Raw genomic sequence first — 144179 nt, 5'->3', positions numbered from 1 at the left:
CTCACCAGCTATGCCATTTTAGGGTGCTGCTTGTCCCTCCAACTTCAGAGAACGATGCTACCAGACCTGATCTTCACTTGAAATGAGGAAGTGAGTTCTCTCTGCACAAATAAACATTTGGCTCTTGGGAAATGTTCTTTTTCCTTAAGGTCAGACCCCTGGAGAAACCCAGTGAAGAGTGACAGCTCTTAGCTTTTGATCCTCTCACCCGCCTCACAGTCCAAATTGCCTAATACAGCAAGTTCAGTTGGGTGGAGTGGGAGTGGGAGGTTGGATTTATATTAGCATAAGAAAGAAAACCAGGAAACTCTGACGTTATTAATAGAATGGAATTCTATAAATGGCAATATCTCAATTCATTCACCATTCAGAGTATATAGTAGTTATTTTTATCTAAATTATTTCCTGAATAAGAATAAGATTCAGTTGTTAAATCGAACAACTGTTACTCTATTTAGTTTCATTTTATGGCTAATGAAACCATGAAGACAATAAGAACTTATAATAGATCTGGAAAATATTATTACTGAACTGATAAAAAGAATATAAATACTGGCCTATAAATTAGTAACAGTTAAGTAAGAAATATTTCTATTTTAACATGAACTAAGGAAGATAATTGAGAAAATTATAAGGGACAACTTGTTGCCAAGCAGTTAAAAAATCAAGAAATATGAAACTAAAGTGAAGAAAGATGTATAAGTCATATACCAGGTGATGAAATTACATGATAAAATATATAATGTCTTTGTCTGTTTTCTGTTGCTACAACAGGATACCTGAGTCTAAGTAATTTACAAAGAAAAGAGGTTAACTTTGGATCATAGTTCTGGAAGTCCAAGAGTATGGTGCCAGCATCTTCTAGGCTTCTAGTGAGGGCCATGTGCCACTCCATGCATGGTGGAAAGTGGAAGTGGGCATGTGCAGAAAACAGGGAGGAACAGAGAAGCTGACCCCCTTTAGCTCTCAGAGAATTAATCCATTCCCGAGAGACCTAATTCAGTCTCAAGAGAAAGATTTTAATCCTTCTTAAAAGTCCCACCTCCCATCACAGCTACATTGGCAACCGAATTTCAACATGAGTTTTGGCAGGGACAAACCACCTCCAAACCATAGCACAAAGAAATAGCTTGGATGCGCATTTGCAGAGACAGCCTCCCAAAGCTTTCTGGGTAGGGAGGGTCATTTGAGGTAGAAGCAATTATAACAGGAACACATGGCCCTTAGAGGGCTCAGCAGTTGATTGCTACCTGAAAAACCCAGTGCCACTCGTGAGGACCTGTGAGTAATGACAATCAACCTGTGTGAAGGCAGCAACATAGCTCTGAGAACAAGACACGGGCCCAGATCAGCAGTAGTGATGAGGCCCAGCCTGTTCCTGTGCACAGCTTTGCCCACTTGGCCTAGGTCACAAGGTCTGGCTGCCTTTCCTCTTGGTCCAGTCAGAAGGCCAGTGACCTGTGCTCACAATGACTTTCTTTGACTTACCTCTCAGTCACATTTCTGGTCACTCCGTAGCCTCCCTCTGCCTGATCCCCTCTTCTGACCCCATAGCATAACCAGGAAGCAGTGGACAGACAGCACCCAGATTAGACCATAAAGCCTGTGCTCCTGCTCTACCTCTGTCCACTGGTTGTAAAGAACCAACTGTCTAGGATGCATTTCCCTGGAGGCAAGGATCAATCACCCTCCTTCTGCCAACCTGAGTCTTAGAATCCTGAATCCAGAGGTAGCCTCCATCTTGCTCCCTTCCTTCCTTCCTTCCTTCCTTCCTTCCTCCACCCCTCCCTTCTTTCCTTCCTTCCTGCCATTCTCCCTTCCTTGTTTAATTCCTCTCTTCCTTCATTCCATCAACACTAAGGTATACTGCAACTAACAAGACAGACAAGACTTCCGTCCTCAGGGATTTACAGTCCAGTGGGACAGACAGACATTAAACAAAAAGACAAGAAATCACAGCAATAAATACATATTTGCAAAAGGAGATTAAGTGCTCTGTGAGGGACTAACGGTGAGGATTTAATTTGGGTGCTCCAGGAAGGTCTCTTAGCAGGAGTGGTAATTAGGCTCCCTGCTGCAGGCAGTGCAAGTTACCCAGGCAGAGTGGGAGGGATGGTGTTCCTGGCAGAGGGGACAGCAAGGGCAAAGGCTCCAAGGCAAGCTCAGAGTGTCCAAGGAGCTGGAAGAACGCCAGTGAGGTTGGAGCATCAGAAGAGAAAAGATTGACATAGGAGAAGCCTGGGGGAAAGGCAGGTGATCAACACGACTTCACTTTTAAGAATGGCAAGAAACCACTTCAGGATCTCTTAAGCGGTGGAGGAGCAGAAGCAGATTTGCATTTTTAAAAAGTAGCATTGATTGCAGGGACGAGGGTGGGGGTGGAGTGGCCAGTAGGAGGCCACCATGGGCCACAAGGCACAGAGGTCTAACACAAGGCAAAGGAGGGAACTGGCAGGAAACAAGTGGGTAGATTCCAAGGTTATTTAGGAGTTTGACCTTGACACATATTAGAAGTCAAAGATGAGGAAGTGGAGGTGCCGCTGTGGTCTCCAGGGGGGTACAGTGCTGACCATTGAGAGGCACACAGTGAACTGCCCAAGGTCACCCAGGCAGTGGACAGAGCTGGACTGAAAGCCAGGGGCTCGACCTGTGCGGAGTGTGCACCACTTGGCAGTGCTGGGATCCAGGATTTGAGGCTCTTACTCAGGACAGGGAGGCAAATTCCTGCGACCTCAGAAGACCACGTCCTTTCCAGGCCCCCAGCATGGCTCCGAGGTCCTCTCTCCAAGGCAGAGCTATCTGTACCACCCCAGCTTTGTGGGATGGGACGGTGCCAGGGAGCCCCCTGGAGCACAGGGGAGATGTCCACACAGAGTGACCCCTCAAACCCACATGTCTGCCTTCCTCCCAGCTTCAGTTTTTGCCTCCCCCTGTCTCTTTTGCCCTTCGCTTATCATTGTCAAGTTCTACACCTTGAGAGCTGACAGCGAACCCCGTACATCGTGGGTCTTCCACATGATTAAACTGGACAGCATGTGCTATATAATCCAACCACTTACTTTCTTCGCATGATTGCCCTTCTGTCCTTAGCACTGGGACCCTTTTCCACGCCTCTCAGATGACCTGTGCCTTATCCATTCCTGTCTCATAAATTCCCTGCACTGGTCTTCTCCTTCCCTCCTTCTGGGTCAGCCCCGTGCCCCATTACTGTGCAGCAGAATTGTTGTAGTTTCTATTTTCTCCTCTAACAGCAGCCTCTCCCTCTTCCAGTCAATTTCACAGATTTTTTTACTGATCAAAAATCTTCAGAGACCATCCCTTGCCTGCTGGAGAAAACGCCTGGCTGCCTGAACACCAAGCTATGGACCCAGGTTCTTCCCCACCATCTCCCTTCTCCCCTTCTCTGCTACAAACCAGGCCCTCCTCCCCCCAGGGTGTTTCTGCCTCTGGCCTTCACTTCCATCCTCTCCCCTCCTCCCTGTCTCCAAACCCTGCCCATCTTCCCTGGAGGACTCAAACATGACCTCCCTTGAGCCTCCCGCCCCCTTTTCCCCTTCCCCACTGGAGATTCTCTGCCATTGGGGATCTGGGGAAGGCACAGGGCCACCCTTTTGAGCATGTCTGGGATGTCTCCTTGACTGTTTCAGGAAAGGTAAGAGATCAACCAACCCATCCTGAGCTCAGTGGTGGACCAGAGGCAGAAACTATCCATTCTGCAAACCAGCAGTGTTGATCCTTCTAGAAAGAACCTCCCTGTGTCCAGTAGCTGTGGCCTCTAGGGGCCCTTCAGATAAAGCAGGTAAGACCTTGGTTGACTGGCTTGGAGGCTCGAAGGTGACCTCATGCCTTCTGAGAACTGCAGGCCACTATGGGACTTAGCTGTCACTTTTGTGGAGAGCTCCTTTGAAACAGCAGGAGAGGTTGGACCATTCAGAGAGGGCCTGGCCTGGTAACAGTGGTGTCCACTGAAGCAGACCATGCCTGCAAATTTAAAGGTATCTGTCCTCAGGGGTCTCATCCAATGACAGAGTCTTCTTGGGACTCTTGGTGTTTTGAGGCTCTGGAGAGTCCCTTGTGAAACTGGACAAGCTGCCACTGTGGAACCAAGGGCATCGAAAACTCTTGGGCCACTGACTGAACCACAGTCACAACAGGAGGCCATAAGACCCTCTAGGGATAAGGACTCAGGAAGCCCAAGCAGCCCCCACACTAGGGGGCGCCACAACTCTGCTCTCTACTAACTGGCCAGGTAAGGATGAGGTTGACATTGAGTGGTGGAGAAAGGATTGCAGCTGGGATTCCTGCCCACCTGCATGCTGGGACCCCTCATCTCTCTCCCTTCTCTCCCCAGGCCCTGGTTCTGCCTTCCTCACCTGGCCTGAGAGCAGGCTGAGCCCTGGGGGACCATGCCCTCCTCTCCTGCCACGGCAAGGCTACTGTCTCCTTTGGATCTTTTTGCGGTCTGGGCTTGCTGTTCCTCTCAACAGTAGTCAGGAAGCCCTTACCCCAAAAAGTATCTACGGGAGGCCCCGTCCACAAGAGACATTCCCCGAGGGCTCAGGTAAGTCACACAACAAACCCAAGAACAAGTGGGACTGGCCGTCCCTGAGTTACTGGGTAACCTTAAATCAAGGACTGAGACTCTCTGTGTCTCAAAGTTATGCCACACCCTTAATCTTTTCCTAGTGGGCAATGTGTAGTGGGTGACTACAAGGTAAGGCAAAAAGGAGTGGCTCCATTAAAGGGCAGGGACGACGGCTTGATGGATGTTGGTGGCCTGGCTCTCCCAGATTCTGCTACCTAGCTGCGTACAACCTGCCTCTGAACACCTTCCAGGGAATGACCCCTCCCACACAGTGGGCACTCCTGGCAGAACTGTCACTCAGAATGTCCTGTCCTCCCTGCCCGCTGAATGAACTCAAGACCCAACATAGGCCTGGAGAATTGGAATCCTGTGAAGAGGGACACGAGATGGGAATTGGAATCCTGTGAAGAGGGACACGAGATGGGAAACAGAATGATTGGCGCCAATTGATCCTAGCGGCTGTGAGACAAGATTATGAGCTTCTGCTCTCCTGCTCACTGCAAAGACTGCCTCTGCCTTTCCCTGGCCTGGACCTGTGTCTGCCCCCTCATCCTGTGAACCACCCTCAAGTCCTTCAGATAAAATCCTTGATGCCGAAGTTAAGTAGAATTAATACTGAGGCTCACCTCAGATGCAATGGCCTCTGGTGTGTATTGTGTGCTTTGGAGAAGAAGAGAGAAGGGACAGGCCTAGGGAAGGTCTGAGTCACCATCCTTATGGGAAGCCCTCAAGGGACAGAGTAGAGGGCAGGGGTCATATGTAAGAGTTGGGTTAAGGTCCCAGGAAACTTCCCCTTAGGTGAGAACTTGTGTTGGAATCCATCAGGAGGGAAGGGGACTTATATACTACAGGGAGAGTTGAAGAGTCATGACAATCGCAGGTGTATGTGGGTCTCTTTTGTTTTGCTAATGCTGGTGGCTGGGGGATGGCCTCTGCAGCTGCAATGAGGCCACACAGGCAGCCATCTCATTTTCCACCGCTGAGAGAGGCACTGAGCACCTTGCTGCTCTGTGGCCAGAGCAGGCTGGACTCCAGTGCCCCTGCTTGTTTGGATCCTCCCCCTCAGCCCTGGGGGATGCTTGTGTCCAGGCAGCCCAAGGTGAGAGGCACAGTGTCAGGCCTCCCCAAGTCCTTTGCCTGTCACAGATCCTCAGATCTCAAGAAATAAGGCACCTGGAAGGTTCCTCTCCCATGCAGGAACCACTGGAGGCCATTCTAAGGCAACATGTGAACTGGTGGGTAGCACACTGAGTTCCAGGGTGCTGAGGGATCCTGAATGGGACTGGGGGTTCCCTGTGGAGGTTCAGGAAGGGCTTGGTTTATAGGCCAGAAGCAATAACTGTAAGCATGTGTGGCAAACAGCCCTGACCTGGAGACCAGCAGACATCAGTGGGAGAAAGAGGATGACAGCAGGCGATGCTGTGGAGATGACCCATGCCCATGACCACTGGAGCTCCTGCCCTCGGTGCTCTCCTAATCTTCCAACCACCCCCCAAACCCCCACAAAGCCCGTCTTGCTAGGTCACCTGCCCCCTGCAAGCAGGTGGGAAAGTACATAGCTCAAGGGTGGCATCATGCGGCCACAATTGGGTAGTGCACTCCAAATCCTCCATTATATGTAAGGTCACTGGCAAGTGTAGTCTGCCTGTGCTTTCTGGATGCCCAGGATCTTTCCTAGCAGAGTGGGAGTTTCTGTGCAGAGCAGTTTCTGTCCTGAAGGGCTCAGGGCCCGATTGCTGGTGGAGAAGAGAAGGGAGCGGGAGGGGCGATGGGTTTGATAGGGTGCTGCAGGGGAGTTGGGCCCTTGGCGAGGATGTCTGCAGCTCTCTGCTCTCCTGGATCTGTCACCTTTCAAAGTGGGTTTCCGGGGCCACATTCTGGGCATCTGACTACTCTCAGCCTCTCACGTGAGCATCTTGAGTTGCAACTCTGCCATTCTTGGGCAGCTGTTCCCACCAGTGGGCATTCTTCCCTAAAGATTCCTGTTTCCAGTGTTCATGGAAAGACCCTGGAGCCAAATCTCAGATCCTCCCTATATTATCTGTGTGACCTCTGTGTGCTTCAGTGTCCTCGTCTATAATAATGCCTGCTATACAGGGTTTGAGTCCTAGTCAAGACAATGAATGGTCCCTACCATAGAAAAGAGAGCCCCCAACTCTGTGTCTAGCAGGTGTCATCTCTGGGGAAGGAATCTGCTTGGCCCCCCGTACATGGCTGTGTGTGTGTGTGTGTGTGTGTGTGTGTGTGTGTGTGTGTGTGTGAGAGAGAGAGACAGAGACAGAGACAGAGAGAGAGAGAGACAGAGAGACAGAGAGACAGAGACAGAGACTTTTGGCAATAAGTTGTTTGACTGAAACCAGCCACTGCTGCTTTCCCCTTACCTCACCTACCTAAACAAATAGGAGGTGTGCTAAGAGCCACACGGATGTGCCTAGGACTGAGGAGAAGGTGGCCACTAGTCCTCAGGGAACAGCGGAGAGCCCACCTAAGCAGGAGAGACTTGAAGAAGACAGAGGGAACTATTCACCACACCTCTCCCCTGACCCTGGGAATATGAGGTAAGGGCAGGGAGTGTACAGCTGCCAGAGCCCTAGAGGCACAGACCTAGACTGGGAGGGACTGTCCTAGCTGGTGGGTCATCAGGGCCTCAGGGAGGGAGGAAGAAAGTGGCTAAGAATCGGGGAAGGAAATTCAAGAAGGAAAGGAAGCATCGAGGCAAACAGGTGCCTGATATTCCCTCTTTCACCAATTCAAGGTGACGGCAGCGGCACCTGGGCAAGACATCTGCTCTCCCAGGAGACTAAGAGCTGGGATCTGATCCAGGCTGGGCCATGCTGGTGGGAGTGGCCTTGCATCAGTCCTTCTTTGGGCCTCAGTTTCTGCATCTGTAAAATGAGGAAAGTGCTGGATTCCTTCCAGCCCTGATGTTCTAGCAGCTACCACTTCCCTTCCAGGCCCCCCTCCCACTCCAAGCAGGCAGGTGAGGATGGGGGCTCCAGCCACTGCCCTTGAGTATAGGAGTCATGGAGGGATGTGGGGGTGGCTTCCTGGTATCTGGGGGAGGCAGGCTGAGATGGAATGCTGGGCTCTGGAAGGAAGGAGTCCCCTGCCAGCTGTGAAGAGCTATGACTTCCCCAAGTGCAACTGGAACAGAGATGCCAAATGCTCCTGGAGTTACTGAGTGGTAATCCTAATGACAAGTGATCCTGCATACTAACAGCCTGGGCCACCAGGTGGGGTTCCTCCCACCCGCCTGTCTCTGAGATGCTCCTCCTTATCCCTGTAGAGCCTGCAGGGCTTCTTTGTTCTTGCCAGAGGTGGCCTGGCCCAGTCTGGGCCTGGGGAAAGTGACAGTGGGAAATGAAAATCAAAGAACCCCTGGCATGAAGCTGGCAGGGCAACTGTAGGGGAATGGATAACTGCATTTGCTGCTTTCATTTTTGCCTAATCTGGCATTTTTGCCTAATCTCTGGCAGTAGCTGACCCCATATCAGCATGTCTGTTCTGGACTCCTCTCTCCACCTCTATGGCTATCCTTTCCTTCTCTCTCATTCTTATTTCTCGTTTCCTTCCTTTTCCTTCTTTCTGAGGGTCTAGACTTGTTTGGCCAGAGAATTCTCAGACATGGTTCCCCGCTTCCAGAGCCTCTGGAGGTTAGTGTGCACCCACCTGTTGCTGTGCCACTAAGATCGCTACAGACACAAGGTACTTGGGATAGGGGCAGAACCTCCAGGCCAGTGCACCAGCTTGGGATACAGACTGGGCTTGTTTCATCTACAGGGTAGCCTGGACCAAGCCCGGTGACATCTCTCTTGCTGTGAGAGCAGGAAATCTGCTTCTGGGCTCCTTTTTCTTTCCATTCATTCATTCATTCATTCATTCATTCTTTGATTGAACCCAGGGCTGCTCTACCACTGAACTACATCCTCCATCCTTTTTTCACTAATTCCCCAAGCTGGCCTTGAACTTTAAATCTCCTACTTCAGCCTCTGAGTTGTGGGAATTACAGACATGTACCACTGTACCTGGCCCTGGATTTCTTTTAAGAAAATGGGATTTTTAAGGTCAAGTTTGCAGAGTTATGTACACGATTCGGGAATCTCTTCCCAAATTCCACACTATTGTGCTCTGCCTTCTAGAGCAGTGGTTTTTGAAGTATGAAGCACTGTGAGAGATCTACAGCTCAGCATTACCTGAAATCTTACTAGAAACACAAATCCTCAAGTCTCAGTGCCCAGGGAGGGCTGGAAATGGCATGCATTCCCTTGGGAGAACCGATTGTGCACCCTCCCTCCCCAACTCTGCATTTAACGACAGTCACGTTGTGGGCTTGAAGTCAGCCATGGTGGTAGTATTTACACTGTGGAAATTGGCAAATGCTTCAGATCAGTGCTTGTTTTTCTTTTCAGAGGGCCCATTAAACTGCTTTCTGCACACTGCTGGGCCCCATTCAGAACTACTGAATTAGAAACTCTGAAGGCGGAGCCCAGCAGCCTGTGTTTTAATAAGATTTCCAGGCGATTCTGATGCATAATCAAGGGTGAGAACTACTGTTCCAGTAGGTCAGCTCTGGTGGGATCATGAGAAAAAAGGAACCTAGGGGTTGTCAATGGAAAGGTGAACCTCCAGCTGCTACAGAGTAGACTGGATCAGGATACTTCACCTTGTTCTCATTTTTCCATGTATCCAGGTGAAGGAAACGGTGTCACAAGATCCAAAGGACATAGGATAATTGGCCGAAAAAATACCCCTTTGGATGCACATTTGATGCACAAAGAACAACACATTAAAAGCATTGCATTGGAGATACAGGGAATGGATATTCTGTTTCTTTCCTGAAGAAGTGAAATGGGAAGTCACAGTACCTTACCCATTATTACTCATGCAAATGTGTGCAAAATGCCACTGGGATTTTCTTTCCCCTTTCCAATTTTGAAATACTTAAACAAACAGCAAAATACAAGAAGAAATATGACAATAATCTTGTATTCACCAAAAAGAGATGGCAAAACGCTAACATTTTGCCACATTTGTCAGTTTTTTTAAAGAAATAAGACTTGAAGATACAGTTTAAAATTCCCCTTGTGTCCCCTTTCTTCTCTCCAAATATGCAACAACTATCCTCAAATTGGTATTTTTCTCATACATGTGTTCAAACCCAGTTTCTCATAATTATACCTAGCAATACTTTGAGTGCTTTTTAATTTACATAAGTGGTGTCGCACTGACCCTATCATTCTGGAACTTGCTTATTTTCATCTAACCTTGTGTTTCCAAGCTCTAACCATGTTGATGGGTGGAGTTCCAGCATATGCATTGTGACAGCTGAATAACAAACTGTTCAAAGGGACCACAATTCATCCACTCACCCACTGAGGGACATTTAAGTTTGCTATGGTTTGCCCCCCTGAAACTCAGGGTGAAATTTGATGGCCATTGTGGTGATTGTGGGACGTGGGGGCCTTTAACAGGTGATTAGGTCATAAGGACTCTGCCCTCATGAATGGATTAATCCTTTCATGGACTTATGGGTTATCACAGGAATGGCTTTGTTATAAATGTGAACTCTCTCAACTCTCTCTGAATAGCTTTCTCTGTCTCACCATGGGCTGCCCTCTGTCGTGTTATGATGCAGCAAGAAGACCCTCACCGGGTGCCAAATGGAACTGTGAGCTAAACAAACCTCTCTTCTTTGTAAATTACATAGTCCTGCGTATATTATTATTATTAATTTATTTATTTTTATTGGGGATTAAACCCAGGTGTGCTCTACCACTGAGCTACATCCCCTGTTCTTTTTATTTTTTATTTTGAGACAGGCACTTGCTAAGTAGCTTAGGCTGACCTTGAACTTTCAATACTCCTGCCTCAACTTCCCAAGTAACTGGGATTATTACAGGCATGAGCCACAGTGCCCAGCCAAGGTATTTTTTAAATAGCAACAAAAAATGGATGAGGATAAAGTCATTTATGATTTGTAGATCTTAAATGATTCTGCAGTGAACAGCCCTGTACATGTTTCTCCAGAGAAGACTCCCCCCCCAACATACAAGTGGGTTATTGGGCCATAGGAATAGTGCTTTCCTTGTTATTGACATGTGTCCAATTTGCTCACTAGCATGTCTAAACCAGAACCCACTTCTACCAGGGCCGTGTGATACCTCCTAAAATGCTATTTATTCAGTATACTCTTGGACACTGTTATTTCCTGAATACAAAATCAGTTACAAGGATTATATCATTCCTGGCCTTGTTCTTCTATTTTCCCTTAAAGTCTTAAATTTTTCAGTCATGAATTCTACCACTAGAATTTTCCCAAATCTGAACCTAGCAGCAAGAAGAAACCACTACCCTGAATATTATGGGGTGGAGTATACCTGTGTGTACAGGTCTGTATTTGTAGCTTTCTATCAAAGGCAAGAAGGAAAAGGGACTGGGAGGGGCCAGACTTTTGCAACTTCTTGTCAACAATCAACCTCAGAAGAGAGGTGGATACTCAGGGTGACCCCAATCTACTCTCCAGCTGTTGATCCTTTTCTTTCTTCTTAATTTGTTGTGGGTCAGGGGGAGGGTTGCCCCAGGAAGTCACCCTATAGTTCCATCTTACCTGCTTCCTTACCACCACCAAACCCCCAAACACTTCTCAAAGCCATATAAGCCCAGGGGAGAGGGTGAGAGGTGTGCTGTGTGAGGGAGGGGCCCTCCATGTGTTCATCTGGGGTAAAGGGCTGACTTTTGGCCCCCAGCCTAAGTGTTCTCTGTCCATGCCAAAGGCTGCTACTGCATCTGGGCCTGTGGGGATGGGAGAGCTGCCAAAATCCTAGACTGGGCACTGACAGTGGAGAGCCTAGATCTTGGCCACTGACCCTGTGCCTCAGCCCCAGGGCCAGACAAAACTAGTCTGGAGTTCCTTTCCCATAGACCCTGAACCAGGGAGCCTTCGAGACCTCTGAAATTGAATTGAGAAGGGGTGGGAGTGAGGGATGATTAAAAAGACCACCACCAAACTGCTTGTCTCAAACAAGAGGCATTTCAAGAGGCAGGGACCTGAAGTGAATGCAATTCACTTTATACAATTCATATATAGTTTAGGAAGGATCCCTGCCTCCCCAACACCTTAAGTGTGGCCTGCAGAAATTGTTTGCTTTGTTCTTCATCAAAAAAGATGAAACCTGAAAACCTCAGTGTCCTTGTTCTACAGACTTCCGTTGACTTTGAACAGTCTGTCCTGAGGACAACAGGTGGCTTACTCAGCCTGGTGGACAGGAGGCTTACCCATAGGCTTAGGGCAACCCATCAAGGACCTCGCGGCCGAGCCCCGCCCACCAGCCAATGAGGACGCGCAGAGGTGACTTCACTATATCCTGTTTCCCAGCCCAGTCCGGGTGGATGGGACAAGCTGGAGAAAAGAGCCAGCAAGTACGGATGCCACCACTGATGTTGGTAAAGAAGTGGTGAAGGGCAAATGAGTCAGCAGCAAGTTTAAGCAATGAACAATTGCACCACGGGGTGTTTCTCAAATTCTTGTCTACTTTTAGAAAGTACGCAATGGCATTCAGTGGGCATCTCGGTTCTGAAATAGCTACAGAAAATGTTAAAAAATGCTGTGGGTGAAGATGTGCCCGCATTGACCTCTTTCTAAACAATAGTTAACGATTGTGCTGCGTGTCCTAAGGCCAATCTTTTAACCTGGCTGTTCTTAGTTTCCTCATCTGTGACATGAAGGGAATGTATGAAAACATCTCTGGAGGTTCCTTCCAGTCTAACATTCTGTGATCTGACCATTTGATACTAGGCTTGCATTCTTAATATTCAGGCTGTGTCTACACAATGCCAGTGGAGTTAGTGGGGACGAGATGTTCTCTCCAATCAATTCTTTGGCATGGGGTACATAAAACAATCAATTAATTGGCACCAGTTTTTCATTTCACAACCGAGTGCACTGGGATCGTCTTGACCAGGGGCTCCCCCTGCGGTGTCCTGATGAGCAGCCTGCCTGGAGCAGTGTGAGGTGTCATAGGCAATTGGCTACTCATAATAAATTGTTGAGCTTTTCACATGATTAATGTCTTTTTTTTATCAATTAGAAGAGAGCCAGTCTATCCCTATAGGAACGCCCCTGCCAGTCATTTGCATTCTGATATGCCTCCCTGTATTGAAGAAGAAGGGAAATTACAGCTGGCAGACCAGGGACATAGGTTGGGGAGTGCCCATAATCCCCAGCCTATTGATACTGACAGGAGGGTGTCATGTGCTGCGTGTGAATGTCTGTCACCTGCTACACCTGCAGGACAGCTGACGTAGACCCTGATGAATGGTTGTGACATGAAGTCACTGGAGACCCAGGCTCTGGAACAATCTGATCCAGGTGTGGACTGTTGCCAGCATCTTGTGATCCAGTAGTTAGCCAGAAAAACAAGGAAGTATTCAACAGAGTACATCACAAAGGGCCTGTCTTTGGTCCAGAAAGAGATTCCGCTAAAGCTGTTCACAGTGGAGGAAGGAAAGGGAGCATGACATGGTGGTTATTGAACATTCAAAATGGTGCCAAGCCCTGTCCCAGACATTCATGGCAGGTTTTAATGCTGCTCACTAGCATTTAATGTATCCTCAGCTGTGCTGTGGGATAGTGTTTGCTCCCTTTTGTGTTGTGGAAGAGTCCTGAAAAATTCTGGCCATTGAGTTATGGGTAGAAGGGACATACGTCAGCCCAACGCCAGAGCATTTTGTTAACTTTAGACCCACTAGTGGCTGCCCTGTCTCTCCAGCGTGCGACAGTCTGGCATTTCTTCCATCATCATCACCAAATCCTGGGATAGTGTGGAGCAGGGGTGCCCAGGCTAGCTGTGCTGCACGTGAATCATGTAGCATACAGAGAATGAAGCTAAATGCCATTGTTCTAGGCCCACTGAGATTCTAGGGCCACTTGTAACTGCAGCACAAGCCGGATTTTGTGCTGACTGACACAATGTTTTCTATAACATAGTGACAGAAAAAAAAAAGTGAGCTTCAGTGTTAAAAAAGATCAAGACTGGAATCTTAATACTTACTGACCATGGACAAATCTGTTAACATCTCTGACCCTTAGTTTCTTTATCTATAAAATGGTAGTCATGACTTCTATCTCATATATTTTATTAGGTTTGTAAATAGTCTTAGCCCTTTTTTTGGTGGTGCTAGGGATTGAACCCAGGGCCTTACACATGGAAGGCAAGCACTCTACCAACTGAGCTACATCCCCAGCCATGTAAATAGTCCTTTATAAGATACCTAGCACAAGGAATTTAGCATATAGTAGATGCTCAATTATAATTATTTTAATCTCATGTATTCCTAGAAATATCCCTAAGACTAAAGAGCACATGGGAGTGTAAGAGAAAGGCTAATTTGTTGTTGTTGTTTCAAATCATCGGATATCATGGAGAACATTGGTCCGGGACCCCAAGGGGAAGGGACTCTGTGGAGTCCTCTGTGCCCACCCTCCTCTGATCTCAGAGGAGCACTAAAGGGAGAGGAGATGCCAATGCCATTTACAATTGAACCTTTTTATTGCCAGAGGAAAGGCAGAGTCGACTTAAGGGAGAGATTATTGACACCTTCAGCACATGAAATAAGACTGCCGCGGTGGGGTGGGCTAGGATCCATGAGCCCCGCGGAGGCTTGTTATCCTACCAAGCAAAGCGCCATCCGAGGCCTTTCCCAAAGGTCCAGCAAGCCCAACTCTCCTCTCAAATCAGTTTATTAATGTTCTCATGACCACTTTGTCTGACTCAGCCAGGACTCAGGAATAATCTGGAGAGTAGAACTATGGAGAAGGGAGAACAGAACAGATGAGGGGGGCCCTTCCCTCCTCCTGAATCCCCACCAACATCTTCCTTCCTTCCAAGCCTGATGGAGGAGCAAATCAGTCAGGGAAGGAGGTGGGGGGAACATTCCAATTCTGTGTGGCCCTTCCTCACTATGCTAGTTGCTCAGAAATGTTCAAGTTCCAGTCCCACTTTAATTTGATTTACTGGATTAATATTACTTCCAAGCCAGTTTTCTCCAAGGTGAGCTCCCAGATCACGTTTTCCCTTGAAATGCCACATCCCGGCCCATTAACTTCCCCATGGGTCTTCTCAGTTCTGCCTCTGGGATGAACATATCAAACACATGGAGTGCAGGACCCAAGGAGACCTTAATCACCACCTTAACCACCTGGAAATCATTGGGAGGGATCTGGTGGGGCCGCCACAGACTTTGTTGAAATAAAAAATAAAGGGACAGAGAGCACCACTAATTGGGCAGTGTTTACAACCTGTCATCGGTCAGACCCCACCTTGCTTTTCCCACACAAGACCAAGGCCTATGAGAATTCTCATAATAGAGGGGTGACTCTGACCTTCAGCAGTTGGGTGACTCTTCTAAGTTAGGAAGGTTGACCTGGGAGCATGTATTCGATGTGCATGGCTCTGTGGCCAGTGCCCCGAGTTAGACTATGAATGAGAATGGAAATCAAATTATGAGGTTGAATCCTGGGAGGGCATGAGCCTCCTTTGATCAAGATCCTAGATTGTACCCCCACCCCAGATTAAAATCTGCAAATTGGCTTTCTGAGAACAATGAGAGGGACAAGTAATGGTATAGTGGAACACTCCAATACCAAGTGACAATGTTCAGAAGCCTAGTGAGCCATTTTTAACCACGCAGCTTAAAATCTATTGTGGTGGAAGTATTTACACAAAGGGAATTGGGAAGCTCTATAATCCAGGTGGTCATGGCTTCTGCTCATCCTCCTACTTCATTGACTGTGCCTCCTTCCTGCCCTCCTCCTCCTTCCCTCTTCCTAGTTTACCAAGGCCTGTACAGTTTTCTATTCCAGGGATGGCAATGGAATCAGAGGCATTGGTTTTGTATATGGAAAGAAAGAACTCTCTGGAACCGTAGACAGCTTTGAGAACTCTTTTAAAAAATCACTTTTAACATTGAAAGAAACTATCAGGTAGGGGGGCTGTGACTTCAGTCACTGAGGTTTAAATTAAAAGCTCTAGCTGAAGTGAAAATTACATGCAAATGTTGGGGTCGTATGGAGCTGCAGGAGTCTGCAGTGGTTTCTGAAGAAAGCCTTTCTTGAACTCTCCACGGAGCTGCATGGATATGGCTTCCAAGCCTTGCAGAGAGGGGCCAGCAACTGGATTGGAGCTAACTGTGCCCATGCTGTTGGGGATCCTCCTGCAAATGGGACAGAGAACTTTGGAGAATCTATGCTATGAACTGGATTGTGTCTTTCATATCACCCCTAATGTGACTTTGGAGATGGAACCTTTAGGCAGATAACTAAGGTTACCTAAAGTCATAAGGACTGGACCCTAATCTAGTCTGACTGGTGTCCTTATAGGAAGAGGAAATTTGGACACAAAAGACATCAGGGATGGGTATGCAAGGAGAAAAGTTCACATGAGGACACAGGAGAGACTGTGTCTGTAAGCCAAGTAGAGAAGCCTCACCAGAAACCAACTCTGTGGGCACGATGATCTTGGACTTACAGCCCCGGAATCATGAGAAGACGAATCGTAGTCGTTTAAGCCATCTGGTCCCTGGTATTCTGTCTCAGAGCTGGCTGGTCTACACAATTAGATTGCATTTTCTGTTCTTGTCTAGCTTTTAAAATCACCTTTACAGGATAATCGAACGCCTTCCACCATCCTTCAGACCCTCTCCGCCCTGCCTAAGATTCTCAGTGTGCCCCGTCACTCATCTGTGGAGCCCAGGGGTGGGTCCACATAGAAGGAGCTGGGATTCATCAGGTTTCCACAGTATCAGACAGTCAGGTTGAACAGGGGAGAACTCAGCTCTGCCAGTTTCTAGCTGCCCATTGTCCAAATTGTCCTCATGTCCTCTTGCCTTTGTGTCCTCATCTGTAAAATATTATCCTCCCTCATAGGATTCTCATATGGTGAGAATAAAGCAAAATGGTGGAAAGATAAGCACACAGCACTGTGCTCAGGGAGCAGTCCCTCCTGAGCAAAGCCAGGCGAGGCACAGCCAGCCCTAGAGACAGGTCAGCTTGCCCTGGGCGCTGGGTAGGTGAGGAGCCCAAGGGGACAGGGGGCTGGTGCCTGAAAGGGCAAGGCGTTTCTTCCTGAACGGCCAGGAAGCATCTGGCACCAAGACCTTCCCCCGTTGAATCCTCCCCACCCCAGGTTGTTCCCAAATGTGATGAACCCTTCAAAAAGAAAACTGTGCATCTTAATAAATAAGATAATGAAGTAAACGTTTCCCAGAGAGCCTGGCTCTCAGCAAGCACTCAATAAATGGTAATGATTTCTATATATCCAACGCCCACAAGCAGCTTGCACACCATCCCTCTCCCTCCCCCACCCCAAGGCAGCTGTGGTCACAGAGGCATAATTGGAAGCTGTTGTTAGGAACAGCCTTGGAAGCTTCATTAACCCAATTTGGTTCAACTTTACTAAGAAAAGCCCTGTTCATGATGAAGCCTTTTCCAAGTCCTTCCCCAACACCCGGATGAAACAGGCTGACCGCCCCCAAGAAGAGACACCCTGCCAGAACCCAGCCCACCCGAACCCAGCACACTCCGATCTTCCTGGTCACCTCTGCTGATGGAGGACACAGATCCTGTGGCTTTACTGACTCCACTGCCCTTGTCTTCCAACTCTCTTTTCCTGCACCATGAGTTAAACCATAGGTGACCTGGTGAGGGGTGGGAACCAACAGGGACTCCTAACAGGAGAATTCAGACCTGCAGCACCGGTTAAATGCAGGAAACAGGGTTTTGCTCACAGGTGGTCCTAACCCAGGACTGAGGAAGCACGTGATGCTGGAAGTTTGCCATTTGGGCTTTGTACCTGACTCTACAGTCACTGCCACCTAAGTCAGCTGAAAACTCCTTCAGCACTTTTTTATTTTCACAATGTCCCCTGGGATCTTGCTGAGCACACAGGGAGGCTCAGGTAGAAGTTCCTTTGTGTCTCTGTGTGGCCTTCTGCTCAAAGGTACTTTAGAATCATGTTCTGGAATGAACCTGCTTTGTACCTACACAAAAACAGACTGCAAAGTCAGTGACAGAAAGAGTCAGTTTATAATCTACTTCATCAGGGGCCCTGGTTGCTAAGGGACCTGTCCTGTCAAGATTAAGTGATCACAAACTCAACAAAGAGCAGAGGCTGAGAGAAGAATTTAAGTAAGAAAAAATCCCACTGCTGATTCAGAAAAATCATGAGTCTGAAACTTTTTGGAAACATTATAACCTTACAATAATTTTTTCTCCCTTCTCTCTGCAGACTACAAGAAAATGGGACTGAAACAAAGAAACCAAAGACTTCTTCAGAAAAGTTGTGAAGGGTCAAAAGAGGGTCCTTAATTAGATACCAGAGATCAAGGCTAGAAAGAGGCTATAGACCAGGACTCTTGGAAAATCCGACCATATTTGGTACACACCTAAGAAAGTTCAGAGTCAGAATTAACTCTACTTAAATCTAAAGAAGAGCCAGGATTAAACTAAATAAAGGACAATAGCTCTAGTAATTAAAGACACCAATTTATGCCTGTGTGTTTGTATTTCTTTGACTCTAACTCCAACTATATTTCCTATTTTGAATTGATATTTGTTGGTATTAGAATGTGATAGTCTTTGTTCTTAGTTATTTTAATGAAAAGTTCTATTTAAATTTACTTAAAGGATACCAATGCCACTAGAAATGAATGCTCTAATTGCTATTGCCTTTGGTGAGACAAGCAATTCAAATGTGTCTGGCTCCCCCGTGGAAGTTCATTCCAGCTATGGGCAAAGGAAATGAGTTTGTGGCATGCGAGCAAGGGAACATATAAAGTTCTTGTAACCATCATAATGCTCGATCGATACTTGTGAACAAACCACGTTGTGGAAGGAATAAGTTTTAAAAGTCCCAAAACACAGACAAGCCAAGTCCTGAAAATGAATAAATAACAATGAGAGAAGGACCAGATTTAGCAGTTCTCTGGGGTGATGCTCCTGTGCTTTAGGTAAAAATTGGCAGTAAGTGGCTCAGCTTCCACTTGTTTAGGTGGGAAAAATGAAAAGAATGTTTCCCCTAAACCCAAAAAAATGCACACTGAGTTCGGTTTGGCAATTTGATGGGTGGAAGCCTTCGGGGCAAGCGTAAACTCAGATTTCTTGGAGGTTCCAAAAGCACAAGGGTGATCCTTGGGTTCTGAGATATCCTGGGGCAACTTGTTTGGTTCAAAGATGTAGGAAAGGAAATACTGAAATCACAACAAAGAGTTGACAAGCTACTCTATGTCAGAAACCCTTGTTTCTCCCCAAATATCCGTGTGCTCACCTGCATTCCAGCGCTCTTCTATTAGTTGGCAACTGGTAGGAAAGGTGACAGATGTTGCTTCTGGGCATGTAATAGCTGCCACCCCACATGCCAACTCTTCCTCTTCTGCCTCAGGGGCCACAGAGGCCACATATTGAGATGTCAAGGCAGAGTATAGAGCAGAGTTCCTCCACCAGCCTGACCGGGACGTGTGTGAGCAAACAGCAAGTCCAGAGGGTATGGAGCCTCTGCCCCTGCAGTTCAGCCTGATCTAGCACATAAACCCCTCGATCCCATGCCAGGGCCAACAACCAGACTGGAAGGCAGCAGGCTCTACTCGCGTGTGGATTGAAGGAAGTCACCCCTCTGGGTACCATTTTCCTCACGTGGAAATTTAGAGTTGGATGAATTGACCATTCTGGTCTGCATTGTCCATTTTTGTGTTTTTGAAATTTTCAGTCTAACATTAACTAAAAGCCAGGCACGGTGGTGTACCTCTGGAATCCCAGCAGCTCAGGAGGCTAAGATGGGAGGATTCTGAGTCAAAGAAAGCCTCTGCAACTTAGCGAGGCCCTAAGCAACTCAGCAAGATCCTATCTCTAAATAAAATACAAAAAGGGCTGGGGATGTGGCTCAGTGGCTGTGCCCCTGAGTTCAATCCCTGATATAAAAAAAGGCAAATAATACTAATTGAAAAGTTACTAGTTGCTATTACTAATGTCTGACTATCCCTATTTATCTATTTATCTTTCTATCCACCCATCTATCTACTCACCGATGCATACATGCATGCATCCCTTCACCCTCCCATCCTCCCCTCCGTCTTCCCCTCCCTCCCTTCCTTCTTTCCTTCCTTCTTTCTATCCATTCTCCTGTCCTCTTATCCATCCATCCATCCATCCATCCATCCGTCCATCTGTCTGTCCATCCTCCCTTCCATCTATCCGCTTTACTCCTGTTTCATTATACAGGGAATGGGGACAGCTGAAAAAATGTTTGGGAATTAGCAATATACCTCCCCTACCCTGAGTCTTGGACAGGATCCCAGGATCCCGTACAGTGACGGTTAATTTAATGTGTTAAATTGACTGGGTCACAGTGCCAAGAGAGTTGGTCAAACATTATTCTGATGTTTCTGTGAGGGGGTTTTGAATGAGAGTAACAGTAAGTTGGTGGGCTTTGAGTAAGCAGATTACCCTTCATAATGTAGATGGGCCTCATCCAATTAACTGAAGGCCTGAATAGAACAAAAAAATCTGACCCTTTCCAAGTAAGAAAGAACTCTCCAGCAGACTGCCTTTGGTCTCCACCTGAAACCTATGCCCTCTGGGTCCCCAGGCTATGCCAGCCCATTCTGCAGATTTTGAACTTGTCAGGTTGAGTAATTACCTGAGCCCAATTCTTCATAATAAATGTCTTTACACACACACACACACACATACACACACACACACACACGATTGTTTCTGTTTCTCTGAAGAATCCTAACCACTACACTTATCTAGGGAAACATAGAGTGAATCCCTGGGCCTAAGAGTAGAGAGGAGATAGGAGCCAAGCCGGGGGCCCAGGCAGCGGGGCCCAGGTTCACGTGCTGCCCCCCTCCATTCACTTTCTGCCACACTGTCCCCACTGGCACACACACATACTCAGCGATCAGTGTGTTTGGGATTTGGGGCTTTAGGACAAAGCTCCCTCCAGCCAGTTTGCCCTGGGTGAGCAAACTCAGTCCTCTAAGGTGGAGACTGCTCCTAACTGGAGTGCTGCCCGGAGAGGGTGTGGCACTGGGGACAGGAACCTGGAGACTCTTCCCCAGTCCATCCTCCAGATCCTCACCAAGAAAATGGGGAAAACCACACCTGCCTCTCCTGCTGTGCTGTGTTGCTGGGAAGATGAACAGAGAACAATGTGTGCGAAAGTGCTTGGTGAATGGAAAAGCGCTATGCAGATACGGGGTGCTGTTACCCAACCTTCATTCATTTCACAAGCACACTTTCTGCCAAGAACTGTGGAGCGGGTGGAAAGCCACGGAGATGGGATGCAATCTGTTCTCGGGGAGTTCTTGGTCTAGTGGGCGAGATAGACAAATACGTGAAGGATTTGAATAGGGTACGACAAAGGCGACCGCAGAGGCTCAGCCAGAAGGGGTGGGAGCCCCCGAGGACTGGGGGGGCTCCCTGCAAGAGGTGACATCTCTGAGGGATGAGTCGCATTTAACCAGATAAAGGAAGGGCAGAGAGACCTACGGGAGGGGTGATCCAGTGTTGCACACTTGGAGGGAGCTGTGGTTACCAAGTTCTGGGGCAGGAGAAGGAGTAGTGGGTAAGGGCACCGTCGAGGCCAGAGGGAATGGTTGTGGAGAAGGAAGCAGGTGGAGCCTGCCCTGCCAACCATCACCCTAGCTTCAGTGGCCCTCCCTCCCTGCTGACACTGCCTGAGACCAAGAACCTGCCCGCCTTGCCTCTGGCCCCCTGTGCCAGGCAGAATCCTCTCTGCCCAGTGTGCAGGAACAGGCTCCATGAGACACAACAGAGGAGGGCACAGGACAGAATGCTCTCTGAGACACACGGTGTGCAGAATTGTAGGATCCCAGGCTGAAATTCCTAAGGAAACAGGAAAGAGCACTCCGCCACATGCTCACAAACAGACACTAAAACTCAAGGTGTGGCTCAGAATTTGCCAACACAAAATTAGAGTCACCCGATAGCCCCTGGGCCAGTCACCCCTCCCCACACCGACCCCAGCACTCCTGCCGCCCGTCTCCCGGTGGCTCTGTCCTGACTCTTTTTCACAGGAACACTCAGCTTGGGAAGAGCAAGCAGCTACTGAGCTGTGCTTTGCAACCCCCTGCCCCTGCCCCCACTCTCCAGTTCTTTTCTTTTCTGGAGTATACTTAGCAGTAAAGGCTAAATTATGAAGTCCCTAAAGATCTGAACTTTCTGCAGAATTGGCTATAGCTGCCAGTGGGTTAGAGTCTAATTGGAGTAGAGCAGAAGCCGAGAGCTGTGCTGGGGAGGGGAGGGCGGAGAAAAGCCACAGCCCCGAGGCCAAGGCCATACCAGGCCAGCATCTTGAATAGCCTTCCTCCCCAACAGAACTGAGGGAGGACACCAGGGTGTGGCAGGGAGGGAGGTGAGACGTGGCACTAGATGAGAGCCAGAGCCAAGGAAGGGGTCAGGAGCTCTGTGGTTGGAGGGACCACCGGTCATTTCTCACATCCTATCCAAATCCAGAAACTGTCCAAGCACTGGAGGCTCCTAAAGGTGCTCCATCCACCCTTTCTGCCTCCCAAAATGGCAAGATCAAATCCAGTTTAACTCTACCCATTGGATTTTCTTGTGTCACTGGCCAAGGACTGCCCTTAGGGGCCAAACGTCCCCATTCCTTTCCTGACAGGCACCACATGAGGGCCTAGCTGAATTCTATAAGGACAAAATGAAACATGAAACCTAAGAGGCACCAGGCACATCGACACATGTCTGTCATCCCAATGACTTGGGAGACGGAAGTAGGAGGATTGCAAGTTCAAGGCCAGCCTCATCGACGTTGGGAGGCTGTCTCAAAATAAGAAATAAAAAGGGCTGGGGATGCAGCTCAGTGCTAAAACACCCCTGGGTTCAATCTCCAGTACCAACTAATAAAAATAAGAAGCTTAAATAATGGAGGAGACCCGCCAACCCTCTCCCTACTCCCTTTTCTTAAAGAACTTAATCTGATAACTGGAAGTGCTTTCTCTCTCTTTGAAATGTATGTACAGCTGTTGAAAACTCATAAGTCCTTGCCAGCTTCCGTCCAGGCCTCTTTCTCAGGGACCTGGGGACCCTCCCCTTGAATGCAATCATTGAAGGCGGATATTGCCTCCATCTCCCAGTTTCCGTGGGTAGGGGAGGAGCCCAATTATAGCTCCGAGTTGCAGGGCTACTTCTTGTCATAAAGAGCCGGGAAGTTTCTTTTTCCTTTGGATGAAGCACACTCGTAGGGGCGGGGTGGCTCCATAACAGAGCTCCTAGCAAGCGCAAGGCCCTGGGTGCCATCCCCAGCGCTGCAAAAACCACCACCACCACCAGTGAAAAGTCAATTAGCAAACAGATGGCCAGTTGAATCTGGGATAAGCTCTGTGTGACAAACGGTGCGGGCAGGTTCCCCTACCTGAAGACCGTGGCTGTGTTCAAGGATGAGATTTCTTTCACGTTGCATTCTGTTGCTTGCTTATTTGATTTCAAAATAAAACTGCTTCTTTTTCTTCGACCTTTGTGGGGAGGTCTTTGGGGACAGAGATTTTGCTTCAGCAGTTTCTACGCTCTCCCACAGAGAGGGCAAGGAAGGACCCTGCCCAAGCCCTGCAGAAGGCCAGAGGCAGGGGAGGGAGGGTGAGCGAGGCGAGGTCCCACCAAGGTCAGCCCCTGCTGGATGGGGATCCCGGGTGTCACTGGGAAGAAATTGCTCAATCCATCCTGGACCTGCTGTGCAGCAGCTGATGGCACCCCTGCGGCCCCAGCCGCCTTCCTCCCAGGCCATCGCCCTGGCTTCACCTGCTCCTCCTTCGGCATCGATTGTTAAACTTCTTTTGTTTTCCCCTTGGGCTCCTTGTCCGCTCTGCATACAGAACCAATTCATCGACCCACTGTGGAGGTTTATGATTCCATTTTCTCTCCTAAGTTCCCTTTGTCCCTACAGTGAACCTCATTCATACGGACCCCATTTGTGACATTTTAAAGAATCACTTTTCTAGGCAAAGACTAGCATGTACTTTGCTTTTTCCATGAAAAAAAGATTATGTCAAGTAAATTTGTCCACGAATTTGCTGGAAGCATTGAATTGACGGATTCTTTCTGAGTAGTTAGCATCTCCGCATACTGGGTTGGTGAATGAGGATTGTTTCTCTCCTCCATCCTCATCCTGCAGCTCAAGGGGAATCCCACAGAGGCCCGCCCACCGTGCCCTGGGCTCTGCTCTGCTGGGCTGGGGCTGGCTGACTGCCTGAGGGGCAGCCTCGCAGATGCGACTTGGTTTAAGCTTCTGGACTTTAATTCTCAACGCTGATACTCTTAGAATCACCTGGGGAGTTTTCAGAAGGACAACATGCTAAGGTACAGTTTCCCTGTCCAGAGCCCCCACCTTCTTGGATGCACAGTGGTGCCAGGACAGAATCTGTCTTCAAAACCCCTAGCAGTTCTAAGGACAGTCGAGGCGAAAGCCTCTGTCATCTCTGTCGGGGACTCCCTGTGAATTCAGAGTCCTCGAGGCGAGCGCTGTGATGTCAAGGCTTCTCTACTGGGGCTGCTCATTGTAGTACTTGGGGAAGTTTAAAAAAAAACCTTGTGCCCGACACATTGCTCGTCCGTTCTGATTTTATTGGGCCCGGCTGAGACCTGGGCACCAGGAGCCTGTAAAACGTAGCCAGGATGAGGCTCACCGGGATATGCGAAGAGCCCTGAGTACCCAGGATTCAAACTGGGCCTGTGCTGGGTAACTTTGAGCAGGTTAATTGACTTCTCTGAGCCTCTGCTTTCTCATTTACAACTCTGGAATGGTGTGACCCACCTTGAGGGGTTGACCACCTACCAAAGCAGCCTGGTAAAAAGTGCAAATTTGCCATCACTAATTAACTATGTTACCAACAAAAATTCAGTTCTTAACAATGAAAGGTACCAAAGCTGGCCTGTCCTCCATGCTTCTCTGACAAGTATCGCTGTAGATCTTTTCCTCATCTCAGAAATTTCTGTTTCAGAAGACTGACTCCTTTGAATCAAATTGTAGTTAATTAAACTCTCCCTGAAACTCACTAGGGGAACTCTTGGCATAGATTTCTAGTCCTGCATGCTAGACCTTATTGTAAAGAAATGAGTTATTTTTCGTTAGAAATAATCACACTTACATTGTGGTATGAAACAACTTAGTTTAAAGCAGTATGAAGCAACTGAACCTCAATGTCAGATCACACAGATTCAAGGTCATTTGCGAGCCTTTGACCAATGCCTCTCACCTCTTTCAGGCTCCATGTGCTCAACTAAACTTAAGATTGCATTTCCAAAAGGTGGGTGGCAACTGCTGAGGCCACCCTGAGGAGTGGAGTTCCACGGCTCATGCCCAGCGCCAATCTCAGTAGGCAGAGGATGCGGTTTCCCAGCACTGGGGGAGGGGTGTGTGTCTGAGTCATGAAAAGAATGCCCTTTTCCCAAGTGTGCCCTTCCAACACACTTTTTGTACCTGCTATTGGTGCAGCACACTGCCAGCTACAGAGCAAGGTAAGAGAAGACAGATAGGAATTCTGCCTACCTGCCTGCCGTAAGGAGATTGGGGCTGGGAAGTTCAGACAAGTGCATGACTCTAACATGCACTGGAGAAGCAGAGGTCCAGTTGAGGGTCAGGAAGGCTTGCTGGAGAAGACAGCATGTTGACTGTACATGCCGGAGGAGTTTGGGTAATGGGACGAGAGGTACCCTCCCAATGTCAAGGATGCCAAAGAACTCAGGATATGAGGCAGGCAGGAGTCAGTTCCTGGAGAACTTGGATTACTTTTAGGATATTCCTAGAGGTGAAGTTACTAGCTGAGAGTTGTGCCTATGATAAGGCCTTTGGTAGACATTACTCACATGTCTACCAAGGAATGCTCCAAGGCACACTTCACCGGGTAGTTAGATGCCAGCCTTGATCTGAAAAGCTGGAAGCGGGAGGTGCAGGGACTGTGAGTTGGAGCATTTACCAGTCAGTCCCTGGGCTGAAGCAGGCTGTGGGGATCAGTGTGCACATTCCAGCTACTGAGGAGCTCAATCTGCAGGGACAGACCATCCACAGCCCAGAGGTGTGGGCAGTCAATCCCAGGGCTCCCCTGAAAGTCACAAGCAAGTTTTTAGCAAGAGTCTGTTCTTTTTTTCTCTCTCTCGCTCTGTGAGACAACTCATTCACCTCCATGGAATTATTCACAAGTTTCCACCTGGTCTTTTTGAAGTCCCTAACTCTCCTGGCTGTCCTGGTTGCCCTTTGGCTGACTGTGCCATCTGCCATGTTCTTATCCCAACCACTTTCCTTGAGCAGTGGAGGAATTTCCAGGGTACGTGGTGACCTGCGCAGTCCCTTTGTCCCCACAAGCAGCTTAGGCCCTCAGGTAGGAAAGCCATCCCCGGGAGTCCCATGGGGGAGCCCTTGCAGTGGACATGCAAGGCTTCCAAACAGGCAATAAGCTGTGGATGAACTTTTAGGGATGATCCTGAGGAAATAAGTAAGAATATTTGCAGAGCTTCATCTACAAGACTGTGCTTCAGTGCTTTGTTTATGAGAGGAAAGGAGACTATTGAAAATGATCTGAATTCTCAACAATTCACATGATGCAGGCGTTACAAGTTCCATCATGGAAGGATATTTAATGACATGAAAAGAAATTTAAGACAATTGTAACACAATATGTACTCTATAATCCTAACTCTGATAGAAAAAAATATATACACATAGAGAGACACAAGGATGAAAGAAAAGATATGAATCACAAATATAAACATTCATGATTTCAGGGTAGAGGAATTTCAAGAAATTTGAATTCTCTGGATGTTTTCTTACAAGAAAAGTTTCTTACTCGCATATCAGAATACAAGAGACTTTATTTTTCACAGCGACACCTCCCAGGCACAGGACAATGATTCCCACTTAAGATAGGAGCAGGTAAGTGCTGGGGGGTAGAGACCACACCCCAGGAGCAAGCCTCCTCCAGGAGACAGCAGCTCTGGCTGCTGGGACAGGCTGCTCAGCGGTGCCCTCCCCCGCAGGGTGCCACGCAGCACCCACTGCTTATGTAACTGCACTGCAGGAGAGATGCACTTGGCAGCCCCAGCCCTGGGCAGACAGATCTTCTGACTCCTCAGCTCCATTACAGACCATAATGGGACAAACCAGAACTCAGGCCCGATGGTTGCATAAAAGCAGGAAGGATGGATTGTTGGTTTTTTCCCCTGGCTGCTGCGTTCCACTCAGCTGAGCAGGCACATTGGAATTCCTTCCCTGCTGACTGCTCAGCCCATGCAAAGCAGGCCCTGTCGCCCGCCCGCGCCTGCTCTGATGAATAATTAACACTTGCAGAGCGCTTTACTTGTAATAATCCAAACGAGGTGCTACTGTAATGCTTCAGTTACCAGTGAGAGGATAGAGGCAGAGAGCGCAAGCAGCACACCCAACGTCACTTGTCACCCACTAATAAACAGCAGAGCCAGGATTTGACCCAGGCAGTGCAACCCCACAGCCAGCCCTTAGAGACATCATACCATGCAGCCTCTCTGGCTGACAATTTCTGTCACAGTCAGGTTTCCATGGTGATTCCAGATTTTATGTGGAAGGCTATGAATTTTTCTAGGGTATGAACTATGTCCTCCCTGTTTATGGGACCACATAGGACCTTCCCAGGGACTTGAACCTTGGTTACCCACAGCCCATCTTTACTGCTCCAATGGCAGAGGAAGTAGATAAATCCTGTTCAAGAGGAGCTGCTAGAGAGAAGCTCATCTATAGGTGATTGTGAGCCTGGGGAAGTCTCTGGATGTGCTAGGTCAGCTTTCTGGAGGGCTCAAGAAAGCTGCTTGCTGCTTCTCCAGAACATCTTCCCAAATGTCTGTTCAGCCCTGGGTTCCTGGATTCAGCTCTACAAAGGATCCAACAGGCAAGGGAGACCAGGTGGGAGAAAGAGCATACGGCCCAGAGGGAGAGCCTGCTACAGTCGACTTCTTGGCTGTTACTCTTTCCTCGGAGCTCCCAGGCTGGATTCCAACCCAGGATGTAAGAGCCTGTTACCACGTCTGGGTGGATCAGTGGAGACATATAAACAGGGGTTGTCTCAGCAGGGTGGGACTAGAGATGACTTTGTTCATGGCTTTGCTTCTCTACCTTTTCTAATTTTCTGCAATGAAAATGATTATTTGGGCAAATTAATTAAAGGAAGGAAAAAGTCACAATTCTTGTGTTGTCTTTTTGGGACTTTTTCTCCAACCTGTGTAGGCTCCAAAATGCCCTCTATTCCATGCACCCTCCTCAGAGCCGCACTTGACCTCTACACCAGCAAATTCCCATCCCCACTCTCTTCTTTACCTCCCTCTACTGCAGACTAATTGCTCAAAATCTTGTAGATCACAGAGTGTTCCACAAGCCCAAGCCTGCTGGCCCTGATCACCCTGTTTCCAGAGAAATCTTTCTTGTCTTTACAGAAGATGCCTGGAAGCATAACTTCATCCTGGTCCCTCACCTGTACCTCAGCCCCATTAACTGAAGGACATCTGCAATCAGATGTCCTAAATAACCATGTTCTCAACAAACATCTTTGTCCTTCCTTTTCCTGTCCCCTCCAAATTCAGCCACCTTCTTAATTCTCTCTCTCTCTATTGGCACCAGTAGCATTGCGTTTTAGGGGGGAAAGTTAATGGTAGGATGACTGTGCTTTCCTCTGAGGCTGATCATTTAGCTAACAGGACTGTTTTCATCTGTTTTCTTTTGCTGTAACTGAACACCAGAGACTGGGTAATTTATACAGAATAAAGGCTTATTCAGCCAATTGAGCTGAGGAGCTGCATCCAGTGAGGGCCGTCTGTTGGGTGGGAACTCTGCAGAGTTCCACGGCAGCACAAGGGACATCAAATAGCAAGAGAGGCACATACAAGTGACAGAGTCAAACTGGCTTTTTAACAGATGTACTCAAGACAATCAATTAACCCAGTACTCTGCTGATCAATTTATGAATGGATGGTTCCATTCATATGGAATGGTTCATGGATGGTTCATGAAGCAGAGGCTTCATGATCTGATCATCTTTTTTTATTTTTTGATTTTATTTGTTCTAATTAGTTGTACATGACAGAATCATCTCTTGACTGTCCACCTGATCTCATCTTCACAATGGGGATTAAGTTTCAACACTGGTTTTGGTGGGGGCATTCAGCCATGGCAGGATTTCTTTTTCCTCTGTCTCCCCTCTGCCCCTCACTAATGCCCTTGGCCCACAGCTGAGACCAGGACTGAATTCCCTTTATTCTTTGCACCTCCAAGATCTGACATAGTGCCCAGTGCACTATGTATATGCTCTTGATGTATGCTTCTTGGTTCAGAGAATGGACACGTGAACAAGTAGGTGAAGAAATTATTCTTTATAATTTATCATCTTGATTTTAGTTTTTCCTCTTGCAAAATACTTGATATTTCTCTCCAGTTGACTCTTCCAAAATGGCGGTTTGACCTGTCCTCTTTTCTGCTTGACAACTCAGCCTGCAGTGCTGACCTTTCTGTTGGCTTATGTTTTTTCTGAGCTGGGTGGGCATCCTCTCCTGTGGCTGATTATGATCAGGGTCCCCCTCTGTTCATGCTTTCCTGCTATTGGGTGGTGTCCTCTCATGGTGACCCTGAACTTGATCATGACTCATCTTGGTCAATGGGAAACAGCAAACATGATGGTAGCAGAGACTTGAAAACTACTTACACATTGGGATCTACTTTCTTTTGCTGCTCTGGGGAGCCTAACAACTGTCACCATGGAAACAAAACCAGGTTAGCTCAGTTACCCTCATCATCTCAGCTGACAGCCACCAGACATATGAATAAGGCCATATTACTGACCCAAAAAATTATGAGCTAAATGAATGGTCACTGCCTCAAGATGTGAGGCTAGTTTGTGATGTAGCTCTTGATTCTCTAAGACTGCGTGTTTGCTGACTAGAGAAAGATGCTATGCAGACCAACTTTTGAAACTTCCCAGGTCCAGTTACATCCTGATACAGGTATAGAGACAACTATTAAAATTTTCAGTTTATTTTGCAGTACTTTGTTTAAGAAGATTCACAGTAGAGGAGAGAAAGAGGGTAGGGAAGGATACAAGGAAAAGATCAGAGGAAAGAAAAGAAGGCAAACACAATGTTACATAACTAGCACAGATCACTCTTGGGGAACTCCCCCAGAGCCCAGCCAGGAGAGCAGCCAGCCTGAAGCACCAGCAGGACCATTTGTCCAAGGGACTACCTGGTTCCCTCACCCTCTTGCTCCCTTACAAATGCACATATACCCCACAGCAAGATGGCCAGGACCAGGGCATGGAATGGAACTCTTGTTTCCTAAAGATGAGGCACTGGCTTCCTCGTTTTCCCAACATCCACCAACCCTAGCAATTAATCACATCTGGAACTAATGCACAGTCAACTTGACTGACATGTCCAGAGGTCAACCCCAAGCCCTTGCCTCTTCAGCTAGCCCTGAGCCCTGGGCACCAAGTGAACTGACCCAGCCCAAGGGAGGAGTGAGCAAAGTCTTGTGCTTGGGTAGCTTTTTTTCACCGCTGAGCCCTTAGAAAGGGGGACTTCTGGAGTCCTCATCCATCCTCCTCTGCCAAGAAGGCCTGTTGGAATCTTACTGCCTGAGCCAGAATCACTCAAGTAAAGCAAAATGAAGGGAAAGTCAGTTTTTTAGGGAGTTGATTAAATACAATGAACAAAGCCATCAGGAAGAACTAGAGAAAGTTGACAAGCAGGAGACCCAAGGGTGGTGAGTGAATGCCAAGAGTGGCATGGCCCTGTGGAGGCCAGCAGACTCCTGGTGGGCTGTCTGTCCACCTATGGCACAGCTGGCTGGCCTGCCTCCCAGACTCTGCTCTGCCTGTCAAGCCACAGCCTTTATTTTTTTTTTTATTTTTATTTTTTTTTTATTGTAAACAAATGGGATACATGTTGTTTCTCTGTTTGTACATGGCGTAAAGGCATACCATTTGTGTAATCATAAATTTACATAGAGCAATGTTGTTTGATTCATTCTGTTATTTTTTCCCTTCCCCCCACCCCTCCCACCCCTCTTTACCCTCTATACAGTAGTTCCTTCCTCTATACTTGCCCCCCTCCCTAACCCTAACTCTAACCCTTCCCTCCCCCCCATTATGTGTCAACCTCCACTTATTAGCGATATCATTCGTCCTTTGGCTTTTTGAGATTGGCTTATCTCACTTAGCATGATATTCTCCAATTTCATCCATTTGCCTGCAAATGTCATAATTTTATCATTCTTTATGGCTGAGTAATATTCCATAGTATATATATACCACAGTTTCTTTATCCACTCATCAATTGAAGGGCATCTAGGTTGGTTCCACAGTCTGGCTATTGTGAATTGAGCAGCTATGAACATTGATGTGGCTGTATTTCTGTAGTATGCAGATTTTAAGTCCTTTGGGTATAGGCCAAGGAGTGGGATAGCTGGGTCAAATGGTGGTTCCATTCCAAGTTTTCTAAGGAATTGCACACTGCTTTCCATAGTGGCTGCACTAATTTGCAGCCCCACCAGCAGTGTATGAGTGTACCTTTCTCCCCACATCCTCGCCAACACCTGTTGTTGCTCGTATTCTTGATAATCGCCATTCTAATTGGGGTGAGATGGAATCTTAGAGTGGTTTTGATTTGCATTTCTCTTATTACTAGAGATGTTGAACATTTTTTCATATGTTTGTTGATTGCTTGTAGATCTTCTTCTGTGAAGTGTCTATTCATTTCCTTAGCCCATTTGTTGACTGGACTATTTGAATTCTTGGAGTAGAGTTTTTTGAGTTCTTTATAGATTCTGGAGATTAGTGCTCTATCTGAAGTATGATTGGCAAAGATATTCTCCCACTCTGTAGGCTCTTTCTTCGCATTGCTGATAGTTTCCTTTGCTGAGAGAAAGCTTTTTAGTTTGAATCTATCCCAGTGGTTGATTCTAGCTTTTATTTCTTGTGCTATGGGAGTCCTGTTAAGGAAGTCTGGTCCTAGACCAACAAGGTGAAGATTTGGACCTACTTTTTCTTCTATAATCTGCAGGGTCTCTGGTCTGATTCCGAGGTCCTTAATCCATTTTGAGTTTAGTTTCGTGCATGGTGAGAGATATGGGTTTAGTTTCATTCTGTTGCATATGGATTTCCAATTCTCCCAGCACCATTTGTTGAAGAGGCTATCTTTTCTCCATTGCATATTTTTGGCCCCTTTGTCTAGTATGAGAAAATTGTATTTATTTGGGTTTGTGTCCGTGTCCTCTATTCTGTACCATTGATCTACCTTTCTATTTTGGTACCAATACCATGCCGTTTTTGTTACTATTGCTTTTTTTTTTTTTTTTTTTTTTTTTATTGTAAACAAATGGGATACATGTTGTTTCTCTGTTTGTACATGGCGTAAAGGCATACCATTTGTGTAATCATAAATTTACATAGAGCAATGTTGTTTGATTCATTCTGTTATTTTTTTCCCTTCCCCCCACCCCTCCCACCCCTCTTTACCCTCTATACAGTAGTTCCTTCCTCTATACTTGCCCCCCTCCCTAACCCTAACTCTAACCCTTCCCTCCCCCCCATTATGTGTCAACCTCCACTTATTAGCGATATCATTCGTCCTTTGGCTTTTTGAGATTGGCTTATCTCACTTAGCATGATATTCTCCAATTTCATCCATTTGCCTGCAAATGTCATAATTTTATCATTCTTTATGGCTGAGTAATATTCCATAGTATATATATACCACAGTTTCTTTATCCACTCATCAATTGAAGGGCATCTAGGTTGGTTCCACAGTCTGGCTATTGTGAATTGAGCAGCTATGAACATTGATGTGGCTGTATCTCTGTAGTATGCCGATTTTAAGTCCTTTGGGTATAGGCCAAGGAGTGGGATAGCTGGGTCAAATGGTGGTTCCATTCCAAGTTTTCTAAGGAATCTCCACACTGCTTTCCAGAGTGGCTGCACTAATTTGCAGCCCCACCAGCAGTGTATGAGTGTACCTTTCTCCCCACATCCTCGCCAACACCTGTTGTTGCTCGTATTCTTGATAATCGCCATTCTAATTGGGGTGAGATGGAACCTTAGGGTAGTTTTGATTTGCATTTCTCTTATTACTAGAGATGTTGAACATTTTTCCATATGTTTGTTGATTGCTTGTAGATCTTCTTCTGTGAAGTGTCTATTCATTTCCTTAGCCCATTTGTTGACTGGACTGTTTGAATTCTTGGAGTAGAGTTTTTTGAGTTCTTTATAGATTCTGGAGATTAGTGCTCTATCTGAAGTATGATTGGCAAAGATATTCTCCCACTCTGTAGGCTCTTTCTTCGCATTGCTGATAGTTTCCTTTGCTGACAGAAAGCTTTTTAGTTTGAATCTATCCCAGTGGTTGATTCTAGCTTTTATTTCTTGTGCTATGGGAGTCCTGTTAAGGAAGTCTGGTCCTAGACCAACAAGGTGAAGATTTGGACCTACTTTTTCTTCTATAATCTGCAGGGTCTCTGGTCTGATTCCGAGGTCCTTAATCCATTTTGAGTTTAGTTTCGTGCATGGTGAGAGATATGGGTTTAGTTTCATTCTGTTGCATATGGATTTCCAATTCTCCCAGCACCATTTGTTGAAGAGGCTATCTTTTCTCCATTGCATATTTTTGGCCCCTTTGTCTAGTATGAGAAAATTGTATTTATTTGGGTTTGTGTCCGTGTCCTCTATTCTGTACCATTGATCTACCTTTCTATTTTGGTACCAATACCATGCCGTTTTTGTTACTATTGCTTTGTAGTAGAGTTGAAGATCTGGTATTGCAATACCCCCTGTTTCACTCTTCCTGCTAAGGATTGCTTTAGCTATTCTGGGTTTCTTATTCTTCCAGATGAATTTCATAATTGCTTGCTCTATTTCTGTAGGGTATGTCATTGGGATTTTAATTGGAATTGCATTGAATTTGTATAGCACTTTAGGTAGTATGGCCATTTTGACAATATTAATTCTTCCTATCCAAGAACATGGCAGATCTTTCCATCTTCTAAGGTGTTCTTTAATTTCTTTCTTTAGTGTTGTATAGTTCTCATTGTAGAGGTCTTTCACCTCTTTTGTGAGATTGATTCCCAAGTATTTTATTTTTTTCGAGGCTATTGTGAATGGGGTAGTTTTCCTAATTTCTCTTTCTGAAGATTCATCACTTATGTATAAAAATGCGTTGGATTTATGGGCATTGATCTTGTAACCTGCTACTTTACTGAAATCACTTATGAGTTCTAAGAGTTTTCTGGTGGAATTTCCAGGTTCCTCTAAATATATAATCATGTCATCAGCGAACAGGGATAGTTTGAGTTCTTCTTTTCCAATTCGTATCCCTTTAATTTCTTTGGTTTGTCTAATTGCTCTGGCCAGAGTCTCAAGAACGATGTTGAATAGAAGTGGTGAAAGAGGGCATCCCTGCCTTGTTCCAGTTTTTAGGGGGAAGCCACAGCCTTTACCATGCCTGTCAGAAGAGCGTTAACACAAAGTTCCTGTCGTATTTAGTTGGGCATTTACTTCACAGATTTTTATTGAGGAATTGCTATGTGCCAGGAACTGCTAAACACTAAAAATACTAACATTTGCTCAAAGTTTCATTCAATAGTTTACAGAGCCCATTCAGGTCCTGAACTGGGACTGGGCAGGCATGGCCTTCACCCTCAGCGAACTCACGTTCTTATGAAATAGATAAAGAAGTAGATGAATTAGGTCCTAGAACAGAAAAATGGATATTAGGAAAAAACTGAAGAATTCCAAATAAAGTATGGACTCTAGTTAATAATAAGGTACCAATATTGGCTCATTAATTGTGACAAATGTATCATACTGGAAGATGCTAATCAGAGAAACTGGGACAGAGCATATGGGAACTCTCTATACTATCTTTATAAATTTTCTCTAAGTTTAAAATATCTTAAACATTTTTTAAAAAAGATAACGGGGTATTGTGGTGGGCACCTGTAGTCCCAGTTACTTGGGAGGTAATAGGATCACTTGAGCCCAGGAGTTTGAGGTCAGCCTGGGCAACTTAGCAAGACCCCATCTAAAATAAAGTAAAGAAGGATAAATGAGTAATTATAATTGATCAGTCAATTTATAGGTTTTGCTTGGTGTTATGTAGAAATAAATGAGGTACTCTAATAGCTAATAACAGGAAGAACAACATCTGTTATTAGCAGAAAGAGCTCAGACCATTCCTGCATCGTGCACCAGATAGGTGTCTATGGAGCACCTGCTTTGCATCAGGTGCGGTGTCAAGCTGGTTATAGCTTTGCTCTTGAGCAGCTATCCCCTAATAGGCTACGTATACACTAAAAGAGTCAATCCTGTACACACAAAACACACACACACACACACACACACAATTTAATTTTAGAAACTCCAAACCCACTATTTGACTGAATTACCTAGTTGTTTTTTAGTCCTGTTGGTAGACCAGTGTAGACCTCACCTTGGTGTGGGTCAAAAGGTATATTTCTTACACAAGTTGCTGCTTGGCGTTACCTAAATTAAGATCTCCACCTGCCTTTCTTCAACTTCTATAGGTTATCACCAGTCACTCCATGAAGCCTGGGGATCCTATGAGGTAACATTCAGACCCTGGTGCACCTCATGGTTGATGCCCATAGCTCTTCATTGTCATTGGCTCAGAATGACAGAAACCACCCCCGCTGAGAATGGGGCATCTAGTAATCTTTTTTGGTATCTGGATAAACAAAATATTATGTAAAATGAGGACAGGCGGGGTGAGCAAAATGTAGACTCTGGCCAAGCTCTACCCTAGCTGGCAGTGCCATCCCTTACCCCTCTGGATGTCAGGGCACCATGGGTAACATCAAAATAAGACCTGTTCTACCTCTTCTGTGGGTAGATCAAATGAGATCATGGTAAGTGCTTTGAAAAATAAAAAGCATTATTTAAATTCAAAATGCTGAATTACCTTTTGTAAAACTTGTGAAGATTGTCAGCAAAAAGAATTTTAAAGTTTTTCTACTTAAGTCAAGTGGATCAGAAGTACCATAATACATTAGAGTTGAGTAGAATGAGCACTATTTATTTTGTACTCAATGATAGATAACAGACAGATAACAGAGAGGTAGGAACATGAATTTAAGGGGCTCATTCTATAAACTGGGCCTACTGTGTTGACCCCAACATAGGCTTTTTTCTTTTAAAAAGCAATTTACCTGCAACCCTGCCTGGCTTAAGTCAATAGGATATGCTACATTCCTCATCAAATAACCTGTTATCTGCAGGAGAAATGCAGGCCTGAAAGGCTCCTGCTTGCTAATAAGAAAACAAGTTACCTGCAAAGAAGGGACTTTTGTGACCTTTATATGGACCAGATTACAGAATTTACCATAAAATCTATAAGAACAATTTCTAATTAAAGCTGGTTGGCATGGGACAAAGTCACCCAGAGTTGCTTTGGATATTTAGCATGTCATTAGTAAAATCTCCCCTCCATGGGGTAAGACCATGCACAGCAGGGACATGAAAATCTGATACAGGGCTGGGGTTGTAGCTCAGTGGTACAGCAATTGCCTAGCATGTGTGAGGCACTGGGTTTGATTCTCAGCACCACATAAATATAAATAAATAAATTAAAGGTCCATTGACAATTTAAAAAATTTTAAAAAAAGAAAGAAAGAAAATCTGATACAGTCCTATCAGTCAGAAGTCAAGAGGTAGGGGCTGGGGCTGTAGCTCAGTGGCAGAGTGCTTGTCCAGCACATGTGAGGCACTGGGTTTGATCCTTAGCACCACATAAAATTAACAAATAAAATAAAAGCATTCTGCCCATCTACAATGACAAAAAATTAATAATTAATTAAAAAAAAGAAGTCAAGAGGTAGACCTGGGGGGCACTCTTTGAAAATTTCCCTAGGATTTCCAATAAAATAAGAGGGCAGGAGGGCCACACCATCCCTCTATTCTCTGAGAGGACCCACTCTCTCCCTTGAAAGTGTCCCCTTTTTCCCTTTTCCTATCCCTTTTAATGAAATAATACTGGGTGCTCTGAGCAACATGTCTGAAGCCAAGTCTTTCCGGCATGATCACAAGAACCCATAACTGAGGATGGCTGCCTCAGCTCTGAGCTGGCCCTTGCTCTGTAACACCCCAGAGCCATGTCTCTCGCTCTTACAAGTTCATGGAAGCCCTCTCCACTCTCACTGGTTCATAACTGCATTGCTCATCTGACAGGTGCTAATGGATCACCCAGGACACATCAGGCATTGTAAGACTAGCACCCACCTTCCTCTACCTCGGTCTACCTCAGTTCCAGAAGAATTCTGGTCTAAATCAGCCATGGCAATCACATTTCATCTTACCAGCAATAGATTGCTCTACATAGGGGGAAATGTCCCAGTTCTGGCCAATGAGAAATAAGGAAAAGTCTGAGTTCCCTGCCCTGACTTAAAGAATTTCAAGAAGAGAAAACTTACTGCCTCTGCCTTGCCTTTCCTACTGGTGTGAGGTCATGATGAGAAAGGGGTAGCATCCTTCTTGCAACTTCGAGGCCACAAACGCAAGGACACAAGGGAAGCAAGATCAGAAGGAGGAGGATTCTGGATGATGCCACTGTGCTACGTACCCACCCACTTCCTGACTCCTGGGGAGAAGAGATAACCAAATGCTGTTAATGTTTAAACCACTGTCACTTGCAGATGATTGCATGTGCAAATTGGGGCAATCACTAAGGAATGTAACTTGGCAATATATTTATTTTTGAATGTGCGTACCTTTTGACTAGATAATTCTACTTATTAGAATTTCTCCCACAGGTATACTCACACAGTGCTCAAATAAGTTTATTTAAATATATTAATTACAACGTTATGTATGTAACAATATGGTTAAATAGATTATGGTGCATCCATAAAATGGAATAATACTGACTTCAAAAGGTAGGCACAGGTGTATGAATACAGGTAAGAAATTATATTCTAGATATAGTATAGAAAAGAAGTAAGATTAATAATGGTTGAAGCTGGATGACAGGCACATAGAGATTTGTTATGCCATTTTTCTTAAAAATGTATTATGGAGATTTGAAAATTTCCAATATTAAAAAAAAAAGATGAGCAGAAACAGTAGTAAGAAGAGAATAGTATGACATCATCTGTGTAGATTTTTTAAAAAGCAAATACATATATACAAGTGGATAAGAGATTTTGTAGTTCATTATACTACAGCTTACTTTTCTGTATGTTTGAAATTTTCATTTAAAACTATGTTTGAAAAATGAAATATCTGTGCTAAGCACTGGGCTATAAACAGGGCAGCAGTGAACCAGGGAGATCCCATCACTTCATGGAACAGTCTTTGGGGAACACATTTCCATTAGGGAGTCTCAAATGCAATAGGACTGTTGCCTCCAGGACCTGTGGGATCTGTCTTTCCTGTATCTCCCACATCATTGCATATGCAAATTGCACATAATCACCACCCTCCCAGTGGCCTTGAATTTAGAGGAATTCCCAAACAGTGGTACACTAAAAACATATGTCAAAAAATTAGCTCTGTGGTGTGTGAAGCCCTGGGGTTCAGTTCAGCAAACTTTTTCTGGGCACTCAATGTGTGGATGGCATTGTGAAGGTGCCAGGACTTTAGAAGTGAGGCCCAATCCCTGTCCTCCACTTAGAACCAAGCAGAGGGGAGGGGAAAGGGCACCCAGCAGGCCAGGGAGAAGGGAATGGGCAGGAAGAGAACCCCGGACAGGCCTCTTCAAAGATGGAAAGAGAGCCCAGCTGCAAGAGGAGATTCTGCAGGGAGAAGGGATGGAGAAGCAATCAGGTGGCACAGAGGGACTGGTGGGACTAAAAGCCTGAAGGAGCCACCCCATGGTGGATGTATGTTTCCTAGCTAGGGGTTGACAAACTTCTTTTCTGAAGGGTCAGATGGCAAACATTTTAAGTTTTGTAAAACCAAAAGGCAAAATCCAGGGTATTATGTAGGTTCTTATAGAAGAGGGAAAATTCCACAATTGTTTTGTTGACAAAATTTGAAGCCTTTTTTAGACACTGAAATATTAATTTCCTATAATTTTCCCATGTCAGAACTACTATCCCCCCCACCCACACACATACAGACCACCATCAGCCATTCCGAGCTCAAGTGCTGTACGGTGTCGCTGACATCTTCCCACCTAACATGAAGGGCTGGTTCTTCACTGGCTGGTCTGTTCTCAGAACTGCTCTCTGCTGTGGGGAACGGAGTGGGCCTGCTTCCGAGTCCCTGGTCCCTCTCTACTTCTTCCCAGATGAAGGTTGTAAAGGACGTCGCTAACCTCTCTGGACCTGTTTCCTCACGCTGAAGCCCTAGGCCAACATCAGTCGACTCGCAGGCAGCTTGAGGAAAACATGGCTACGTTGGAGCACCCCTCTTTGTACACGGGAAGTGCCCGTCTGAGGATGGAGACGCGTGGTACGCCCAGAGTGAACCCAAGACCTCAGCGCCTGGAGCTACCTGGAACGAAGCCCTGTGTGCGGTCTTGGAGGCAGACTTCTCATGCTTAGGGGACACGTGTCTCCAGGGGTGCCAGCTGAAGACAATCCGACCTGCCTCTAGGAACCCGGTTCTCGCACTCCAGAGCAGGAGAGGGCGAGATCAGCACCCACTCCCCAGATTCCTAGTAGGGACGCTGGGTACACGGCGGGCCGCTCCCTTTAACCCCGGGAGTGAAGTGTCGTCGGGGCTGAAAGCCGCGGGAGCAGCGGCCTGCGGAGGTCCAGCTCACCCCGCCGCCTCGCCGCGCTGCCCAGGACCAGCCAGGACGCAGCCATGGCCTCAGCCTGCTCCAGAGAGCCACCCCGCCCGGGGAGCGTCCCGGCTGCTAGAAGAACGGTCCCAAGAGACTGATCCTTGCGCCACGGTCGCACCGGCGCGTCTGGCGGGACCTCGAGGATTTCTCGTTCCTGCCAACTGCCCCCAAGCTTTCAGGACGCATCCGAGGGTGCGAGTGGCGTCTGGCGCAGCCGAGAGCCTCCCTCGAGGTCAGGTGAAGCGCGCACCGAGAGCCGGAGCTCGCAGCCGCAGGGCCCTAGCTGCCCCGTGGGGCGGGGCGGGAGCTGGCACTCGGGGTGCGCCAGGGCCTGCCGGGCAGTTGCGCAAGTTGTGCTGGGGCAGCTATAAGAGGGGCGGGCAGGCATGGAGCCCCGCAGGAATCCCCAGCGCCAGCAGCTGCGAGGTAAGGCCCCCCGCGCGCTCCTTTCTCCTCCGCTGCTCTTCCTTGGCAGACGGACCCCTCCAGCACTCTGGACACCCGGGAAACTGAGGCAGGCGGCAGGCAGGGCGGATGGCTTGGTTCTGGACTACAAAGCTTTATACCGAGTTTTAGTCAGAATGAAGGCGGCTAGGAGCTGGGGAGCGCTGGATTCCGTGGTGAGTTGTGCCGGTGCCCACAAGGCAGGAATCTGTCCTTGCACAGTCAGCCAGGTCCCCACGAGACTGTCATGTTAGCAGGGCCAAGAAACCTTGAGCAGATCTCCCGAAGATCAGGGCGCCCTATCCCTATCTGGAAGGAACAAAGTTGCGGGTGTGAGGACGATGAGCTTTCAATTTCTGAACTCCGTGGGTAAGAATTTGGGCCTCAGGGCTGGCGGTGTGGTTCAATGGTGGAGCGTTGCCTAGCATGCATGAGAACCTGTTCTTGATCCCCAGCTGGGGTGGAGGAGAGAGAGAGAGAGAAAGAGAGAGAGAGAGAGAGAGAGAGAGAGAGAGAGAGAGAGAGAGAGAGAGAGAGAGAGAGAGAGAGAGAGAGAGAGAGAGAGAAATATCAAGTCTTATTTTCCAGGGAGGGTTCTGACTTCTGGTGGGAGGGATGGCAGGAGGCCTGGTCTAGAACTAGAACTAGGCAGAATAGAGGTGGACAGAAAAATTGTCAGAAAGAATACAAATCTCCCAGAGAAATTGTGCCAGGTTTCAGCATATCTGTTTTCAAAGCCATGCAAATTCCCTTCTTCACGGTGGATATATAATGAGGGTTACCTGTGGGACAAAACAGCAGGTCATGGGAAAGGCCTGTTATCTACGGACTTCTCACTGTTTAACATTGCTAGCCAGACTGCGTAAATACAGATGATTTGCAGGGAAGCTCCAGGGAAGGCCCACTAGGTCTGCTCAGAGCCTTCCTTCCCTCTGAGCTTGATTTAGGTTTTGTCATGGGTGCAGTTGCCTTTACACTCCTGTTTCTGTGGCTCAGAGATGGTGGCATGTTGGAAAAATGACTCTTTAAATAGTTAGATACAATGAGACAAGGGGCCTGTTTGTCATGTGTGAATAGCTGCTTTGGAGAGGACAGGATGATTCGTTTTTGTTGGGAAGATGGTCCTCAGAGCAGGGCAGAGGCAGGAACTTTGCTGTACCATTCTTGGAGTGTGAGCTCTCTAAGTACCCTTTGCAGGGTAGGATTGCCACCTGGCAGCTCCAGTTGTGTTTGTTTTGTTGAGTTCTGAGGTGGCAGCAGTCAGCTGGGACAAGGGAAGTATTCCCAATCTCTTTCCCACCAGAAAGGCCTGTGGAACCAAACTTCAAACAAGGGAGGTTACTAATAACTTAGTGGCTCCCATTGGAACACCGTTAGGAACAAAAAAGCCGTATTGATCATTTACCTCATGCAGGCAAGGAGAGAAGGCAGCGGGGGAAAAGATGCTTTTCAGCTTTCTTTTTCAAGCAATTGAGGATGTTGGGCTAAGGGGAACATTTCCATGTTGGCCAAAGGAGCATCTTTCTCATATTTTGTACATCTTATACCCAAAATAACTCTTCTTGGTATCTGGGGGAAATATTTTCCTCCCCCACTGTTCTAGGAAATAGCTCCAAGCGCCAAGGACAGAGCCAGGGAGGTTACAATGAATTCCTGCCATCAGCCCCAGGCAGATGCCTTGCGTGTCTGAGTGGCACATGTGAGGCACGGAGGTGGCTGCCTGGGAGAGTACTCCACACAGAGCGCAGGTCATTGCCCAGCCCTGGCTTAGATATCCCAGGGGAGCACGGGAGCCAGGAAAAGAGGAGAGACTCCAGGAAGATGAAGTCCTTGTGGGGTGTGTGTCCCTGAGCAACATCTGTGTGATTTAAAGGAAAATCTCTGGCAGTCAATTAATCAGTCAGCAGACTCCCCTCCCCACCAGAGGAAGATACTAGCATCCCCAACTCCAGTCTGGCCTGTCATCAGAGAACCTTAAAATTCTTCTCTGCCATACAGTTGTCTCAGAGAAACAGAAAGAGAGGTTGTTTCTGCTTAAAAATGGCTCACCCAATGCCCAGGTCCACAGATTCCTTTGCTCATGTGACAACAGATGTGCCTTGCTCCTCAGCAAATTGATGTTTCCATCTCTCCTGCTCAGTTTGTTAGCTCTCTGGAAATGAATCTATAATCAGTGCCCATGCTGACATTTCACCCACATCACAGAAGATTTAGTCCCCATCTGTGCACACATTGTGTTTGTGCTCTGGTGTACCAGAGAATCTGCAGGGAAGCGACAGAGAAGACAGGAGGGCAGAACAGAGGTCTTCAGCAAGGGTAGGGCTCCCAGAGTGCAGGGGCAGGAGCCAGGTTCATGCAGAAGTTCATGGCTGGGAGCACTGAGGTACTACGGTCCAGGTGGAATAGAGCTCAGGAGGCTGAAAGAAATCAGGGCCACGTGGATGCTGGGGAACATGTAGGAGGTACAGGAAGCAGATGAGGTGTCCAAGAAAGGGAGACCTGGACACTGAAACTTCTGTCTTTATTTAGAAGGTGTTTCTGTTGGGTAAAAGTGAGAGCAGGTGAGCTTTCGTGGAGGTAGGTTAACCTGGTTAGCCAACCAAGATCAGGGAGGGAAACATTTCATTTATTCATTCAACAAATATTTAACAAACACCTGCTCCATGCCAGGCCCTTGGTGGATGCTGGAACAAGTGCAGGCGTCACTAATTGATCATGGCACCCTCTTTCTATGACTCTGGCAAGAGCTTCAGATTCCCCTCCTACAGTGCTTCAGGGAACCACTAAAAATTGATCAGAGTTGACACAGAAGTTGAATCCCATTTTCTATCTCTGATGGGATCAGATCTAAGGGTAGCTCCTGATGTATAGGAAGAATATAACCCCCACATCCACACCCTGGCTACTGGTTAAGTATGTTAGCATGATTCCTCAAAAGAAGCCTTTGGTTGCAAAGAAGAGAAAATTGCTCTTGCTAGCTAAGTAATTTTCACATTGCATATTGTGATCAGTATTTGAAAAATAAACTGAAATGCTCAAGAGTATGTCACCTAGAGTAAGGGTAAATTTTATTTGTTTTGCCACTTATTTCTGTGACATATATATTTATATATGTCCTAAGTGAAAAATATATTCAGAAAAGTTGAAATCTACTCAAATGTGTTAGTCCATTTTTATTACTACAACAAAATACCTGAGGTTAGGTAACTCTGTGAAGAAAAGAGATTTTTTTAGCTCAGTTTTGGAGGCTTTAGGGCATGGCACTGGCATAGGCTTAGTACTGGTGAGGGCCCTCTTAGCTGTGTCACATCATGGTGGATGGCAATACAGGAGCATGTGCAAAAAGGAGAGATCACATCTCAAAACAGAAAGTCAGAGAAAGGCTGGGGTCCCACTCTTCCTTCCAAGGGCATGCACTTAATTGACCTAAGGACCTCCCAATAGACCTCACCTCCTGAAGGTTCCACACCATCTTCCAGTACTGTTGCTTTGAAGACCAAGCTCTGGCCACATGAACCTTAAAGGACAAACTACATTCAAACAATAGTATTACCTGAGTATAAGTGGAAAAGAGTATCTTACACTGTAGGCTAAGGATAGAGAGGGCCACCAAGCTTCATAAGGATCCAGAACCAAAAAGAAAAAAAATACAAATCGGAAGGAATCCATACAGTGACTCTAATTCGCCTCTCAGTGGCGGTGTGGACTCTGCTCTCTCTCAGCTACTCCATGTACCTGAGTCCATATGTGACTCCCCTAGGACTTCGAAGCCCGCAACGAAGACAAACTGGGCTCTCTGAAGCCCTCCAAGTTTCTGGGAGAGGAAATGATTAGCCTGATCATGGGTTGGAGGAGGAAGAAATGAGGAAAGGGAGGAGAGATGAGCCTCTTAGCCTCTTGCCTCCCACTAGTAAGGTAGTTGTAGCCAAAGGGACTGGTGTGTAAATCCTAACAGGGCACCGGGGATCGTGTATATGCGCAGGCATACGTGTATGTGTTTTCTCTGGGTAGTTCAGATCCCCAGAAAGACCCCACTACATGTGAAATCAAGCCCCCAAAGTCTAACTCTTAGACCTTTTACATCCCACCCCCTAGCCATATTGAATTCTTCCAAACCCACCATGATCTTCCTCAAGAATTTGACTTGGTCTGCTATGCCCCTCTTTTAGTCAGCTTTTTTTGCTGCTGTGACCAAAAGACCTGATACAAACAATTAGAGGAAGAAAAGTCTATTTTGGGGGCTCCCAGTTTCAAGGGTCTCAGTCCATAGACAGCTGGTTTCATTGGGTCTGGTAGAAGAGCATCGCAGAGGAATATAGCTCAGGACATGGCACCAGGAAGCAGATAAAGAGAGGGTCCTTCACCTTGGATAAATACGTACCCCAAAGGCACTCCCTCAGTGACACACCGTCTCCAGCCACACCCTACCTGCCTGTAGTTACCACCCTTCATCCCTATCAGAGGATGAATGCACTGATTAGGTTAAGGCTCTCATGACCCAATCCTTTCACATATAAGCTTTCTTGCATTGTCTCACGCATGAGCTTTTGGGGGACACCTCCTATCTAAACCATAACAGCCCCCTTCCCTCTTTCCCCTGGGAACTCCTTGACCTTCAGGTCTCTGTTCATGTGTTGCCTTCTTTGCAGAGTTCTCCTCGGTCCTCACCCCGGAGTCACCTCTTCCCCCTCTGCCTTTTACTCTATGCTCCTTCCCTCATAACCACCACCATGCTGTTACGAGTCATCCAAGCTTCTGTCTTTCTGTTCCACTGGACTCTGGGCAACTTGAAGGACCCAAATCCAACCTCTCTGTATTTATGTCCTTCTCTGTCCTTTCCCATCCCCTCGTCCTTTCCAAATTGGAGTTATGGAGAAAGGATGGAAGGAAGGATGGGAGGGAAGAATGAAAGATGAGCCCATAGGGAAAATTTGTATAGGGAGAGGGCTTAGAGCGACCAAAGCTTTTCCTTCATAATTCACAGCAAATATCACATTACATGAATTAATATTTCCTAAATATTTGTAATACATATTTTGATTGGCATAAAGTAATTGTATTTATGAGTACAGTGACATTTCAATTCATATATAATGTATTATGAACAGGTCAAGGTAACTGGCATATCTGTCACCTCAGATTTCAGTTCTTTGTGTGGGCAACATTTGATATGTTCAATGTTGATTATTAGCTATTCTGAAGCATTTAATTAATTGTGGTCAATCATAGTTATCCTACTGAGCATAGAACTTTAGAAGTCACTCCTCCTATCCAGTTGTATCTCTGTACCCACAAATCATGCTTTATTCTCCTCCCCACACCCTTCCCAGGGTCTGGGGTCTACTTCTTTGAGATTGACTTAAAATAATGTCATCCAGTACCTTCCATGTTGCCACAGATCACAGAATTCCATTCATTTTTTTAAACTAAGTAGTATTCCACCACATACCACATCTTATTTATTTCACATTTTTATTGGTGCATTATAGTCATATATGATGGGATTTTCTGTTACATATTTGTTCATGCACACAATATAACAATATAATTTGACCAATATCACTCCTAGCACTTCCCCCCTACCACATTTTCTTTATTTATTCATCCATCAACAGCCACATAGATTGAATCCATATATTAATTACTGTGAATAGTACTGCAATAAACATGTGAGTGCGGATGTCTTCTTGACACACTGATTTCATTCCCTTTGGATCTATACTGAGTAGCAGGATGACTAGAGCATAAGGTAATTCTATTTCTAGGTTTTTGAGGAGCCTTCATGCTGTTTTCCATAATAGCTGTACTAATCTCCATTTCCACCATTTCCTTTTCTCTGCATTCTCTCCAGTATTAGTTATTTTTATGTCTTTTTGGCAATAACCATTCTAACTGGGTGAGATGGTAGCTCCTTGTGGTTTTCATTTGCATTTCCCTGGTGATCATCAATGTTCAGCATTTTGTCATATATTTGTTGGCCAAGCATTATCTGAATTTAATTCACACTAGCGTGCACAGACTATCCGAGAGAGAGGTGTGAATACTGATGGCTGAGGAAGACTGTGCTGGGCCCCAGCTAATCTCTGGTACTTTAAACAGGAGAGACAGGCAGAAGAATTTGGAGAACTCAAGACTGGCAGCCTCCACCATCAAATGTCTCTGGGACCCAGCACTCCCCCTTCCCTCCAATCTTCTCCCTATTGCTGTCATCAGAAGGTGGTGGGAAGAGCTGACCTTCTGCCTGGATCTAGAGAAGCAGCCCAGCTATGCCACCCTCATCCCACCTTGACATGGGGTTATCTGCTTCTGAAATAGCGGTGCTACCAGCTCACATATATTGGGTTTGGCTACATGCCAGGCACAGAGTTAGCACTTCATATGCATTGTCTCATGTCAGTCACATAACACGGGTCTGCCTCAGCCCCTTGGGATGGAGGGAAGATGAGGGAGTTCACACCATCTGGAGTCACCAGCCGCTCATCTACAGACAGTGGGTTGGAGGGTGGCTGGAGCCCTGCAGGAGAATTGCTGTGGGGGTGATGAGAGGGGAAGGCACCCAAGGAGGAGTGGCAACCCAGGACCCCAAGGAAGTCAGAGAGGGGAGACTGGCAGGCTGATGGCGTGGTCACGAGCCCCTCCTTCTGGCCCCCAGCCTATTGACTGTGCTCATATTTCATCCTCTGGTGCTGTCCCTGGGACTCTGTTTTCTTCTCTTTTCTTCTCCAGTGCGCTCATGGAGGGCATGATGGTGGAGATGATAGGAGTGGCAGGGCCTTAATGGAAGGAGAAGGAGGGCGATTTGCAGGAAAACTAGCTAGTAGATGCCTGGGTACGACAGAGGAGTGGGTGGTGAGGGAGATGCAGAGTGGGGGACCATAGCTGGGAGCAAACTCAACACCCACATAAGCCCATCCACTCCCTGCCCTCCTAGGTACGGCCCCCTCTTCTCTCCAGGCCCTGCTTCAACTGTCCCCAGAAGTAAAAAGGACAGGGAGCTCTATCAGCATCTCAGCAGTTCATCTTCCAGCTCTAGGACGTGACAGCTCCAGAATGTTCAAACCTGCTGTGGAAAATTCTGGAGAGCCCACAGATGACCTTTCACCCTGCCCACTGAATCCCTCAACTCCCTGACTCCACTCACTCACTCCTGTGCAGCTCCTGTGACTATACCCACAGCCCTTCTGAGATGAGATTCTGGATTCCAACTGGCTGCTGTGGGGGCCACCTGATGGCCCAACAGCATCAGCAGATCAGTATATCCCCAACCTCCTCTTTCCCAAACTTCTCCATGTGTCTCTCCCAGTTTCTATCTGGTGCCATCTTTCTGGTCACCTGGGTGGAAACGTTTGCTTCTCAGTTCTGGAGCAGGAAGTGTGGCCTCCCTGCCTGGTTCTCACGCCTTCCCCAATCCCTGCTCATTCTGCCCCCTCCTCCCTGTCACCCTCTGGAGCAGCTGGGGGCCTCCATTTCCTAAACCCACCTGTGTTCTTCAGTCTCTGCCAGGGCCGTCTTTCTCTTCCACCTTCACAAATCCATTTGCTACTGATTCTCAGGACCCTTAGCAAATGCCACCTCTTCCACAAGGTCTCCCTAATTCCTTCTGAAATAGCAATGATACCAGCTCACATATATTGGGTTTGGCTACATGCCAGGCACAGAGTTAGTACTTTATATGCATTGTCTCATGTCAGCTACATAACAGCCACAGAGGGAATTATGATTGATGTCATTCATCCCCACTTTATAACTAAAAAGACTGAATCTCAGAGAGGTGTGCTAACTTTCTGCAGATCCTATATTCTGACCTGAAAGTAGTTCTGAACGGTAGATTCATAAATTTCAGCACAATTATTTCTTTTCCCGAGTCACCCAAGGCATTTTGTCTGTCTATTTAACAGGCATTTTGTCTGTTCTCCTTTGCATTGCAATTAATTATGTAAATTCTCAAACCAGAAGAGCACAGTTTGTTTTTTAAGATTTTTAGTAAATAATATATGAAAATAATGGGCAGAATCAAGTGTGATAACTACCTATGTGTGATACGCTTGCCTGGGCTTCCTGGGGAAACCCCCAGCCCCTGCGTGGCCCTCCCATCTCCGGATTCCTGCCTTCCTGTGGTCAATGTCCGGTTTTCATCTCTACGCCCACAATGGGCAATCAATACATGTTAGCTGCCAACCATCCAACCATCAAATGTATCTTGAGTAATTATTGTGCCTCAGGCTCTGTGCTCATTGAAGCTGAATTCACAGTCTTGAATTGCCCCTCCTCTCCTCAGCCCCTGCCCTCCCCTGGGCCCTGCCCAGACCCCTCCCAGGTACTGAGATTCTGGCGAACCTAGGAAAACTTAATGTCCACTCCTTCCTGATGATGTCCACGAAGTTTGGGTGTATGCAGCAGAGACTTAAAAGAATAGTGGCTCACACATAGCAGAGGTCACGTCTCTCACGTACACAAGTCCAGAGACAGGTTGTCCAAGGCCAGCAGGGACAAAGTTCCACAAAGTTCTCAGGAACCAAGGCTCCTGCAGCACCTTGCTTTGCCATTCATAAAGGAGACCTTTTTCCTCATGGTCCAAGATGGTGCTGGAATGCCTGCTCCCTCATCTACATTTCAGGGATCAGAACAAAGGAAGGAGGGCTTGGATGTGGTTCAATGGTGGAGCACTTGCCTCACATAGATGAGGCCCTGGTTCGGCCCACAACCCCGCAAAAAGGAATGAAAAAGGAAGAGGCAAAGACACAATGGGATCCTGAGAGCTGCCACCTGGCACTTCTACTTACATTTGATTGGCCAGAATTTAGCTGCATAGCCGTGCCTACTGGGGGAAGCAGGGAAGTACAGGATCTGTTCCTATGGTCACACTCCTGCTAAGACTTGCCAGATTCTACAACTGGCAAAGAAGGAAAACTAGACACTGGGGACAGCTAGCAGCCTCCACTGCAAGGATCCGTGTGCTGTGTGCTCTGTGCAGGGTACAAGTGCTCGCCACCTTTCTGATCTCGAATGACTTGTTCCCACTTGCTCTGCAGCCCCCCTGGCTGTCCCCTGAGCCTGTCCCCACCTCTTAGGCAGACTCCTCAGCTACAGCTCCTCATCACCATGCTTTCAAGGAAAGCTGCAATTTATTTTCAACATTCACTGAAGCATATTACCAATGGTGATTGGGGAGGCTTGTAAACCTGTTTTCCGTTCAGGTATAAGAGGGTGGCCATGATGTGAGAACGGATGTGATGTGGCCATGGTTAATCAGGTAATAAATTTTCTCAGGAAGGAAGGCGTCATCATCACAAATTTTAGAAAAGAATGGACCTCAGTCTTGTGCTGCAGGAGGGAAAACCCAGACATAGCAGGTCCCCTGTTGAGATGGGCCCTGGAGGAAGGGCCACTTGCTTGATTCAGAGTTGGCTACAGGCGGAGTTGCCCCAGCATTTCAAGCCCTGCCCAGTAATTACGGTAATGTTTAAGCAGCTGGCATTTTCTGCCTCACCCCAAGCCAGACACACGCACCATGTGCAGGAGTGTCACTGGCTCATCTATTTTGCCCTTCTGAGCCAGGTGGTGGAGTTAGCTCCATTTTCTGCTAGGAGCAGATGTTTTGGGAAGTTACGTGTCTGACACTTGACTAATGATGGCAGAGTGCACTGTTGAAACCTGGAGACCTGGCTCCATTATATCTTCCTCCTTTGCTAGGGTGTTAGGGGATTGTGTTGGGGATTAGCACATAGTCCCCCCTTATCTGTGGAGGGTATGTTCTAAGTCTCCCTCCCATTAGTTACTTGAAACTGCAGACAATACTAGGTTTTTCTCAGTATGCCCTGCAGCACTGCTGCACAGTACCACAGTTAAACTGTCCTTCCATATTTTTTTTTGCCCCCTTTGCATACTCTTTTACACTTTGGGTTGTTATTAAATTAAATAATGGTTATTAAACATTTATGATACTGTGGCAGGTGATCTGATAATTAAGACCACCACTAAGTGACTAATGGTGGGTAACATATACAGTATGGATACACTGGACAAAGGGATGATTCACATCCCAGGTGGATTGGATTGAAGTGATACAAAACTTTACCACACTACTCAGAATGGCACAATTAAAAGCCTGTGACATGGTGGCACATGCCTGTAATCCCTGTGGCTCGGGAGGCTGAAGCAGGAGGATCATGAGTTCAAAGCCAGCTTCAGCAACTTAGTGAGGCCCTAAGTAACTCAGAGAGACCCTGTATCTAAATAAAATACAAAAAAAAAAAAGGGGTTGGGGGTGTAGCTCAGTGGTTAAGCATCCCTCAATTCATTCCGTAGTACCAAAAAAAAAAAAAAAAAAAAAAATCCAACAAACTATGAATTGTTCATTTCTGGAATTTTCCATTTAATACTTTTGGACCATAGTTGACCATGGGTAACTAAAACCTTGGAAGGCAAAACCATGGACAAGGAGAGGAACTACTGTATTTAACTCTGTTCCATAAATATCCTGGCTCTGCCACTTACGGATGTGACTTTGGGCAAGTTGGCTTGTCTTCCTGAACCTCATATTTTTCTCTTCTGAAAAATTCAGATTAAAAAAAACACATCTTTAAGCATTATAGATAATATATAAAGACTGTTTTTATTATATTGCTAGAAAATGAATTATACTAATATTGCCACCTATGGACAGAAAATGCATTACTTGTTTTCATCAAGACCCAGAAGAGAAGAATACATAGAGCAGAGATTAATGTTTCCAGAATCTTCATCCTAATTTTTACTTACATTTTATTAGTATTTCAGGCTCATACACACATACTTAGCATGGGTCATTGACTACAGACTTGCATGCATTTAACTTGATTACGTTTTGCCTCATGTATCCCATTAAAACTCTGCTGCTTGCTCAAGGACCTGCGTATTATTAATTTTAGAATTCACAGTTCCATGACTTTGAAAGTTTCAAGTATTCTGGGTGAAGGGGTCATGTTCTCTCCTGCCCCCTGTCTTTACACAGCTGAGCTCCTCGCCACCTGTGGCCACCACTTTCTACTCTGCCCAACCCCTTCTAGGAACCCTGGGATCCTGACATTTCTGGCCCCCCTTGCAAAGCTCTGTCTTCCTGTACTGCAATGGCCTCTAGGTTCTTCGTCTCTCCTGTTAAACTATGAAACACTGCAGGGCAGAGGGCATCTGTGGTTCAGGCACCTGAATCCTTGGTGCCTCACCCTGCATCTGACTTATTAGTACATGGTTGAGGAGTGCTGGGTAGATTCCCAGGCTCCCAGTGGGAGAGAAAGGAAGTAATAAAGCTTGCAATAAAGGCCATCGCAGATGACAGCAGGCTGTTGTGAGAGTAATGGGGAGGACAAGCAGGTACCATCATCTCTAATAATAGGGTAGCGAAGAGTACACTTCACAACCGCTTCCAGCTCTTTCACATGCATTATCTAATTTGATCCTCATAAAAGCCTAGAGATAGGTATATTATAGGGATGAAGGTGGAGTTTTGAGTGGTTATGCCATATGCCTGAAGTTATGCAGCGAGTAAGTGACTGGATTCAAACCAGACCTTAGCAGTCTGTTCTTTTTCCCTTGAAGCACCACATCCATTGGATCACACCCGGGCTCACTGCTTGCGGTCTTCAGGACACGTCATTGTGGTTTTATTGACTAGGCAATAATCCTCTTCCCAAGGGGTGCATGTCATTAATAGAGGTCTAGATAATGAATTGTCTTTGACTTTGATGGTAGCGAGGGCAGAAAGCAAATCTCATTTTCACCCACATCCGGCAATGTGGCTGGGGCAGGGCAGGTGATGTGTTCTGAGACGCCAGCTGTAGCAATGTGTGGTTCTGTTTGCAGGCCCAAGAAGCACATCCTGGGGAGGAAAATGCACTGTGGACGCCTGTGCCAGTTCCTGTGGCTTTGGCCCTATCTGTCCTATGTTCAAGCTGTGCCCATCCGAAAAGTCCAGGATGACACCAAAACCCTCATCAAGACTATTGTCACCAGGATCCATGACATTTCACACACGGTAGGGTGGGGTAGGGGGGACAAAGAAGAACGGTGGACAGCCCATAGCTGGCTCCTACTGGAGCTGGAACCAGCTAGTCCAAGAAACATTTCCTGAGCATCTTTTGAATGCCAGACACCTACTAGAAGCTTAGGAAGGTTTAAAAGCTCAGGACTCCCATTCTTTCTGGTTGTTTCTCTTGGCCCTTTTGCCTGCTGGGATTCAGGGATGAGTGATTCTAATTCTAAACCACTTTAAAAGCGTTTAACTTTGCCCTATGGTTTCATTAAAAAATTATAGGATTCTCTGGTACTAAGATGTCACCTGTGTTCATTTTCACTGTACCACGGGGAAACCCAGACCTCAGACGTTGGCCTGAGGGCTGTGATAGTGTAATTCCTCCCTCCCAGTCTCTTCCTCTCCCCTCTGCATTGGCCTCTGCCTCCTTCCCTCTCCTTCTTCCTTGACTCCCCTTCTTTGAATCCAAGTGCCCAGAACCAGAGGGAGCCATAAAGGTCCTATGTCTTGTTGACAGGTGATCAGACACTAGCAGCATCCTTGCGGAGCCTCTGCCCCATCTCCAGATGTGCTTGTCACCAGGGTTCTTAGAATTCAGTGGCAGCCTCTCCCCATCTGCTTTCAAGACCACACAGAGGAGGGATTTCAGTTGTTCACACTCAGCCCTCTGTGTATTTGTCAACAGCTGTCACTGCCCACCCTGGTCTTTTCTCTGGGTTCCAACATACTAGTCCCTCAGCTGTTTCCCAGATGAGTCTGTATTTGGAATAGGAAGACTAAGTGTGAATCTTCACACATCTGCTCTCCATCTGCGAGACCCTAAGTGAGTTCCTTGGTGTCTTTCATCATCTGGACAATGAGAACATCATGCAGTCCCCACCAGGTTGTTGTAAGACTTAAACTAGTTAAGGCAAGTGCAAGCACCCCTGTCTGGAGCCATCTGGAGATTTCCACATCTGCTAGCCATGGTGGGTGTTTAACAGTAGCCTTGGTAGTCAGGGAGAAGTGGCTTCCAGCAGTCAGGCCAGAAACAGAGACAGCTCAAAACTAGACAGAGTCTTGGGCATTTCATAGAGAAAATTCCTTAAGTCTCCTTCTTATGAAATAGTCAGTCAGCAAGACTGCACATGAGAAATTCAGAGTGTCCCGACTTGGGTGGTGTCGAGAGCAAGTCAAAGTTGTGGGCCACCCGGGTGGCCTCCTCGTAACTAGAGTCACTGGCACAGAGGAGGGGAGTGGGGCACTCCCCGGGTTGCAATCTTGACCCCTAAGAGGGGGGAAGTACATGCGAACCTGAATGAGAGGAGGAATCTGCTGGGGTGAAATGGAATGAGGGTGATGGAGAAAGGGGGTGCTTATAGAGGACCTAAGATGTCTAGGGAGAAACTCAACTAAATGAGAACTAGGAAGCCACGGCTGGTCCTTCACAGAACCCAAGTGGAGAAAGGAGTGGTCTGAGAAGATAAGTCAGAAGTAGAAGGTAGGGTGATTGGATATGGACCGGAGTCCAGGAAACCAGCTTGGAGCCTGGGCACAGGAAATAAGAGCTTGGACCAGAGGATGAGGAAGGGAAAGGAGCCACCCAGAGAATGAAGCTCCACTCTGGGGCGGTGGAGGGTGGTGCAGATGGTTGCTCTGCCCTCTTGCTGAACTCTTGCCCTCCTTTTTCCTCCGACACAGCAGTCGGTGTCCTCCAAACAGAGGGTCACTGGTTTGGACTTCATTCCTGGGCTTCACCCGGTCCTGAGTTTGTCCAAGATGGACCAGACATTGGCAATCTACCAACAGATCCTCACCAATCTGCCTTCCCAAAATGTGATGCAAATATCTAACGACCTGGAGAACCTCCGGGACCTCCTCCGCCTCCTGGCCTCCTCCAAGAGCTGCCCTCTGCCCCAGACCAGGGGTCTGGAGACTCTAGAGAGCCTGGATGGTGTCCTGGAAGCCTCTCTCTACTCCACGGAGGTGGTGGCTCTGAGCAGGCTGCAGGGGTCTCTACAGGGGATGCTGCAGCAGCTGGACCTCAGCCCCAGGTGCTGAGGCCTTGAGCGCTGCTCTTCCCCCGAGGACCGTGTAGAAGGAAGAAACCGTGGCTTCCAGGCATCTGCAGGAGAAGAGAGCTTTGTGTGGACATCCTTTATTCAGGGCCCTGTCCATTTCTCCTCTAATCCACCCTTCCAAAGGCGAAAACTCCACGTTGCTTGAAACCAAAGATATACACACAATTCCACGCTCACTGGAAGGGGGGTCCATCCAGCAGAGTTAATTGTTGCTGTGATTCTCACCAAATTCTTCAACCATCAACCAGAGTCTCCTCTCTCTGTTCCATCTCCCTCTCTGCTTGCTTCGGTGTGACCCAGGGCGATTTTTAGGAGCGGGAGTGGGCAGAGCCTCTGGACCTCTCAGAGCAAGGCTCTGTTTGAGAATTCTGGGGAGCACCATGAAGGCTACTTCCACACGCAGCTAGAACTCCCGAGCAACACAAGTTGGAAGCACTTATTTATTGATTATGTATTTTACTCTGAATGGATGTGAAGCAAAACACCAGCTTTTCCAGGCTTTGGGGTCAGCCAGGGCTGCAGATGCCCTTGGGATACTGTTTCCAATCCTATTAATGTGTCTGGCTGCAGCAAACCCACTTTGAATGACTAGAAGGTTGGGATTGTCCACGCAAGAGCCAGCCAGGGTGGTTCTCAGGTTAGTTCTCTAATGACTGGTTTTGTTTCTATTGTTATTGACTCTACAGTACAGTGTTTGCAGAGACATTGCCCTGAGCGGGTACCTAAGGGCTAGGTTATTTTAAAAAGAAAATGAATTTCATCAAGTGTAATATGTAGTTGTATGCACCCTGGGATGGGGGATGTGTTAGAGGGAGGGGAAGGATCCAGAATGTATTTTCTGAATAACATTTGTGTGGTAGGCCTTTTGGAAGGGGTGAGGTCATCTTCTTATTTTCTACAATTACCAAGGGTGGTTTCAAAGAAAAGAACCAAGGAGATGACTTCAGCAGGGGTGTTGTGGGGTTTTCCAGGCACCCACGGAGGGAGGGTGCTGAAGGAGAAAGCTATCTGTTGGGGTAGTGCTGAGCTCAGGGAGTGAGGGTCCCACACTTAAGACAGTGATCTCTGGGGCAGAGGTTTCTGGTGTGGCTGTCTGAGTAGTCCAGGGTTGATCCCACACTGGGTTTATAACATGGCAGTGTCCTTGTTGGGTGTTACATGTCAAATTGTGCTTCTCATCTGATTGGTTCATCCAAAGCCAGGTCATGTTTTCCGCCCATTCTGTGGGGAGTTTTAGTCCAGTGGGAAACTGAAATCCTTTAGCAGATGGTCCTGAGCCCTGGGACTTCTGGGTTAGTGCCAGGGCCCCTGGCCAGCCTGCAGGGTTGCCCTTCAGCTGGAGGTCATGTTCAGGCAGAAGAACAGGAGGCTTGGGTTTTTCCACCATCCTGCCACAGTGTCACCATCACATTGTCAGTAGTGATTCTGCCCAAGGAAACTTGAATCGAAGCAATACATTTTAGACTGAGTGCCTGTTGGTGCTCAGCCCTGACTGGTGCTGTGGGCTAGAGAAGCTCACCAAATAAACATGAAAATCAGGGACTTGCATCCCCATGCTGAAACCCCACTTACCACGTGCCAAGGTGGATGCTTCACCATGGTGGTATCAAACAGCTCGAAGTGGCATGAGCTGAGGGAGGCAATGCCCAGGGGCTTACAGGGAACCCTGCTTGCACTCTATAGCATTTGTATACTTTTCAGGACATGTTAGCATCTATTGCTGCATAGTACATTTTGTTAATGCAGGATAATTAAAACTGTAAAAATAATAAAATACAGGTTGAGTATCCCTTATCCAAAATACTTGGTGCCAGGAGTGTTTGGATTTTGGATTTTTTCAGTATTTGGAATATTAGCATATACATAATGAGGTATCTTGGGGATGAGACCCAAGTGTAAACATCTAATTCATTTATATTTCATATATACCTTATACACACAGCTTGAAGGTGATTTACAGAATATTTTTAATAATTGCGCACATGATATGAAGTTTCACAGTGTGGGATTTTCCACTCATGGTAGCATGTCATCATTCAAAAATATTTTGGAGTTTGGAACATTTCAGCTCTTGGATTTTCAGATAAGGGATATGTACCCTGTACCTAAGACTATAACAACCAACAGTTAGAAGGACCAGGCCTAGAACCCAGATGCTCTGATCCCCACCAGTCCTTCAAGCCAGGTATGCTCTGTGGAGAGGGACTGGACCAAGGGAGACCCTAGTTCTTCCTGGAAGAGAGGGATTTGGAGGTGGATTTTGAAGGAGGCGAGGGATGTGAATCGCCTGTCAGAGGAAGCTGTTTGTTGGAAACTTGGTGGGTGGAGATGCGGAGGTAAAAATGTAAGCTATTAATGAAAGCAGAAGGCAGAGAAAGAAGAGATGAGAGGAAAAGGACATGATGAAGGGACCTTGAGGAGCATAGGAGTTGGGTATTGGAGCCAAGAGTTCCATATTCTGGAGCAGAAGCTGTGTGGGTGGCCAGGGTCAGTCCTGCTCTGGGGACGGTGACAGGTCACCTGACCCACCTCATCAGAATGAGATGTCTTGAGGCTTGTTCACAAATCTGGCACTATGGCTCACTCCCAGAATGTGAAACTTCTCAAATGTAAATGGTTGTCTTTTTTTTTTTTTTTTTTTTTTCCTATTTTTGTAACAACAACAAAATTTTTGTTTTGTTTCAAATTATTTTTTTTTTCAAATAAATTAACTTTGCCCCCTGGCCTGTGTTTTCAGTTGTCTGTCATGGAGGGGCTTCGGGAGAGCTGTTTGTGTGTGACAGGGCAAGGCCTGGCTGGCGTCCAGCCATCACTGGGGTCAGCTCCACCCGGGCTTGGCCACAGTCAGCCGCCAGTTATTCAGGCGAAAGGATTACCCCGAAGTCCAGAGCTGGCAAGTGAGCACATTCTGCACCAGAGGCAGTGTGGTTCTCCCAACCACCCTCGGGAAACAGTTAATTGTTTAAAAAACAAAACAGAACAACAAAAATCCAAGCAAACAATAAAAAAAAAAAAAAAAAAAAAAAGCAGACAAATGACAGACCCAGCCAGGAGTACAAAAGGTGAACATGACTTGTGGCAGACACAGAACAGTCATTCCTGCCACTCCCCCAGGACCCGATAGGTTCCATCCAAGTCGTGGGGGACTTGAAGCACTGGCCTGTCAAAGGCATCATGGGCAATTTCGAGACCACTCCCCAGGCCAGAAAATGTTGCTGGTTCTCTGGGGCTTAAATGAGATAATGACCCAGCACTGGGTCTGAATTTAAGTGAAACTTCTTTCCCTTTCCATCACAATTAGCAACAGGCTTAACTGTCAGTGATCCTCCAAGAAGAACATGGATGTCAACTTCCCTGCCAGAAGCAGACAACAGCTGTCTTCATTGGCTTAGGCTGCTGAAGCGAAGTTCACAGACTAGGTGGTGTGAACAACAGACATTTATTCCTCACAGCTCTGGAGGCTGGAAATCGAAGATCAGGCTTCTGGTGAGGGCCCTCTGCTGGATCACAGTCTGAATCCCCACAGAAGAAGGAGCAAGGGCTTCTGGGTGGTGGAGGGGGTTATACCCTATTATAAAGGTATGATCCCACTGATTGGGTTCCACACAAGATCTAATCGCTCCCAAAGACCCCAAACTTCTAATGCCATCACTGTGAGGTTAGGATCTCAACATATGAGTTTTGGGAGGACACAAACGTTCAGTCCATGGCACCTATATTTGATTGGGAAGAGAGGGAAGGGAACCCCAAGCTCCTGAGAGAGGGGCGAACACAGAAGGAGATCATCATATGAGGTCACTTGGCAGAGGAAGTAGCTGCTTCTGTACCAGTCAGGACTCTGAGTGACAGAAACCCACAGCAAACCAACCTAACTAAAGACACTATCAGCCCACCTTGATAAAAAATAAAAAGGGTGGCACATCTCTGCCGCCATTTCCTCTGTAAGCTCTTCCTCAGGGAGCAACCCCCCACATCCTGTGTGGTGGCAAAGATGGCCCCCAGCATCTCCAGGTTTTGGGGGTCCTCAGTGCCCAGGATCGTGAGAGAGAATCATCTCTTTCTTGGTCAGTAGTGCCAGCGAACATTGTAAGGAGGGTTCTTTCTGGCCAGACCTGTGTCACATGCCCACCCCTATTGTCCTGGACAGGGTAATCCCATGGGAGAATGGGGGAGCGAGGGTCTCATCATGAGATACCCAGAAAAATACATAAATAAAACAAAATTGCAAAAAACAGATACCTATCACAATATCTCATGTTCCCTGGAGCCCCATGACATTGCTTGGGAAGAACTTGAGTCCCACCTCTCATTCCTGGGAGTCCCTGTTGCTGCTGCCATAGGCTAGTCCCCTCTGTGCTCTAGGCTAGCTCAAGGGGCACCAGGACTCACACCGTAGTAGAGTGGTTCAACAGCCAGGTCCTGAGCCACTGCCACAAGCAAGCTCTCTGAGTCTGTGTTCTTGTCCTAGAGGGGAAGTCCACGGGAGAATGGGCTCTTAGAGTTCTTCTATCCTGTGAAGAGATAAGCGATGTCCCAGAGGTGACATCTCAGGGAGAAAGGAGTCTGGATGCCAAAATATCCAAGTGTGCAGTGCAGTGGCACTAAGGGTGAGGAGCTGAGTTAAGTCTTCATCATCTCCAGGCACCTAGAAAGGTGCAGGTGTCGATCCACCCAGCCTCTGCCTATCTGAGACACATTCAGGGGCTGGGGACCATGTGTCTGCCCTTGGTACACTGCTTAGGAAAGGCCAAACCAACTTTTTTCTAAGTAGTCTCAAGCCTCAGTGGTCCCAACAAGAATGACTCAGAAAGCCACCCACAGTCCGGGGCCCCCAGAGCAGAGACCGGGGACTATTGTCCTCGCTTCTGTGGCAGTGACTGTCCAGGCTTAGAATGGAGAGCCTGTTCTTCAAGTTCTCCTTCCAGATCCTTTTCCAACCTTGGACATTCTCTCCGTCTCCCCTCAGGCAGCAGCTCACATCTGCCAAATAGCTCAACAGAATCTGGAGGCAGCACCTGGCCATGTTTAAACTTCAAAGGGATAACTTTGCTTTTGCAAAGTCTAGTGAGAAAAAAGTCAGTCAACACAGCAGGACCTTTTCAGGAGACCCCACCCCAGAAACTTCCTGCATAAAAGCACGCAACCAAGAAAGGTACATCCTATTTTCCAAAAGGAGGTTAGAGCAATTGTTCCAGACATTTAACATCGTAACCCAAGTCTAGTGATCTCAGACCCACATAAATTGTCCTGAGGTAAGTCCACTGGTACATTGTCATTATCAGCCCCCCAGGTCCCAGCCCTGAGCCACTACCACCCTTTCAGACCCAGGATGGTGGAATTAAGAGTGCAAATAAAGGTGACAGAGTCCCCCAGGCCCAGGCCTAACCTCAACCCCAGCTCCCCAGCTCTCACCAGAGTACTTGATGCTCAGGTCTCAGTTTGTCATCTGCACACTGGGACAGCTCTCTAGAGTAGATGATGTTTGGGAAACTACCGAGAAACTATCCAGAAAGCATGTGATTGTTTTTTATTATTAAGTCGGGGAAGCAAAGGGCATGGGATGCTGTAGCAGATGCTTTGGGTGCCCGGCAGCTGTGACCCCACCGGCCTGTGCTAGGAAGCACCCCATCCACACACAGCCTGAAAGGTGGGATCAAGTATCACTGAGTGGGGAATGGGGTCTGTGGGTAAATGCTCAGCATCCCACTCTTCACAGGGCAAGTATGGGGGCACCATCTGCATAGGACTGAGGCCCAGGTGCCCACTGCAGGAGATAGATCAAAGAGGCACTCTTTACTGGCTCTCCCCCTTCCCTGCCTTCCTCTTCTGATTCTCACTCCTGCTTCCCAGGGACACCTCCCAGGAACCCTGGAACCTGGAGTTTCAGGCTCTGCTCTTGGAGGAGCCCAAAATTAGGCAACTGCAAAGAAGGTGGATGCTGACAGAATTGCCAAGCAAGGCTCCAGAGAGATGCAGGAACCTCACACCGAGCTCAGTGAAAGTCCCCTGGACCATCCCCAGAGCCATGACCAAGAAAAGAAGGAAGAAGGGTCCTCAGGAAGAAGGGACTCCCACCACCTCAGAGAGAAAGCAAGGCCAAGGACAGGATCTACAGAGAGGAAGAGGCTCAAGTCTCATAAAGGAAGAGGGGTGGAGGAGAACGAAAAGAGGATTCCACAGAGAGTTAAACACACCTCATGACAATCGGCTGGGTAGAGTCCAGCACAGCCCAGGCCTGCCCTCCATCTTGATTTGGTGGCCAAAAGAATTGAGAATTGTCCCATTATTTAGCATGAAAGCAAATTCTGCAAGAAGCTCGAGAATGGGCCAAAGGTTAAATTTCTTATTTGAATTTTGCTCACTCTTAACTTCCTTAGCAAACCTCCTCATTTTGAGATCACAAGTATAGGTCCAAACAAGCTGCAAAATGTTGACAACTTCGAGCCAATGAGGGAACTCTGGATGTGAATTCCATTTTAGATGAAGATAAAGAATTACTTTATTTTACTATTATTATTTTTTGGTACTAGGCTTGAACCCAGGGGTGCTTAACCACTGAGCAACATCCCCAGCCCTTTTGTATATATATAAAATTTAGAGACAAGGTCTCACTGAGTTGCTTAGGGCCTTGCTAAGTTGCTGAGGCTGGCTTTGAACTCAAGATCCTCCTGCCTCAGCCTCCTGTGCTGCTGGGATTACAGGTGTGCACCACCACACCCAGCAATAGGGAATTATTGTTCATTTTATTAGGTATGATTATAGCATGGTGGTTAATTATTTTTAAATTTTTTCTTATTCATTAGTGATGCACACTAAAATAATTTAGGGTGGAATGGCATCATGTCTGGGGTTTAAATACTTCAAAAAAGTATATATTCTAAATTTATATAAATTCAAAATATATATATATTCTAACCATATATAGTTAGCTAGTTAGTTAGAAAAACAAGATAACAAACATTGATAATTGTTAAAGCTGGACGATGGGTCCTGGAAGTCTATTATACTAGGTCCTACTTTTGTGTAAAATTTTCAGAATAAACATTTTTTGGAAGGCTCAGGTCAATACAGCTCCTCCTCTGCCTGGGCTTTCTGCATTCCTGGGAAGGAAGCGGGTGGTGGAGGGAAGTGGGAGAATGGGAATATGATGTGGAGCCGAGTTGTATTTAACTTCACATTTGATTTCACTGCCTGGCAGATGTCCCAGGGCCTTGGGGGGACGGCAGACTGTCAGTGTGGGTGTGAAACAGTGAACCAAAACAGAGATTTAGCAAACCAAACAACAAGAGAGAGCAGTGAGAGCCAGCTGCAAGATGCTGGGGAAGCAATCCGGAAGCTCCTAGGAGAAGGCCAAGGGTAGAAGACTACCAGGGCCTGGAGCTCTGCCCCACCCCACTGGGCCTCAGGCCTCCTCCCACTGCCCATGGAAGCCAGCTACCCACCCCAAGAGGATGGTGGGGCCCCTGCTTTACAGCATGCCTCCCTGTTAATCCCTCCCTAGTATATCTACTGCACAGGGAAAGAAGCCCTCAGACCATTTATGAAGGGAAAAGGGATTTTCGTTTCCTTTCCTTTTAGGTTATTGAGGCAACTTCACCCCACCTGCAAACCCTCGCCCCTAGTAATCTGGCTGAAATCAGGGACAAGCTGGTCCCCATTCCTCCCCTTGCTTACTTCAGCCCCCTCCCAGTGCTGGAAGTGGGCCCCTATATACACCCACACTCCACCCTCCCCCACTCCACTCTGAAATTCAGAGTGCAGAATGAAGCAGACCAAGGGACCTGACAAGAAGGGATGCCAAACATCCCCTTGGACTTCCCCTCGGGCAGCCTAGGCCAGGCCCTTGATACTGAAGGCTGCTGAGTCACAGGTGGGGACCTCCCTGTTCAAGGTCAGTGTGTCTTCTCAGACAAATGTCCCCAAGAAACACCACGGGTGAGAAAAACAACCCTGAAGCTGCGATGACTATCCTACCCCTTCCTCCCTTCCTTCTTCCGCTTTTTTTTGTTTGTTTGTTTGTTTCTTTTTCATGATTCCTGAGGGCACACCAACCCTCTCAGCTTCACCTTTTCTGAGTATGCAATGTGTGTATTTCTCTGAGGGAGAACTAGCAGGTGTAGCACGGGCCTGGGGCTGTGAAGCCTCCCTACCACAGGCCTTGGACAGTCAAAGGAGGGGATGTCCCTCTCCCTTCCAGGCTTAGACTTTGTGTGAGCCAAAGTCTGGAATGGATCAGCACAGTCCAGCAATTATCTGGGAATTGTAGAACAGTCCAGGGACCCCTGCATACTTCAGGAAGGAGTATTTATAATCCTTCCTACTCTTGGTGGAGCATGGCAGGCATGATATTATTCATCCTATTTATTGGATAATGGAATAGAGACTTAAAGGTCTCAAGACTTGCCCCAACTCACATCTGAGGATTAGAACCCAAGCCCTCTGACTTGTCATATGCTGTACATATATTATATGATACAATTTTTTACCCACCCATCCCGGTCCCAAATGTGCACATACTGATTTCCAGCTGTCTTCTGTTTGCCCATCCACCTCTCCCATAGAGGCACAGTCATCAGGAAAAGCACACGCTGGCCATGTCACTGTCCTAATGTTGAGGGCTGGGAACACACACTGTAGGTGGTTGCCTGCACCACTGTCCCCAGGGCTCAACCCCAGGTCTGCCTCCCTCCCCACCACCCCACCAGCATTGCCCTAAGCCCCCACCACCCACTACCCATCAAGGGCAAAAAACTCTTCAAACAGTCATCACCTGCCTCCTCCCCCATCCACCCTCCCTCATATTCATTTTACTTGCACATCTGTCTATTAATGTTTCCCTCCCCCACAAGCATGTAGGCTCCCAGCAGGCAGCAATTGCCTTTTTGGCCTGTTTTGTTTTCCTGTAGATCCACAGCATCTAGACCAGATCCTGGTGCACAGTAGCCAATAAATAAATATCCATTGATTGGAGGATATCCGACTTCAAGTGCAGAATCCCTATGTACCCTCTGCATTGGAGCTGTTACGTTTAGGAGCAAAAGCATGAGAGGAGACGGGCTGTCCACTTAGATGATCCCAAGGCAGATACACTTGTCAAAGCCTTGTCTGTGGACAAGACTGCAGGAAGTTTGGGAATCAACAGCAGAATTTAGCAGAAGGCAAACTCTGGCTTCATTTCGCAATCGGAATTGCCCTACAATGGAAGGGCGGGGGGCGGACTGCCTCGGAGATGGCTCCCACGCCTGAGTCAGGACCCCACCACTTCAGGTCGTCTCCTCCCACTCTGACTGTGGCTTGGCTCTGTGAAGCCTTACCCAATGGGACAATGGCAAACAACACACAAGCCAAGGCCAGAAAAGTGCTTGCACATGGAGGTTTGTCCTCTCTTGCTGCTGGGAAGCCTGCAGCCACCACGTGAACAAGCCCAGGGTAGCCTGGAAGAGATTGAGCAGCCACATGAAGAGAGGCCCTAACCATCCCAGCTCGATTAATCATGTTTTAGTTCCCATATTTTCTGATGCTTCACCTGAGCTATTGAGCATCCTGGGGCAGCTGTGGAGAGGTTAGCTAATTCCCAGAGACAGCAAACCACTTAAAGGGAACGCACCTTTCAATGCAAACCAATCAATCCAGAGTCTATGCAACTACCTCCCCTATTGAGCTTTTACACACAGGGCCACTATCCCCTGTCCTAATTACTTCAGGCCAGGTACCAAAAGAGACAGCTCCCATGTGCCAGAGCCCACTGAAATTATTCAAACTAACCCATCCCAGACAGGCTCACTCTGACTTGTCTCACCTTGTCTTTTCTATGTGGTTAATCCAGTGCTCAAACTATGTCAACTAGGATCACCCTCTCAGTTCTGCACCTTTCAGCATTAGTTTTCTTTTTAGGTGGTGGCAAAAGTAACCACAAAAAACTCCAGGCATATAACTTCAAGTTTGACAACTCATCAGGAAAGAGAAGCTCTCCTTCCTAATTGTGCCCTCAAAAGTCTCAGAGCAGCCTCTTATTGGCCTAGTTCAGATCACATACCTATTGCTGAATGAATCACTGTGTCCAGGAAAATGCAGTACTCTGGTTGGTCAGATTTGAGTCAAACCAGGGAAAATGTCAGTCCCACTTGTAATGAGAATACAGATAAGGTAGTTTCCCCAAGGAAAAGATGCCTCTTTCACCAAGATGAAGGGAAGCCTGGTCTCAATTCTTTACTATCATACTGAGAACCAAGGAGAACCAGCTCTGACTGGCTCTAAACTTCAACAACACAGCATTAAATATAAAAATAATGTTTGACCCTAGGCTTAGAAAAGGGTGGAGTGATTGTCCTTGGTTTCAACAACTGCTTCTGATGAGACTGAAGAACACTTTTTTATTGGCTACATTGGAGTGGGCCCTGATATCAAATTGTTCAAATTGCCATTGTTCTTGGGGTTATTTTATTGATCTTTCTGCTTTGTCTAGGGTCACTCTTTTCCACTAGGAAAATTGGTTCTTTTTTCCTCCCTTATAATGGGGCTAGTGTTGCTGACACTTTATGTTGTCAGAGACAGCTATTCTAGTTGCTTTACAATAGGCACGGTGATTATAATGATCCCTTACAGAAGAACAGCACTTTGCCATCTATAAAGAACTTTCACTACATTACTATATTTGATCACCACAACAGACGGGGTGGAGGATGACAAATAGTATTATACTCACTTTCTATAGATATGAGAATAGACTCAGAGAGGTTAAGCAACTAGCTAAAGGTCACAGAGATATGTTGCCTTGGGCAGCAGGAAAAAAATATTGACAAGTAACAAGCAGGCATTTATTCAAAGCTTTATTTATTTATCAAGATTAGGCTTTACTGCAAAACTGATTAAAACTCCTAGTTCCACTTCTTATTGTGGTACACAAGCTACAATAGCCCAGAAAGACAAAAACACAAACACTGGGACCCCAAACTCCATGAGTAGAGTCCAGCTCAGCATGTCAGCACTTGGGCTCAACCCAAGCAGGTCCAAGAGCTGCAGTCCCAGTCTGGCCCCCTGGACAGCAGTTCTAGCTTGTGACGAGCACCCAGGAGTCCACACTGCCGGTCCAGTTCTGCCGTGGCCCTCCTTCATCCTTCCTCAGCTCCTTCTCCTCAAAGGGTAGCACAGAAGGCCCCCAGTGGGGCTGGGGCTTTGTCACAAGAGGGAGGGGACAAACCTAAGACCTGGAGGGCTGGGGAGATCTCAAGTCCAGAATGGTATACCACAGCTTCCCTCGCAGGGACTCTCCTCTCCCGCCCACCTCCTTGTCTGTTTCCTCTGTGTTCAGCTTCCACACTGAAAAGCCAGCTCAGGGAGATGACTAGAGGCCTCCTTAGTTTCCACACCACTCATCATCTACAGTTACCAAGACAGCCATGGTCACCAGAGGAGACAATAGCTCCACCATCCCTTCTCTGGGAAACTGGGAAGCCCCTCCTCCCTCACCATCCCAGAAACCTCCAGGCAGCCTTCTCTCATCCAGACACTGCCTGCATCCCGAACAATTAAGTTAATAAGGTTAGTGTCACCCCACACACAGAGACGTGGACACTGCCCCTGTTCTTCCAGCCCTGTCCCTAGGACTCTTTGTGTTAGTCCTGGGTTCAGCAGGACGGGTTGTCCAGAGAAGTGGCCCAGCCCCAGAGCACTCTGGGAATCCAGCTCTGAGTTGGCCCCAGCCTCCATACTGGCATTTTAGCAGGCCAGCGCTCCCTCCCAGCATTATCTGAGGTGAATGACAGCCTGCTAAACTCCGCCCTTCCCAGCCCAGGCAGAGGCCTCCCTAGATGGTCAGATTGTGTGTGGCTGGGAGGCTTCTATTCTGGAAGTTGTCTCCAGGCAGTGGAGAAAAACAGAAGATGCCAGAAACTCATCCATCTGATAGGATTTGTTTTCTCCCCACAGGAGAAAAACCCAATCATACCTTCTCCCAGTTGGAATAACTACAATTACCCCCATCCCAGAAGTGGGAGAGGAATGCCAAGACTAATCAAATGACATCAGTCTGGGAACCCAGTGCATCCCAGCACCAATCTTTTTGAAAAGCCCTATATGGGAAGCCACAAATTCTATTTGTCTTGTCTAGGGGAAAAATGAGTTTTAAATATGTTGAATCAAAAATGATATCTTATGTACCAGACATTAGTGATCCAGAACAATTGCCTTGGGAGAAAAATTACCCTGAAAATGTTAAGTATTCAGGTTACCAAAGAACTGGGAATTTGGGCGGCAATCCAAGCACAGAAAGTTCACACCGCACACTGCATGTCCCTGACTGGGCCCGGAAGGACCTGGTGCCTCAGAGAAAGCCCTGGTTCCTGAAGGACAGCCTCAGCCACTTTCCCTCAGGGACAACCCCTGTCTGCCTCCAGGGGTCTGCAACTTTGACATCCTCCTGCTGGACCTGGTTGCCACTACCTGAAGAATTTGGGTGTTTCCTGTGGAGCCAGCCTGGCCACATGGGTGGAGCATTGGTGAGCCAGAGAATAGGCCAGATTCCACCAGTTTCTGAAGCCTGGCAGACACCACTGTTGCTGAAAAGTCAGTTTACAAATCTTGGAGGGCGTAGATTCTTCTATTCCAAAACAGGTGGAGGAGGGGTGTCAAAATCTCTGGGACTGAATGTAGGGAGGTCTGGGTTCTACTCTGCTAGTAGCTGGCTAGTGCCCAGGGTCTTAGACAAGTTCCTTCCTCTCTTTAGTCCTAGTTCTTAGTTTATAAAAACAGGGACTTGGATTTAAATGACATCCATGGTGTCTTGAGTCTGTAGAGCATGGTGATTAAAAGCATGATCTTTCAAATCAGCCTGCATGGGTTTGAATCTCACCTCTGCCACTTTTAAATCCCATAATCTTGAGCAGTAACTTGGCCTCTCTGCCTCCATTTTCTATTTTGTAGCATAAAAAGCATATTATCTATCTCATAGCCTTGTGGAAGGATAAGATAAACTAACATGTAAAAAAGAACATTGGATAGTTCCTGACACATGGCTATTATTCATTAAGCAACTACTTAAGTATACCAGGCTCTGTAGCACACACCATAGCTTTTTTTAAAAATGATTCAGTTGGCTTGCACCTATAGTCTCAGCTACTGGGGAGGCTGAAGCAGGATTGCTTGAGCAATCAAGGCCAGTCTGGGCAACATAGAGATGCCCTGTCAATTAAAAAAGAAAAAACAGAAATAATTCGGACAGTCATGTTATTATCTCCTAGAAAAATGTTGCCCAGAAAGCCCCTCTCGGCTGGTCATGAGTGTGCATCCCCAGGGGTGGAGCGCGTCCTGGCCTTCAGCCGCTGGCGTGGGGTGGGCATGAAGCAAGCTCCCCTGCAGAAGTCTGAAGCATACACCAGCCGCCTAAATTCTCTGATGTGTTTTCCTTCCCTTCTTCTTTTCTGCTTTTTCCCCTCCTGATTCCACTTGAAGTCTAACTTCAAAGAGAATAGAAATAAATAAAATCTTTGCAGAAGAAGCTTTTCTCCTCCTCCTTCACCCTCTTTTCTCTCTAATTTTCTCCCTGGTCTCCGCTGCCTCATAATTGCATCACTCTGTCTCACGGCCCCGCTCCATTTGCCCTGTTTGGGGAGCTACAAGATCCCTTGGTGCCTCTCTGCCCTCCTAAGAACACACTCTGGCCTCCTTCTTCCTAGAACCAGATGCAGCCATAATCTCTTGGCTAGTAAGGACACTGGCTGCGGGAACATACAGCTTTGTTTTCCCAGGGGGTGGGGTGGGGGCTGGAAAAATTGCTCCGTTTTTGTGCAGTCAGTGGGGAAGGTAATCGGGTATTAACTGGGCGCTGCCACATCCAGCTGTGTCCCCAGCCCAGGAGGGAGGACAAGCAGCTGCTATCTCAAGGGCCAGCTGCAGCTGGCGGGGGGGGGGGGGGGGACCTGGGGAGAGGAATGAGGCACTGGCACAGAATGGACAGCCCCAAGGGGTTCTGTGCAGCCTCCTGGAGGTCTAAGGCTGCCCAGCCCAGACTGCCCAAGAGGGCTGGCTGACAGACACCTCTAAGAGATGTATTGGGGGCTGGCAGGCCAAGTATTTTTACCCAAATGCACACCGGCTGTTCGAGGAATTCCCAGATCCCTTGCTGGGGCCTAGATTATCCGAAACACTTCTAGAGGAATCCTGAGGCCTCGCTCACCACTATGCTCATCCTTGGGCAGCCAGAGTGTGAAGGGGGGGCTTTAAGGGGAGAATAGACGCCCTATGGCCAATCCTCGCAGGTCCTGGGTAGGGCCCATTAAAATACCATATGTGAGGAGCTGGGGTAAAGATTCTTGATTAGAAAATTTCTTGAGTACCTACTATATGCCAGAAGCTGAGCAAGGCAAAATTTTGGGCATCCTAACAGATCTAGGGGGGGGGGGGAACTTTAGGGTGGTACCTGATGTCCTGAGGTCAGGATACCTGTGAGTGGTTGTCATCTAGCTGTCCCAGCTCCCCTCAAGGGTGGGCTTCTGTGCTGCCTAGAGGAGTTGATGTGAACCAGGGGTGGACCCCAGGTCACGACTGGCCATTCCCATTCAGTGTGGGCCTCTCTACCTTCATCCCTCCTCCCATACCTAGTGTGTGCCTGCTGCTGAGGTTGATAGGATCACTGTAGGAACAACTGTTAAAATAAGATAACATTTCATGAGATTAAACAGAAGAAAAGGGGTCTTTTATGTAGGGGGGGTAGTGGGGGTGCCTTTGTGCCTCCCACGTTTTTTGACCTTGTGCCTCAAAGGGTCAAGCTCTGAAAAGGTAGTTTCAGAGCCATGTGAAATGGCTGGATGGGAACCAGGTGTCCCCAGGACTTGGGCAGGAGAGGCTCTGGGTCTCTGGTGCATGTTTGCCAGTCTTTTAAGCAGATTTAACCTCGATATGTGCCCAGCATCTGATGGCTACCCTACAAGGGGTGCCCGTCCTTGGCTCCCTCAAGCAGGACATGTGTAGGGCCATGGAACCTCACGACGCCCATGGGCTTCCACCGCCAGGAGGCGCCTCATTTTCCAATGTAGGAAATGCGGCGAACTTCACCTTCTCTGTGGCCGCTCGGTCCCGCCCATAGACCGCATTGGCTTCGGGGCAAGCTGAGGGTTCCCCCTCCCAGCGCGGCTGCCGGAGAGGCTCAAGCGAGGTCTGGGGCTCAGGAGGCGATCTCGCGTCAAGTCTTTCCCGCCTGAGCCCTGGGTGAGGAACGCTGCCAGCGAGAGAGTTAACAAGCTCCCCAAAAGAATGCCAGACACCCGGTTAACGATCTTGATGAAATGCATTCGCTTCTTTGGGTTTCTAATTTCTCCTCTGAAAAATCCACATCCTGCACTCCATGGCTTATTCTAGATCGACTATTCTATGGTTCCATAAATGGATGTGTCAAGAGGGAGATCACCCGATCAAGTTATCCAGCAGCCACGATGATTTGCTTCTGAGCCCATGTACCAATGTTACGAGTTTGGAAAGCAAGTTTCATTTCATGTGCCAACTCATTTATACCGGTAGTGGCTCTGGGGAGTGCTGTGTTGAGTCTGAAGTCTTGTCGATGCAGCAGGAGACCAGATGGTAAAGGGTTAAAAGCTGGTATCAGAAGCAGCCGCCTGGGCTCAAGCACCGCCGGCTCATCTGCTTAACAGCTGTATGATCTTGGACAAGTGACTGAACCTCTCCCAGCCGGGGATTAGTCGTGGGAATGGAAGCGATAATGCATGTAAAAACCTCTCACGGGCCTGCCCCGCGCATGGTCAGCTCCTCTGTGATGAGCGGTGGGTAGCCAGGGCTGACTGGGGAGGGGCGGGGCTGGGAGGGCCAGCTCCAGGACTTATCCATCCAGGTTATACTGTTCCTCCGAGCCCAAGGATCATCCCAGCTGCCCACCCAGTTTCTTCCAGAAAAGGCAAATAGGAATCTCACAAGAATAGATTCCAGCTGCAGGAGACACCTGTCGCCAAATCATCAGGAAGTCTCTGAGCGGCTCCTGGGCCCTTCTTTCTGTCTTGGAAGGGATTTACCATAAAGGGCATTCCTTTGCGCCCCGCCCTCTACCTTGTGTCCCTTTCTTAGCTGAAGGGCTGGGCGGCAGCCCGCATCGCAGCCGCCCCTCCTCTGGTACCGATCGTCCACCGGGGATTCCTGCCCACTGCTTCTGCAGGCAGAGCAGTTGTCTGTTTCAGGTCCCCGCTGGCGCCAAGCCCCCGGCTGCCTTGCTGGGAATGGGAGACAATTCCACCCACTCAGCAAATTTCTCTTAATTGTTATTGGCCTTTTCTCCCTTTCTCTTCTTCTTCCACCAAGTCAGCAATACTAGCCCAGAGAAGCAGGTGGGGTCGAAAGGAAGATGTATCCCCAGGTTCACTGCCTGGGGTCCCAAGTTGCCCAGCAGTGGGGACCCCACTTCTGGGTCTCTTCTCTGCCAAACGACATAAATGTCCACCAGAGGTTGGGGTGAAAGGGCACTGGCAGGGGAGGGCTGGGCTGTTGTGGTCACCTGGGACCTACCCGGCTGCCTTCAGCCTTTCTAGAACCTTCTAGAACTTTCTAGAACTGCAGCTTACTGTACCCGGATGGCTGCGGCCCCTTTGACAAGTGCTATACATTTAATTCATTTCATTCTCACTACCATTCTGTGAGTAGGTCCTATTATTATCCTACACTATTATTAGCAGTCAAACCAAGCAATGCTAATATAATAACAATAAAAGTATAGAAAACCAGTAATTTTTTAACTGAGCATTAAGGTTTGAAGGGAATATTTGGAAGGTCTCTGCCCACGAAAATATTACCCTACGCTCAGGTCTAAAAATCCACCAGTCATGATTCCTTCCTTTGAGTTAATTGCTGTTTCAGTCAACTTTGCATCCCTGTGACCAAAATACCTGGCCAGAACAACTTAGAGGAGGAAAAGTTAATTTGAGGTTGACAGTTTCAGAGGTTTCAGTTTATAGATAGCCAAGTCCATTGCTCTAGGCCCAAGGTGAGGCATCACATCACCAGAATAGGGTCAGTGAAGAAAAGCTGCTCACCTCAAGGTACCCAAGAAGCAGAAAAGGGGGATGGGTCGAAGGGAAGATGCACCCATCTAGGAAACACTCCCAATGACCCACCCCCTCTAGCCATGTGGCATCTGCCTTCAGTTACCACCCAGTCAGGCCATGCAAACTAGGATGAACTGATTAGATTACAGCTTCAGCAATCCAATCATTTTCCCTCTGAATATTCCTGCATTAACACAGGAGCTTTTGGGAGACATCTCATATCCAAACCATAACAATTGCTGCCCTGTGTCAGACTTGAACAGATAAGTCTAACTGCCTGGACTTAAATAAAAGTGTGACCACTCAATATTAGGGATATACTTGTACTAAAATTTTGTTATTTATCTAAGGCATACTTGTATTACCTTTACCTGAAATTCAAATTTAACTTGGTGACCTCTTTATTTGCTAAATCTGTCAATCCTAGCCCTGTGGGCCCCACACTGAGTTTCATCAGGACAGTGGTCTGGAATTCAGACTACTCAGAGGGACCCAAGGAGACTTATGGAGAAGGTCCTGGACTCTAGGTAATAGCACCCAGATCCAGGAGGAACCAGCAGGCCTTGGTCACCAGGGCCTTGGGAATGAACAGTGGCCCTGAGGAGACAGCTAGAGGAGAGGGGAAAGGAGAACCTGAGTATGTGAAAGACAGGAAATCTGAATAAGAAACCAGGAGCCAATCAGAAGAGAAGGGGAGCCCCAGGAGGGAACTTCTGGAGAGCATGCAGGGAGAGCAACGTGGAGCACCCCTGGGGATCAGACAGGTAGGATTCAGGAGAGGAGAGGCACTGGAGAGCCTGAAGAGGAATTCCTGCGCTGCTCGCTGGACTGCAGAGAGATGGAGTGGACTGAGGAGGGCAAGTAGAGGAGGAAGAGGCGGAAATCGGTTCTTGGAACAAGTCTGTGAAAGGAGAGAAGTGAGGCAGGGGAGAGTCGACAGGGAGGTTGGACTGAGGGCTGGAGGGAAGCAAACTTGTTCCAATTCTGAGAACCTGGAGAGAAGAAGGCTTCTAAGGAAGTGGGTGGGGCCAGAATTCAGAGCACCATTTGCCTGGCCTCGGGTGGGAGAAGGGATGGGGGTCTTCCTCTGTAGTCAGAAGGAAAAGGAAGGGACAAATCTGAAGCCGGTGGGTGCTGGGTTTGCAGACTCAGAGATGAGGAAAAGGCATTCTCATGTGGCTTCTATTTTGTCACTGAACATGCACAAGGTCAGATACTAAGGCTGTAGGCAAAACTAAAGGAACTGACCAAGCAAATGTCAAAACCTGCCCAGAAAACCAGTTGCTACATTTTCTAGATTTTGTGAACCAGTTATTAAACATAGCTATTAAAAATTAAATTAGTGCCAGGCATGGTGACCTGTAATCCCACTGACTTGGGAGGCTAAGGCAGGAGGATCACAAGTTTGAGGCCAGCCTCAGCAATATAGAAAGACCCTGTCTCAAAACAAAAAAACAAACAAACAAACAAAAAAAGGGAACTGGGGATGTAGCTCAGTACCCCTCAGTTCAATTCCCAGTACCAAAAAGAAAAAAAAAATAATAATTAAAATTAAATTAGCTGGGTGGGTTGGCACATGCCTTTAATCCCAGCTACTTGGGAAGCTAAGACAAGTTCAAGGCTATCTGAGGCAATTTAGTGAGACTCTACCACAAATTAAAAAGAAAATGAAAGAGTTGCAGATGTAGTTCAGTGGTAAAGCCTCCCTGGATTCAATCCCCAATACCAGAAGAAAAAAAAAAAAAAGTTATAATAGATCCATACAAACATGTCTGACTGATTTGTGACAATGATATAAAAACATTATATCAACTTAATAAAAAAAATGGCCTTTTTAACAAATGGTGGTAGAGAAATTGGGTATCACCAAAATTTAAAAAAAAAAAAAATTTGTTCTGTGAAAGACATTGTTGAAAGAATAAGAGGACAAGCTACAGATTGGGAGAAAATATATGCAAACTACATATCTGACAAAGGCCTAGTATCAAGAATATATAAAGAACTCCTAAAACCAGCAGTGAAAAATGAACAGCCCAATTGGAATATGGGCAAAAGACATGAGTAGACTTTTCACTGAAGAAGATATATAGATGGTAAATGCACATAAAAAGAAATTCAGCACCCTCAGTCATTAGGAAAATAACACGAGGTAGCACCACACATCTACCAGAATGGCTGAAATAAAAAGCAATGATAACACTAAACACTGGAGAGGATGTAGAAAAACTGGATCACTCACACATTGCTATGAGCAATGCAAAATGGTTGAGTCATTCTGGAGAAAAGTTTGGCCCTTTCTTACAAAGTCAAACATGTGCCAGGCTGGGGTTGTAGCTCAGTGGTAGAGTGATTGCCTAGCATGTGTGAGGCACTGAGTTTGATTCTCCGCACCACATATAAAAAAATAATATAAAGGTCCATTGACAACTAAAAAATAAAATAAAATAAAATATGTGCTTATGACCCAGATATTTAACCAAGAGAGTAAAAAAATCTATGTTCACACAACAACCTATACATGAGTGGTGATAGCAGCTTTATTTATAAAAGTCAAAAACTGGAGCCAACCCAATCTCCTTCAATGGGTGAATGGTTAAATTGTGATACATCCACACTATGAAAAACAACTCAGTCAGTAAAAAAAGAGAAGAAATAAACTACTGATGCATGCACTAATTTGGATGAATCTCCAAGGCATTATGCTGAGTGAAAAAAATCAATCCCACAACATCACATACTGTATGATTTCATTTATATAACATTCTTGCAATAGCACAATTATAGAAATGGAAAACAGCTAAGTGGTTGCCAAGCATTAAGGATGAAAGGAGGAAAGAAGGTAGGACTGACTTTGAAAGTGCTCAGGTGGAATCTGTGGTGATGGAAATGTTCTGCATCTTTTTTTTTCCCTGAGACAGGTATTGAACCCAGGGCCTTATGCATGCTAGGCAAGCACTGTACCACTGAGCTACATCCCCAGCACCCAATGTTCTGTGTCTTGACTATGTCAGTGTCAATGGCTTGATTACAGTACTGTATTACAGTTGTACAAGACATCACTGGGAGAAACTGGGCAGAGGTACACAAGTATCTCTGTAGTATTTCTTAAGAGTCCATGTAAATTGACAATTTTCACAAAATTGAAAGCTTAAATATAATTCAGAAGAGTCTTTATACTGTGTGGTTCCATTTACATAACATACTCAAAATGACAAAATTACAGAGGTGAACAGATTACTGGCTATCAATAGGTGGGAGACAGGTAGAGGGTAGTGGCTGTAGTTATAAAAGTTCAGCAGGAGGGAGCCTTGTGGTGGAACTATTCTGTGGCTTGACTGTGATGGTCACATGAATCTACGAATATGATAAGAATGCTTAGAACTTAAATCTATACACACAGAGAGACATACACAAATGACTACATGTAAAGCTGATGAAATCTGAGCAATCAGATTAAGCATATCAACATCAGTTTCCTGGTTGTGACATGGTATTCTAAGATTTAATAATTGGATGAAAGGTATAAAGAATCTCTGTATTATTTCTTACAACTGCATGTGAATATACAATTAAAAGCTAAATCACATAAAATTGCAAATATTTTTTAAATTAACACTAAAAAATAATTGCTTCCAACTTAATTGTTTCACTACTACCTATCCTATCCTTTTTTTTTTTTTTTTTTTTCTGGGAAATTTAACCAAGAGGCACTTTATCACTGAGCCGCATCCCCAGTCCTTATTATTATTTTTTTACATTTTGAGGCAGGTCTTGCTAAATTGCTGAGGTTGGCCTTGAACTTTCAATCCTCCTGCCTCAGTCTCCCAAGTCACTGAGATTACAGGCATGCACCACCGCCCCCGGCCTACCTATTCTTTTGAGCTTGTTGGCTGCTATTGTAATCTCTAAAAGTGATTAACTGATATCATCTTGTTAGTGTAAAGTAGACCACGGAGTATCTATATCATGAAAATGGACAAACAGTACAAATCAGAACTTTCCTCATCTCCTCCAGAGCCTGTTGTTAATCATCTTCCAGCACACCACTGACTGGCCCACTAGTCAGAGTCTGACGAGATGGAGTCTTTGAGGACAGAAGCAAGAGTTGAAGCAGAAGTAGTAGGATTACTCCGTGGGGTGGAGACCATGACTTTATGGTGATCTAGTCTGCCTAGTATTATGGAAAACCACTGATGTGTTTGTCAAGGGTTGGAATTTTTCCAGGTCCCTATGAGGGAAGACCAATGGGGAAGAAAAACTTAGGATATAAGAATTAGTGCTTAAAACTGGAACATAGAATTTCAACTGGGAGGGACATGGAGGCAGTGGGGTCTGAGGAATGGAGACTATATGGAGGAGTCCATGGGTTGAAATCCCAAAGAGCTTGAGGATGGTATGTCATTGGTATTGAGCCAGCAAGGTAAAGGGTAGGGTATGCTATCAGGAGCACCATCACTAAATGTGTTATTTTGGCGGAGAGGGGTGTGCACTTCCGGGGCTGATCCAAGTCTCCAGGATGACCTTGGAAATGGGCTGAAATGGAGGTGAGAAAGGGGCCCTAAGGTTGCAGATTCAAGGATGCTAGTCAGAAGCCGGGAGGCATATGGGGCATCTCCAGGGAGGCGGATGTTATGTCAGGACTTGGAGTAGAGGAGCCACTGGAAAAGAAAGAATGGAGGAGGGGGAGAGGGAGGGAGGGAGAGAGAGAGAGGGAGAGGGAGAGGGAAAGGAAGAAGGAGAGAGAGAGAGAGGCCCAGGAAGAAAGTTTAAAAAGCATTTATTCTTTCCAAAGGCAAGAGAGAGAAACTAATATATAAAACTGGAGGGAGTTTGGGGTCATCACCTGGTGATATTAAATGTCTCTATTTTAATCAAAAAGGCTTAAAACACTCAATTGAGAATCTTTAAAAAACCCAGGGACCAGACCAAAAAACTGTCTTTGCAGTTCTTAAACTATCAAAAGAGTCTAAAATTATCAAAGTTTTAAGAATATATCCCAAACCACAGGATAAATGTTGCCCAAGAAAACAAAGAGTGGCCACGACAGTCCTCTCAGTTCACAGAGCCCAATCTTGCTGACAGCCCTCCCCAGCTACCAGACCTTAGTGGCTGGTTCCTGGGTTAGTCAGACGAAGGAGGTTTCACAAAGGGAGTCTCAACTGGAGGCAGCAGGGGGAATGAGACCTCAACCAGAAAAGTCTGATTCCTCCAAGGACCCAGGAAATTCCCTCTCTCACCCCCCAGGGAGCAAAAGGATGGTGGAAGTTCTTTCAGGTTGCAGAAACCAGGTCTTTTCTTACTCCAGTGTGAATTTGCTCTGTGTATCACATATAGTAGATGCTCAGTAAATGTAGAATTAAATGGAATTGATGAGAAAAAGAGGCAGGAAGTGAGTGAGAAAGAGAGAAGGAAAAAGAAAAAGAATGAATTCAATTCAATCAATAGGTTGGAAACCTGATGTTTTCCTTGAATCCAGATTTTAAACTTAAGATAGAGAAGAAGGGATATTTGTACAATTAAACAATAGTGGGCTTCCTGCGCCCAGTAGATGGTGTTCTGATCTCTTGGTGGAGGATAGGTGGGAAGAGCCTCCTTTTGCTCCTCATATGACCCCAGCACCCACCTCACCCTGGCTGGGCAGGTGGGTACAGCACCATGCGTACAGCCATTCCCATTGCCTCAGGAGTTCATGAGTGCCAGGCCCTGTGCAGCACTTTCTGACAAGCTGTTTTGTTTTAACCAACACAGTCCTTGGAAGTAGAGACTCTCGTGTCCAGTGTAAAACACCACTCTTGCAATCAGGGAAGCCTCAGGGTGACCACTGGAGGTGGACCTGGGCCCTTTGCCTCATAGCTGCCCACCCAAAGCCTGGACTGCATTCACAATGCATCATTCTCTTCATCTCATCTGCTGGATCCCTTTGGACAAACGCCTGCCCTCTCTGGTCACAAAATTGGTGCCAAATCACTTTCTTGTTCTGTAGCTAGAGGCGGGACATGGAAAAATCCCAGACTCCACTTTGAGAAAAGAACTTTAATTTGGGGGCAAAGGAGGGGTGAGGAAGGAAAGACGTATAGGAAATGATTCAGAAACAGCTGAACTTTGAAAAACGGAAGAAAAATTCCTCAGGCACTGCAGAATAGCACATTTTTAAATGAAGCTGTGCCAAGGGACTGAAAAATTGCTTATGAGTGGAGGACATCGGCTCAGGGAGCAGGGTACTGACAGGGCAGACAGAAGAACTGCTGGGAGGACAGTTTGTTCGGAGGCAGCAAAGGAAAACCAGAGCACATGCTTAATCACTGAATTGCAGGAGGTCACTAAATTCTACGGCCACTAAATAATACAACCACTAAATATGACAGATTCCAAATATGACAGCCACTGAGCACTATGGCACTAAACACCACTGCAACTAAATACTGTGGTCACTAAATACTACAGATTCTAAATACTACAGGGACTGAACACTAGTGACAGGAAGTACTACAGCCATTAATACTGTAGCAACTTAACCCTAACCCTCAGACATAAAATACTAGAATTATTACTCCAATAGACCATGTCGAAGGAAAATCAATAATGTTTATTAACAGAATAACAGTCTTGGGTCCCTGAATTTGCCTCTTGGGCCCATTGTCTGGGTATCTAAAGTAGAATGGCAGGACACTGGTGGCCAGTTGGGGCTGGAAGGAAAGAGAAAAGGAGAGCAATATTATTTTCACTTCCATGATAGACCAGAAGCCTCCCTCCTTCCTGGGCCTAGGGAGGTCCAGTAACACTTCCTCTGAGCATAAATCCTCTATAATGAGCCACTGGGATTACAGGCAGGCGCCACCGCGCTGGACCCCACACCAGTCTTTCTTGAGGAGGGATTACTTTCTGATTTGGCTGTTTCTTTGGCTTACAAAAACTAGTAGCAGTGGATCCCCAGGGTGGCAACTAGTCCAGCATGGGTGAAGGATACTGGAGATAGAAAAGAGAAGTCTTCCAGAAAGAGGTGATTTCTAAGGTAAGAATGAGCCAGGAGAAGGAGGAAGAAAGCAGGCATTCTGAAGAGAAGGTAAGGAAGGGAGAAACAACATGTGAGTAGCAAAATTGCTGAGGGCTGACGTTTTGAGTCAGAGAATTCGCAAAGTTTGGTCAAGTATGGAGGTAAAGGAGGCTAAAGCTGAATATGTGGGGTTAAAGCTGAGCCTTTGCCTTGTCATAGATGGGAGCTACCCAGAGGGTTTTAGGAGAGGGTGACATGCATTAGGGAGATAATCTTGGCCATAGATGGAATTTGAGATAGCCAGTATAGATGACCATGGCACCTGCCCAGGGCAAGGAGATTGCAGGTCTGAGCAAATGGGTAATGGCAACAGGCAGGATGAAGAGGGAAATTATTCATTTGTATTAATTTATTAATAGTCCTCAGGAATTATTTAGGAGGTAAACTTGTCAGGGCTTTGCAAGTGACATGTTATAGAAGTGAAGGTAAAGGAGCAGTCTATGACGACCTTGTAGTATCTAGATCGGATAACTTGGTGAATCATGGTGCCCAAAACTGGGACCAATGATGCAGGAAAAGAAAGTATTACACTTATCTCTATTCCTGCACGAAAACCCTCCCTAAAATATGGGCTTTAACAAAAATTTATTATTTCTCATGATTCCATGGGTCTAGAACTCGGGGAGGGGGGGCTGAGTTGGGTGGTTCCGCTCCACAAGACTTGGCCTGGGGGAGTCATTTGCTTGGTTACGCTGCAGTCATTGGCTGGGCTGGAAAGTCCATGTTTCATATGCCTACCACCTTGGTACTCCTCCACATGGCCCCTTCTCTCCATGTGGCTAGCTCTGATTCCCCCACCATGTCGGTCTTATGATAGCTGAACCTCATTGGGGTGGTCTCCTTGAGCATGTATTCTAAAATCAAAGGTAATGCTCTATCTTTCAAGTTCCAGCTTCAGAAATTACACAAAGTCACTTCTGCCGCATTCTTGGCTAAAAGAAATCCCAGAGTCAGCCATATTTGAGAAAAGGAGAAACAGACACCATTTCTGAATGGAAAGAGTAGCAAAGAATTGTGGCCATCTTTAACTAAACCAAGACAGCAGGTGCAATCAGTGAATGCTGTGGTGTGCCACCCATCTTGAGTCCCTTTCAAGATGGAAGCATTTGTTTCTCTGACAGTGTTGGCAGCTCACTGATGGGTCTCTCTCCCCTAAGATAAGACCCCTCTCTAAGGGCAGCCCCCATGCAATGACTGATGAACATGGAGCATTCCAGAGCCCATAGCCCTTATGTCAATTTATGACAACTCTGAAGAGCCATCCCGGCTCTGGAGCTCTGGGGTTGGCTGAAGGCTGGGCTGATGCATTGCAGTGAAATTTCTGCTGCTTTGCAGATGCTGTCCCCAAAAGTCCCCTGCCCCACTCACCTGCACTCCCAGCTCTGCCTCAAAATGTTTCCCCGAACAATACTTCAGCCAAGCGAGTGAGCTCTGATGGGTCATGGAGAGGCTAAGGTAGCATCAGAAACAGAATGGGAGCCTTCTGCAGGCAGCGGGATTTGTGAGGCTCAAGTTCAAGGGAGAGGTCTGGGCCTTATTGGGGCAGGTAGAATGGGAGGGTTAAGATACTGAGCTGACACCCACATGAACATTTACTTAACCAGTCCACCAATGTTAATCATGAGGTTGTCTCCAGTTTTCATTGTTATAAGTACAAATGTTGCAATACATGTCTTGACACTTAAATTATTTTAACCATAGTTCTGACTACTTTTTTTTTAGGACAGAGTTTGAGCAGTAAAATGATGAATTAAAGAAGAGGACCATTCCTGAAGATATCAGAACGTTCCAAGTCCCCATTTTACGCCACAGTTACACAACATTCTCCATCAGCCAAATTCCCTCAATTTCTAAGAGGCCTGATTTAGGTAAGGTCATTGATTCAGCCAGAGAGTTAATTATTCATTTGAATTGGTTTGTGCAAAAGGCTCCAGAGAGCCTACAAGAATAAATTGAAAAGCTATTAGAACTAACAGGCGAATTTAATAAAGTGGCTGGATGCAAAATTCAATAGCTTCCTTATCAACTAGCAATAACCAATTAGAAAATATAATGGGGGTGAGTGGATGGAGGACCAGAGATAGCAACAACAGCAACAAAAATACCAGGATTCATCGTACGGACAAGGTGGGAAACCTGTATCTTAAAAAAAGTTTTAATGCTGAAAACCCATGAAATAATTAGATGGAAAAGCATGCCACATTCCTAAATGGGAAGATGGAATGGGCCGCAGAGGTCCTTGTAGACTGAGCACAGTCCAATTAAAAGAACAGGAGATTTGTTGTTTTGTTGTCATTAAGCATGTCACAGTTATTTTAAAGTTTACTCAGAAGAAATACATAGGCCAAAATAGGTGAAAACAAATTTGAAGATAAATAAGGAGGAACTTTGCCTTAGCAGATATTAAATATACAGTGAGGCTAAAATAATGAAAATTGTGGAGCCATGAAACAGGAATTAGCAGACACATCATCATATTTACCAGAAGTTAGTGCACAAGCAACTGGTGGCTGATAAAGAGAGAATTAAAATCCTGTGAGGTGAAATGGCATTATTTAATAAATGAAGTAGAGATACTTGGTTAACAATTTGGATGGAGAATTATACCTTCTCTCACATAACAGATCTGAATACATAAATTCCAGGTGGATGGAAAAATAAATGTTGTCATGGGTTGGATTGGGTCCCTCCAAAAACAAACAAAAAGAGATGTTGAGGTCCTAACCCAGCACCTCAGAAGGTGACCTAACTTGGAAATAGTAATTAGTTTAGCTAAGATGAGGTCATACTGGAGTATGGCAGGCCCCTAATCCAGTATATCTAGTGTCTTTTAAAATATGACGTGTTAAGACAGAGGCAGAGACTGGAATTTTCCTCTGTCAAGAAATAAGCTGAGAAACATCTGGGGCCCTGAGAAGCTGGATGAGGCAAGGAAGGATCCTTCCCTACAGGTTTCAGAAGAAACCTGGTCCTGCTCATACCAGACTTCTGGTCTCCAAACTGCAGACAGTTTCTGTTGTTGCAAGCCATTCAATTTGTAGCATTTAACTATAGCAGCCTTAGGAAACTGATATAAATGTATAACTTTAGAACCATCTTAAAAATTAAAGAAAATATAGGTGAAAAATATATATACTTTCAAAAGCAGTGTTTTCTAAGCATAAAAGTAATGGGAAATTCAAAGGGAAAAATCAATACTTTTTATATGAAAAACATTTCAAAATTGCTTTACCAAACGTAAAAGGTAAACAGTAAACTGGAAAGTTTAAATGCCATAAAATAACACATCACTATTCCTATACAAGGAGAACTTTAAAACCCCAACAGAAAATTTGGTGAAGAACACAATCTGACAATTCACAGAATATACATGAGGATAAACATAAAAAGTATTCAACCTCACTAGTGATTAAATTCATATAAATAAAAGATGATAATTTTTACCTTTCCAATGAGAATATTTTATAGTTTTTAATCCTAACCAGGATGCAGTAAAGATTGTAAACTGCCCCCATGGTGCTGTTCAAAGTATAAATTTATACATTTTTAAGAATGTAGTCTGATACTTTGTAAAGAGACTAATCCATAATCTTTGGCTCAATAATTCTCCTTCTAATAATCTATCTTAAGGAAACAATGAGAAATTTAGGCAAATATTTATCTACAAAGATGTTCTTCACTGTACTATTTATGTACTGAAAAATTAGAAACAGGTTCAATGCCTGGCAATAGAGGAATCATGGCATATTTACCTAATGTGAGACTACACCACCATTGAAGGTAGTGATTTCAATGTATTTAATGACACGGAAAATATTCACAATAAAAATGTAAAATTAGGGGCTGGGGTTGTGTTTCAATGGTAGAGTACTCACCTAGCATGTGCGAGGCACTGGGTTTGATCCCCAGCACCACATAAAAATAAATAAATAAAAGTATTGTGTCCATCTGCAACTAAACAATAGTTTTTTTAAAATGTATAATTAGAGTTCACTATTATATGTACACTATTATAAAATTTTTATAAAACACATACCTGTAGGAGAAGGAAGGGTTAAAATAAGCTGGGATATTTATAAGCATAGCAGTGGTTTTAATTGCTTTTATTCTGATAAAGTACATATAAAAATTTTGCCATTTCAATTATTTAATTGTATAATTTAGTATAGTAATATGTACATTCACAATATTGTTAAACCATCACTAGAGTGATTTTTCAGAATTTTTTAATCTTCCAAAATTTTTCATCTGTCCATAAGGAAACTTTGTATTCATTAATCAATAGCTCCCCATTTCTCTTTATCCTCAATTCCTAGTTACCTCTGTTATACTTTCTGTCACTATGAATTTGCCTACTCTAGCTACTTTGTATGAGTAGAATGATCCAATATTTTCCTTTTGTGTCTGGCTTACTTCACTTAGCATAGTATTTCCAAGATTCATCCATATTGTGGCATGTATCAGAATTTCACTTTTTATGACTGAATATTCCATTGGTTATAATTACATACCACATTTTATCCATTCATCCACTGATGCACATTTGGGTTGTTTCTACTTTTTGGCTACTATAAATCATGCCATAAACCTTAGTGTACAAGTATATGTTCAAATCCCTGCTTTCAGTTCCTTGGGGTATAAAGTTGAGAATTGCTGGATCATATGGTAAGTCTATGTTATAACTCTTTGCACAATGGTCGGTTTTAATTTTTAAAAATTTTCTTCTGCATTTTTAAATTTTCTCTATTGAGCATATATAATTATTAATTTTGTGTGTGTGGTATTGGGGATTGAAGCCAGGGACACTCTCCTACAGAGCTACACCCTAACCCTTTTTGAGACAGTCTGGCCTTGAACTTGAGATATTCCTGCCTCAATCTCCTGAGTTGCTGAGAATACAGGCACATGCTATCATATGCCCAGTTATTATTTTTATAATCACAAAAAAATATATATTTATTTTCAAAGGCCTCCCATTGCTTTTTTTTTCATCTTTCTACATAGAGACCAGTATTCCCTCAGAGCCAAACAAAGGATCACTCTGTATTTTCTGTATTTAGCTGAGAGCAAGGCTGCACATACTTTTTTAAATTTACCTGGGATTTGTTCTAATCAGGTTTGGTAAGATGGCAGACACCAAGACAACTGCATCTCTTGAAATAAGAATTTATTGCTTACAGATCAAGAAGAGGGGAGGTGCCATGTCGGGCAGGGTCATACCTGGAGGCACTTGGGTTGGTCTGAAGGCAGATGGAGTGAGGGGAAAGCACTAACCAGTGTTTATTGTGGTTTCCACAGGCAAGGCAAGCCAGTGTCAGAAGACTGCAGATTGACTAGTTTGAATAATTTCAGCAGGCTCTGGGCTACCAGGTAGTCCCTGTTGTCCAGTACCTATCCCTGGGGTGATTTAGGGCAGGCAAAATAGTGGCTTGGTGTAAGAGAGTTGGATAAATGAGGTAGTTGAGGATATGGGCTCTACTGATTGTTTTCATATGGAAGACAGTTCACTGGCAAGTGGTTCACTATCTCTAGGAATTAACTAGTCCTGGAAGGGGCAGTCTCCCCAGGATCAGGAAGGTCTCAGGATGTCAAAACATCATAAACAACAATACATGATTAGAACAATGACACATATGCAATTTTGCTTTCCAGCAGTTTGTAAATAGCAAAGGTTGGAAATGAGTGGAATTTCTACCTTGTAAGGAGCTGGTTACGTAAATGATGGTACGTTGATACAATCAAGTGTTATGCAGCCATGGAAAAGAATGGAGTGAACTCCAAGGTATGTTGCAAAAAGGGAAAAACACGAAGTCACATATCCTCCACTTCATGTGTATGTGAATGCAATGATTACCTCTGTAAGGACAAACAAGTAACCCTAATAGGATGCTTCCAGAGAAGGGAGCCCAGGTTGGGAGGGAGATAATTACTATATCTTTTCAATTTTGTGCCATGTAAATGTATTGCCTATTTCAAAAAGAATTTTATTAAGATTTTTTTTTTAAAGGGAAAACGAATAGATCAGAGGCCCTGTTATGGGTTGAAGTGTGTCCTCCAAAGACGCATACTGAGTCTTAACTTTTGGTACCTACGAGTGTGATCTTATTTGGAAACAGGATCTTCTCAGGTGTAATCAAGTCAAGATGAGAGCATTAGGATGACCTTTGTGACCTTATGAGAGTAATTGGAAATAGACATAGGGAGAACACCTTGTGAAACAGACACAGAGAGAAGACAGTCAGATCAGGTCGAGACTGGCTGATGCATCCATGAGCCAAGCAATGGCAAGAACTTCTAACCGAGGCTGGGAGTGGCATCATGTTTCTGTAGTCCTGTAGTCCTGTACTTGAGAGGCCGAGGCAGAAGGATCACCTGAGCCCAGGACTTTGGGTCAACCTGGGCAACTCAGTAAGGCCCCATCTCAAAATGGGGCAGCAGGGGAGCACTTCTGGAGGGAAAAGCATGTGCTTAGCATGTGTGAGGCCCTGGGTTTTATCGCCAGTCACACACACACACACAAACACACATACATAAATTGCTGGCAAAACCCAGACATCAGAAAAGGCAAATAATAGATTCTTCCTCAAAGCACTCAGAAGGATCACTTTGTGGCTGGGTGCCATGGTGTATGCCTGTAAGCCCAGCAGGATCTTGAGTTCGAAGCCAGCCTCAGCAACTTAGTGAGGTCCTAAGCAACTCAGTGAGACCCTGTCTCTCAATGAAATATATATAAAAAAGGGCTGGGGATGTGGCTCAGTGATTGAGCATCCCTGGATTCAATCCCAGGTTCAAAAAAAAAAAAAACAAACCAAAAACAGAAAACACAGAAGGACCACTTTGCTATGTATGTCCTAACAAAATAATACAGGTGCTTTCTCAGCTTTCCTTACAAGTCCTAGTTTCCTTGTTGTAACCCTGTCAGAGGCTTCAGAAATACATTTGGTGCCTTCTCTCTTCCATGACTGGTTTTCACAATGAAGTTCAAGGTGGAAACACTGTACTGATGAACCCTAAGGACCACACAGCCCCTTTCAACTAGAAGCTCCAGGATTTGGGTTCATCACCACCCCTCCTCCGAGGGCTCTGGGCAGGGCAGAGTTAGAACCTAGGTATAGGTCAAACGTAGAGGTGAGCTGGCACTTGGTTACTGGAAGGTGAACTCCAAGACAGCAGGACAGAGTCTGTTCTGTGCTCTGCAGCTTCTAGAGGAGCACATGAGGAGGTGCTTGGTTCATACCAGCAAGTGAATAAAAGGGGTGGTCTGTCTGCAGTCTTTTTTTTTTTTTTAACAATGCTAGGGAATGAACCCAGGGCCTTGCACATGCTAGACAATGCTTCACCACTGAGCTACACTCCCAGTCTGAGCCTAACCTTTCTAATCATTCAATGAGCACAAGCACATGGACAGCACCTGCCTTCTGCCTTGTAGTAAGCCCCTCTATGATGCCTAGAACCCAGCACAAATCTGCCAAGAGCAGTGGTTAATACTGTGTCCTGTTTTGGCAGAGAAGGCTGTTTCCTTACAGCAAAATTGGCAAGTGGGCTTCACCTCACATGCCAACTCTGGCTGTGTTGAAAGACTGCCAAGGTCCCGGCTGAGATGGGTGGCAGAGAGTGTCATGATTAATTAGCAATGTTTGCTCAGGCAAAGGAGAAAGGAGGGTAACTAGGGGGCCAGCCCCTTATAGCACCTCACCCCAAGGGCCTGCTCTAGTAGCCCAGCCATTCCTCAAGGAAATAATGAACGTGGAGATGACATGCTCTCCTCTCCCTGCAGTGGCCCTAGGAGCAGAGCCCCAAGCGACATGTCCTGGTCTACTGTGGAGGCTGGCGATGGAGCCAACCTTCCCTCTGGCTGTTCCTCCCCAAGGATGGGCTTTCACAGCATGGGCAGAAGTGGGTGGAAATCAGCCAATTACCATGCGGTAGCCAGCCATTCTCTCTACCCTTTCCTGTTAATTCACTGTGGGAACTGGGGGCAAAAGTCATCAGACCTTTCTTTCCATACTCCCCAGATCCTCTGGTCCCCACAGCATGTTTTCCAGGCTTTTTCTACAGAGGCTATGTCACATGGTGCTTGCTAACAATTTTGTGATATAGGATTGATGGCCTCTATTTCACAGATGAACGAAGAAAACTGTCAGCACTGAGTGATTGGTCCAAGGTTACACCCTGTCTCTTGGCTTTTACCTGTGTCCCTGGAGATGTGGGCTGTGAAGATGCACAGAGGGTGAGTTTCAGTCGCACTGACAGCCCCCTCCCTGCATATCCTATGAGTTGTAAATAGCCTGGCTCCCTTCTTCCCCACAAAACATGGGATCTCTTGCAGAGGGCCTTGGCCTTTCTCTTGTTTTCCCGCTTTTCTTGCTTACCCTTCAGAAGCAGCTCAGATACACTCACTGTCCCCTAGGAAAGGACACGAATCCCTCTCAAGAGCCAGTGTCAACCAGGCAGAGTGGCACATTCCTGTAATCCCAGCTGCTCAGGAGGCTGAGGCAGGAGGATCATGAGTTCAGAGCTAGCCTCAGCAACTTAGCAAGGCCCTAAGCAACTCTGTGAGACCCTATCCCTAAATAAAATATTTTTAAAAGGCTGGAGATAAGGCTCAGTGGTTAAGTGCTCCTGGGTTCAATTCCTGGGACAGGACAGAAAAAAAAAAAAAAAAAAAAAAAGACAGTGTCACCAAATGACTCAAAAGCTGGAAACTCCAAAGTCAGTCCTTGGGAGCCATGGGGGCCCCACCTCGACCCTGGCCCAGTGTGCAGCCACTCCAACCTTAACGCTTAGGCCTCCTGAAATTACTGAGTGCCCAGCCCCCTACTGGGGTCTCCCCTGGAGACCACTCTTACTGCATTAGTTTTAAGTGCCTGCTGGCTAACCAAGTATGATGGAGGGTGGGGTGAGGCAGAGTGAAGGGAAGACCTCCTACAGGGAGGACAGGCACAGAAACAAAAGACTTCAAATGGCTCTGCTGAAGGGACTTAGCCTATTATTATCCTTAGGCCCTGGACATGGCCATGTTCCAAAATGTGGGAAAATGGGTGACGTGCTGGGGCAGGACAGGCAGTGAGTTGCCCATCTCACTGAAGGTCTGCAAACAGGGAAAGGAACCTCTGGCCTTTTCAGAGATTTCCTTCTGTCTTCTTCATCTGGCCTCCAGATATGGGATAAGGATGGGATAAGCATTTTCTTATTGAAATAATCCTTAGCACATGTCTGACACACAGAGTAATATAATTAATTGATACTATTACATATTATTTGAGTTTAGAACAACCTTCTTGAGTGTGGAAAGAGAGCAGAGACAAGCAGTTTTTCCAAGAACCTGTCCCCTTCCTTGGGACTTACTCCAGTGGCTGGTTGCCAGCAGCACCCACATATAGCTGGGCCAGGCAGGAGGGCCAGACTCCAACTGGTCAGTGCTGGCAGCTGTCCCTGCAGACAGGATCAAGGGTATGATTCCCTGAGCAGCCACTTCAATCCTAATGTCCCTTTAATAGCCCTTGTCAAATTGCCATGGCTCTCCCCAGAGATTTTCATGACTATGGAAAACAGCCATTATATGACCTCCAGGGGAATGGAGATGTCTGCAGATTCTGAATTCCCGGAAAGGCAGTTATAAAAGTGAGTGAGGCCAATTCACCCCTGCCATGTGCTACTAGCAAGTCTGTCGCAAAGAAAATCACAAAATAAATGTATTCAGGGCTCAAATTCTCTTTTGACCTATTTGTATGTACATGAGTGCATTTGGCTTCTGGTAGAACAAAGAGGGAGGGAAAAAGCTCCAAAAATATGTGTGACTGGTTTGCCCTCGGGGAGAGGGGAGAGGAGCTGGCCAAGCAAAGGGTTTAATTTTTAAGTTAATAATTTATCATAAAAACTGCACTGTGGGGGCTGGGACTGTAGCTCAGTGGCAGAACACTTGCCTAGCACGTGTGAGGCACTGGGTTCAATCTTTAGCACTACATAAAAATAAACAAATGAAACAGAGGAATGCTGTCTTAAAAGAAAGAAAAGAAAAAGGAAACTCATCTTTAAAAAAAAATTTGCATTGTTTATTACATGAGGGAAATTTTCAAAGATTTCACCAAAGATGTGAGAATGAAATTCCCTTTTCTTTTTTCCTCTCTGAATTTGAAAAAATCAGTTCTTTACCCTAAAAACATTTGGGGTACCTATCAAAAAGTGTTGTCCACTAGTTCCTTAAATAGCCCTTGGGGACAGAACTCCAAGCAGGAGGAGCCCTGTTCTAGTCCTAGTTTAGGAGGCCAAGGGATCTTCCCTGCATCCTATTTAATTGGCTATAACATGGATAGGTCATGTTTGCCACTCAATGACTTTTGCCAGGTTTGGTGTGAAGCTCACCTGAGACAGGATATATTGAAAGGGCTTATTTATTTAATTTGTTCTTTTTCAGTGCTGGGGATAGAACCCAGGGCCTCACACATGCTAAGCAACCTGTCTACACTGAGCAACAGAACAGTTTTGAAGGAACAGTAAGAAAGTCTGGAAGGCTGAGCAGAACACTACTTGGAAGACTTAAAAAAGAAATAGGAACAGCCCAAAGCAGTGAGCTGGTTATTCCCAGAATCAGTGTGAGCAGGAGAAAAAAAGGTCTTATAGCATTAGTGTGCTATTTAACAATGGGCTCTCTAGAATAAAAAATATATGCACATAATTGATAAAAAGAATGTGTGAGGCTGAGGCAAGAGGATTGCAAGCTTGAGGCCAGCCTCAGCTACTTAGCAAGACCCTGTCTCAAAATAGGAAAAGGCTAGGGGTAGAGTTCAATGGTAGAGAGTCCCTGGGTTCAATCCCCACTTACTGAAAATAAATATACACATACTCAACTGAGAAAATCTGAAAATGCAGAAAAGTTTTAAAAATTAAAACTATGTGCAAAACATTATACATAGAAATAACATATGTAATGTTTTTTATTGTAATTACAATACACATAATTTTTTGAAATTGCTTTTGTTGATTATATGCCAACTCTTTTATCTGTAGGGAGCCTGTGGCTGCAATTCAACCATGACTTAACAAAGACGACAGATAAATTTTAGATTACTATAGGATTCTATACTCACTTGTTATTAAATGGACATGAATTGTTCGTCAGTGGAATGGTCTGGATCAACTCACCTACTGACAGAAGTCTCCAATCCATCAATGGGCTCAGAATCAGGAGTACCATTCCAGGTGGACTGAGGTGGCACTGGGATGGGAGCCTCCCCTTGCTAACAGTGGGAGGTCTCTCCTCTCACTGATTTGGTGAGGGAGGTCACTTTAGGACTTCAAGAGGATGCTGCTGGTTGGGAAGGGGCCAAAGTACTCTGCCTCCAAGAGCTGGTCTTCATTTTATTTGTGTTGCCTACCTCTGAAGTAACACAAGCTTGCTCTGTTCCTCAGAACCCTGTTGCCAACACCCTTCTGTGGTGTTCTTGGGCTAGACTACCTCACTTACTCTAGCAACTGATGGCTACTGTGCTGCTGGAGGAGGGATGTTCTCAGAATGCTCTTCAAAGTTTCTAATAAGAAAGGTGTATCTCAATCCCATTCTCTTGTAAATAGCAAAGGAACAATGTTCTGGGCCTCCTGCTCCATCCCAGGTGCACAAAGTCAAGATGGGGTCTTCCCCACGATGGACCAGAATATAAAGTTAACATTTTCCTGCAGGAGCATCCAAAGGGAAAGCTTCATCAAAAATATGGCTTGTGAGTTTCTTTATGTTGTAAAGCACATGCAGACAATGAAGTGTAAGACCCAGGGGGGAGGAAAAGGAGAAGGGAGAGTTGGGAAGACAGGCTCAGAGAGGGACACTTGAGTCAGTTTCTTACCACTTATGCTGTTTCCTGCATTTGGCCTCCACCATCCCTCCCTGTGCATAAGGGCTGGGAACCTCTCAGGGAGCAAAGGGACAGGAATGGGAGTTCTGGTCACCAAGGCAGATTAAACAACATGTGAGGGAGTTGCTGGTAGACTAAGGCCGAGATAATAGTGCAGAAAAGAGAAAATGAAAAAAAAAAAAAAAAAGAGAGAGAGAAAATGGAGTAGAGTGAGAAGAACTGACTTTTTTATGTACCTAACATAAAACCATTTTAAGTACCTAATACAAGACTGAACAAGAAAGAAAAGAGAAAGAGAAAATACATAAAATAAGGACAGGTTGGGGAGAGATCACTGCAACAGATGCCTAGGGACATTCTTTACCTTTATCATCTTTAATATCCAATCTCTAAGGACCATGTGCCAGGCCCTGGGGCCAGAATCGCAGGGAGCAAGTTCTTGCCATCAAGGGGTTCATGGTCTCCCTAGGAAGGCAAGACCTAGAGAAATGACAAGTAAGTCACAGTACCCTGCACTGTTAAGTGAGAGGAAGTCAACCAGTAAGTGCGCCAGCAAAGGGATCGCAATGCCCTGGGATGCTTGAGGTCCCTAGGGAAGAGCTGGGCCTTAAGCCTGAACTTGAATGACAGATGGCGTTTGAGTAGAGAGAAGAGGCAAATAAATTATCAAGACTGGCATAGAAAAGGCACAGCAGAAAAGATACAGGTCTATATTCAGGGCACTGTAAAGAGCAGTTTGTTATTATTATTCACTTTTTATTGGCCTTCACTGTTTATCATCTCAGGAAATGACTCTTGTCCTTCATAAGCCCAGCTAAGCCCTAGAAGAGCCTTTAGAGAGTTCAACAGTATTACATGAACTCCTACTATGGGTAAATCAATGTTGGGTGTTATAGGGTATGTAGCAAAGCATAAAATATAGATCCTGCCCTCAAACACAGAAAGGACTTTCCCTCTATCAATTGTCCAGTGAAGGAGATTCTGAGGCAGCTTTGCAGCAGTGAACTCTCATGTCTGATAAAAGGCTCTGGGCACATCCTCTGTTTGGGGGTGATCCAATAGGTCTTTTGGTAACTCAGCAGTTTTCTTCTCAGAATTGGTTCCAGGCTGTGTCCAGAACCAATTGTGGTCAGAGAGAAATCTCATCCTGGCCCTTAAAGTACTAGCTAGAAGTGAGTTGAAAACCAGAGGTGAGCATCACCAGAGAAAGATGAAATACAAACTTGTCTCAGCACCCCAAAGTCCAACAACATGGCTGTCTCCATGAAGGAGCAGTCTTAAGAGAAGTTACAGGAACTTTCAAAGTTGCTTGGAAAGAGTTGCTCCTTAGAGAGATTCTGTCAATCACTGCACAAACAGTGGGGTATTAAGCAGAGAACTGGCTACTTAGGTCAGCTGGAGAGCTGAAACTGAAGATTCTGGGGTACTCACTGTGGTACATGTGACCCCCTTGCCTCCTCAGGCAATGGAAGGCCAAATGCATAATGAAAAGTGGATGCCTTGAAGTTTTTCACTCTGAATTTCTAGTTGAAAAACTTTTCTTCTCTCTCCTTCCCTTCGTCCTTCCCTCCTTCCTTCGTTCCTTTCTTTTTTCTTTTTTTTGTAGTACTATAGGGGGTTAGGGGATTAAACCCAAGGGTAATCTACCACTGGCTATATCCCCAGTACGTTTTATTTTTTACAGGTTCTAAGTTGCCAGGCTGGTCCTGAACTTACAATCCTCCTGCCTCAGTCTCCCAAGTAGCTGGGATTACTCTTCTTTTCAAGACAAAAATCATACCAAAGGATATTTCGAAGTATAGCCACATGCCGCATAATGATGAACCCCACATACCATAATACCGCATAAGACTATATCATCTAATGACATCATGGCCATCTTAGTTTGTTAAGTACACTCTGTGAGGTTTGCACAATGATAAAATTGACTAACAAAGCAGGTCTCAGAATGTGCCCTGGTTTTTCAGTGACACATGACTGTATTTCAAAGAAACAATCACATGCTCTAACTTTGTAACAGAAGATGCCACAATTCTCATTTCTACAACAGCTGAAGCACATTCCTTGCCATAGGCTCAACTCCAAAAGAAGAAATTGTACAAGTTGAAGTAGAGCAGATTTTTCAAAACACTAACTAATCAAGGTTGGAGGGTAGAGGACAAGGCAAAGAAAGCTGCGCACCATCTTAAGATACTTTATTGGATGTCTTATCTTTGAGTCAGGCTACTGTGTAATTAAGCAGGGAAATGCCACTGAAACTTGATCATTTTGACTGATGGCCTTCAGTATTAACAAAAATGTTTACTCTTGTTAGTAACCAAGTAGTCTATAACTCAACCTTCATGTTAATTCAGAAAACCCCATTTTCTGAAACATCAGGCTCTGAAGTGAAGTAGAAGTGAATACAACTCTCAAGGGGTCAATGGCTGACTGAAGAACCCATGGGAAGGTATCCCAAAGGAGGACACCATATATGGAGTTGTTGAGAAAGCAGATGATTTGTCCTCATATCACTCTTTTAAAGAACTGTGCAATAATAACTTAACAAGCAACTGACTAATGCTTTAGCACACTGGGTTGCTAAAGCTGTTAGAAGAAATATCTGGATCTAAGAAAATCTGGCAATGTTACCTGAAAGAACACCCTTTTTAAATCTATTCTAAATGTTAAGATATATTATATTTAAATGTTAGGGATATTTGTACAGTGAGGAGAAAGTGTCTGGCAAGCAGAGAGAGTTAGCTAAGGGAAAAGAGATCAAATGATAGGCAGGTTGTGGCTATACTGACAGCCTTTATAAAAGTACCTTACTTCCTCCCACATGTAGGACAGGTGTGTTGACAGGCTGATCGAAGAATGTTCAAAACTCTCCGAGTCCTATTGTCTAAAGGTAGCCCTAGAGATGGCACCTGTCGTTCTGATCTCTCCAAAAGGTCTAAATATTTTTCAAGGCCTTTTTCATCTACCTCTAAACCAATCAAAAGCATGTAGAGCATCCACTGGTTTCCCAAAATACTGCTATGAAACTGTTCTATCCCTAGCTCAGCAATGGTTCTGTGAAAGCACCATTTATGGCACTGGAATGGATTAGGGAATCAAGAATTCTGGGCTATGTTCCCAACTTTTTCTCTTCTTTTGTAAGTACCATTTACTTCTTCCCTGATTTTTTTCATTTAGTAAACACTTACTCGATACCTAATAAGGGCCAGGGTCAAGACTAAGTGCTGTTTCTTCAGGTGCTGTCTCACTAGAAGCAAACCAGATAAAGTCCCTCTCACAAAGTTTTCCAGTTAGAGGGAACACAGACACAAAGGCTGAGGTGGTTGAGTCAAAGAGAATTGAAGGCAGGCCTTTGTGGCCAAAAATGAATAGAAAGGAGAGTGAACAAAGATAAGATAAGAGAGGTGATAGGGCTGCACTGTCTGTTATCACTCCCATCAACTAAGATAAGAAACCACTGGAAAGCAGGCACTAAGCCACTTCAAGGGCCAGAGTTAATGAGGATTGAGTACATGCAGGACACTGGACAGAGAGGAATGGCCAGATAGTCTCTAGAAACAGGCCTCAGGCACTTGGGCAAGAAAACAGACACATCTTCAGGTCATCATGGGACCAAATATTAATGATCTGACCTGTCCTTATCATCTCCTTTAGCATAACTCTAGCAATGGAGTTCCTGGACAGTATCATAGACATACCACATCTATATCTCAACAGTATCACAGACATACTACATCTATACCTGACAGCTACATTAAAAAGTTCCTTCTCATGATGAGTCAAAATCTGATTCCTTGTGGCTTTCACTCATCTGCTTCTATATACCCTTATGTGTTTTCCCCATAGCTAGTTCCCACCAAGAATTTCCTTCTTAGGCAGGCCAAAATACTTTCCTTCATCTTCTCAACTAACTTTTCTTCGACTTTTTATTATGGAAAATTTCAAATGTTCACAGAAGCAGAGAGAATAGTGTAACAAATCTCCATTTACCTATGACCAGCTTCAACAACAGTCATGACTAATTCTGCTTCCACATGGAATTCTGGTTTCCTTCACCTATTTGGTCACTGTATTTGTCCTACAGGTGTAAACTGGCCAGCTCAGAGTACTAGCAGCTCCTTCACCTGAGACCTCACATGTCCACTAAGACAGCCCAATGGTCCCTTTGTACACGTCAGGGCCAGACTGCTGCTGTGTAACATGAAGTCAATTGACTCCCACACTCTCACCAGAAGTTGTGCAGTGGGATTTTAGAGTCCAGCACAGGGATTTATGTTTGCCTCCAGTGATTTTCGTCTTTCAGACTCAGCCCACTCCTCATGCCATCAGGATCCTTATGGACCTTGACTCTAATATTTAAGTCCCCCACTCCACCTTTTCTTTAGAAAAGGGAGAGAAGGAATACGAATATGATAAGAATGAAATAGAGAAAGAACTTAGAACTGCAAAGGATCAGAGAGAATAGTAAAACTCCTTATTCTACAGGTGAAGAAACTAAGACCTCGAAAGAACCCACAGGGTGATGGTACTTAGGCGTAGAGGGATCTGGGCCTCATATCCACTGCTTTTTCTACTACAGCTACTAGCTCTGAGTTCCCAGCAAGAGGTGCTCCATGAGAGAAATGCAGGTCATCACTAGCCAGGTGAGTGTTTGTGGTCACTGCAAACTGATCTCTAATTGCCTACCAGCCATTACCCTCTCATAATAGTAGACACTTAGCAGGTGCTGCTCTGTGCCTGGCCCACTGCTCTCAACTGCTTTCCCACTCAAGGGTTTCCAGCTTGTATGGATTACCTTGACAAACATTTTTCTCTGCTTTTACTTAGTCAGCTCCTACAGCATACAGATCTATAAAACTGAACTAGTTAAGAGTGTAAAAGATGTTAATAATAAAGGATTTAATATTAAAAATGAAACAGTCTATTATAAAAAGGGTAAAAACAAATCATACATCTTAAAAAGTGCTCCAGAATGCTTTTTACAATTGCTTCCATTTGAGAAACAGAATAAAAATGGGCAATAATAGACACAACTTCACATAATATTCCAGATAATATACAAGAACCATCATGATGTTTTTCAGATACTTCTCTGTAGCTAACTAGCTACATATACATATACTGGAGGAGGAACCAAAGTTCAGAAATGCACAGTCCAGGAAGCCTCGTAACAGAGCTGGTGCTCTCAGGGATCTTCTTTCCCTCAGTGAAAGACATGGGCATGGGCCTAGGATTAAGAGCTTTACCAGAAAGTACATGCCTGACTTCTTACCCAGTCTGATAGCAGCATCAACTATCAAACCATTTGCTCCTCTTTGCAAGAGGTGCTCCTGTAGAAGGTCCCAATAATTTCTGCTTATATTGTTCGACCAACTGGTTGAAGCGGATTTCTGCCTTATTTTCCTTAGCTTTTTTCCTAGGTACCTATAAAGTAAAGGAAAGAAGACATAAGATAATCAGTTTCAAACACTAAATGTCACCTTACCCTTAGGTCACCAAAGACAGAAAATAAGGAGGTACAGAGATCACTCCCCACCAGGAAGAGGTAGACTTTCAGAGACAGACCCTTAAAGAGAAAAGCTCAAAGGGAATCATTGATTGATCAGACATCAGACCAAGAGCATGCAGGAGCAGGGCTCAACTAATGCACTTATCTGGGTGTCTTGGAGCCTCTCCCTCTCTAGCTCCCACTCACTCACTTCAACCTCAACACAGCCTAGAGGATGGACATTCTTGCTTGCTCCTGCCCTCACCAAGAATACCACTTAAGGGATTTCAGAGACAGATCTCTAAAATGTCATGTGATATAGCCAGAAATTTCCGAGAAACATATTTCTTAAGTAGGATGGGAAATTAATGCTTGCTTTAACTTTAAAAAAAAATGGAGTAGGGAAGGTAGAAAAAAGCTTGATCTCAAATGTTCAAGAACACAGTATCATTATTTTCTACTAAAAGAAACTAGGGCTCCTTGGAAAAATGGCTAATGCCAGGACTGGAAAAAAAGCATATAAGACAGATAAGGTCAAGTCAGATGGATTCAGGAGTCAATCTAAAGGGGCTTCTGCTGGCCTATGATAGGACAAGAATAAAAGCACTGGACTAAAACACATCAAATAAATGGAAACTGGACTGGGGGTGTGGCTCAGTGGTAGAACACTGCCTAGCATATCCTCAGCACCACATAAAAATAAATAAATAAATAACAAAAGTATTGTGTTCATCTACAACAACAAAAAAACATTTTTTTAAAAATATGGAAACCAAGATTCCAAAATACTAAATAAATCTCATTGGTCACCACAGGGTTAGTAGGGTAATAGCTCATTACTCTGCACACTAATACAGAGAGAAAATTTAAAAGTGAGCATTTAACCTGCCTTTCTCACACAAATGGTAACTGGTGGTAGCCCCAAAATTGAAGGCAGAAGCCTTCAATTTGCAATGCAAAAGGGTTGAATGAATTAGAAAATCACTTTTCTGTAAATAATGGGCCTATACAACACTGACCAATGGTTACTAAAATCATAGGAAAAAGGTTGATGGGAGACTTTCTAAATTGAGGTAGACAATTCTTGCATCTACTGATCAATCTCCACATCACTAAAATGGGGCAACCAAGTACCATGTGTGTGAATCAAGGAAACTCACAGCACCACCCATGAAATACACTTGTCAAGAAAACTGAACTTGAGCTCTTTGGTCTTGGAGGCAGAAAGGAGATGATGAAGGGAATGTCTTTGTTTGGAAAATGTCGTAATAACACAAACACATTGTGTCACCACTGGGGCTCTAAGGTCTACCACCTTCAGAAGTCGACCTGTGCCAAATGCAAGAGAAAGTATAACTGGAGAGCCAAGGCTAAAAGATGAAACACCCCTGGGACTGGTCTAATGAGGCACCTAAAAATTGTATACTGCAGATTCAGGCATGGATTCCGTGAAGGAACAACTCCTAAACCCAAGAGGGCGGCTGTTGCAGCATCCAGCTCCTCTTGACAGTTTCAACAATTAGCCACCCAATAAACTTTCTGGCTTTCAGAAATGGGGGAGGGAAAAAAAAAAAAAAAGAAATAAACAAAAAAAAAAAAACCCTGAACTTCAGCCACTACACCTATCAGTTGAAAGGATAAGGGACAAGTTCAATGACACCACAAGGTAGCTGCTAAACTCAAAATGAATTACATTTTAGGGCAAATGATCTGGATTCTTCAACAAATTAACAGCACAGAAAAAAGGGGGCATGGAAATAGAGAGAGGCTACTTTAAATAAAAAAAGATTGAAAAAATACAAAACGTGAAGGTAATATATGAACCTTGTCGGTCCTGACTAAGACTCTCCAAGCATAAAAAACATTTTGAGACAATTAGGAAAATTTTAATAGGCTAATATAGTATTAAGAGTTCTTATTAATTTCAGCAGATGTGACAGTGCTGTAGTCCTGCAGGCAGCTGCAATCCAGAACACGTTTGCGCAACTAACCCAGGTATGAGTGCTGCCAGCCCGGCAGTCTCGCCATACCAAGGCATGTGCCCTACAGAACTCACCTGCTTGGAAGATAATTTCTTTTTCTCTTGCTTCCACTGGTTTATCTGAGGCTTTGGCTTCTTGGGAGGGAGGGACTTCACTTTACCTTTGTCCCGCAATCTGAAATAAGATGGTCAAGTAGATGGTCAAGTGTCACTCTGAGTCCTTCCTCTAACTGACATTCCTGAGTTCTCTGAATTCCAGAGATAAATTCCTTTTTATACTGACTCTTTCTAGGCCCAGGATAAGTTAAATCACTCTAAAATGGGATCCTAGAACAGATGATCCTAAGGCTCAACATTTTTGTACTTACTGGGTTTTTGTGGTTGTTGTTTAAATCATGGTGGAATCACAAAGACCTTCATTTACTTACCAAATATTTCATAAAGATCTATTTTTATACATAGCACAAATCTGGCACCCCAAACAGAAGTTACAGGTGAACTTCAAGTAGGTAGCTTCAGCCGACAGAGCTGGCCATCTGGACAAGAGGAAGCTCTTCAAAAGAGAAAAATGGCATGAAAGCCTGCCCTGGAAGGCTCCTCTGAGGCTCCCTCTGCCCTTTGATCCAAGAGTAACATCTCTGCTGGTGTAGAAAGACTTGTGTGTTAATCCCATGTGGGACCAGCACAGCACTAAGAATCCCTTTCATCCAAACAAATGCCACAACAGGGAAAATAGCTACACAAAAACAAATGTGCCCAGAGATTCCCTGTTCCATGTCACCTTCTTGCATCTTACCTAATTTTGGGTCCTCGGTGTGAGGGGAGCACCAGGACCTTTCTTCTTTTCTTTCCATCAGGCAGCTCCACCTGCTCCACTTCCGCCTTGGTCTGGAACCCTGTCCATGAGGTAGAGTCTGACTTTCCCTTCTGGGCTGGGGGTTTCTTCCTTTGTTCCTGTGTGTGAGTCTGAGCTGCACTCTGTTGCTTGTCTTTTCCAGGCTCTTTTTGCTCCCTTTGGGGCTTACTGGTTGTAGGCTTCAAGCTCATTTTTTGCTGCATAAAACAAAAAAAACTGCCATCTGGTTTCTGGATGAGGTTTGTTTGCTGGAAATATCCAGCAGAAGCGGAACTTTATGTGAGTTTGGTGAAAGAAGGGGAATTCTTCCCCCACACTGTTGGAAACTACAGAAAAGTGAATACAAGCACTATCTATAGTAACAGAGAGTTACTGGGTGGAGGACACAAAATAACCATTACCCTTCCCATAATACAGAAATAGGCATAGAGTAACTTGCCCAAGACTCAAAAGCCACTGATGAGGGACACGTACAAAAGGGATAACACACTTTGAAGAGGAATACCAGGAGAAAAAAGAAAGCAACAAGAGAAATATTTAAAGTAGTAAAGGCTAAGAATTTTTAAAAATTAATGACAGACACCAAACCACAGATACAGGAGCTGAGAAAAAAAAAAAAAAAAAAAAAAAAAAAAGATAAATACCCCAAATCCACACCTAGGCATATCATAGTCAAATTGTAAAAAATGGAAGATAAGATCTTGAAAGAAGTCAGAGGGGGAAAAATCTTATCTATAGAGGAACAAGGGTAAGATTACACTGAATTTCTCTCCAGAAATCATGTAAGGAAGAAAAAAGTGGGGTATTTAAAATACTGAAGGAAAATAATCACCAACTAGAATTACATATCCAACAAAATAATCTTTAAAAGTGAAGGAGAAATAAAGACTTTCTCCCGTTACCAAGAGACCTATATTGTAAGAAATGCTAAACAAATATCTTCAGAGAGAAGGAAAACGACACAGGTCTGAAACTCAGATCTACATAAAGGAAGAGCATTAGAGAAGACATAAGGGATGTTACAGATTTATTTGTAATTAAGTGAAAGAAAAAGATGATTCAAGTGAAATTAATGTAACAATAAGTGTTTGCTGTTATGCCCTTTCACCGTAAGAGATCCAGATACATACACTAATATAACCAACATTGATTATATGCCAGTCTATCTCTAAATAGTGAGGCTATAGATATAACAGAATAAGAAACCATTTAAGAAAGTTCATCAGAGTCTAAGTAATGAGGCCTTATCTGAGAGGTGGGAGAACACTACTCATTTGATCTGAATATGGAAATAAGTATCTGTTTTGAATTAGGGTTGAAAGGGGCATTTTTACATAGAAAGAGCTTATGTACATAAGTGTAGACAAAGAGTAATGTGAAAAAACAAAGCCAGTAGCTTTAGAGTCACTTCTCAAGCAATGGCTAAAAACAGTAGATAAATCTATCATGTGGAATAACAAAGTTAACCTGAACAATAACCAGATCCCTAGTTCTCCAACCCAGAGCCATTGTCTTAACCACTGTAAATGCTCATCTCTTAATCATGCTCTTGGTACACACCACAAAGACTATGATTGTTCACTATATATAAAATTTAAGGTTAATATTGACAAGAGCTATAAGAGTTATGGAACCCCGAATAATCTGGCCCTGTATGTCCTTGGGGAAGATGGGCAAGAGAATGACCATGCAGTAAGGTAGGCAATGACATGTGTCATCTCATTTAATCCTCATAGTCAAGTGAGGTAGACATTGTTAACACATATTACAAAATGAGATTCTAAGGGATAATAACTTACCAAGGAATATATAGCAAAAAAGGGGCAAAACTAAAGTTTGAACACAAGTGTGCCTGTTCCCAAAGTCTCTGATCTTCCATCTACCATGCTAGATTAAAAACAATTCTAAAACCATCAGGAATCATGCTATCTAAGAAAAAAGAATTCTGGAGGGACAGTTGAAACCAACATGAATATAAAACCCTAACAATATCCATTAGTTTTGACATGTCCCGCACAACCCTATTAACTGATCCCTATCCTTTCCCTTCTCCTATGGAGCTATCACAGGACATGTCAACAGAGGAGAAAATGGCCCAAAGAGCTTTAGGGAACTGAAAATAAAGGGTCAGTAACCTTAATTGGGCTGAGAATTGCTCTCAGGGAGGAGAAGCACAAACTGAACAAAATTTAAGTTTAAATAACTATGACATTAAAAAATATATGTATTTTTTACCAGACTTCGTTGGATCCTTAGCTCCTTCATTTTAAGTTTCCTTCGATCTTCCAAAGAAAACTCCACTATTGGTCTCTGTGTCAGGAGACAATGATATTCGTCAGACTTTTTTTTTTTGGTGCTGGGGCTTGAATCCAGTGCAAATTTAGATTTTGATCTGTAAGTGGAATTATCCACCCACAAACCAGAGGTTAGTACTCATTTCCTCTACTTAAAAGGTAAGGGGCCATTTCTACAAGCAGTCTATTCAATTTAGAGCTCCTTATGATGATTTTATATGGAATCCACTCATACCTCCTCCTCCACCCCATCCACTTGCTACTCTTTTCCATAGGTGGCCCTGAGGAAAATAAGTCTCCCTGGAGGATGAGGCTTACCTTCTGAGTCCCAAAAATTTCTGGATTGTTGTTGATGTGACGGAGGGCTCTCAGAGCATGCTCATGCTCCTGGAACTCTGCAAAGGCATAGCCCAGGGACTGGCCTTTTGTTTTTCCATGAACTCCTTTAAGGTCTCGCATCACCCTACACTAAGTCAAATGAGAGAACAAAGCATAATTACTTAATGATAAATCTTGTCAGACATGAACTGCTTTAACAGATTCAATAAGAAATGAGCTTATATGCTGGGCATATGGATCAGTACAGTGCTTGTCTAACACGAAGGCCCTAGTTCAATCCCCAGCAACACACAAAAAAGAAGAAAATCAATTATGGAAAGAGAATCTTCATTTATGCTGCCATCATAAAAAACATACTGAAAAAATACTTCTGAATGTGCATCTAATTAGAATACACCCACTAAGAGCACAGATTATTTTATTATTTTCTAAGAGTTTACAGACAACAACACAGACTCACAAATAAGCACATCAATACAATAAAACTTGCTGAGGAATTTTTATAGTAGCTAACTATTCACAGTATACCCAAGCTGAGAGGTATATGGCACTCTACACTGTATAACAATTTATCACTGTAGATGGAAAACTGTCCATATAGCTCATTACTAAAGAAAGGTCCCAGAAAGGGACTTATTTGAAGGAAGGAGAGAAAGCCTGGTGGCTTTGGGTGAGAAAGATGATTCTGGTATGAGAAAGAGCCTCCCCAAAGTCTAGACTCAGAAATACAGAAAGAAGTTTCAGCTCTTTGCTTGGAGTCAGATCCTCTCTGGCATGATTTTTCCCCTAAATTCTTAAGCAGAATGTGGTAGAAACTGGGGCACTGAGGTATGAGAAAACTGACCACTTATGTACAATTACCCCTGAAAGTTGTCACTCCCTTGTAATGGAGAAGCCTAAGTACTGGGGACAGATGGGATTCTAAATTTGATTTATGTTCAGCAGCTATTCTGTTCCTAGATATCACTGTGTGCACCAGAGGGGAATCAAGAGAAGCACACAGTGAGTTCCTGTCCTCAAGATGCTTCTGTCTTACTAAGACACCATACCTATATAAACCAAAGATTTAAGAGAAAAATTCAATATAATACACACATTATAGAATACAAAGATTTTAAATATATAGACACTAAGTATTATGAAAGTGGATGTGAGGTTACTCACATGGACCCCTAAGCCAGAAATACTTTTAGAAGTTTTAGCAATGTTGGTCAGATATATGCTGATATGGTCACATTTTCTCACATCATTTCCCAGTACTAACATGTACATTTTGAAGAGGCTTTCAGCGATTAGAAAAACAGTTTATGGTGATAAAATGGAGCAAAGGAGACCCCCAAATATTGGCCATAGCACTTTTAAAATAAATACTAATGAAAAATTATTATGTGCTATACCAAGGACTGAGGATATAATAGTATCCCTTGAAGAGTTTAGTCTGCCTTTTCAGGCCAGTGTTAACAGTAAGTCCTATGAAAGAGACACAGAGGAGAGGATTCAGTACTCATGTGGCGTGAACTAAGACCTGGTGTGAACCCAGTGTTTTCTACTTGAACAGCTAAAGACATGCATGGCCCCCTGTGCTCACCATGGGGTACTGGGGACTCTTACCATTGAGTAAGACCCTAATTGGTAACAAAATGCTCTACTAAAGAGCAAAGTACACGAATTATTTTCTCTGCAAGAAAATGCACATTGCAGCACCCAGTATAATCCTGAGCACATAGCAGACATTTAAATGCTTGCTAAATTAATTCCCAAGGACAGAGACTTCCTCACATTCTGCTGTAATTTGGTCAGATGTGAAAGACAGTCCTCTGAAGACAAACAAAACAAAAACGACTGCTGAATCCAGTCTTGCATGCTGACAATGAGTCCAAAAGAAAATCTGTTGATATGCCAGCATCCTAGCCAGAAATACACAGTCAATAAACCCTGGATGAGAATGGAAGTTCTGAATAAATAGGGCAATTCTCACCTCCTTGATGCGCACCCCCTTCTCCCCTTTAGTGGCATTCAGCAGCAGCTTCCTAAGCCATTTGTCATCCACAGCCTTTGGGAGATTATGCAGGCAAAGCCTGGTCCGGGAAACAAAGATATTCTGGTCCTTGAGTTTCTGATGCTTTAATAGCTCGAACTAAAAAAATGACAAATTGTTAACAGTAGAAATAAAAAGTAAAAAGGCAGATGCAAATTCTATAGATGGAAAGAACCACAATCCTCATCCCATAATCACATATAAAAAAGGAAGAAAACTGACAACCCTATAGCCTTATACTGACCAGCACAAGAAAAGAAAGGTTTAAGGAGGTTGGACAATGGGTAAGTAGTGGTAAAATCATAGGCTCTGGAGTCAGATCTGAACTAGGAAGCTGTCCAATTATAGAAATCACATGAAAATTTCAAGACTCAATTTTTCATTCACAAAATAGAGCTGCAGATAAAATACAGTATGAATCTCTCAGCACTAACATGAGACCAAAATTAGATTACTTACACATACTACACCCTCCCCGCCCCCGACACATACAAATCCCTGGTTCAAAATGTTGCCCAGAGCAAAACCGATGAATACTGTGGCTAATATCTATGCCCAGTACTCATCTACCCACTAACTCAAATTAATTTTCAGTGCTGCCTTCCCAAAAGAAATAGGACTTATTTAAAGCACAGAATGGTGTCTTGTCTCAACTCTGCCACCCTGAGGCAAAGACACATCCATGACCACAAAAGCATGTTCAGCAACCCCCTCAACTATACTGCCAGGAACAGCAGTTCCCTGGGTAACCTGTCTTTGAAGAAAAAAATGAAGAATGACATTCTTCTACTAATTTTTTTTTTTTTTTTTTAAACTAAGTAGGAAAAAAGCTCTCGGTTAATTTTTTGTCTTTTATCAAGTCTTCTCAGTTCTGCTGTTTCTTGTTTGGTAAAGATACGTACAAACTGCAAAATAAACAAATACTCTGAAAATGAATATTAAAGGGACATCTGAAGAGGCTATCATGCCTAAGTTCAATGGACTATTTTTCTCCCAGGAAAAGCTGTGATGCTGTGAATTTATGATGACTACATATAATCCAGTGAACTTTTCACTGGATTTAGAGCTAATTTTCAAAATTAGTTCTAAAATTCAATGTCATTATTGCACTGTAATCAGAAAGGGCACACCGTGCTCTCACAAATACCAAGATTTCTTGATGTTCATTACCAAAAAAACTGAACACTACTAATATAGGACCTGTGCACATTGAAAAAAGAAAAAATGCTTCTAGTTGTTATTATATCCTCACCTCTGTTCACTATCTCCTGAACTTTAAGGTTTCACAGCTAATTCTGTTAATGATTTTGCTCTTGTTTCTTTTTTTTTTGGGGGGGGGAGGAGTTTACAGGGGATTAAACCTAGGGGAGCTTAACCACTGTGCCACATCCCCCTCCTTTTTTATTTTCTATTTTGAGATGTGGCCTTCCTAAATTGCCAAAGCTGACCTTCAACTTCTGATCCTCCTGCCTTAGCCTCCCAAGTTGCTGGAATGACAGGCATGCACCATCACAATCAGCTAAAGGTTGTGCATTTTTATCTAAAATTCTAGGCTGGATAGAATGATAGTAAAAATGTTTACTTTCCTTCAGTATAAGAGGAACTAACATTACCAAGTAGCCAAAGAACATAATGGTACCAGTTAACAGTGGAAACTCCTATAATACAGAATTTTCCTACAACAATTTTACAAACTGGAGTTATCAACCCCTCCCCACTGACATCTCAGCTGCTCCTTCCAAAACCCACATCTCCTCCCTATCCTAATACTCTAACCCATACACCTCTTCCTTTCTGATGCTATTCTACATTTACACTGACAATTATGCATAGCCCTAGCCTTCACATGTCTACTACATGACCCAGCAGTGTGCTTCTCAGCAGATGTTTACTGATGAGAAACCAGGAAAACAAAACTAAGATCCAGTTATTATAATGCCATATAATACTGTATCTAATAATTGTTTTTGACTGACTTTAAGCCATGGAGTCTTATAAGTAGGACAGTACCTAATCTACTCACCCGTTCTCGTTTGGCCATATCAGCAGCACTCACACCCTCAGCAGCCTTCGTCCCAGCACGGATCACTGCAGAAAGAAGAAAAAAGGCCAAGACATCACCAAGGGAATTTTCACGGAGCAACAGGAGGAATGTGATTTGAATGATGCAAACTCTTTGTACAGGGCCCAGAGGACTGTGTTGGCCAGAACATGTTATCATTTGGTTAGGTCCAAAAATAGGCTACAGGGCTAAGTTCTGGACTTAGAGCTCTTAAGGGCTAAAACTCTCAATATTCTGTGATTTTGGTCTTTTCCTTTTCTCCCTTCAAATAAGTTTCAGATACATGCATAATAGTACCTGGAAAAACCTGGAGGAAGTTCTGAAAATAAGTACAACATAAGCATTAGGAATGCAAAATGTTCCATCTACAACCTGCCCCTTAAACTTAGTTGTCTCTCATGTACTGAGGGGCCATCACTCAGCAGTGAGATAAGCCAGCCTAGAAAACACCCATTGTCATAGAGGCCTAGGATCAAAGGCTGAGAGCCTAACATTATTAGTTGGGACTATGCTGATAAACACTGTGTGACCTAGAAAAAAGGATTTTTTTTAACTTAATGCTAATTTCAGGTTACCTTCCTGATGTTAAAGGAAAGGTACTAGATGCCCACTTTAAATCCATGAATAATCCAAAAGAGTAACAATTAGTCATAATTTTCAACGCCTTCAGAACACTTCTTATTAAAAATGATGAAAAGGGGTTAGGGATAAAGCTCAGTGGCACGGTGCTTGCCTAGCATGTGTAAGGCCCTAGCATCTTTAAAAAAAAAAAAGAAATGATGTCAAGAAGCAAGAATGGTTTAAATTTTTCCTCCCTCTTTGCCTTGCCAATCCTCCATCAAAAAAGTCTAAAGGCAACCAGGCAGAAAACAGAATGGGATCAGTTAATTCACAAAATGGGTGAAGTTTTTCTAACAGAAAGCCACATCTAGCAAGGTAGAATGATAATGATACTATTAAGAAGGAATTTTTTTTTTTTTAAATGTGCCCCATGTTGGATCACTGTCATGGCATGGAGTCACTCAGAAACCTGGTTCACATCTCCGTTTCACTACTCACAGCCTTCTCGAGCCAAGTAGAGGTTCCGGGTTCCAGTTGGCTTCTTCACCTTCTTTGTCTGAAGCTTTGCAGCCTCATCACGGGTCACAGCCAAGTCAACCTTCAGTTGCCGGCCATCCAATTTAAGGCCGCCACCCTGTAATAGATTGCAACCCTCTCTTCAAATACACAATAAGCAGGAACTGCGCACCTGACAAGGAACACCAAGGAAAGGGAATCCACAAACCCCAATTATGTCATGGAAGCCAAATCCCAGGATGTTTCAGTCTAGCTGTCCACATGTGGATCCCTGACCCTCACAATATTTAGTGTAGCTATGCAAAAGGTCATGTGTGTACTGAGGATAGTCAACAGTAAAGATTTACTCTAGGGGAGTTCATTAATTGAAAAGTAAGCCAAAACAGAGGAAAATGATCTTCAATCAGGTAAATTTTTAATATTCTGAGGAAAGTTTAGTAAAATGACAGTAACAAGAAAATTTAAGGGATAATGGCAATACAGGATAACTTATCTCAAAACAATATATACTTGGTTACATAACACAGAGAAAAATTCTGAATCATCCACACACTTTCTCCAACATGTATTCCTCTTTATAGATTGTCTTAATTCCTTCATGTCACAGTCTTTCATGTCATCAGCCTTCAACAGAGGCCACATATAAAGCAATTGATAAACATCAGAGAAATTATTCTACTTGCTCCTCTCCTAAGAAACAGAGATAATAATTCTACTTACCTCATGGGGCTGATACAATGATTAAATAAGGTAATGCATGTAAAGTTCAGTGCCTAACACACACACAAAGTGTTCAACAAGTGCTAGCTTCATCATCATCATCATCAACAAAAATAATGGAACTTTGTGTGAACACCAGATATTGTCCCTAGAAGTCACTATCTTCTACATTACAGAGCAAAAGAAAAGGCTTCCTTACCTCAGTCTCTGGAGAAGCTGCTGCAAGGCATTTCTGAGCTGCTTCTTGGGTCATGAACTGGGCAAATGCACAACCTGCACAAAGACACAAAATTAAGTCACATCCCAAACTCCTGTGGCCCATCAGTAAATCAAAGACAATACTTCTAATGGCCACAGTATAACACAGAAAGGGAAGGAAAAGTAGCATCCATTTATTAAATACCAGAGATGGACACTAAGTTAGGCAGTGAAGGTCAAAAGGAAATACGATAGCACATCTATTCTCAGTGAAATTTTATTACTGCCTTCATCTTCTCTAATGTATCTTGAAACTTTAGTCTCAACATCTTTCTCCTTAATAATGTCCACATAAAATGGTAGGGAAATTCCAGGTAAACACTTAACTCAGCAGCACTTATTGAGTGCCTATTAGAGATCTAAAAGATGAAGTAGGAACCACTTAACCCTGAAAATTACATCTCACTGTCTCAGGCATCAGATCCACCTCCTGGAGTAAAAAAGGCCTCCATTACATGAATATCCCAGGAAACAAGAGTCCGTAAGCTCAATTCTTGGCTTATGCTCTATGATCTCCATAAGGTATGCCTTTCATTGGTTAGATGAAGGGCCATCAGCCCAAATATATACTATTGACAATATAAGCAAAGAAAAAAAAAGTAAACTCAAAAAAAAAAAAAAAAATTATAGGCTTCATATTTTGTTAGGACTTTTAAAAACTTTTAAAATTCTCTCATATATGAAAACACTACCATATTTCCTAGAGCTACTGGGGCATTATCTTCTGCCTGTTGATAGGAATAAATGGGAGTGACTAACCAAAAGGACACAACTTGGCAGGTCAACCTAATGGTCACCATTTAGTGAGGCCTTCTCTGCCTCCTCCAGACAGGGCTCATTGCTCCTACTTCTGTGTGCCTCCACTCACATCTCTCTTACAGCATTAGTCAGGTGGTATCTTCCCAAACACAATGAACATCTCAGGACTAAGAACCACTAACATAGTGTATAGCATTAATAAATACCAACAAAGAAACAAATACAGTTGGACCTCTGTATCTTGAGTTCCACATTAGTGGAGTCAACTGATCAAGAAATAAAAATATTTGGAGAAAAAAATGTCTATACTGAACACATACATTTTTTGCTTGTCATTCCCCAAATGATACAGTTTAACAGTTGTTCACATATTAGGTATTATAAGTAAACTACAGATCATTTACAATATAGAGAGAATGCACAAATGCAAAGACAACATCATTTTTTAAGGAAACTTAAGTACTCACAGATTCTGGTATATGCAATGGTCCTGGAACTAATCCCCCTATAGGTACTACAGAACAAGTGTAACAAAAGAACACGGGGGAAGGATTTCTAACAGGCATATTAACCTAATTATCTAATATGAAGAAAATGGGTCTTTCTCTCTCTTTTTCTCTTTTTGGTATTAGAGATTGAACCCAGGAGCACTTGACCACTGGGCTACATCCCTAGCCACCCACTCCCTTATTTTTCATTTTGAGACATGGTTTCATTAAGTTGCTCAAGGCCTCACTAAGTTGCTGAGGCTGGCTTTGAACTTGCAAGCCTCCCGCCTTAGCCTCCCAAGCCACTGGGACTACAGGCATGCACTACTGCTCCCAGTAGTACATCTCTCTTAATAAGAATTTTATCATTGAAACCAGGGTAGGTATTGGGCTCAGTATTAACATTTCCCTAAAAGTCTACAGATAATCTTTAGCCCTTCTAGGCAGTGCTAGAGACATGCTGAGAGGAACACACCATAAGAGGAGCACAAGGTTGCCTGAGTAGACAGAACAGGTGTCAGAAAAATATGTGTCAGGAAAAAACAATACATTAAGAAAAAAAATTAAAATTATGCTTTTAAGATCATTAACTCTGTTAACAATAGCCCAAAAGACATCTAGTAAACAGTAGTAAACTACATTCTGAAAATATCAACCCAATATACTAGTGCACTCGAGAAGGCATAAAAGATATTGGATATCATAAAAATAAAGCAATATCATACCCATACTTGGAAGGTTCTAAGTAACTCTAGCTGCCCATTTTTAGAAAAACATACTGGAAATGAAGAAGGTCCAAGAAGTATAACGGAATATGAGGCTGAAAGTATCTAAGTGGTTACTCTAGTTGAACCCATTCATTTTACAGATAAAAAACTAAAGTCCACAGTGGTTAAATGATTTGCCCCAAATCACCCAGATTGGGGGGTGGGGAGGAGGGAATTACCCAGCTGGTCTTTGGCATAGTTGGGATTACATTCCTAATCTCCAGGAAACTGTTTAGTACTGTCTTATTTATATTTCTTTAGCTGAGTAAAAATCAAAAGTGATCAAATCTTATCAATTTAGAATATAAGGTTTAGACTGGGTATTCTTAATCCATGGGTAATTTCTAACCTGTGCCCACACCCCTCAGAAATAGCATTTTTCTGGGGAGAGTTTCTAGCTTTTGCTAGATCTCAAAGGACTCAAAAATCAGAATAAATTAAGAATTCAGTGCTTTAGGAGAATGAATGAAATCCATGAAGTCAAAGATTAGAATGTGTTGAAAAATGCTTACCTAACAGCAGTGTACAAGAATAAGAAGTGGTTAACCCTTGGAGTACAAAATAATTTCAGGGAAAAAATAGCTCAGGCAGCACTCCTGCTACATAGTTTTCTTTCTGATTTTTGCTATGCAACAAAGTTTCTCTGTCAGCTTCCATTTCTAACAAAGGGGGGGGAGGGGGCGTGGCCTGTGGAATGATAAATATCCATGAGATGCTATCATATTTGAAATTCGAAGGAGAACAACAAATGGAATTCATTACACTAAAGTAAATAAACAAGCACTTAAAACCTCTGTACAAAATTACGGCAGCACCATTAAAGATACTGTTTGGTATCATAACTTCAGAACATCCTTGGGCTTAAGGAAGCCAGGGGCAGGATAGACTTTGGACACTTCAGAATGGCATACAATATGCCTTCATGTGACCAGTCAACATCCATAGCAATGGCTGCAACCCTTTTAGGGCCTGGCCAGCTGGTGGCAAATACCTTTAGAATGCTCTGTGTCTGGATGCAAGACAACTCGGACATATTTAAGATCTCCAAATTGCTGGAGGAGTTCTCCAAGTTCTTCTTCCTCTGAGTCAAAGGACAGGTTTCTATGGAAGACAATAAGAAGGTGATAAGAAAGATCAATTACAAAGTGAGATCTTGTGTTCCACTACAAAGTAAATGAATTGGACATTTACAGGGGAAGAGGCAGGGAGGCAGGGAGAGGAAGGGAGAAGTAGAGAGAGGGAGAAGGCCTGGGTCCTTGCCTCTAGTGCCTCTCTGGCAGTTTCCTCACTTGTGTGAATGAGAGGCTCCAAGAATTGCTTTTGTCCATGAAAAAAATGAACATGATTGCTCATGACCACCTTTTCTTGTTCAGAAATAGCACCAATACAGAAGGGAGGCCTCTAATAACCAGGCTTCTGCAATATGACTCTGCCCCTTGGTCCCAAGGGACTTTCTTAGATCAATCAGATTCTCTAGCAGAGATTGAAACTTAAGTAGACATATACAAAGACTTGAATTCAATTCAAAATAGCAGTACCCCACCCAAGTAAGACTTCCAAGGCACTAGAAAAATCTTCTACATGATGACCTGAATGGTGGTTACACAAATATATACGTGTGAAAATTTTCACTGAGCTGTACATTTAAGAGTTATGTACTTTACAGAACACACATTATACCTATTAAAACAAAACACACACACACACACACACACACAAAAAAAAAACCAACAAAAAACACAGTGTTGCTAGCGAAAAGACCCACAGACTCCAGCAGCAGGATCCCAGAATTACCCAGATTCTCCTCACCTTCTTGAGGTCCACTCTTTTAACAACTTTGATTTTATAAGCCACCCCCATGTTTATCCCACAGACTCTCTTTTTCACTTAAGATGGCCAACGTGAGTTTTCTTACTATACCAAAAGGCACACAGCAATCTAGTGAGAAAAATCACCTTTTCTGTCCTGTTCACCTCCAGATTAGACATTTTTTTCTCTGTTACTATGAAATCTAGGTTTCTGTTAAGATTTTAAAAAGTCGGAAAAGCCTTCAAAATAACACAAATGCAAACATTTGTGTTACATGATAAAGTATATTAGCTAAGTGCAAATAAATAAATAAATTACATGTTTCTCAGTATCTCTAACTAACCCAAAGACCAATTAACTTTCTGAGCACTGACAAGGTGCTTAAAAAGTTCTGGACTCTGGATTTTGGACTTCTGGATTAGAGACAAACTAAACTGGTAAAATGTATGCAAATATTCCAAAATCTGAAAAACTCAAATCTTTTGTAACACATCTGGTTCCTTGAATTTCAGATGAGGCATACTCAACCTGTACTTATTTCTTCTGATGGAATTACAAATCTTGGAAGATTTTGTTCTCCTACATTTTGATGTAGTACAAAGATTCCTCATTTTTCTAGCTATGCACATCCTTCCAGAGTTAAGAAAAACAGTTTCTAGTAATAGCTACAATTTTACTTCTCTTATACTCAATAAATAGCCCCGTAACTAATACTAGTTCATGGAATATTCCAGACAAATAGAAGTTTTCTACAGGATATATAGAGGATATATCCATATTATTTCTTCTAATTTGCTTCATCCTTTACATCCTCTTCCACCCCTTTATATCCTCTGCCACCCCTTATTTCCCTAAGTTCTTTATTAGCTAAAACACAAAGAAAAGTAATAGAATCATTGGTATTCAGATCACAGGCTTCTGAATGTAACTTTTCTTCCTTTCTGTAATACAAAATTATTTACATGGAAGTTTCAAGTTTTGAAGTTTAAAACAAATAGAAAAACTATGGAAAGATATAATAGTAACACAAGTTACTATTAAGTGAGAAATGGGCATAGCCTGTTTTGGCCAAACTCATCTTTATTAAAATATTTATGTGGGCATGTGTGGGGATGATTTCTGAGCAGTGATTAAGGTTTAATTTTTTTTTTCCTATTTGCTCAAGTATTTCCCAAATGTTCTACAATGAACATAAGTTACCTATATAACGAGAACAATTTTAAAAGACTATATGGGAGGATAAAATATATACTTCTAAAAGCAGATCAAAATAAGCCTAGCGTACTAGGAAAGAACAAGAAGACATGCTTGAAGTGATGATACCCTGACCTATAAAAACGTCAATCTATAGTTGGTAGGGCTGAAACAGTAACAGCAAACATGCAATAAAAGCCATCTCTGCCCTCATCCCCCTACCACCATGTTTTCCTGGAAACAGCATGTCTTAGTTATTCTGGACACTGACTTAAAAGTTAAGTTAGTATGGAGAAAAAAGTCATTTGTGACAAGTGGTATCACCCCAGTACTCCCTCTAAAACAAAAGTCAGAACCAAGATGTTCCTGACAGTTGAAGTGCTGATTTATTCCAAATAATGACACCCAAATTACAAAGAATGAAATCTAAAGAGGACAAAATATTAGCTACTCCTTGTTTTCTGCTTTACAGTTCTGATCCTCCTATATTTCTCATTGTTGGTACATTCCCAGGTTAAGATGTGATGTGCTAATGGTCTTACAGCATCTAACTTTCTGGGCTTGGTAACATAAATAGTACCAAAAGGAAGGAAACACAGGAGGGAGGAGAATGGGAGGGGAAGATAGGATGGTGGAGAAAGAAGAGAGGAAAAGAGAGAGGGGAAGAAGGTGAGGCAAAAAAAAAAAAAAAAGGAGAGAGAGGGAAAGAAAAAGGAAGAAAGGAGACCTGTCAAGGCAATGAAAATGGCAATTCTCTTGGTAGAAGGCATACCTGATAAAAACAGTTTTCCCTTCACTCACATCAGAGGGTAATTTCCTCTTCTTTTTCTTTGAGACTTGTATATCTAAGGAAAAGAAAAATAAACTCAAAGACTAGTGCAAGCCATATGACAAAGGACTAACTTCTTAAGTATGTAAAGATCTTGCATAAATTAATGTAAAAAATTATTTAACAGTGAACAAAGTTGGGTTTAATCTCCAACACCATGAAAAAAGAGAAACAGCACAAGAAATAAAAGACTACTTTCACCCACAGATTGGCAAAACCAAAACGACATGGAATCCAATGTAGTACAGGTGTGAGAAAAATACATTCCCATATACAGCTGTGATAATGGACATTTTCCAGAAATATAAAACATGTAGGATCTTTGAGGAGAAAACACACATATAGATTCATACACATAAACATATGCTACATTATGTAGGTATGAATGTATGTGTTTTTGCTTATAAATAAGTTAAAATGTTCTCTACAAACATAAGAAACATAATACTGGTTGTCTCTGGGGGGTGTGCCCTAAGACGCTGAGGATCTAGATATAAGGGAGATTCCCTACTTATTCTGAAGAATAAATATATACACTTATGTGTACACAGGAAATTACCAGATAATTATACAAGAAACAACAGTGGTTACTTTGGGGAATTATTGGAGGAATGGTGATGAGTTTTACTTTCTACATTATACTCCTCTATACTGTACTTTCTGGCTTGCTCCCATTATCATATATCAGTCCTGTAAGTTTTTCAGGTGAATAAATGGTCAGAGACAGCTGAATCTGGGTTGCAGGATGCAGAGTCTCATGGTCCTTTCGGTGTAAAAGCTTCAATTCTGAGGTGTCTACCATTCCATTCTCATGGAAAATCTTGTTTCCTCAGATTTCCCATATGGTCAAACGAAAAAGTCAGACTTACAGAAATGGAAGCCAAAGAGTTGAATAAAAATGTCCAACTAGACAAGCCAAAGGTACAGTTATTGGTCACTTCTTTTACTGTAATGACTTGCCGTCCTCAATAAATGAGTTAATTCTCAATCAAGGTAGCAATGGGGATTTGTAGCAATTTTACAAATTGCTTGCAGAGGTCCTTAACCTCAACAGTGCTCCTCCAAAATTTGTATACTAAAGCCCTAATACCCCACATGACTGCCTTGGGAAATAGGGACTTTGAGGAAGTAATTAAAGCTAAATGAGGACATAAAGGGAAAGTCGTAATCCAACAGGTTTAGTGTCCTTATAAGTGGAAGAAAGACCAGAGCTCATTTTCTCTCTCCCCACATTGAAGCACACAGGGAAAGGCTATATGAGACCACAGTGAAATAGCAGCAGATTACAAGCCAAAACAAAACCTCCCCAGGGACTAAATCAGTTGGCACTTGGTCTGGGACTTCTGGCCTCCAGAACTGTGAGAAAACAAATTTCTGTGTTTAAGTCACCCAGTCTTATGGTATTTTGTCAAGGCAGCCTGAGTTCACTATTCAGTCCTTTATCCTATCTCAACTCAGAGTTGTCTGACACCACTTCAGTATTGACATGCAATATATGCTATTTATCGTTATTGATTTAACTTGGATGATGATGAGATTAGAACCTCAGTATTAAGCTGGGTTTTAAACTGCCCAGGAAAGAATCTTACTCCTCAAATACCACTTCAAATTCTTTTTTTTTTTAAATTATCTTTTTAAATTTTTTTTAGTTGTTGATGGATACAATATTTGTTTTATTTATTTACTTTTATGTGGTGCTGAGGATTGAACCCAGTGCCTCACTCATGCCAGCAAGTGCTCTACCACCTGAGCCAACATCCCCAGCCCTCAAACTCACTTTTAAAACAAAGTAAACAATAATAAAATATTAAGCAAAAAACCTTAAGAAGAAAGGAATATAAAGAGGTTTCCTTTTCTGCATTTAAACATAAACGTGGTTGAACAACTTAGGGTCCTATTTAAAGAGAGACCAGGGTAGAAATAATGTAACATTTCTCATAACTTATTTAAGGTTTAAAGGCATTTATGAAGATCCAAGCAAACCTTCATCCTCTTTTTCTTCAGCACTGCTATCACTCTGTGCCAAACCCTCTCCACCATCAATGCTCTCTCTTTCCTCCAGATCACTGTCCTCATCAGAGTGGTCTTCCTCACTACTTTCTTCAGGAGCTGCTCTCTTGACTGCTCTGCAATGACATAGTTCAGACCTAAGGAACTGAGCTGACTCATGGCTATTCAACTTCATTACGCATGTCAATTCTAGGAAGACATGAGAATTCCTCTCAGGGACCTCCTGTACCTTCCTCTATTGTCTCACTGCTTACCTCTTCTGAATTTGCACATGATTGGTCATTTTTGATTCTTTAGCCTCCTCCTCCTCTTCATCTTCATCATCATCATCATCACCCTCATCATCATCATCTTCATCATCATCTTCTTCCTCTTCCACCCTGCCATGCTTTTTAATTGATTTGTGGCATTTAGGTTTATGACTCTTCTCCTCATCTATGGAGGAAGGTAAAAAAAGTTAGGAATTTCTCTAATATTCCAAACAAGGTTGTTTTAACTGGAGCAACTAATACTCCAAGTTTATAGTTCTTTGATGTTTCAGAATTTCATACATTTTTCTTGACTGTATACCTCATACCTACTGGTTCTACATCCTTAGATTCAACTAAACATAGATCAAAACTACACTTTTTTTCCTTGTCATTATTCCCTAAACAATTCAATATAACATCTATTTACATAACATTACACTGTACTGGGTATTATAAGTAATCTGAAAATTATAATATATGGAAGAATAGTGCAGATTCCATGCAAACTTATACCGTTTTCTATAAGGAACCTGAGCATACCAGGATTTTGGTATCTGAGGGGGATTCTGGAACCAATCCCCCATAGATACTAAGAGACAATTATATATAAGAAGTGCAACTGGGATTGGGGGGGGGGGGGGATGAAAAATAAAACTCTCATCACTCAGATTCCCCTACAGTTTTTCTCTCATCTTGAGAAGCCTGAAGATTAACCTGCCCCAGAATTAGACAAAAGCAGCTAAGCCTCCCCAAACAGCCCACCACTTGTAACCTACAGCCAGCACAATGCTAACTCAGAGGCCCAGGCACAACTTTAATCTCAGTGAGATCTAGTCTGATATCCCAATGGCTTAAAAGCCAACTATTCTCTAGACGAAACTCAAGTTCTAAGTTTCTCTATTCTTAATGCTTCATCATTCCTATGAAAAGTTGGGAAAAGAGAGCAAGTAGAGGGAACAATGAACTCAGGCCCTTCCTCACGTCCATACTCTATGAGTGGGCTTAGAACTAAAAAGATTCTATTTTGGTATCAGATCACAGATGGTCTGATATGAAGAGACACAAAACCCTGGGCTCATTTCTGAGCCTAAGGATTTCAGAGTTTTTCCTGAATGCTATTTTGTTCTTTTGGCTACTTGTGCTTTTGATATCTCCAGCCTAATATTCCCACTCTGACAAGCATTTTCCTTCATACTTTTAGCAAAAACACACAAGCGTTTTTTCACGCTCTCATCCAGGAGATCCAACCCTCCTACCCAATTCTACCATGCCTTACCTGGGGCAGAAACAGTCTTTGTATCTTTATATTTATCTTTTGCCACAGCCCAGTCTACTGCCACTGTCCGACCTATCAAACAGGAAAGTGGCATCAGAAAGGTTTTCCTCCTTTTTAATATCCCTACTTCCTGTATGTGACTTTCAACCCATGAAACATAGTTATGGAACCAGTGGAAACAAAGAAACACCAATTCAGAAATTATAGAACTTTAGCTGCTCTTTTTAATCCTTAAACATTTTAACAATAACAAATTTTGCCTTACAGGGGCACCAACCTTAGTAAAGATGAAGGGGAAAAAAAATGAAGAATTATAACAGTGTTTCCAGTTACACTAGCAAGTAGCAAAACAGGCATTCTGGACCAATGGGCACCCTACTCAGAAGCTAGAAAAACCCTTAGGCACAGTACCTGATAATCAATACCAAAAATAGCCTCAGTGAGTTTAATAGCCCATGAATGCTGAAGAGTGGTCACAACCAACAAGGAGGAACCTAGATACCAACCTGCATCTATCAGTGATTATTTCCAGGACACTCTTCATTAAAAATTTAAAAGGACACTATCACCAAATAAAGACAACAATTCTGGCATGGACACTTTCAAGTACCAAGATCAAGTACTAGAAGTATTTTGCCACAACAGCTAGCAGTGACTCTCTACAGTGCAAATGCCTTTTGAAAACGCAGAAAGTGGGTTACTGTGCTAATTCGCCCAAACACCAGAAATATCTGGGTCAATGGTTTGGTTTTAGAAAACTTACCTTTTATCTCTTTCATGTTCATTCCTTTGAGAGCTTTTCCTGCTTCTAGGAGATTTTTGAACTGAACAAAAGCAAAACCACGCATCTTTCCATCTACATAAAATGTACAAAAAGTTAGAGGCAGCAGTGGGGAGCCACAGAACACTAAGAAGGAAATTAGAGCAACTTGGCCCAAATCCCATCAACCAGTCAGGTAGTCCTTTCCCAAAGGCAATAGTTTATATTCTCTTGTTAAGTGAATCCTGACTCGGCTTGAGGAGAGCAAGAAGTCAAAAGCAATGGCAACTAATCTTCTAAAATTAATCCTAATCTAACTAAAAATACTATCAAGGGACAAGAACTATTACTTGGGTTTTCATTACTCATCAAGCCCTGTGCCAGATACTTCATAAATATCATATCATCTAGAGGTGATGAAGAGTAAGACAGGGCTGGGGTTGTGGTAGAGCCCTCACCTAGCATGCGTGAGGCCCTGGGTTTGATCTTCATTACCACATAAAAATAAAGGTATTTTCTCCATTTACAACTAAAAAATATATATATTAAAAAAAAAAAAAAAAGAGTAAGACACACATACTTGGGCTGGGGTTGTAGCCCAGTGGTAGAGAACTTGCCTCACATGCATGAGGCACTGGGTTTGATCCTCAGCACCACATAAAAAAATAAATAAATAAAGATATTGTGACCATCTACAACTAAAAAATATAAAAAAAAAAAAAAGAGTAAGACACAGAGCTTGTATTTCTGGTTCAAGGGCAATATGGAAAGACACGTTAAATAATCTAACCTTCACCAGATGAAGAGATATTAGTACCTGGCTTCCTTGGGATATTTACTTCCAGGACAGCTCCAAATTGAGCAAATATTGTTTTCAAGTCATCTTCTGAACACTACAGCCAAAGGTGAAGAAAGAAAAGTAAGAAATATCATCTCATCAAATAAACATGAAACATCAATTACAAAGTTTACTCATTAGGAATACTCTGAATATTTTTATTTCTTTTTTACTTCTGAAACTAGGATATCAAACAATTCTGAATTGATGACAAATTACTTTGTATCCAAGAAGCCAAAAAGGCAGATATCAGAGAGCTTTTCCACTCTTTCTTCATAGCAGCTTTCCCAAAAAGGAAGGCATCTCCCCACTCAATGTCCTTAAAAGTTATTGTTAATATAGGCCCATTTTCTCAAGTTAGCAGGCTATGTTCATTCCCAGGAGGAATTAAGGCCAATTATACCATACTGTAATGCACTCCACCAATGAGCATGCCTTGGCTCCAACTGCCTTCCAAACACATGCAGCAATCCACTTTCTATATTTTAAGAAGGTGTATGCACTGAGGTAAGTTCTTCCTCACTTACCTTAAAGCTCAGGTTCCGAATAATTAATCTGGCTTTCTTATCTGCCACTTTGGCTTTCTTAGGCTTCAGTTCCTTCTTTGGGGACTCTGAATTTTCTAAAAAAAGAAGAGGCATGGAATAAGTCCATGCTCCAAAACTGCTCACTTCTAGGCTAGACATCACAGGGAAAAAGCTGCTAGTAACAGATGGTATTTACCACAGTTTTAAGCATGGTATTATCCAGGAACACCAGATTTCCCAGATTGAGGGAGAAGCAAAGGACTAAAATAAATATCAAAATACACCAGGTGATTCTGGATATGAAAAAGAAATTCAGGGAGCTCTAAGTTCTAGAGACTACCCAAGGCTGCTGAGCCTCTTTCATTTTCATAGTGCTGTTCTCCATCCTGGGGGAAGACTCCCTTTGATTACTAGAAACTCACCATTTTTCTTCTTTTCCTTGGACTTATTCCTCAGTTTTTTCTTGGCAACAGTCACACTGATCTTGCAACCTTCAAAGGTAGTAATCTCCTTAAGGGCCTTCTGAACATCTTCTGGCATGGAGAAAGTGACATAGCCAAAGCCTCGACACACTTTACTCCCTAGAACAAAAGAATAAGTGAGTGGGGTGAAAAGGACAGAGAATCATAAGCCAAGAACACTAATAAGTAAATACTCAAAGGCTTAAGCTAGCAGATACCCTGTGATCAGTTTACCAAATGTCTCAGGAAGGAAAGATATAGGCTGGCATCTATGCCCCCTCCACTTTGCTCAGAAACTATTAGGCTTCTTCCTCTCTTCTAATTTGGTGTCTTGCTGTTAGTTTCTGTTTTTCCCCTTTCCTGATAATCTTAAGAATATGAAGGATCTGCTGGGCATGGTGGCACATGCCTGTAATCCCAGCTACTTGGGAGGCTGAGGCAGGATGATTACAAATTCAAGACCTTGTATCAAAATACAAAATAAAAAGGGCTAGAGATGTAACTTAGTGTAGAAGACCCCTGGGTTCAATCCCCAGTATCACTTAAAAAAAAAAAAAAAAAAAAGTATGGAGGACCCATGATATGTATTAGGCCCCCAAGAAGAACTAACTTACATCAAATAGGAGGCAAGATCATCAGGGAAAGCAGGAAAGGTAAGTACAGTAACTTTGAAAATCAGAATGTAATATTGCAGTCCCTCTTTAGAATAGATCAGCAACAAGGCCAGGGATGTAGCTCAGTGGTAAAGTGCTTACCTAGAATAGGTCAGCAACAAATGCCTAAGGCCCTGACAAAAGAACCTCAAAGAATAAACACTGCTTTGGGAGCCTGCAGATATTATTACCATTATTACCAATGCCTTAGCTATTTGATATCAAATAAAACCTTTATAAGGCAGCTATAATGCAAGTTAGGAAAAGCAAGTTCCTTTTCCCAAAGAATAATCTGACACATAGGAAAGTGAGTAAATATCACACAGGACATTAGTAGTTCAATTAATGCCTCCCTACCAGCCCCATGTTCTTCCACAGGATTCCAGAGAGAACAATATTAGCACCAAGCAGGTGGAAAATTACAAATATCAACTGTAACCCACCTTGCCCTTTTTTTGGTATGTTTATTTTGGTTTAACATAGTTTGCGAAGTAAAATTTTAAGTAATTTAGTGTGTCAAAAAGGAGTAAGACAGACCAAGAAGTCTGCCCACTAACTACAGAAGAAACAGAACTGTGTTTTCTGCTTCCCTTCCAACTACACTCGAATTTCCTCCAGAGTACATGCAATGTAACACAGGATGCAATTAAAGTTGACATTTGGCAACAAGAAAGCACACCCCAACAAGGAGATCAATTTCTTTTCTCTTGGAAATCCCTCTCATAAAAGCCTGCCTGCTCACCTTTCAAAGAGCAAGAACAAGAAAAATGAGGGCCCTTCTTAATGAATACAACCAAAAATAAAGCAGTTCAAATGTGAAGGAGTTCAGTGCCCAATAATTATGTCTACATAAAGCATTCTCAAATACATTCAGAATCCTCCTAAGAACCCTGTGAAACTACCCCATCTTAAAGAAGCTAAGAGACATGACACTACTATTGGGGAAAACCTAACCCCACATCCCACCCCTCCCATTCCACTAAGTACATCACTCTGTCCAATATTTCCCAGCTGCCTGAACAGGAAAGTACATACTTTTTTAAAAGGAGAATAAGAGAAATTGTTAATGATTTAGACAAAGTGCAAAAGATTTAAGATAAGGTTACATATAGCCTATATTCTGAAGACTCGAAGGGGAATTCTCAGTCAATGGCGTGTTCTTCCCTAGAAAACAGTCACATGGCACTTTATACAAAACTGAAATAAAAGTTTTGCAAATATTCATCCTTTACCATATATATATTCCTTTTATTCTTTTATTTTTTTAAAAATCTAGTCACAACCTACACAAGATCCACTAATGAGTAATAATCTGCAGTTTAAGAAACATTAATGTATAGCACTCTCACTCTCTCATTCACTTATATCTATATTTAGAATGACAAAGAATCAGGCAGGTGCCATGACTTGTATAACAATTAGAGCCAGGCTGACAATCCTGACTATAATTGCTGTTATTAACAGAACAGAAGTTCAAGTGAGGTCATTATTAACACACGTAAGGCTGCCTACTCACATATTCAGATACCATGGAGGGGAAAAGGGAGCCCATGAGATGCTAGTTCTTGCCAGTTGTTCTGCTAAAATGCAAAAAAGCAGACAGCCTGGTGACTTGACAGGAAGTTAAATGTATGCTTTGGGTAACACTGGGTGCCTATCTCAGTGTTCCTTGTCAGTCTAGGTGAGAGAAAGGAATGTTCCTATAATTAAAACCCTCATAATTATTCTAGTACATTGCCAACCGTGCATCCTATTTGACATCAAACAGAAGGTGCCGCATACAGCAACACTCTACAAGTCAGGAAATCTCTTCAGTGGCTCAAGCCAAAAACCTTGGAGTTAGACCTAACTCCCTCACTCCTTTTTCTCATACTCCACATCTTATCTATCAGCAAATCCTCTCAGTTTTACCTTTAAAAATATCCATATTCCAATGACCTTTTCCCACTCCACTGTTACCATCCTAGTCCAACATCATGGTCTTTCACCTAGATTATTGCAAGAGCTTACTAATGCTTCTTTCCTTTTCTCCAATAGTCTATTTGAAATACAGTATTCGGAGAGAATATTTCAAAATGAAAACTAGAACAGAGTTTCCACTCTCTGCTTAAAACCAGTGGCTTCCCTTAGCACACCAAAATCCAAAATACTTGCAATGACCTAGAAGGTCCTACAAGAACTGGTATTCTATATCACATTTCCTAATCCCCTTGCCTTCATTCATTTCAACTTCAGTCACCCTGTCCTCCTTGTTACTTCTCCCATATACCAGGAACACTCCTGCTTCAGTATGCTTGAGCTTGCTGTTTCTTCTCCTTTGGAATGTTCTTCCCCAAAAGACATAGAGCTCACTCTCTTTTGTCCTATCTATATGGGCTCTCCTCCCCTGAAGCCCCCCAATTATACATAGACTCCCTATCCCACTTCTCTTAGTTTTCTCCTTAACATTTACCTTAACATATACATTATCAGTGTATAATTGGATTATGTGTTTATTGGCTGTCTTCCACACCGTAAAGACGTAAGAACAAGGATTTCTCATTTGTTGTGCACTGTTGTACCCTCAGGACCTATAATACTGCCCTAGAACACAGTAGCTATTCAGTAAGTACTTTAGGAACAAAGACAAAAATGACTCATATTGACTAAAAGTTCCAGATCAAATTCTGTGTCTACTACTTACTAGATGTATGAATTTAAACCAAAGTTAGTATATTTTAGTATATTTCCTTTCCTAAGTCCCAGTTCCTGTATATAAAACGGGAATAAAAGTCTTCACCCAATAAGATTTTTGAGAAAATTAAATGAGACTATGCATCAAACTCAGCGCTGTGCCTTAGCAATCAGTCCTTTTTTTTTTTTTTTTTTTTGGCGGGGGGTTTGTTTTTTTTGTACTGGGGACTGAACCTAGGGGCATTTTACCACGGAGCCACAACCCCAGCCTTCTAAATTATTTATTTTATTTTGAGACAGAGTCTCACTAAGTTGTTTTGTGCCTCACTATGTTGCTGAGGCTGGTCTCAAACTGGCGATTCTCCTGCCTCGGGCTCCCCAGTCGCTAGGATTACGTGCCTGCACCACTGAACCCTGTGAAAACAGCACTTTTAATAAAGCAAGGGTAAGGCTTAGAGTCGACTGATTTGCCGCCGGGTGTGGTGGTGCACACCTGTAATTACAGTGACGCGGAAGGCTGAGGCATAAGATCGCAAGTTCCAAGCTAGGCTCAGCAACTTGAAGAGACCGTGGGGGAGCGGGAGATTGAAAAGCTGAGAATGTAGCTCAGTGGTAAAGCGTCCTTGGGTTCAATTCCCAGTAACAAAAGAAAAAAAAAAAGTTTGCTATTTTCATTATGAACAAATAAGATCGTAAATGTAAATGTACCTATTATAAAATAAAGCGCTACAGAAACCTAAAATGAGGCTTTGACTTTCATAAACCGATCCTATAGGCCCACCTAAAGCAAATTCAGTTGGAAAAGAAACTCAATTCCCAGTCCCTTCTCTCAGGAGCAGATAAAGAATAATTTAGCTCCCTGAAGTTCAGAAAGGTGTCCTCGCCCTGATCCCGGCCCCAGGAAAACGCAAGCCCTCTCCTCCACCGTCCCGCCCCCTACCTTTCTCAGTGACCACGAAGCACTGCTTCACCGGCCCCACCTGACTGAACAGTTCTTCCAGCTGCTCACTGCGGGCTGAAGGCGGGAGGCGGCCCACAAACAAGGTCAAGCCAGCCATGAGACCGGGAAACCAAGGCTCGTGAAGCCAAGACCGAACACAGCCTCGGCACACCGCTTTTAAAACGGGCTAAAGTAGGACAACCACGCCGACTTGCCGAGCGATCCCGGAAGTGCTCTTCACTCAAAAGACTCCGGGGGGAAACCTAGTTGGATGGGGAAGAAATGTTCCGGAATGAAAAAATAGTGACTCCCCGGGGGCGGAGTTTCTTAACTAGGCTCCACCTTTATTCGGAATATTAGCATCAACAGTTTACCCTCTCTTGAACTCTCGCCTCCCGGAGATTGACCCCAATTCATCAGAACAGGCAGGAGAGGTCGCTTTTGCTCTAAGCCTTACCCAGGATCTGTCATATAACGAATGTTTAAAAATATTTTCTGAAGTGTCTCCACGTATGTATCCACGTGTGTATCTCCACATATGTATGTACGTATCTTGTGCATAAACTGCAGCCAGACGCACCCAGATGTTGTACACCATTCGGACAATTCTCAAATCCTCAGAGAATATGAGACTAATGTCACCTCGGCTTCACTGACAAAGTGTAGCTACTAAAGTATACATAGATACAGAAGGCACATGTTATGGTTTGGATCTGGAATGTCCCCCAAATGCTCATGTGTTGAAGGCATGAAGGCTTGGTCGCCAATGCATCAACGTTCCGACGTGGGACTTTGGGGAAGCAATTGGATCATGTGGGCTCTAAACTCATCAGTGGATTAATGCATTGATGGATGCATAATTTGAATGGACTTTGAGGAGGTGGTGGAAACTATAAGAGGTGGGATCTAGTTGGAGTAGTGAATATAGCCCTTGGGGGACTATATCTTGTCCCCATATTCTCTTCTCTTTTCTTCCCTCCTCTTCCCTCCCCTCTCCTTCCCTCCCCTCCCTTTTTCTTCTCTTCTCTTCCTCCTGCCATGATTTTCTGATATAACTGAAGTCCCTAACAATTAAGCCTACCAACCATTGACTGAAATCTCTGAAACTGTGAGCCAAAAATAAATCTTTCTCCCCTAAGTTGTTTTTCTCAGGTACTCTGTCACAGTGATGAAAAGCTAACTAACAGTTTGCAATTATTCTTTCAATAAATACTGAGCTCCTGCTATGTGCCAGGCATTAGAGATAAAATCAGGGAGTAAAAAAAAAGACAAGGTCCCTGCTCTCATATAGAAGATAGTCTAGTGAGAGAAACAGACATTATTCAAAAAATTTTACAAATGTATCACAGCACGAACACTGCAAGATCACGTCAGAACACACCCAAAGCAAACCAAGTACCCAACTTATACATACAGATTTACAACCCAGGTCCTTTCAGAGACAGAGGATTTTCCCCCAGGTCAGCTTATCAGACAGATCTAAGACTGAGAGGTCTAACTGAGCAGGAGAAGACTTGGGTGCTCCTGGGTTCTGAAACAAAGAGTATTTGCCACACTCCAGGCTCAGAAACTGACCTATGTGCAAGACCTCGACATCTACAGAACACTGCAAAAAATACCAAAGCACTTTCTATGGTAACTATTATGCTATGGCAGCCCTCCCCAAAGCACTTTCTAAATCGTTGCTTTTAAATGATAGTATCTTAGTAGGTGGAAAATGCAGAAAGGACAAAAGGTAGAATGAAAAGTAAATTTCCTTTTCTCCTTAAACCCCATCCACTTCCAATACATTTAGATGAATAGATGACTGGTTGGTAGTAATGAGGGGAAAAGAAGAATTCTGAGCATCGAATTTATGAAGCCCTGGCTCCAAGTAAGTAATATGTGTTTTAAAAACACACAACACAGCTCTTTTCAGACACATAACTCAGGAGGGGAAGCACTGAAATACAAAACAGATTGTTAAGGTTACTAGGTTAATCCTATCCAGGATAAAGAGAGCCAAACAGACGAGGGAAATGAATAGGATTGCTTGCACAAAGTTGGTTTGAGATTCCACATTCCTACCTCTTCTTTCTCTTTTCCTCCTGCACCCTTCACCTTAGGAACCACAATTCCATCCCCAAAAACTAAAATGCAAGCTTCAGGGCCCCAGCTGTGGTGAGGACTTCCCAGTCTTGGCCACGATATGTACAGGGGAGAAGGTTGTTCCAACATCTCTGCAACACTCTCTATTAATGCTGTTTCAAATACCATGGGTCTGTTTTTCTTTTTTTCTTTCTTTTCAAAAAAATTTTTATTTTCTTTTTAGTTGTAGATGGACACAATACTTTTATTTTTTTAATTTATGTGATGCTGAGGACTGAACCCAGTGCCTCATGCATGCCAGGCAAGCGCCCTACCACTGAACCACAACCCCACTCCTCCAAGTTTTTCTTAAAGGACTAAACCAAACTGTGTCCCTACGCCCATCAGGGGGCAGCAGCTACCCACAGTGCAGTTCTGTGCCCCTCAGGAAGGACAACTGTACAGTTGACCCTTTCTATCCTTCTAGTAGTTCAGACTGGGTCCCATCTGTTCCCACCCACCCCCCCTTCCCACGTATCTATTCAGATCAGGGAGGCATGTTGTTCTTCAATCAGGAATATTTGCTCATCCATCTCCTCAGGACACACGCAGCGTTCTTTATTAAATAGTAAGAATCTTGGAACCCTGCAATGTGGCTTCCAGGGGAAATAAACTGCCGGCCTGCCCCTCATCCATCACTATGCAGGAGCCTGGAAAGGAAGTAAGAGAGGCTGGGCTCTCCTCAGTCTGCCTCTCCCAAGCCCCATCCCTCTGGTTCTGCTACTCATTGTAAACTAAACCTTCTGTAATGCCAAGTAGCTCTTGTTCTTTACAGTTCTCACAACAGTAATTAATTACTGTTGTTATTGTGATTATTTATGTGATTAGTTGTTTAATGTCTTTCTTCAAAAGAATGGCAACTTCATAAATTCAGGGCTGGTGTCCTCCTCATTCACCTCTCTATCCCCAGCATCTAACATATTGTAAGCATTCAATACGGATTTTTAAGAGAATGAATGAATGAATGAATGAATGAATGAATGAATGAATGAATGAATAGAGGTGAGTTTGTCTCTTGGTTCTCCTCAGCGCCAAGATTTGTGTATGCTGGTGTATGCATTGGGATTTACCTGGACTCCTGAGAAACCTGCTTTGGGTAAGAGATAAGGCACGAGACGAAAGGGGAGAGCGGCTTAGCCAAAGTCTTGGCCTCTTTATGAAGCCAAAGGGCTGGGGTAATTCCTACTGAGGAAAATCAACAGTGTTGAAGCTGGTGAGCGCCAAGCTGTACTCCCTCCCCGGCTCCTTTCCCATCAGCACCGTTTGGTTTCTAGACAGCAAAGGAGTGATATGGGGGGAAGGATACAGAGAGATTGGGGGTATCCAGGGCTTGACTGCTCTGTTGGGTACGTGTGTGCATGAACCCAAGGGCCCTTGGTAGGGAGGGGGAGAAAAAGCAGCTGGCAAGGATTAGAATGAGGAAGAGATGGCAAGGAGAAGCTGCGCGTGAGCAGAGGCAGATGGAAAGGAAAGTGGAGAAGAAAAGGAGCCATTGCTCAGAGCAGCAAGCACTCCTTGCATGACACAATGCAGCACCAATGCTGGGCCCGCTACAGCCACTATGACACCAGTGAGAAATGCCTGTAATTAGGAGGCTGGCAGTTCTCTGGGCCACAGCCCAGAGTGACGATGCAGCAAGAATTTCTGAGCCATGCTGAGCCAGATGATGGAGGAAACATGGTCTGAACCACTCCAGGCCCATCCCTCAGCTTTGCCTGCACACCCACCTCCCATTTCTCTTCTCTACTATGACTCTCACTCCTCCCAGACATCACTGGCTCCCTTCCCTCCTCTGAGGGCTGAGGCCCTGGGTGCTCCTCTCAGCCAAGACAGATCTTCATCTGCAAGGAGAGCAGTACTTGAATTCTCCACTAGAGCCTGGGACTTGGTCTGGCCAAGGGCCCCAGCCCCCACCCCCAACCCAGGCTTCCCCGCCTGCTTCCCTCTTGGCTTCTCGCCTCCCTTCTCCAAGGCCCACCAGCTAATGGTAAGAATTGGAAGGAAAACCACTGTAGTTCCTGTTTTACCACTTTGAGCCTAGTGTGTGTGCCCCTGCAGGTCTCCCTGCGATGTGCAGGACATCTGCCAAAACACTGTCAGATTTTCACTTTGAAACCTAATCCAAGACTCAGCTTTTGTGCCATTCTAAACTACTACATTTTAGCCAAATGACAAATGCACACTATACACAGCTCCCAGCCAAATGCTCCAGGCAAGGGAAGGATTACCAAGGGCCTGGTGGCGGATGTGTTTGTGGCTCTCTGCACTGTGAATTCTGCTTTGGGAGCTTGGCTGGGGCTGAGGCAGGGGCAGGAGCAGGCAGTGGAGACAGGCTTTCTCCAGAGAGGATCTGTGCCTATGAGAGAGGAGAGATCTGCAGGGGAGTAGGTAGGGTGTCTATGGGCCCAATTTCAAAAAGGCCCTGTTGGTGGGTGAAGAAGGCAGTTTTCTCTTTGTGAATCCCAAACTGTTGAACTGTGGTTGGGGGACTATTGGGGATTCCAGCTGGAGGTGATCAGGCCCTTTTACATGTGTATCAATATTTCCATGAAGGACTTTATCACTAAATAGTCCCTAGCCAGTGGTCCACCAAGCCCCAAAGCCAGACTCCTAGGAAGACAGGCATTTCCAATAAGGACTGAGAGTTCTTCCCCCACCTCTGAGACTACATTTTTATCCCTATGAAAAGTCACTTCTTAGGGAGTCAGAAGGAGCTTCAAGGGGCAGCCCCCAACACCCCCCCACACTCATCCCAGCTACAGGATAAGACCCCTTGGTCTTGTGTGAAGGTCCCTGGGTCTGAGGCAGACACACCCCACTTCCACTTCTGTTAGAACTACTGCTTCTGGGGTGCCATCTAAGCTTTTCCAAGAAGGTAACAACTTTCTCCTCTGAAAATATTTTATTGATAAATTAACTCTGAAAGCATTCATCTCCCACGCAACTGCTATAAGGTCTCCTGGAACGGCCAGAGACCATTCTGTGAGGAGGGGTCTGGTGGAGAACAGGGAGTCTCACTCACCACAGGGGTGGGATTCCTGGGCATGGCAGAGGTGGGTATGGGGCAGAGGCAGGGCCCCAGGTGTTCTGAGGACAGTTCCTCTCACTCAGCACCAGAGTGGGAAGTAGTGGTCAGAGGTGGAGCACCTTGGAGCTTTATTGCTGGCACAGGCCAAGGATAGTGAGATTCCTGTTGGCCTAAAATTACAGCTGAGGGCATCTGAGCCCAGGGCTCCAGAGAAGGTGGCACTCAGTCCCAATCAACAGAGCCTGGCTGCTGACCCACCCACCCCCTGGAGGAGGGAGGAAGCAGGGAAGCTATCTGACCCAGGCAGGATTGGAAAAGGGTTACAGTGTACAGGTCTTGACCACAGCAGGCACCAGAAAGGGGCCTATGGGCAGGGCAGCCAGGTGGCCACCCCTTCACAGGTCTATGGTGTCGCTCCCCACACTCAGCTCATCGATCTGTCGGCAGGCATCCAGGAATTGCTCCTGCAGTAAGGCCTCCTCGGCCTGCAGCTCAGGAGCAGGCTCCGGGGAGTCGCGGGAGGGTGGGGACAAGGCCTGGTAGGATCCTGAAGCCGGGAGGCTGGGGCTGCTTCCTGAGGGTCTCGGAGGACTGAGGACGCAAACCAGTGGACAGCGCAGGGGCCTATCGGGACTGGAACATAGCAGCATGGACGAGCTGTCCCGCGAGAGTCCACAGAGAGAACCTGAGGAGGCGCTGCTGCCGGTGGGCCAGGCCCCGGGAGAGGGGAGCTCCCGGGGCGGGGGGGACCTGGGGGTCTCCTCCGACTTTCCACAGGGCTTGGTCCCCGTCTTGGTCCCCAGCGAGGCTGTGCGGTAGAGGCCGAGCCCAGACAGGGCTTCCCCGAAGGCAGGGCCCTGGAAGAGACCGGGAGCCAGCAGCGCCTCGCTGCAGAGGGCCTCCTCGATGCTGCGCCGCAGGTTGATTGGGGAGGGCGGGCGGAAGTCTACGGTGCAATCGCTGCAGGGAGAGGAGGCAGGGGACTGGGCCGAGTTGGCCGCCGTAGCTTTGAAGCCCCGGCCGCCACCTCCTTGGAGTAGGAGATCCGGGCCTGGCCCTGCCAGGGCGCACAGCTGAAGCAACTCGGCGTCGCCACGTGCGATGGCGCTACCCAGAGGCTCCTTGTCAGGGGGCCCAGTGACCCAGCCCCCCGGCAGGAGGGGAGCCGCATGACCCGGGGACAATCGGAAGAGCTTAGCCCAGCAGCGTGGAGGCACTCGGGGACTGCATAGCGCCGGGTAGAGGCCCAGCAGCGCCAGCGGGAGTGCGACACCCACCTCGCCCAGGCGCAGGCCTAGCTGGAAGGCCCACCAGGGCCAGGGGCCCTCTAGGCCAGGTTGGCCGCCGTAGCCCAGGGCGTGCAGAACCTCGTAGCCCTGCAGGGCTCCGCTCAACAGCCCGAAAGTGCCAGCCACCGGGGCAGTGCGCGCCGCGCGCCGCCAGGACTCGCGCGGGGCGAAAGGGCTGCGCGCCTGCGGGACAGGAGTAGATCCCTTGAAACCAGACCCTCCCAGGGGCGCTCCAGCCCGCCGCCGCCGACCCCGCCAACAGGAGAGCGCCAGCAGGAGCCCGGAAAGGAGGGCGGCGAGGAAGGCATGCAGACCGCGTGAGGCGAGCCGCAGAGGCCTCAGCGGGCGATGCGCGGCGCTCCCCAGCGCGGCGGCGGCAGCCAGCCCCAGGCCTAAGAGCAACAGCGCAGCCAATGCCGCGGGGCACCGCGGCGGGCGCGGCCGAGCCAACAGCAGGCAGGCCAGCCCCAAGCCGGCTGCCAGGCAGGGCAGAGGAAGATCCTGCAGCAGCAGCCAGGCCAGCGCCGGCAGCCGGTCCCGGTGCCCATAGGCGTCGTAGAAGAGTGGAAAGGCTCGTGTGGTCCCCGCCGAAAGCAGCAGCAGGTCCAGCAGTGCGAGGCAGGGGGCGCCGGGCGGGCAGCGCCAGGGCAAGAGGGCCAAAGCCAGCAGCGCCAGTAGGGCCACTAGGCCGAAGAGAGCGCCTGCCCCATATACATGGGCCTCCCAGGCCAGCCCCCAGTGAGCCCTGGCCTCTGTCCAGTCGGCCTCCAGGGTCAGGAAGAAGAGGGGCAGCGGGGAGGCAGCGGGCTGCCCCTCGTGGTCAGGTAGCTCTCCCACACTGCAGGACTCTGGCCCACATTCTGGCTGCACTGAAGGGTTCCCAAGGCTGGCAGGAGAGGGGTCATCTGGACCAGAGGTAGGGATGGTGGGGTCTGTAGGCAAAGAACGTTTAGCTGAGGCAATTATATAATCCCACCCTCCACCCTCCACCCACAGACCTCAACCAGAGGCCTGAATACCAATAGTCCACCAAAACACCCACCTAAAAGGCCCTTGTCCTACAGAGGAGACTCTAGGACCTCTTGGTCTCCCACCTTCCCCTCCCCCATTCCAACCCCTCAGCCTGAAGCTTCACCTCTCATCCTTTTCCCTCTCCCTCTCTTTTGTTCATTTTCCTCCAACAATCTGATCCTACTGGGAGAAAAAAGTGTCTGTTTAAGTTACAGAACTTTACTACAACTGGAAGGAACTGTGGATGCCTCCTCCAGTTCAAACCCCTCACCAGAAAGGAAGTTTTATGAGACCAAAGATTTTTGTTCCCTGTGCTCACATCTGAATCTCCATGCCTAAATGGTTTGTGGCATATAGTTGGCACTAGGCAGATATCCATTGAATAAATGAATTCTCATTTGCCAGATGAAGATCCTGAGGCTCTGCAGAGAGATAAAGTGACTTGTCCACTGTCACAAAGTGGCAAAGTGCTACTAGAGTCCAGACTGAGCACCAATCTGAGCCCTTGTCCACTCCAAAGTCTCTTCGTCATTCTCGTCTGCTTATCTCTTGTTCTGCGCCCCTGACTCCTAACTCCTAACTTGATTCTAGGAGATACTTCTTCTGACATTTTCAGGTATTCTCCCATGTTCTCATTTCAAGGAACTCACATGTATACACACACAGAACAGGGGAAGATATAAGACTCTCTTGTCCCCAGCACCTTCCTGCCAGCTACACCCCAATCCTCAACCTACCCATAGCTGTGGCCTACATTGTTACCCACAAAGCCATTGGTCTAAGACTCTTGATATAGATGGCCCTTTGGTTCTCCCCCTTTTATAGACGTAACATTGAGATGGGCTGCCCTCAGTTTCAAAGGTTGCCCCTGAACTCCCAGAAAGGAATAACTGGGCAGATCATAATGGGATAAAATGCCATCTGAGTAAGTGAGCCCCTCTATGACCAACATCTTCCCACATCTCTTGACAAAAGAGAAGTCAACTAAGAGGAGGGAGGAGTAAGACCCTGGATCTACTCTCTTAGAGCAAGAGAGGAGTTCGAAAGAGTTAGACCCAGGGATTCTTGCCATGACCAGGTCACAGAGAAGATGCTGGAAGCTGACCTCTCCCTATCGCTACCTCACAGGCTTGATGGGACTGCATATTCAGGTTAAGATGGAGGAAGAGAGGGTGGTGGTAAAGGATGGAGACAGCCTGGTAGCAAAGGGAAAGAAGACAGGACACAGGTGGGAAATGAGGGAGGTGCATCTTCTATGGTTCACATTCCTGCCTCAACTGCTTGACCGTGCCCCAGCTGGACAACACAGGAAAAAACACAAAAGTTCTGAGAACAAGGAAAAGAAGCAAGGGGCCCAGAAACCTGCTCTTTAGAGAGGAGAGGGGAAGATGGAATTGGTCAACTAGGGAGAACAGAGTGGGAACAGCCAGCAAATTAAATACAGCAAATGGCACCCTGCATCCCATTTGATTACATTCCTCAAATCTGAAATGGTTAAGAGTGCCTACTACATGGGACAGTTACAATGACAAAAGAGATGATGGATGTAAAATTCTTAGGGTACCTGGTATGAAATAATGTTCAATACATGCTGGTGGTCCGCATCATTGTTTTTGGATACTGTTCATCACTGATTGATCAGCAGTTTGTGTTTGTGTGAATGTGACTACTCTTGGCTTCAAAGTAATTCTTGATTTACCTAACTAAAAACTGTTGTCTGGATTAAACATCCTTAGCACACCCTAAGCTTGCTTAGAAAGACCACAATTAGTCAAGTGAGTGAAGATCAACTGTCTCAGTTTATGAACTCTGAGTTTATGACTTGCCCATTCCAAAACATTCATGAAGACAGCTGCCATCAGTTAAATGAGAAACTACCCACCTGGGAACAGATAACTTGCTGATCAGGAGAGGACATCCATCTGGACTTAGTGGGATCAAATAAACATTCCCTGGTCCCCTCTGATGTCCTGGTCTAATGCACTGCTTCTGGTCTCAGTCACTTTGCAGTGACTGAGGTCCTGCAGCAGCAGTCAGGCCAGCGCCAGTAGCCTTGCCTTAGGGGGCTCTATAAAGAGGCAGGGAGGTTCTGCCTGGGAGCTCACAGTCTGCCCCAGCCTCTCACCCCTCACCCTCTCCTCATTGCTCACACACAGATAAGTGCAGCTCTCAGAGGTCAGCTCCACTTCACACTCTTCCATCTTCACCTTTTACCCCCATGGGCCACAGGAAACCCCATCTCTCATCTTTGTCTTCAAGCACTATGACAACTAGAGCAAATTTCGACATTCGTAACAATCCAGGAAAGGAATAAAAGCCAGAAAATAGGCAAAGCACAGGGTCAGCTCAAGTGTCAGAAAGTGAGTTCTGAATTAGGAGCATTGTTTCCAGGGATCAGAGCATACTCAGTACATTCTGCATGGGTCAGGTAAGGATGAGGACAGGTAGGAGAAAGTCCAACTTCTACTTTTGATGGGTCCACTTAAGCTCATCTCCTGTCTCCCCAGTTGTGGCTTCCCCAGAAAGAGTCTTCAGTTTCCCCCAGAAGACAGCAACTTTATTCCCCACTTCCCAGGATCCCTTCTCCTGAACAGGGCATCTCTCCAGGGAGACCCCACTCTGGTCTGTGGCCCCTCTTGGCCTCAGGGGTGAGAGAGGAGATTGGATGTCAATGTGAGTAATTGGTGAGATAGGAACTGGCTGGGGAAGGGGAAAAGGAGGGGGAGGAACCTGCTCATTCATGGAAGAATCAGGCCTGATTATCCACCAGCTGCCCAGATCAAAGGGCTGGGGAATTGCATCTCCATTCTGAATGCTGTAGCTCATTTAGTGGCCTGCCCCATCCTTCTCCCCACCCCCACCTCCAGGATCCTAGAGAACTGATAAACTTATAGCAGTGATACTCAAAAGATTCAACTACTGGATGGAGCAAATGCTGACTGGGCAGAACAGGGACCTGCCAGGGTACTCAGGGAGTAAAGGCAAGCACCCAAGGAACTAAGGACAGAAGGGGCTTATCAACTAGTCTGAAAGTCCTTCCATATGTTAGGACCTACACAACTGTTGGGTTGGGTATGAGCTAAATATAAGCTCAGTTCAAGGTGAAGGGAATCTAGTACAAGGAAGACCTAGGAGTCCAAGGTACAAGGTTGATGGCACCTAGGTTAGAAATATCTTAGAGGAATCACAGAGAGATTCTTTTTGTTCCCTGTTTAACATGCACATGGATTTATACACACACACACACACACACACACACACTCCCATGTGAGCAAGGCCCATTGGTCTTCTCTCCAGGAGATCTGTTGCCCTCCTGAGTTTATCCAGGAGGAGCAGCAGCCAGGAAGAGGCCCAGTTCCTGAAGCCACTAGTGAGGAGGGGGGTGAGGGTGGGGCTGCCAGCCTGCAGGGTGAGGCTGCCTCTGATACTGTCCAGACTCATTAAACCTGCCTGGCCAGCGCTGTCACACAGGCTGACAGACTGCCAGCCAGCATCCTTCCCCTGAGGCACAGAGCTGCCCCCCACCCACAACAGATCCTGCTGCTACTGTACACTAGCTAGACAGGGGCCAGTCAGCTCCTCACCCACCACTTAGGGAGTGCTGACAGTGACTAAAGGGAACTAGAAATTGGAGTTTGGTGTTAAGTTTGGGGATGGAAGAAACTGGGGTTTCCATGGTTGAGCCTAGTATGTGGTGGCTGAGAGGCTTCATGGGCACAAGTAACCCTTTGCAAAGCTCTCCCCAGGGCTCCTGTGACCAAGCACCTGTGCCATCTGCCTAGTGGGTTTATGTGTGATTCCACAGTAGCCTAGGGCAAGGGCTGCAGGGTCTTCTGCATGGTAGGGTCTGGAAGTATATGGGGGGAACGGGGTTGGGGGGGATAGAAACAAGGTTAATAGCTACAACTATATGAGCTTCTACTTTGTGCCCAGCAGCATGCCAAGAGTTTACAGAAACTTTGCAGTATAAGTGCTATTTTAAACCTTAGATAAATGACAGAATTTAGGATCCAAGAAGTTAAATAACCTGCCCAAGGCCACTCAGCTAATTTTAAGTAAGTAAAGGGATTTAAAGCCAGATCTCAAGATGCCAGAGTCTGTGGTCCTTCCTCAGCATCACCCACCTGTCTAGATGCATATTCTGAAAGACTCCCTTGAACAAAGGTGGCATCTGCGTACTCACAGTCTCCTCTTCAATGTCCTCCCAATGAGGGGCCCAGCTCTGCTCCTATCTGACAGCATGTCATGTCAGATCAGACAGCAGAAGAGAGAGCCCAAAGTTGGGGTTGAGAGGGGATGGGGAGGTAGGCCAGGCCACCCAGAGTAGAGGGTGGGGTGAGTGGCAGTGCCATGGAAATCATGAAGGAGTTCCTGTGCTGTCTGGCCCTCACTCATCTGTTTCCATCCTACTCTATCTGAAAACCTTTCAGAACATCATAACTTAACTCCACGTGGGATCTTCCCTTGCAACACTTGTTCTCAGACCATTTGTGTAGATTTCTCCGTGATGATGATGAAAAGAATGATGACTATGGTTATTATGACAATGAAATAAAAGGGTCCGAGAGCACTGATGAGTGACTAGCATGTAGTAAGTGCTCAATAAATAATTGTCAAGTTCAAATGAATTGTATACTTACCACGTTGCATCAGTGTTGTCTCAACTGAAGCAGAGCTTAGGGAAGGAGCTAGGTCCAACAGATGTGGAGTTGAGAGCTTCCTTTCCAGGGCAGGTGGGGGTGGGGACAGAGTAGTGCCAAAGAACCCTGCAACAGGAGCACATGAGCCACCCTACCAGCTGGCTGTGGCCTTTGAGGATTTGTCCTTCTGAGGACCTTGCCCTAAGGAAGTCACTGTCCTAGGAATTGTAGCCGTAATCTAAGTTGACGTACAACTTGAACTAAAGTATAAGTGCCAAGTAGAGTCAATCTGGCAAAGAGAATGTTTCCTCATGGAGCAGTAGTCCTTGTCCTAGGACCTGGGAGAAGCACTGCAGGCCTCCCCTAGGCAAAGAAAAGGAGACATTGGCCAGGCCCCCAGCGCAGCACCTGGCATGTAGAGGGTCCCACCAATGTTTGTTGCAAAGAAATGAACACTCACCTGGAGAATCTGACACTTCAGAGGCAGAGCTTGGGGATGTTGTTGTGCCTGGGGGACTCAAGCCAGAGAAGTTCCGGAGTGGGGAGAGAGTAGTGCCAAAAAACCCTGCAAAAGGAGCCTGAGCTGAATCTGCCTCTTAACTGCTGCAGGGCCCAGCAAAGGCTCTCCTTAGATGGGGTGGGTGCTTACCAAAGGGTCCCAGGCGCCCAGCAATCTCTGCCAGGCTGGCTCGAAGGCTAGGCAGCAGGGGTAGTGTTCGATGCCCAAGTGTGGGGGCTGCACCTGCTCTCAGTGCCACATCAAACTTCAGCTCCAACTCGCTCTGGTGGGGCCTGGGAATACTGGATGGAGGCGCTGTCGCCGTCAAAGCAGTGGCCCAAGTCACAGTGCCCATTCTGGGCTGGTAGGGAGCAGTGGGCCGGTCGGTGGGCCCAGAAAGTGGGGACGTGGACTCAAGAGGCAGGGAGGAGGACCAGGGCACAGAGCTGCCTTCAGCGGAGCCCCACTCTGAGGGAGAGTTCCTGGGGGAGCCCACTAGCAGTTCCCAAAGGGGGTCAGTCCTCAGCACACTGGCAACCTCTTCCCCTGGTTCCTGGCCTGGCCCAGGAGAGAGAGGCTGGGTCTCTGTGACAGGGCTCCCCCAGACAGCAGCAGGTCCCCGAAGATGAAATTTGAAGTTAAGTCCCAGGTTGAGAGATAGCATAGAGGCCTCGCTCTGAGGTGGCGGGGTCAAAGTGGTAAGAGGGGCACCTGGGACGGAGGAGGCAGGCTGGGGGCCCACAGGAACAGCAAGCAGGACCCAGCAGAAGAGGCCCAGCCCCAGGCAGCTACGCCCTGCCATGGCCCCACCTGGCCCCCTGGGGTGGCCTGAGTGGGCAGGGGGCTCAGTTCTTCAGCACCTGTTGAGTACGAAGGTCCTGGAGGGAGGAGAGGTCCTGTGAGCCCTGGCGGATGCCCTCTTCCCTCTCCCAGGATCAGATGACCCAGACAGGGGCTTCTAATCACAGAGAAGCAGGTGGGGAGGGGGGCAGGATGTGAAGTGTTCTGCCTAAGTAGAGAGACACGGTGGCTCTTCTTGCCAGCTCCTTCCTGTACCTTCAAACCCCATCACAAATCTCTCCCCTGGCAGTCTCCCAATCCCACCCACCCTGTTCATTGGGAATTGGGTTCCTCAATACAGCCAGAGGATGGACTTGGGCTCCCAGATGCAGACTCTTACCCTACTTCCCCCACCTTTTTGCCCAGCCTTCCTTCCTCCCTCAAATATTCAGAGGCCTACTGTGCGCAGGCCCGCTGCTGGTGATACAGCTGTGAACAAGCAAACCCTCACTCTGGGTTAGTCCTGCCCCCCACCTCGTGTGATCTGAGATACCACAGAAGCACAGGGCCCCCAATGGGGTAAAGCACAGGCCTGCTGGATCTGGCAGAGGCGGAAGGCTGCCGGGCTCTACCCTGAGAAGCAGAGTCCCTAGTCTGGCAGAAGCTCCCTCCTCTCAACCCTTCCCCCTTCCTGGGGCTTGCTTGCTCCCTTCTCCAAGACCCTAGACGTATTTGGGGGAGGGGTAGCTTGGCCATTTCTGGTTCCCTGGGGGAGAAGGCTTAGCAGGCAAGCTGGGTAAGGGGCAGCAGCAGTAGATTCCCACTCCTTCCCCAGGACTCTCCCCACCCGGAACACACATCTGGTGGGGGGAGGGAGGGTGAACCAGGGACACACGTGCACCCGGCACCCTTCCATCACACACGCACAGCCACACCTAGCACCCAACACACTCACCCACTCACCCTTCACACAGCCCTGCACACATGCACACACATTCCATCCTGCTGAGCCCCCTCCCTCCTACATGGGTTCAGACCCTAGCGCCGTAAGCTCCCACCTCCCCTGTCCGCTCTCTCCTCACACACAGCACATACGGTCAGAGGCACACACGCCCCTAACACACATTCGCACTGTACATACCCACATCACACGCCGTCATTCCCCCACGCCCCTACACACCCACCCACCCCTCGCAGGCACACATGTGCACACACGGCGCGCGCACACACGTACACACTCCCCGAGTCTGGACCGACCTGCTCCTGTCGCTCGCTCGCTCAGGCGGTCTCCTCCGCCTAGACCCCGAGAAGGGGCGGTCGCCGCGACCCCGGCGCACCCTACTGGGCAACGCTCCGCGGAGTCTCGCCCCTTCTCTCCGTTGAGCCCGGCGCCAGGACCGGAGATCGGGTCCCCAGCTCCCCGACGCCCCCTCGGCTCCTCCGGGTGACTGCAGCTTCGCCGACCCGCTGCCCCCTGTCTGCCCCCGGCCCGGCCCGCAGCGCTCTCACCAGGCGGGCGGCCGGGCTCCAGCTCCGGCTCCACACTCCGCGCTCCGCGCTCCCTCCCCACGGCACCGCCTCCTGGCTGCGAGCCCGGGTCCCCGGCCCAGCCGCCCGCGCCGGGCTCCGCGGCAGCCGCGCTCTGACGGCCCTCCCTCCAGGCTCCCGCGCCCTCCCCTCTCCCCCTCCCACCCGGCCCGCCACCCGCGGTCCACCCCCCACCCTGGCCGGCAGGCGGGCGCGCACAGCAGAGCCGAGCAGCGCCGCGGCCGCGTCGGGGCCGGGGCCCCAAGCGCGCTCATTCACCCAGCGCTGCCAATCAACCGCGGTGAGCGCGGGCGCCTCGTTCTCAGCCTGCAGCTGGCAGTCACACACTCCCAGGGCAGCCCAGCGCACACATCCACCATTCCCGGGAAACACACCCGCCGGCCAGGGCGCGCGCGCGCGCGCACACACACACACACACACACACACACACAGGCATGCACACTTGCGCGCGCGCGCGCACACACAACACACACACACACACACACACACACACACACACACACACGGCACGCAGCAGCCTGCCCCCACGTTGGCACTTCAGGCACTAAAAGTCATTCTATTACGTCATTACTGTGAGTAAAAGTATACTTCTACACCCTCACAAATCCTCCCCACAATCCTGTTATGTTCCCATTTTACAGCCAGGTAAATTAAGTCCCATTACCAAATTACCCAAGATTAGACAGCTTACACAGAGACTTGAATTCGGTCCCTCTGCCTGCCCTCTCCACCATCTTACGGTTGGCAACACCCTTACTGCTACAGAGGAGCTTCTCCAACACTTGGCAGACCAACTGCCAAATGTCAATCCCTGCACATCTCTTTTTGCTAAACCGGGTCTCTCAAAAATGAGTAGAGTTTCAGAAATGTCTGCGGGAAAGAATGGTGAGCTGAACCGCTTGTGAGAAGTGCTTTACAACTTGTTTCCCATGGGAGGTGAGAGGAGAACGGTAAAATCAAAGTGCATCCAGCCTCCAGGGAATATGAGACCCAGGCAGAGGCAGTGTTGAGGATGACCCAGCACTGAGTAGCCACTATGGATGCTTCCTGCACCCTGCTAGGCTGCAGTAGTGACTGATTTAAGCAGTACTCGCTCATTAATGTTGTTCTGAGTCTCTATATCCCTTCATGTTTTCTTCCAAAAATGCTAGCATTTCAAAGTATCAGGAGAACATAAAACCCCTGAGGCTCTCTGCACCATTCAAAACTTGCTCTCAAAATTCAGACATTCATCCTACTGAGTGCTGAGCACCATGGTAGAAGCTCCTGAGCCTCCCCCCTTATTCCTCATCACAGGCAACGGAAAGAGAAAAATTATTGTCACCATGTTACAGCCCTGGATGTGACCCCAAATCTTCTTTCCAACAGCCCCTCTTCTGCTCTTTAAGGTGAGAGATGCTTAGAGAATTACCTAGACAGCTGCACACCTCTAATTCCAGCTGCTGATGAGGCTGAGGCAGGAGAATGACAAGTTAGAAGTTAACCTGGACAATTTAGCAAGATCCCCCATTTCAGGAACAACAACAACAACAAAAGAAAATGCTACCAAGGGCAGTTTCTCCTTCAGAGAGCTAGCATAGCACTTTACCCAGGGTAGATGTTCAATAACTATCTGGTAAGTAACGAGCCATGGGCTACAGTTCAGAAAGGCATCCAGGAATCACTTCCTGATCACAAAGCTCCCCAACTGATGTAAAATCAGAATAGGTCACTAACTGAGTTCTTCTCAGGACCAGTCAATGATGAAGTCGGGGATTTATTCTGAGTTCCTAAACAAAACATGGGGCAAAGGGTATCCCCTAATGTACCCTGGGGGAGGGGTTGTCAGTCGGTTCCCCTTCCCTCCCCCAGTACATTAGCAGTTGCCTGGAGGTAGCATAGTGCGATTCACTTTCTGGTTTTCTTTCATACACATACTAAAAGTTTCCCGCTGGAGACATTTTCTTTCAATCCTCCTCATAGAAAGGCTCATTTCCTGCTAATCATGTTCACTTAAAGACTTCTAGATGGAAGGACAGAAATAAACATACCCTAGTTCATTAAAATAGCTATCCTCCATGACCAAGTAAGGTTATTCCCAAGAATTATATTTTTTAAAGATATTGGAAAAGGAAGTTAGGGTTCTGGATTAAGATGGTGATTGAATGCATATGTCCAATTTCACTCCCTCCCCAAACTCCACTAAAACTTCAATAAAGAGATTTTAAAATCAAGAGATAAACTGCAGGGAGGAAAAGACCAAGAATAGAGACAACAGCAACAGAATTTTCGAGGCAGGATGCAAGACAGCCACGCAGTTACTGACTTACCAGTTCCGAGGAAAAAGATATCTCCAACTAGCAGCGGGGAAACAGAGTCAACTTGGCTTACATTTCATGGTTCTCTGAAGGCACAGAAATTGGCAGTTCTAAAGCACCTCTGGAACTGTGGAAGAGGTGACTAAAGTAAAGACCAAGGTGAAATGCAGTAGGTCCCTAGGTCTCTTCCTGAACTCCAAAACACTGAGCAATAGTTTATCTCATATCTCAGCCACGTCTGGAAGATTTTCCTCTGAAGGAGGGAAGATAGAAGGTAACTGGACTGGGGAAACTTCAGGCACAGTTGTGAACCCCAGAGATAGCACACTGGAAGCAAGGGCATTAAGTGACTGTGTCACACATGTCACACAGAATGCTGAATGCAGAAAACCTGAGCCTTCTCCCACAACCAGATTTCCAAAGTAGTGGGAGCAGGACCTTTGCTCTCCAAACTGGAGACTGGAAAACTCTAACCTGGGGCATTTCACTAACCCAAGAGGAAAGGCTCAATGAACTGACGTAGGACATTCTGTACAAACAGCCTAGCTAGCTGGGGTGCAGCTCAGAATGCTTACCTTGCATGTGTGAGGCCCTGGGTTCAATCAGTAGTACTGTAAAAACAAGACAAAACAGCCCAGATCATCTATAGTGCCAAACTCAACTGTGAGCTTGGAGTTTCTAACCAGTCTTTTGCCTCCACATTGCAACTTTAATGACTACAGACTACCAGACATTCAGAAAAAATTCTAACACAGAAGAGAGAGTTATAATAAATAAATTGGATGAAACAGGTTATGCAAAAAGAAATGTCAACAAAAATACCGTTGTTAATATCCACAGAGAGATAAGATAATGAATCCATGATACTAGAATAAGATGCTGTACAAAGAGATTGAACATTCAGAGAACAATGGCAACAGTGACGGCTTGGAAAATAAAATCAGAAACAAAAGCTTTAATGGAAAGATTGGAAAATAAAGTTAATTAAATCTCCCTAGGAAGTAAAGCAAACATACTAAGAGAAAATACAGAAGAGGAAAGATAAGAACACTTGAGGATAATATCAAAAGTTCGACTTCAAAATAATAGAATTTTTTTAGAAGAGGAAAAATGGAAAGAAGGAAATCATCAAACATCAATTAACTAATTCTAATTCAAGGAAAATTTGCAGAACAGAAGGACATGAGTTGACAGATCATAAGGATGGGTCCACCAAGTCCCCAGTACTGTGGATGAAAATAAACCCATACCAAGGCATACTGAAGAGTCTAGAAATTTCTAGAAAGGAAAAAAAAAATGTTGTGTACAAAGTACCAAGTATCAGAAAGCTTTGAATTTCTCAATAATGACCTTGGAAGTTAAAAGCAATACTTTCAAAGTTTTGAAAAAATTACTTTTAATCTAGAATTTATACCCACCCAAACTATCAAACTAGATAAGAAGTTAAAATACATAATATATTTTTCAGACACTTCAAAACATTTACCTCCAACACATAGTTTCTGAAAAAGCTACTAGTTTCCCCCAAAACCAGAATGCAAACCAAGAAAAGTAGAAGATGCAGAATACAAGAGGCAGAGGTCCACTGGAGATGATAGGGAAAGGAGGGAGCTTCTTGGAAGACTATGAAGGGGGAATCCCAGGATGCAAGCTGAGCATCACATGTAGAGGGACACCACTTCAGATTGGAGCCGTGTGACTAACTCAGGAGGTGGGCACCTTGACAGTGTCATTTATTTCATGTTTACTGCTGCCACTGTACCGGTAATCTTTGGAATCCCAGGACAGAATGCCTGGAGAGCCTGGCCTCAGTTCTTATTTGTGCTAACCTTCTCTCGATCAAGAGTTACAGTGGAACCAACCTAGATGCCCTTCAATTGATGAGTGGATAAAGAAACTATGGTATATATATATATAATGGAATATTACTCAGCCATAAAGAATGATAAAATTATGGCATTTGCAGGCAAATGGATGAAATTGGAGAATATCATGCTAAGTGAGATAAGCCAATCTCAAAAAGCCAAAGGACGAATGATATCACTAATAAGTGGAGGATGACACATAATGGGGGGAGGGAAGGGTTAGTGTTAGGGTTAGAGTTAGGGTTAGGGAGGGGGGCAAGTATGGAGGAAGGAAGTACTGTATAGAGGGTAAAGAGGGGTGGGAGGGGTGGGGGGAAGGGAAAAATAACAGAATGAATCAAACAACATTACTCTATGTAAATTTATGATTACACAAATGGTATGCCTTTACGCCATGTACAAACAGAGAAACAACATGTATCCCATTTGTTTACAATAAAAAAAAAAAAAAAAAAAAAAGAGTTACAAAACTCTGGTTCTCCCCTCTGCACCCTCTTGTCTTATGAGGAAGGGTTTCACTGTAACCTGCTCCTGAGAGAAGGCGATTGAGTGAGTGAGCTCTGAAGCAGAAAACACAGAGCAGTCCACAGTCCTGACAAGTTCCAACCAGATATCCAAGGTCTGGTGGGCACTACAGTCCTGCGACATATACTCACTTCAGGGAGTGTTACTTCCCAGGACTTCCTCATGGCCTTGCCTACTGACCTTCCCAGAAAACCTTCTTGTAAATTCTCAGAGAAGCTAAAGAAAGTGCATCAAGACCTGCGCACTGTCCAGCATCTCCTAATACAATGCTTTCCTTCCCTACATCCTTCTCAGTATTGTTTAGGAATGCATACATATGTGGTGAAGCCATTAAAAAAAAAAAAAAAAAAGGGCAGAATTTAAAAAGTTAAGAGAATCATTCCCTGGGGTAGGGAAACAAGAAGAGTGTTTATGCCTGGGCAGGGAAAGTCCAGGGGCTTCTAAGATACTGGTCACCTTTTACTTTCTAAAATCCAGTTGTGTGGCAGATAGAAACATGGTTGTTTATTTTCTTATTTTTAAAAAATGTATATACTTTTTCCTTTACTTTGTATACATTTTATGTACTCTTCTGAATATGATTCATTTTTCAATAAAAGTTACATGCATTAAAATAATTTACTCTATCAATAGGACAACTAAAAACATACAGTAATTTTAATAGATATGCAGAAAACATTCAAAAATTAATAATGGAGGAATATCTCCTTAATTCATAAAGACTCTAAGCAGTTGAATATAAGAGGAAATTTAACATAAATGGAAATTTCTTCATTTCTGTTATCAAGGCTGACATTTGAGTATGTTTCGCAAATTGTTGCTGATGCAATAAGACCAGAAGTAAAAGGAAGAGGAGGATAAAGAGAATAGGAGGTGGAAAAGAAGATATAAGTCCCTATCCAAAAAAGAGAAACTCCAATGCCCAAGGGCCCAAGGGCAGAAGATAAAAGCTCCTCTCCTGTACTGCTTGCCTTCCCCACCTTCAGTCTTTGCTGGATTTTTTTATTTTTATTTTTATTTATTTAGTTATTTATTTATTTTTGCTACCAGGGATTGAACCCAGGAGCACTAACCACTTAGCAACATCCCCACTTTTTTTTTTTTTTGGGCACAACTTTTCATTTCTCTGGTCGTGCACGATGCAGAGTTCCCCAGTTCTTTTTAATTTTTATTTTGAGACACAGTCTCACTAAGTTTCCTAGGGCCTCCCTAAATTGCTGAGACTGGCCTTGAATTTGTGATCCTTCTGCCTCAACCTCCCAAGTTGCTGGGATTATAAGTGTGCACCACCACACCCAGCTTTCTTGGTAATCTTGTCCACCTAGGAGATAGCAACTCTGA

General features: G+C 45.1%; 3 protein-coding genes and 1 pseudogene across 5 annotated transcripts; 2 read left to right on the top strand and 2 right to left on the bottom strand.

The window, feature by feature from the left end:
* The first annotated feature begins 39795 nt into the window (after positions 1–39795).
* Positions 39796–56659, top strand: LEP (leptin). 2 transcript variants are annotated; one of them, XM_079149340.1, is made up of 3 exons: positions 39796–39848; positions 51708–51879; positions 53557–56659. In XM_079149340.1, the coding sequence occupies exons 2-3, from the start codon at positions 51736–51738 to the stop codon at positions 53914–53916; spliced, it is 504 nt and encodes a 167-aa protein (XP_079005466.1). In that variant the 5' UTR covers positions 39796–39848; positions 51708–51735; the 3' UTR covers positions 53917–56659. The 2 variants fall into 2 exon arrangements, with proteins under 2 accessions (XP_079005466.1, XP_079005465.1); XM_079149339.1 differs by lacking the exon at positions 39796–39848 and having other exon boundaries at positions 50504–51879.
* A 38152-nt stretch (positions 56660–94811) lies between these two features.
* Positions 94812–123460, bottom strand: RBM28 (RNA binding motif protein 28). The gene is made up of 19 exons (XM_079151653.1): positions 123230–123460; positions 118925–119083; positions 118503–118597; positions 117955–118030; positions 117141–117233; positions 116378–116449; positions 115105–115285; positions 114824–114966; positions 112784–112856; positions 110000–110109; positions 106936–107009; positions 105999–106134; positions 104901–104965; positions 102818–102976; positions 100819–100968; positions 100442–100516; positions 98147–98403; positions 97426–97525; positions 94812–95305 (listed from the first exon to the last, which is right to left on the bottom strand). Exons 1-19 carry the CDS (start codon positions 123345–123347, stop codon positions 95171–95173), a joined length of 2271 nt encoding a protein of 756 aa, XP_079007779.1. The 5' UTR covers positions 123348–123460; the 3' UTR covers positions 94812–95170.
* Positions 96055–96960, top strand: LOC306668375 (large ribosomal subunit protein eL37-like; annotated as a pseudogene). Its single transcript has one exon. The product of its transcript is annotated as a large ribosomal subunit protein eL37-like (transcript).
* Positions 123461–128253: 4793 nt separating the features above from the next.
* PRRT4 (proline rich transmembrane protein 4) lies at positions 128254–138239 on the bottom strand. The gene is made up of 5 exons (XM_079151651.1): positions 137861–138239; positions 135974–136701; positions 135785–135889; positions 135325–135450; positions 128254–130605 (listed from the first exon to the last, which is right to left on the bottom strand). The coding sequence occupies exons 2-5, from the start codon at positions 136623–136625 to the stop codon at positions 128780–128782; spliced, it is 2709 nt and encodes a 902-aa protein (XP_079007777.1). The 5' UTR covers positions 136626–136701; positions 137861–138239; the 3' UTR covers positions 128254–128779.
* Between the last annotated feature and the right edge of the window lie 5940 nt (positions 138240–144179).

The sequence above is a fragment of the Sciurus vulgaris genome, assembly GCF_902686455.1.
Source record: "Sciurus vulgaris genome assembly, chromosome: 8".
Taxonomy (NCBI): Eukaryota; Metazoa; Chordata; class Mammalia; order Rodentia; family Sciuridae; genus Sciurus; species Sciurus vulgaris.
This window is presented reverse-complemented; position numbering and strand designations above follow the sequence as displayed.

Excerpts from the sequence above, each read along its gene's own strand:
- LEP (XM_079149339.1), top strand. The coding sequence starts at position 51,661 with ATGTGTTCTGAGACGCCAGCTGTAGCAATGTGTGGTTCTGTTTGCAGG. Across the intron at positions 51,880-53,556 it reads TCCATGACATTTCACACACG|CAGTCGGTGTCCTCCAAACA; the intron begins GTAGGGTGGGGT and ends CCTCCGACACAG.
- PRRT4 (XM_079151651.1), bottom strand. The coding sequence starts at position 136,625 with ATGGCAGGGCGTAGCTGCCTGGGGCTGGGCCTCTTCTGCTGGGTCCTG. Across the intron at positions 135,890-135,973 it reads TGGGCGCCTGGGACCCTTTG|GGTTTTTTGGCACTACTCTC; the intron begins GTAAGCACCCAC and ends CTCCTTTTGCAG. Across the intron at positions 135,451-135,784 it reads TGAAGTGTCAGATTCTCCAG|GGTTCTTTGGCACTACTCTG; the intron begins GTGAGTGTTCAT and ends CTCCTGTTGCAG.
- RBM28 (XM_079151653.1), bottom strand. The coding sequence starts at position 123,347 with ATGGCTGGCTTGACCTTGTTTGTGGGCCGCCTCCCGCCTTCAGCCCGC. Across the intron at positions 98,404-100,441 it reads TAAGGATCCAACGAAGTCTG|CAAAAAATGAGCTTGAAGCC; the intron begins GTAAAAAATACA and ends TGTTTTATGCAG. Across the intron at positions 95,306-97,425 it reads AGAAATTATCTTCCAAGCAG|GTACCTAGGAAAAAAGCTAA; the intron begins GTGAGTTCTGTA and ends TTTACTTTATAG.